This window comes from Notamacropus eugenii, chromosome 3 (genome assembly GCF_028372415.1).
Source record: "Notamacropus eugenii isolate mMacEug1 chromosome 3, mMacEug1.pri_v2, whole genome shotgun sequence".
Classification (NCBI taxonomy): domain Eukaryota; kingdom Metazoa; phylum Chordata; class Mammalia; order Diprotodontia; family Macropodidae; genus Notamacropus; species Notamacropus eugenii.
This window is the reverse complement of record NC_092874.1, coordinates 219,507,778-219,651,956: the sequence shown is the minus strand read 5'-3', so window position 1 is coordinate 219,651,956 and position 144,179 is coordinate 219,507,778. Positions and strand designations below refer to the sequence as shown.

At 40.2% G+C, this 144,179-nt stretch overlaps 1 protein-coding gene across 1 annotated transcript; it reads left to right on the top strand.

The window, feature by feature from the left end:
* The first annotated feature begins 41,593 nt into the window (after positions 1 to 41,593).
* VDR (vitamin D receptor) lies at positions 41,594 to 132,822 on the top strand. The gene is made up of 11 exons (XM_072654502.1): positions 41,594 to 41,808; positions 42,888 to 42,995; positions 74,973 to 75,058; positions 78,785 to 78,938; positions 99,135 to 99,265; positions 115,654 to 115,838; positions 116,152 to 116,266; positions 118,532 to 118,694; positions 129,095 to 129,246; positions 129,413 to 129,529; positions 129,900 to 132,822. The coding sequence occupies exons 4-11, from the start codon at positions 78,796 to 78,798 to the stop codon at positions 130,157 to 130,159; spliced, it is 1,266 nt and encodes a 421-aa protein (XP_072510603.1). The 5' UTR covers positions 41,594 to 41,808; positions 42,888 to 42,995; positions 74,973 to 75,058; positions 78,785 to 78,795; the 3' UTR covers positions 130,160 to 132,822.
* Positions 132,823 to 144,179: the final 11,357 nt, after the last annotated feature.

Below are 144,179 nucleotides of genomic sequence, written 5' to 3'. Positions count from 1 at the left end.
TACAGTTAAATCTATAACTATTTGACTTCTGTATTCCTCACACAGAAGTACATGTATTCACTGATTCATTTGTTAATTGCTTCATGTGTTCTGTTATTTTTGTGGATCATGTCTGTCTGCTGATGTACTAGTGATTATCGTGGATGTACTATAGATATGTTTACTAGCTATACATAGTTTTGTGGATGTTTACGCACATTTTATTGTGTAGGTTCACCGGAATTTTTATTGCTTTGTTTTTGCTGTTTATCCTCATTTGCTTGTATGTGTGTACTATGTCCTGCACATAATTTAGGCATCTAGCTCCTGAAGCAGCTTGTTGGAATATGTTTGTATTGTGCTATGTCTCCTGAATGTACAGTGACATGCATTTCATGTAAATTGTACTATGGGATGATTGCTTGTGCTGTGAAGATAATGATCTTTATTGTTTTAAGTGTTACTATTTGTTTAATGCTTGTGGTGCAGGCAGGTTTGCAGGTGTTAAATGTACCCCAGGATTTTGTAAGGATTTTAAGAAAGCAGGAACTGATTGCAAAATTTCTGACATTAGGGAGGAATGTAGTATACTTTCCAAATATTGGCAATTGGTAGACAGAGCCAAAGGGGGATAACTTTCTTCTGTAGCTGCTTTTAGTTCATAATGTTTTCTGGAAAAATGATGGAGTTTCCATGAGTGGTGGTAGGGGAGGAATTTAATATTGGGAGTGAGGGGGTGTGTGTGCTCATCCTTCATTGCTGAAGAAGACCATGCCATCGAGAAATAATGACATTACTTGCACTTGACTTTGTTTCGAGTGAGGGAGGGCTGTGCAGGTTAGCAGCTTCACTTCTCCTCCAGAGCCATCTGAATCCAGTGACCAGATATTCATCAGGAGGACTAGAGATGACCCAGGATGAGGCAATTGGGGTTAAGTGACTTGCCCAAGGTCACACAGCTAGTGAGTGTCAAGTGGCTGAGGTGAGATTTGAACTCAGGTCCTCCTGACTCCTGCACTGATGCTCTATCCACTGCACCACCTGGCTGCCCTTTCTGAGTACTAGGAACAGCAAGGAAGTCAGGCTGGATGGAACAGAGGGTCTTCTTTTTCTAAAGTTTATTATACATTTATTCTTATGACAGAATAACATCCATGAAAGACTGGCCAAAAGTGGCCAAAGAGGGTTTGGAATGGTCATGTTGGGAGGGGAGAGGTGAGAAGAGACAGAGAGACAAAGAGAATAAATATCTTGTCTTTAATAATGAGGAGAAGTGGAAGTTGGTAGGGGTTGATCAGAGGGTAGCAGAATAGGACCAGGGTGCCAAGGTAGGATGATGATCCAAAGAAGAAATGAGGAGTATTTGTCAGCAAGCATCATTGCTTTAGTCCACAGCATAGCATACCACCACGTCTCCTGAGAAGAGAGAACAATCTTGCTGTCTCTCTTAGTGGGCTGACTGAAAGCTACAGGTGGATGGAAATTTGATGCCTATGTTTTGCCTTAATTTCTATGTTATAAAGCTATGGTTAATTGTCAAACTGCATGCACTAGGGTTTGGATGCAGTGTTAAAGAGTGAATTTATTGATTTAACAACTTCCCAAAGCAGAGGATTCATCAAGAAGTTGGGAGGTTTCTCCTAGAATTAAAATGAGTCAGTAATTACCGTGATGGCTAGCTGGGGTGAGTTAGGCAACCATAATTTTCTTGGCTATGTGACCAGGTCAAAAAGGAAATCCCACACTCCATAGGGAGTGGCTAAAGAGAGAAAATCACAGCCCAAAGGAGGAGTGAGTCCCGAGGAAGTTCAGATAACACAAACAGGCCAGCACCAGGTCCAAGTTCAAAGCCTTTTCAACTTTGATTATATATTATATACTGGCAGGAAAATATAGAGCTAGAGAATTGATAAGCTTGGTTCTGCCCAGCTTAGGAATTGTCTTACTTCAAGTTTTCTCTGTTCTGAATACGTTTATTGAGGTCTAGATTTTTCAGACCCAGATGGAGAACATCTAGAAAGTCTCATTTTCTTCTTGGTTCTTTCTACCTCCTAATCTAAAACTAGAACTTTCTTCGGTCTCTTAGACACTGAGGAAATAGGTCTGATTTACTATACAAGTTCAGGTACCCTGAAAAGAGCACTGGATATAAGTCGGATGGCCTAGGTTTGTCATTTATTATCTGTATTACCATGACTAAGAGTCTGAATCTCGCTAAAGTTCAATTTCTTACTTTTTAAAAAATTAAAACATTTTTATTATGAAGTTAACATCAGCAAATATGAAAATTTCAGTGTGCAAAGACCAAGAGAGATGATTATATATAAACTGGGAAATTCTGTTATATAGCTTGCATTTTTAAGCGATTATTAAATGTAACATGGTAGTGACATAACTGCCCTATTTATGCTTCCTGATGTTTTTTTCTTCTGTGTATTTTAAGTGTTTTGTTAATACATTTCTTTCCTGCATCTCAGTCACTGCCTATTCTCTCTCTCCATCCTCTATGTTAATTTTCTCCATTTTCCTATGTTATTAAAACTAAAACTAGGGTTTTAAACTGCATGCACTAGTGTTTACACTCTCTTCTATGTCCCTCTCTTGTAATAAATGAGTATGTTCAAACAAAATATTTCAATCCATGATCCATGACTAAAAACGTATTTCTTATACTGCGCTTCTGGTCCATCATCTTTCCACTATGAGGAAGGTGCCTTTCTTTCAAAGTTGTTGTCTTTTTCATTACATTTATGTCAAAGTTTTGTCTTAATTCAGGCACATAATCACACACACATGTATGTGTGTAAAGTGGTTATCACTGAAATTCTTTTGTCGGTCCTGTTCATTTTATTCTACATTAATTCACTCAAGCTTTTCTGGGTATCTCTGAAACTGTCATATTCACCATTTCCTAGAGAGCAGTTATATTCCATCACATTCATAAACTGCATTTAGTTACGTTATTCCCCAACTGCTGGGCACCCACTTTATTTCTAGTTCTCTAACAGAACATAAAGCGTGCTTGTAAATATTCTTGTACTTATGTCCTTTATCTCTACCTTAGCTTTTTCATCTATAAAATATGGAAGTTGAAATAGATCCACCTTCTAACTCTAAAGTCTTTTTGACTTCTAGATCCTATGATCCGATGAAATCTCACAGTTCATTGATGTCTAACATCTTACCTTCCCTCCTCTGCATCTCCACTATGTAATGCAGATCCATAACTTTAACTGTCTCTCATAGCCATAACTAGAAAAGTTGGCACTCTGGGTAAACAATAGAGAACCATACCTGGGAAAACAGTACTAAATGCATTTTCAAATCAACTAAGACCAGTTCAGGCCAGATACTTCACCTCTGGAGAGCAACTCACATGATGTGTGAGGTACAGGGAAATTTGGGTAGCTTCCTAGTTTAACTGATGGTTCTTGCAAGTTTCCAAACTGCAGAAGGAATAAAAGTATTGTCAACATATAAATTAAAATTTTAAATTGTACAGTCTTTTGAAGGCATTATTTTAACTTTTTGTATTATCTATATTTTGATGATGTAGGGAGTTAACGTGAGAAAATTGAGTGAGTGCTATGAAGGAGCAAAAGTGGCCTGGAGGCACTTGAGATGGTACCCTCAATATCTGCCTTCAATTTCTTTCCCCTCTATTACCACCATGGTATTTGTGAATGTTCATCTTGTGCTTTGGTTGTTCTGTTACACAGTGCATATGTGCCATCAATGGCTGTAATCGTAGTCTCAGTCTAATACTGCTCATCTAAATAACCTATTTTCTGTGATTCTTTTCTCTAAAGGAGAATGCCTGAGGTTGAAGGTATACCAGGCAAATTTGGAGCCACTAAAAATTATGTATTTTCGAATTCTTTCATTCCTAATACAACAAACTGTTTTATTTATCCTATAAGACCTCAGCTAAGTCTAGAAGGGAATTACCCATATCTACTAAATTCCATTGTAATTCAACAGTACCGACTGCTGCGGTTGAGTAAAAAGTGGTATTTTGAGAAGGGAGAAATTAGACAGGTCCTGTTTGTCAGCCTTCTTCTGTAACTGTTATGTCCAGTCATCTAGGATAAACTGCTTGAGGGCTGTCTAATCTTACTTCCCCTAGACCTGTCTAGTCCATTTCTTTGAACCCATGTGCAGGACTTTGCATTTATCTCCATTAAATTTAAGCTCGTTGGATTTAGCTCTTTGTTTTAGCCATGTGTCTTCTAAAAATCAAACTTCCCAGTGGAGATGGCACCACATAATCTGGGACTTACTGTGGCATGTATCCCAGGGCATCAGCATTGGTGTTGCTCCTCTTGGCTGAGCACTGGGCAAAAGATGCAGTTGTTACATACAGTAGCATATCCACTTATCCATCTAGAAAAGACTCTTATAAGATGATTGCTCTTCACACACGTTATAAAAGTACAGCATTAGACATAACTGTAGAACCTTTTTTTTATTCTAACCATAGCTGCAAAGGCATGTTTGTCAATTTAAACATAGTTTTTTCTGAAAGACTTGGTGCTTGGTCGTTGTCCTTCGCTCTCGAGGAGGAACAAAATGACACCACCATGATAAAGGGAAGTTTCAGTGTGTCCAACTGTGGCTGATCAGACCAATACGAGCTCAGAATTCTCGACCACAGATTGGGCACAGATAGTCCGTGTGAACATTTGGGGTGGTTACTCCAAATTTGTGCATCTGACATTTATTTTGTGCTGTTTCAATTCTGCTTTGCTCATAGAGCATAGATGGATTTTCACTGAAAGACTAGGGTGTGATAGAAAGATGACCAAACACAGAGGGACATGGCCTGGTTTTGAATCTAACTTTGTCCCTTACTGTCTTCTGCTGCTACTTAGAGACAGCCATTTCCCCTGAGCAGAATGCTGCCAGAAGTCCAATCACTGTGCCCTAGGCCATGGGGGCCACACATGCCAGCAATATGGGGCAAGGCAATGGAGGCCCAAGGGAAGAACACTCCTGGGGAAAGCTGGGCATTGGGAGAGCATGATCATGAAAAAAGGGATCAAGTTAGGAGCCGTGCCTGTTCAAATCAGAGTTGATCCAGGTACTGAATCCAAAGGGCTGGTTAGGAGGAGGGAAATGGAGTTTGTAGCAGGAGTCTAAAGCTGGGGAGTCACCAGAGTCCATATGAATGAACACACTACAAAGGGGAACAGTGGGATTCAGTAAGAGTGTCATTTGTGCAGTGTGACTTTCCTACCTCTAGGAATGTATTTCTTACGGTGAGCCCCATCTCTGTCCAGAGCATCAGCATTATGGCAGCTAGTATGCTGACCACAGGCATGCTGCCTTGCATTGGTGTGCCCTGGGGCCAAACACCAGCAGTGGCAGGAAGCTTCCCAGTTATTGCTAATACATAAGAGATTAGAAGGGTGATCTACCCTCAAGAGCTAAGAAAGACACACAGACATTTTCCTTTAGGAAACTGAAAGTGGCAAATTTTGGTAAATTAACTTGTGTAAAATGTGAATAACTCTCTGCCAGTTAAAATTCTGATACTGATCACAAGTCATACTTCTAATTTGGTCCTCACCTCCATCCCCTTGGTTTAGCCTACTAGATGTGGTTTGGCCACAGCAACTATCACTTCCCAATTAGAATATAAGCATCTTAAGGGCAGGGACCAGACTTTTCTTTGTATTCTTACTATCTTGCACAATGTCTAGTACAGAAGAGTTGCTTACTTGAACTGAGTTGAATTGAACTCTGGACTCTGCCTCTCTTAATGAAACCTAAGATCATAGTAACTTTTTTGGTTACCATGTTATACTATTAACTTATAGTGAGTTTGCATTCCACTAAAACCTCCTTACCTTTTTCACATGAATATTGTTGTCCTGTCATACTTCTTTTATACATGTGTAATTGACTTTATTTCTAGCAAATTTTAATCTTACTATATCAAACCCACTGTTCTAGTCTTTTAACACCAAACCTCCCAGTACAGAGGGCACATCACAATTTGAAACTTCTCATAGCAGGTGGCTCTGGGTTAGGGTTAGGGTTTCTACAAGATGCTTATTTTTATATCATTGCAAAAATATAGCAATGGAGACCGTTGTGAAACTTTTTTTAAACTCCAGACATCACTGGTGTGGTAGTCTGATAACCTGGCTTAAAGTTCTGCTTCTGTCACTTACTAATGTATTTCATTTAAAGAGACTGATACTTTTGGCTCCTTCCTAAGAGGAAGCTACAGTCTTTCCCATTTTGAGAAACTTCCATCTATGTATACCCACCCAGTAACAAGTCCCATTCCTGTCTCTGTCCTGTGGTTTGACTGGGAGGAATAGTTTCCTTTTCCATGTCTTAATTCAGTTCATTGACCTATTAGGATTTTAATTATCTAATTTAAAAAATTTGAATAAGATGTGAATAGGAAGATAAACTTCTCTCTCCCACAGAATAATTGTCTTTTAAAAGAGTGGCTTGTTTGCCTAGAAGAATCTCCAGTTGGTTGTTTTGGAGATTTCTTTTTTATGAGCAGAGAGTTTCTGCTACCTTCTCTGTCCCTCTGAAATCTCCTGGAAATGACAGTGCAATTCCATTTACTTCTTGGCCCTCATTTTCCAAAGAAAGAAGCCATTTCATACTCAAAGCTACTATTTGATGTACTGGTGGTGCTCCTTCTCCCTTGGATCTAGGTATTTAAGAGTATTTTCCATTCATAAATAGCTCTGTTCTGGCTCAATAAGGGTCTAACATAGCCATGTCATACATAGGTAAGGTGTAACTTTACTAGAACAGAGGAATAGCAGTTACAAGGGAGGCAGATTTCAACTCAACATAGAGAAAAACCTAACAACTAGAAATGTTCCTCAAGACAGTATACAGTGACCTGCCTGTTACGGTAGACAGAGAACTAAAGTTGTGCTATTACTCAATGGAGATGTTGTAGAAGAGATCCAGGAAGGGCTTGGGCTACATACATGAACTCTGAGGTTCCTTCTTGTTCTAAAATTCTGTGATTTTCAAAATAATACAGTTGTAAGGTCTTAAGCAAGTCATATAACCTTTCTATGTCAGTTTCTTGATTTATAAAAATGAAGTATTTCTTTGTGAAGGTAGGGAGAGAAAGAGAGACAGAGACAGGGAAAGATTAAGAGGGAGACAAAGAGAGGGAACTTTAGTGTAGGCTTGAAGTTAAGTTTAGGGCTATTAGAGGTTCCACTTTCTCTTTCCCTGTAGTGTGGTCTACCCTTTAATAGTAACCACTTGCTCAAAATGCAATAAAAACCAACTTATCTTTACCTGGAGACAAACCCCATTATAAAAGTTCAGACTTTTAAATAAAGCAAGATTTAAGGGAAAGCAATGCCATTTCACTTGGTAGCATTAAGGGATGGAGACTGTGGAGAAGGGATTTACTCATCCAGCTCTAAAGTGGCAGTAAGTTCTGTCCAGGGAAGGTCATTCCTTAAGCAGGCCAGTAAGGCCAGGCAAGACTTTAACTAATCATGATTATATTAAGTTTAAGGTAGCAGCACCTTTCCCATACAATTGGCTGGTTAGTCCCCATGCCCTATCCTCTCTGAGAGGACTTCACTTGCCTGGTGAGTCTTCTACCTCCCGTGATCCTTCAATTCCTCCTGACAGAGGAAGAAAAAAAATATGCCTCCCATCAGTCACCTTGCTAATAAGAGATTAGAATAAAGATTATATAAGATATCTAATAACACAATTGTGAATGTTACTTGTGCTTATGCCTGCCTTGCCCTATTTTCTTTTTGAATTATTATTTTCATCTTGGCCACAGTTGATGATGATTCAGGGAGATGATGACTGACAAAGGAGTTTCCAATGATCCTGGCATACACAATGATTATTACCCTTGCTCTCTCACTGGCAATTTGGGGCTGCATATACTTTCAGTGGCCTACAAGTTGTGCAGTGTCATTGAGGGGTATGGGATGCATGATGGAGTTCATATTTGGCTGCCTCTTCTTTTCTTCTTTTCTTCCTGGGAATTGTACATCTCAATTTCCAGGTGGGTGATTGGGTCAGAGCAACCATAGTTTTAGACTTCTGGGATGCCTGGGAACAGATGGCATGTCTAGGAGCTTGGTTGCTGGAGATGTGCAGTGTGAAGGAGACACGAGGTACTGAAGCAGAGACTAACTACAATGAAAGGAGGGAAGATCTAAGTCCTGAGGCTGACAGCTAGTATAACTCCTTTTAGGCTAGAGGGAAAGCTTAGTTCTCTCATTCCTCTGCCACCTGCCTTGCTCTTTTGTAATCTCTGACTTTGAAAAGAGAACTTGAACATATCACTTTCTCACAACTCTATGAATTATAGGTGTAGATTGTTTGGGAATTCCTCCCCTACCTTTTCAAAGATCAGGGAGGGCAAGCAGGAAGGGATCTAGGAGATGACTGCAGACTACATAGGAGCACTTGGCCTATTACTTTCCATTTTCACTAAAGCTCAACAAACCATGTCATCATAGTATGTTAAATATTTGAGTCTTAAGGATGTAGCGGGGAGGGAAGGCTGGAAAGAGACAGATTGTAGTTGTAACCGAAGAGAGGAGAGAACAGAGAAGGAGTGGAGGCTTTAGACTTGCTTATGGAATATAGATTTTATATTTCAATATTTTTGCTAATAGTCTATTTCATCCTCTAATTCTGGATTTAGTCAAACTACCACTGAAGCCAGTAGCTTATGGGATTTAGGGCAGCACTCTAGGCATCTGCAAGCTGAACACTCTCTAAGGGTCAATGAGGATAACGCATCCTTTTAGAAAGGCTGTCCCATATCTGCAAGAAAGAGAGTCTCACAATACATGCTGCACTCCCTTATTGAAATGGTGACTCCCTGATTTCCAGTAGACTTAAGAAAGTCAGCAGTCTTGTCACATGAGCCAGAGAAGAGGCAACAAGGATCACATGTAACATATTAGAATCTAATGAGATACTCTCCATACCCATAGATTATAACCATAAAATGCTATGTTAATTGTTATTGTTGTTATTGTTATTCTACTCTGTAGATGTTTATGTTTATTGCTCTTATAGCTAAGAACTACTTCAGCAGCATGAAGTGAAGCATTAATGACAAGAAACAGTTCCTAAAATCTTGCAGATCTCATTAAGGGGGCTTAGACTCTAAAGAGATCAGAAGAGAGAGAACTACCCATGCATATCTACTAAAACAGATACCCTAGAGAGTGTTCAATGACAAACAAGAGGCAAACTCTAGGGAAGGATCTAGCAAATGGCATCAGAGAGCTCTGCAAAAATCCATGAAGTATGGGTAATAAGCAAGATGGGAATGCAGGAAGTACACCTGGCCTCACTGTCATCACTGAGATTTTACGGAATGGGATTCATGCCTAGAATAAGACTCTACAAGGGGATACCTTGTTCAGAGGAAACCAAATTTATATCACCTGGCCAAGATGAACTATTTTCTCAGACACTGAAAGAACTGAGAGTTATGATTGCTGAGCCACTGTCCAAGTATCACGTCCAGCTATATTTGGAAGATTATGGGGAAAAAAAAGATTGGAGAAGGTAATAGAGTGTGTAAATTACAGTGCAGTGAAAATGACTTTGATTCCTAGGAAAATTCTAGAACAGATTATTAAAGAGATAGTTGGTGAACTTCTAGAAATGGAAATGGTGATTAGAATTAGCCAGCATGACTTCATCAAGAGCAAGTCACACTAGAGTAATCTCAATTCTGTTATTGGAAGGATACTAAGATAATAGGTGAGGGTATGCTTAGTTATATTTTACTTTGATGTTATCAAAGCTTTTGATAAACAATTTCATATTAATCTTGTGGAAAGGATGAAGAGAAATGAACAAGACAACAATACAATTATATGGATTCATGACTTATTGGATGACCACTCAAAGAATAGTTGGTAATGGTTCAGTGTGTCATGTTCTTATCAGTGGAGTACCTTAGGCTCTGTGCTGTTTAAAATTTTTATCAGTTACTTGAATAAAGGCCTGTTTCACAGGAGGCCCTGGAGTTTTTTAGATTTCAACCTCTAACACACAGGTAACACCAACTCCACCAGTTGTTAGACAGGTAAACACACAGGAGGACTGCTAGCAGGTGTTCTATATCACAGGCTCACTCTTGATCTGGGCAGACAGGAAGACAGGAATAAAATGACAATAAGTTAAATAAGCTAGCTTTATTCTAGTACAGTCTTCTCAAAGGGGTTTTGCTGATAATGGGAGCACCAACTCCTACAGCATCCCCTAATCACCTTTCTCACAGGTGTGGGTGAGGGGGGGCCAGCTACCCCTACTTCTCAGTAGAGTCAGTGGAGACAGACAGAGAATCCCAGCTTGTGTACTCTCCTAAATCCCCTCCAGCCTTACTGGGGGCTGGTTGAGGCAAACAAACACAGATTCCCCCCAAGTCTTGATGGGGGCTTATTATTGTACACACAGCATCATAGTCATGTTCCCCACTTACTGACAAGTGCCCACTTGCTTTATAGGGCAACAGACAAAAAAGGCAATTTGCCAGCAATAGCCTCACAAGTTTGTGTTATCTCACCATTATATCTCAGTGTGCAGTCACAGTGAATATTTACAATTTTAAGCACAAATGTTGATATTATTTATCATTAGATAATGCTACACAAGCACTATGGAGAGATTGTTATGGCCATGGGTCCTGGAAACTCAACTCTAAGAACGAATGATAAAAATCCACCTTACCTTACACACAAGGCTATAGACAGTATGCTTATTAACTTGGCAGATGGCATGCAACTGGAAAGGAAAGATAGGACTATGGATGACATAGTCTGGAATGAAACAAAAGATCTTGATAGGCTAGAGCATTGGACTCAATCTTATAAGGTGAAATATAGTAGGGATAAATATAAAGTTCTCCACCTGGGTACAAATAATCATTTTCACAAGTACAAGTTTGGGGATGCATGGTTAAAAAGCAGTTATTCTGAGAAACACCTAGGGATCTAAGTGAACTGCAAGTTCAATATGAGTCATCAGTGGGATGCAGCAGTCTGAAAAAGGTAATGTAGTCTTGGACTGCATTAAGAAGGGGCATAGCTTCCAGAAATATTGAGCTGATAATCTCATTTTTTCTCTGCCTTTATAAAACCTAAACTGGGGTATGGTGTTCAGTTCTGAGCATTTCAATTTAAGAAGGCCATTGATAAACTAAAGAGTGTTCACAAAAAGGTAATCAGGATGGCAAAAGAACTGAACCCACATCATTTGAGTATTAATTAGTTGAAGGAATTGGCCATATTGAGCCTATGGAAGAGAAGACATGATAGTTATCTTCAGTTATATGAAGGACTACCAGATGGAGGAGTGATTAGACTTGTTCTGTTTGGCCCCAAAGGGAGGAACCAGGAACAATGGATTGGAGTCACAAAGAGACAAATTTAGGCTTGATGTCCATAAAAAAATGTCCCAGTTAAAGCTATCACAAAGTAGACTTAAGAAGAAGTAGCTTTCCTTCCTTGGAGGAAGTTGAATCACCACTTATGGAGCATGTTTTAGCAGTGATTCTTTTCAAATATGGTGGCTACTGGGTCTCTTCTAATCCAAAATCTGTGATTCTCTGAGACCAGAAAAGGGGGACAGAATTAGCAGAGTAGCATCGTATGTTAAGAAGATATACTCTTGTAAGGAAATCCAGAAACCAGAAGGAGAAAGTATGAGAGAGTATTTGGGGAAAAATAAATGGAGAGAAAAACAAATAATATTATCATGCAATAAACTATAGGGCAGCTGGATAGAAAGAGGAAATAGATAACATCGGGAATTATTAGAAACCTGGCACAGAGGTGTAATAGCAAGATAGCATTTATCAAGACACCTGCTTGAGCGCTCTCTCCCTTCCTCCCTCCCTCTCTCCTTCTCTTCCTCTCTCCCTCTCTCTCTCCCTCTCTCTCTCCCTCCCTTTCTCTCCCTCCCTCCCTCCCTCCCTTTCTCTCCCTCCCTCCCTCCCTCTCTCTCTCTCTCTCTCTCTCTCTCTCTCTCTCTCTCTCTCTCTCTCTCTCTCTCTCTCTCTCTCTCTCTCCCCTGCTCCTACCCCCCACTTCGTAAATTTGTGGCTTGTCTTAATGGTAATTTCCTTCTTTAAAAGGTAGAACATGTGACAAGGGGAATTTCTACTCGGGATCTCCTTCTGACCAAGGAGGAACTGGGCTGCTGAAGTGGATATGATGGCAAGCATTCTGTCTTACCATTTATAATACAACAGAGGAAAGCCCAGAAAAGGGCATGTTTCAGCCTTGATTTAGGGAGGGACAGGGATTCTATGGCATAATATTCTATAGGGCCTAAGGATAATGGGAAACTCTTAAAAATGAAATTCCAAAGGCATAAATATCTAAAACTGAAATGAGGAATAAAAGGGGGAACTATTTTAAAGACCATTAGGGATGCATAGGAAACTCATTAACTGACTTGGATTTGTACAGGATGGAAGTAAAAGCATGTAATGAAGTATGAATGAGGGAATAAGCGTTTATTAAGTACCTATTCTGTTCCAGGCATTTTGCTAAATGCCTTCCAAAGATTATCTCATTTGAAACTTTTAAACCAACCCTGAGAGGCAGATGTTATTATTGTCCCTATTTTAAAGTAGAAGAAACTGAAACTGAGACAGTCAAAGGTCAAGTGATTTGTCAAGAGCCTCATATCTAGTAAGTGTCTTAGGCCAGATTTGAACTCAGGTCTTCCTGACTCCAGGCACCTGAACCACCTAGGTGCTTCTACATACAAAGGCATTGTATACTGTCAGAATAATGTTAGGAGCACTACAGTTACCAATGAACTGAGAGCAACAAATGAGGTGATGAAACAAACAAACAAAAAGATGTTCTTTAGATAAGTTAGGGAAAGGAGAAAAGCCAAAGGGATAGGACTCCTCCTTAAAGTAGGGGTAGGATAATAATACTTTGCTTCTATTTTCCCTGACAAGAAGGATGATCTTTGGACTGGTAAGGACAGAACAAAAATAATTAAAAGGAATAAGATAATAATAAGATCAAAAGATAGCATCTAATTTCCATCAATAAGTTGATGTTACCAGGCACAGGTATGGAAAAGAACTGGCCTTTGAGATTGCTGAGCTACTGTCAGTGATCTCAGAAGGATCATGAAGAGTGAGTGCCTTAGTGTTAGAGAAAAACAAATGTCTCCGTTTTCAATAACAGGAAGAGAGCAGTGGATAGGGTGCTGGGCCTAGAGGTAGGAAGACTCATCTTCCTGAGTTCAAATCTCACCTTAGATGCTTACTAGCTGTGTGACCCTGGGTAAGGCACTTCACCCCATTTGCCTCAGTTTCCTCATCTGCAAAATGACCTGGAGAAGGAAATGGCAAACCACTCCAGTATATTTGCTAAGAAAACCCCAAATAGGGTCATGAACAGTTGAAAGTAATTGAACAAATATAGAGGAGTCAAAATATATGTCCTCTGGATTTTACCAAGTCACCTTCTTCTTCTTTCACTTTGTAAAATTCTGTATATTGTGAGTTTTCTTTAAGTCTTAACCTATACTTTCAAAGGCATTCCTCTCACCTTTCTACCACAGGATTTACCTCCCAAAGAGAGAGTATTGACTTGCTCTTGGTGAGCCTCCCAAAGCTGAGCACAAGCTCCCCAGGCTCAATCAAGATGGAGTTGAAGTTTGTGTGACAATTTAATTGAGCTCTTATTTCTGTAAAGATGATTCCCCCCTGCTCTGAACTATTAAGCCAATTTAGAAGCTTTTAGCAAAACCATCTTTTCAGCAAATTAAAATGATTCAACTTGTTTGTAGTTCATCTAAGATGGGACTGAGATGTTATTTTAATTCCCCAGATGGCAATTGACTTTCATTTTCCCCACCTCTGCTTTCCTCATTCTTGGGGTTCACTTTTTTTCAACTTAAACAGGACACAAGTTTTTTTTAAGGCTTCAAGAACGGCTGGAGCAGGAAGATACATTCATGTTCCCCCCACCCAATGGAAGCGGGCAAAAATCTTCCAGATGTTTCCCACATATTCATCACCTGATGGATGAAACAAAGTGATAGACTGTTTAGACATTCACATATAGCTATAATGTTAGAGAAGCAGGAATCCACAAGTGCCCCTCTCACTAGCTACATGCTCATTTACCTGTTAAAATGTAGTTTGGATGGCTTATTTAAGTTGGGTTTTCAAAAAGTAACTTTCATGTTTATATAATGAACTTTCAACATAGGCAGTGCAGTTTGAATGATGGATATAAATTATCTTGGACAGAGTCAGAGTTTTGAGATCTTTTGGGGACATGAACAGTCTGGGGGACATTGTGTAGAGGACAAAAACTTTCCAACCCCAGGTCCTCTTGTTCTTTGTCCTCTTCCTCCCATTGGCATCACCTGTATTCCCATGTTCCCCACTTGAATCATGGCATTTGACTCCACTAGAACAAAACTACTCTCAAGGAACCCAAACTATACCTCAGATTGTTTAACCATTTTTCAATCAATGAATTCTTCATATTCATCATTCTTATTTACAATGAGTTAGCAATTACTAAAAAAGTTAGGGTTATTCAATCCAAAGGTATTTGCCATAGTTGTAGTATATGCTCTGTGGCTGCACCTTGGCCCCCAGGAAACCTTATTGGACCCTGCGGTAGCTGATCACTGCTGCTGTTGATGACCAGACAGCTATCATCTAATCAAGGATGTTCAAGTGGTTGAATATAAAAGTAGTGATAGCCTTTCATCCTTGAATCTTGGATCATAGCTCTAAAGAGGAAAAACCTCAGAGGCCATGCAGTTGAGCCCCTTCATTTACAAATAAAGAACTGAAGCCTAGAGAAGTGAAATGACTAGCCTAAGGTCACACAGAGAATACAGTCAGAGATGGGATTTGAACCAGGCTTTCTAACTCTAAGACCAGTAATCTTTCCATTTTGCATACGATTGTAACAATGGCAGTGGCACAATTTGGCCAGATGTGAGTTGCAACAACTAGTCCTCTTCCTCTTCTTCCTTAGCTGCTATGTCAACATTACCCAGACCACAGGCACTGGGGAGGCTTTGTAGTGGTAGTCTCTTTGGGGTAGCCCTGACCCCATCCCTGTTCCTATATAGGAGTGTCAGGGCCCTAAAATCAGTTCATACAAGTCTTCCCATGGTTTTGTTTTTAATACCCGTATTCATGGTTTCTTATAGTACATCATCTACCTCAAGTTGTTTAACCATTTTTCAATCAATGAATTCTTCATATTCATCATTCTTATGATACAGCAACTTTCCATTACATTCATGTACACAGTGTCTTTGGTTGTTCCCCAATCTAATTATCTACTTTGTTTCCAGTTTTTTTGCACCCATAAAAACTGATGCTCTAAATATTTTTAGAAGTAGAAGGAAAAAAATGGGAAGACTTGTATGAAATGATACAAAGTGAGTTATGTAAGACCAAGAGAACAATACACAAAATGATTACAATAATGCAAACTAAAAGAATCCTAAATGACTGCAAAACTCTGAGTAATTGTAGTGAGAATCTGGAGAATAAGTAAGACACACCTCTTAGCAGAGTTAGGGTACAGCGGATGCAGAAGGTCAGACAAGGTTGATGCATTGGTTATTTGTACTTAGCTACTTTTCTTTGTTAAAAGGGAAGGTTCATTGCTGGGGAGTATGCGTGTATGAGGGCAGAATTATCTAAAGAAGGAGCATTTCAAAGTCCATGGAGATAGGCAAATGACAGATATACCACCCTGGAGATTAGTCAACAAGACCACTTCAAAGATGTATTGTAACAATAAACTGAATTATCAAAATGATGAATGGAGATGGAGGTAGGGAAGGAGGAGGAGTTTTGCAACCTAAGTTGATGCCAATAAAGCATGCTATTGGTCTGGCACAAGGAAGGAGCAAATGGTAGAATAAGAAAGAAAAACATAAATGAATGGATTCCTGAGAGGCAGGAAGATCCTCACAAAAGAAAAATGTTGAAAGCAAATAACAGGTGTGTGTTTGTGAGGAGAGGCTAGGGTCCTTTGTTTCAATACCAGGGGTTGAAGAGTATGGGTCCAGGGGAATGGAGGAGAAAAAAAAATGTAATGAAGCTAATTCATCAATACAGCCAATCCTGACACTAATCATAGGAATGGTTGGGTGAAAAATAATAGGAGAGGAGGAACACAACTAGCATAGGATAGCTCATATGTCGCCCAGGAGAAGGATTGGAAATGATAGAAGAATCTTTAAACACACTCTTAAAAAAGAGGAAATTTGAAGGACTTGATGGGAAGAGATAGCCTACTTTTAGGTATTCCGTTCAACCTCATTAATCAAAGACTTTTTGGACAACAACAGGAAAAGAATTGACCATCTTAGTTGTTTTTTTAAAGGTTATGGTTATGTTTGTGAATAAAGAAACTAATTCTTTCAAGCTTTCAGCTTAAGGGAAAAATAAGTATACAGTTTGGAAGCACTCACTGCCTTCAAAGTACCCTTTACTGAAAGAGTGAATTGTCTGCTGCAGAGAGGTCTCTGTCTGCCAAGGAGAAAGTAATATGGCAATAAACTTCTAACTACTGCTTAACAAATGTCAAAAAATATTCTAAAGCAATAAGATAAACAACCAAGAAGGAGCTTGTTATTAAACCCCAAAACAAGAATTCAATTCCCACATGTTCAATGCTATGATCAGGAAATAAGGTACCTGTTCTTCTAGACCATGCGGCATTGGGGGCAGGTTGAGCAGGTCACAACTGAAAAAATGCACAGTATCAGTTCAAAAAGGTTTGTTCATAACCTTTGACCACTGGCCCATTGAGGAAATGGCTTTTGGTTTTATTTGTTAATTATATATAAGAGAAATAGAAAAAGAAAATACCAAACTCTTTTTTATGAGACAAATGTAGCCCAAATAGAGGCAATATGGTGTAGTGAAGAGAAAGCTGGCCTCTGATTTAAGGATTTAACCAAGATTTAAGTCCTGACTCTGCTCCATCTTGGCTGTGGCCAGTCCTTTAACCTCTCAATTACCTCTGTGATTCTCTGAGACTAGAAGTTGCAGGAAAGATGTCAGTTTGCACAGGTACAAGTTCTTCACCAAGATCATCCTACATCAGTGAAATCATAGATCTGATAAAAAATAAAATTCCATATACAGCTTGAGTATCAGATCCTTAACAGAGAAATGAAATGTAAAGCCCCCTCCTGCAGCCAATAGTTTTTCCCTCAATATCCTACTTACACTGATTTTGTTGGCACAAAACCCTTAAAATTTCATGTACCTGAACTGATCTATTTATCTTTTGTGATTGCAGAACCACAGACTCATGGTATCTGAGAACTGAAAGGGACTTCAGTGCTCATCTAGTCTAATGCATTCATTGAAGGAAGGTCCATTCTGCCCTACCCAAAAAGTGATCATGTAGAACCTTTTTGAAGACCTTTGAGGACGGGGAGCCTCCTGCCTTATGAGGAAGCCCATCTCACTTAGGGACAGCTTTAATGGTTAGCATGCATTTCCTTACACTAAATCTAAATTTGTCTCTTTACAACTGCCAAACATGGCTCCTGATTTTGTCTTCCAGTGACAAATAAATAGGTCTAATTTCTCCTTCACCTGACAATTCTTCTAATTCCACCTAAATATCACTATTCATTGTTTGGTTAAGAATGGTTCCTCTAGTTGTAGCTGCATCTGATAACCTTCTGTTTCTCTTTTTTATGGCATTACTTTTCCTACTTAGCTTATGGATCCATGATTGTGGTATAAGGAAACTGGTGGAGGAATGAATTTTCCCAAATCATAGCAAAACATAAATCAGAGAAGGCATACAAAGGAGAATGGGGAAGCTAGGTGGCACAGTGGATAAAACACTACACCTGAAATCTGGAAGACTCGTCCTCTTGAGTACAAATCAAGTCTGAGACAGTTACTAGGTGTATGACTCTGGGCAGGTCACTTAACCCCATTTGTCTCAGTTTCCTCATCTGTAAAATGAGGTGGAGAAGGAAATGCAAACCACCCCAACATCTTTGCCAAAAAAACCCCAAATGGGTCATGAAGAGTTGGACACAACTGAAATGACTGAATGACAACACATGAGAGAATGTATACTAGACAACACAGAGTGAAGGAGCCCTCCCATTGGGAGTGATCTAACTCAGCTCAACCAAGAGAGATGGTCCTAAATCTCACCCAAGGGGAAATTCCCCAAAGTCTCTAGAGTAGCAAGCTGGGAATAGGGACATGATGGAGACTGTTTGCTCCTCTTATGTCTTCCACCAGTCTTTTTCTTCAGCAACCTGAAGTGGTGTTGGCTTCTTCCATCTTCTCAGTGGAAACTGACTCCACAAAGAAACCTTGAAACTTGACCAGTCCCAAAGAGGGCACTGCTGAGAGCTGAAACTTTCCGTCTCTTACCAATTCCACCCCACCAACATAGGGTAGGGCCTTCATCTGCACCAATAAGGAGAGGAACCCAAACCAGTGGGATTTGGGTCAGGACTTACAGGCTTAGTGGATAGAGGAATGGACCTGGACTGAGGCTGAATTCAAATCTAGTCTCAGGCAATCACAAGCTGTGTGACCCTGGGCAAGTCACTTAATATGTGTTTGTCTAATCCACTGGAGAAGTAAATGGCAAACCACCCTTCCTGGCCAAGAAAATTCAATATGGGGTCATAGAGAAGTGGACATAACTGAACAACAGCAACAATTACATCGGTATATTGTATTTAAACCTAATTTCTCGAAAATAGCTTTCTAGTTTCCAGCAGGTCTAGTCAAATAGTGATTTCTTCCCCCAAGTATCCTATATTCTCATATTTAATGAAGAATTTGTTAATTGAGTTCAGTTGCATCTAATTCTACCTTATCTTTATCCCACTGATTTTTTGAACCATTGCCAAATAGTTTTATAAAATAAGTTTTTATTGATTTTTAAAAAACATCACAGTTTTTCCCAGTATCCCTTCCCTTCCCACTCCCAGAGAGCCATTCCACATAACACACATTATTTTTAAAGACATAAGACAAAGAGCAGAGGAAAAAATCAATACAACTGATTAACACATCAAAAAAGTGCACACAAAAACAAATGTAAACAAGTGAACCTGTGGACCTTCTACCTCCTCAAAGAGGTGAGTTGGGAGTATCCTATAATATATTTTCTTTTGAATCATTCTTGTTTTTATAACTTTGTAAAACTCACTTTTGGGGTGTGTGTGCGTGAGGGAGAATGTCTTTTTCTTTCCAATATTCTATATTCTTGTTTTCTTGGCTCTGCTTACTTTACTTTGTATCAGTTCATGTAAATCATTCCATGCTTCTCTATATTCCTCACATTTATTGTTTCTTACAGCATAATAATATTCCATTACATCCATGTCCCATAATTTATTTAGCTTTTTCCCAATTGATGGCAATCAAAGTGTTTCTAATTCTTTGCAATAGGGACTTTCTTCTCATTTGATGACTTCCTTGAGGTATTAACACAATAATAGAATCTCTAAACACCAAATACTGATAACTGTTTTAAAATATAATTGAGATTTAGAAATACTATTCCCCTTTCACTTCCTTTTTTCCATTATTTCCTTACAGATTCCCAGTTTTTTTTTCTCTAAATGAATTGTTACAACTTTGCTTACATCTAGAAATAATTCCCTTGGTAGTTCGAATGAAATAGTACCAAATCTACAAATCATTTCATATAGCTTCATCATCTTTATTCTTTTGGAATGACTCAACCGTGATTATCCCCCAATTATTGGTAATGATTTATTTTTTAAAGTGTGCTTTGTGATTGTGTTTACATGTCATGTGTCTTTATAGATTGACTCCCCAATGTTTTGTGCATTTTGTAGCAACTTAAGCAGAATTTCCTGTCTATTATTTCCTCATTGCAACATATAACTATCATTTTTTTGCAGATCTATCGTGTATTCTACTACTTTATTAAAACTTTTAATTTTCTCAGTCAGTTCAGTTCTATCTTTTTTTTTGGAGGTTTCTAAGCAAAACATCTTGTCACAATTTAAATAATAATCATTTGGATTTTTTTGCTAATGTTTCTCTTTTTGATGTCTGTCTTTTATCTTATTGGTAATGGTATAATTTCTGAAACTACTATGTCAAATAACAGTGAGTATAAGTGATTGCCTTGTTTTCTACCATATATTTACTGAGAAAGAATCTGTCTTCCTATTGCAATAATACCAGCTTTTGGTTTTAGATATATAATTTTTATCATATTTAAAAACAACCATTGTATGCCTGTGATTTGTAGAAAATTGATAGCTGCTGAAAGAGCCTGTCCTACATGCCTCTCAGGCTCAATTTAGTTAAGGGGTGGTGGTAGTATGCTGAGAGGCATCAGACTGTGGTGCACTCTTACTCCGTACAATGCGTATTTTTTTCCACTGACTGAATTTTCAATCACCATTTCCATAACCATCAGGGGACAAAGCTGATTGAAGAATTTAGCATTTAAGGCATCTGTTTCCACAACTCTGTCCACACATGCCTACATTCTAGGAGATTTACTCAAGTGAAAAGTGCCTACCATGTCCAGGCACCAATGTTACCCACAAGGAGCTTACAATTTAGTTGGTTGTAGTAAGTATCTCTTTGGTTTTTCTTTCCACTACTGGGACTCAGTAAATTTATTCTATTATCATCTGTGCATAGAATAACACAGAATGTCAGTTTTCTTAACTGCAAAATGGAGATAACAGCTGTCTAGCTTGCTCCCTGGAGATGCCATGTAAACTGTATTTTAAACATGATTTGAACTGCTTTATTCCACATGGATGAAAATTTCAAAGGCAGATCTTGTTCTTAGAGTTATTCTAATCTAGGGGCAGCTAAAAATCAGTGAAGGCAAAATTAGAAGAGAAATGATAGAAGAAAATCAATTTGTACCAAATATTATCTAGAAAAAAAATCTGACATCCAAAACATACAAGGAATTGATATTAATACATAATACCAAGAGCTATTTCCCAATAGATGGGTGGTCAAAGAATATTAACCAACAGTTTTCAAGAGATATGACAACTTTAAATGACTACATGAAAGCATGCTCCAAATCACTAATAGTAGGAGAAATGCAAATTAAAACCTCCCTAAGGTTTTGTCTCAGTTTATGCAAATAGGTGAAATTTGGGGGGAAAGGTGAAAAGTCAATGTTGGAGGGAATTTGGGAAGACAGGTGCATTGATAAACAGTGGTGGAGCTGTGAATCAGTCTATTTGTTCTGGATTTCAATATGGAATTGTGCAAGACGAATGACTAATGACTAATGACTATCCCAAAATCCCAATCCAAAGCATATACTTCAAGGAAATAAAAAACAGACAAAGACATAATACATGCCACAATGTTCATAGGAGTACTCTTTGTGGCAGCAAAGACTTGGAAACAAAATGAATGCCCATTAATTGGGAATGGCTAAAAACAAGAAGCTATGGTACATGACTATAATAAAATATTATGCAAGAAGAAATAATGAATATCAGAAACTTAGAGAAATGTGGGAAAATTTGTATGAATTGATACCGAGCAAAATAAGCAGAACCAAGAGAACAATATGCATGAGTACAATGACATAAATTAAAAAAATATATTATAAGAACTCTGACCAATGGAAAAAAATTCATGAAATTTACAAAAGACAGATAATGAAAAATGCCTTTTTCCTCATACTGGAGACTAGGGTAGAGGAACCTCCTAGGACAGGATATGCTCTCTCTCTCTCTCTCTCTCTCTCTCTCTCTCTCTCTCTCTCTCTCTCTCTCTCTCTTCTGTCTGTCTTTCTCTTTGTCTCACTCTCTCTCTCAACATGAGTACATATGTATATATTTATATATACCCCCATTTACACATACACACATATATATGAAGGGAGGGGTCACAAAAAAGGCCACATTCTGTCCAGGGATAAGTGAGATATGGCCATGATATAAAGACAAAAGACATCAAAAGGTCTTTCTTTAAAATTTAAAAAAAAGCAAATTTAACCCCATTTATGTGACCTCCAGGGAAACAACCTTTGTATGATATACACAAGGCTTCAGACACGATAAAGTGTAAGACTAGTCACATCGCCTTGATTTCTTCATCTGTAAAATGGGGATAATAATAACGTCCATCCCTTGCATTTAAGAGATAAGGTAGAAAATGGGCTGGGACATTCTTAGATTAGGAGTAGAGCACAAATACAGTACAAAGTACTATTATCTTAACAGCCTCATTCTCATCAGGAAACTTGGCAGCACTTAATTGCGTGGCTCAGGTACAAATAATACTTATCATTGGATTTAACTCTCACACCAAGGAACTTCGGAGGTCAGACTTCTAAGGGATAGTTTTCTAAACTGGTGGAGGTTCAAAAGCATCTTATACACCTCTTTAACTAGGCAGTTCTACTTAGTTTCTCTCTTTCCTGGAATAGCAAAGTAGATTTGTCACACTCTCCTGATTTCTCACTTTTTAGACATTAAGATTCCAAGAGCTGCCCACCACTCAGAAAGAGATTAGTAAAATCAGGATCCAATAAAAACATTGGAGTCTTCAATCCATTGGTTAGCTTAGCCAAATAAATCTAGTTACCACAAATCCAGAATTCCCAGACATCAGATAGAAAAAGAAATTGGGCAGAGGGAAGAAGAAATCAAGGTTTGGCCTTAAAATAGTGCCTATGGCTAAAAGATTAAAATAGTGCCTATGGTGGGAGCAACAGGATATGTAAAAAAAAAAAAAAGATTTTATGAATTGATGTCAATTTTTATTGATAGGTCAATATATATTTTTTCAAACTAATGCAAAGATGTGTTAACGCATTTATAGATAAGATAACTTTGAGGAGTTGAAAAATCATGTGAATTGTCCCTTTTGATTTCTTTAGTCACTTTTAGTCATGTCCAACTCTTTGTGACCCCTTGTGAGGTTTTCTTGGCAGATACTGGAATGGTTTGCCATTTCCTTCTCCAGCTCATTTTATAGATGAAAAAACTGAGGCAAACAGGGTTAAGTGATGTGTGCAGGGTCACACAACTAGTGTATGAGGCTGGATTTGAACTCAAGTCTTCCTGATTCCAACACTCTATCCACTGTACCACCTAGCTACCCATTCCTGTTTCTTCTGTTTATAACCACAAATATTTACTGATTGGATATTCCAAATACTTATCTATGACTTGTTAGGTGACTTGGAAAATAGATCCCAGAGGCAGACTTCTCTCTTCTCTTATTGCCACTGTTCTTTTTTATGTATTCTTTAGAAGAAAGCAAGTGGTGACCCTCTGTAGACAAGAAGGCAGTAAAGTTTCAAATTCCTATAGTCATTTAGAACTAGGATTTGTTTGCTTTGGAAATGAACCACTCAAGGTCTAGATCCTAGGCTAAAGGCTTATTCCCAGTATAGATTGTTCTGGACATCAGCAGGTAGCTGCTCTTAGAGGGAAAACTGCTAGGAGGAATAGGAGTATTATATAACCATCTCTGCTTTTTGTTTCCAAGATCCTTCCTTTAACCCCATGAAGTAAAAAAAAGGAATGCCATATAGCATAATGGAGAGACTACTGGCTTTTTAGTCCAGCGTGATTTAAACTCTCAAGTCCTCAATTTGGGCATTTATATGGAAAGAGTTGCATAGTCTGGCTGCTAAAGTTACTTTCTAAGTCTAAATTCCATTCCTCTGTCCCTTAAGGCAGAAAAGATTTTTTAAAATGTGCTATGGAGGACATAGATGAATATTCTTACCAAGTAACAGCTTCATCTAGGACTGTCTTGCTTTGTTTTTCTCGGGGTTGCATCAAGGCAACCCATCATCACTATAATTTAGTTGAGCATAAAACCTGATGACAGAGGAAATTGGACACCGGAAACATTAATTTTAACAACAGCAGTTATCGTTGATTATGAAGACTGATGAGATAAATACAAACAAAAAGGAATAACCATGCTTGGTAGTATGTTTATCCTGGGAAAGAGGGTAAAGGTGAAGGAGAAGATGTCAACACACCATATTTCTGGAGCTAGGGCCTCAAGGGAAAACTCTTGAATGCTTTCTGGAGCTGCTTATGAAATATCCTTCCTGTTTTTCTGTAGATGTGCCCTCAATAAGACCTATGGAATTCCTGCTCACTTTTAGGAAGTAAAGAAGCAAACTGTACAGCTACCTCTCTAGTCTTAACAAGACCAGTCTTCCTTCAACCTCTGTATGTCACAAACTAGACTCTCACCTAACTCAAATCACAGAAATCTTTCAGTCTATTTCCCGTCACAAAGCCCACAATCATGGAATTAAATGTCTGATGTTCTTCACTCTCCGGAGGAGCCCAATGGGAGGTTTCTAGAGGAATTAAAGATGATTTTTTTACAGTCTCTTACAGTAATAATCACAGCAACTAATAACTCAGATGGTACTCGATGGTAAAGAACCCAAAAGAACAAGTAGCTTGTACTGTTGGCACTGACAGGATTGGGGTTGGGGAAAAGTCATCACTGTCTGCTGGGATTTGGACTGTGGCCCAGCAAATACCTAAAAGACTGGGAGCGCTCTGGAGGTGCCTCAGCTTGGAGATAGAGGTGGAAGTCCGTTTCTACCTTCCTCTTGCCCCTTAGCTCTAACTGTTCCTTGTGCCAGAAGATGCTGTGTGTGGCCAGCAGCGAGCCTGGGGCTGAGGATTGTGGGAAAGATAGCAAAATAGAAGTGCCAAAAATCCCAAGGATGGAGACATGAGCTGGGCTACTGGGAATGGAGCCCTGGAGCCAAACAAATTTGGAATTGAAAGAGTCAGAATATTGCTGCTTCTACAGAGCAAGCTTAACACCCAGAAATTCCATTGCATTGAGCAGTTCCCAGTCACCCTGAGAGTAGGCCTACCATAGCAAGGTCAAGCTATCTATGGTGATATAAGTCTAATTGCTTCAAAGGGGACAAAAACTTAGGGGCATAGTGTCACTTGGAAGCAAAGACCACAAAGGTAAATAAATGTAGGTTACTGAGAATCTGGATGCCAAAGGTATCAACAGTACCTCTAACTGGGATCTAAGGGGATTCCATATTTAAATTCTAAATACTCTTTCTCCTCCTATTTCCTCCTCTACCCATTGAGAAGGCAAGGAATACAAAAACCATTATACCTGTGAAGCCCTGCAAAACATTTTCACCTTACCCCAAAGGGTTCCAAATAAGCATTGCAGACACCAGTGATACCAGGTACCACTCGGGTTGAACCATCATTTCCTTATGTCTGGACTATGGCAATAACCTGCTGCTTAGTCAGCCTACCGCAAGCCTCTCTCTACTCCAGTCTCTTCTCTATTCAGCCACCAAAATGATTTTCCTTTTTTTATTTTTTTTTATTTTTATTTTTTTTAATTAATTTATTTAACTTTTAACATTCATTTTCACAAAATTTGGGGTTCCACATTTTCTCCCCTTTTGTCCCCTCCCCCCACCCCAAAACACCAAGCATTCTAATTGCCCCTGTCTGCCGATCTGCCCTCCCTCCCTCCCCACCCCTTCCCTTTGGAAGGCAAGCAATTCAATATAGGCCAGATCTGTGTAGTTTTGCAAACGACTTCCATAATAGTAGTGTTGTGTAAGAACTAATTATATTTCCCTCCATCCTATCCTGTCCCCCATTACTTCTGTTCTCTCTTTTGATCCTGATCCTCCCCATGAGTGTTGACCTCAGATTGCTCCCTCCTCCCTGTGCCCTCCCTTCCATCATCCCCCCCACCCTGCTTATCTCCTTATCCCCCACTCTCCTGTATTGTAAGATAGGTTTTCATACCAAAATGACTGTGCATTTTATTCCTTCCTTTAGTGGAATGTGATGGGAGTAAACTTCATGTTTTTCTCTCACCTGCCCTCTTTTTCCCTTCACTAAAAAGTCTTTTGCTTGCCTCTTCTATGAGAGATAATTTGCCCCATTCCATTTTTCCCTTTCTCCTCCCAATATATTTCTCTCTCACTGCTTGATTTCATTTTTTTTTTTAAGATATGATCCCCTCCTCTTCAGTTCACTCTGTGCACTCTGTCTCTATGTGTGTGTGCGTGTGCGTGTGCGTGTGCATGTGTGTGTGTGTTATCCCACCCTGTACCCAGATGCTGAATAGTTTCAAGAGTTGCAAATATTGTCTTTCCATGTAGGAATGTAAACAGTTCAACTTTTGTAAAGTCCCTTATGGCTTCTCTTTGCTATTTACTTTTTCATGCTTCTCTTCATTCTTGTGTTTGAAAGTCAAATTTTCTTTTCAGCTCTGGTCTTTTCATCAAGAATGCTTGAAAGTCCTCTATTTCATTGAAAGACCAATTTTTCCCCTGAAGTATTATATTCAGTTTTGCTGGGTAGGTGATTCTTGGTTTTAGTCCTAGTTCCTCATATTCCACTCCCTTCGATCCCTTAATGTGGAAGCTGCTAGATCTTGTGTTATCCTGATTGTATTTCCACAATACTTGAATTGTTTCTTTCTAGCTGCTTGCAATATTTTCTCTTTGATCTGGGAACTCTGGAATTTGGCCACAGTGTTCCTAGGAGTTTCTCTTTTTGGATCTCTTTCAGGCGGTGATCTGTGGATTCCTTGAATACTTATTTTGCCCTCTGGTTCTAGAATCTCAGGGCAGTTTTCCTTGATAATTTCATGAAAGATGATGTCTAGGCTCTTTTTTTGATCCTGGCTTTCAGGTAGGCCCATAATTTTTAAATTGTCTCTCCTGGATCTATTCTCCAGGTCAGTTGTTTTTCCAATGAGATATTTCACATTATCTTCCATTTTTTCATTCTTTTGGTTTTGTTTTGTGATTTCTTGGTTTCTCATAAAGTCATTAGCCTCCATCTGTTCCATTCTAATTTTGAAAGAATTATTTTCTTCAGTGAGCTTTTGAATCTCCTTTTCCATTTGGCTAATTTGGCTTTTGAAAGCATTCTTCTCCTCATTGGCTTCTTGAACCTCTTTTGCCAATTGAGTTAGCCTATTTTTCAAGGTGTTATTTTCTTCAGCATTTTTTTGGGTCTCCTTTAGCAGGGAGCTGATCTGCTGTTCATGCTTTGACTGCATGTCTCTCATTTCTCTTCCCAGCTTTTCTTCCACCTCTCTAACTTGATTTTCTATGAGCCCTTCTATGGCCTGAGCCCATTGAGTGGGCTGGGATATAGAGGCCTTGACTTCTGTGTCTTTGCCTGATGGTCCAAAATGATTTTCCTAAAGCACGAATCTGACCACGTCACCTTCTACTCCCTGGCCCTTACTCAATACATTCTAGTTGCTTCTTATCTCCTCCAGGATAAAATATAAAATCCTTTGGCATTCGAAGCCCTTCAAAACCTAGCCCCACTCCTTATCTTTCCAACATTCACACACTTTATGCCTCTTCCTACCCACACATTCTGTGACCCAGTGCTGGCCTCCTTGCTGGCCTCCTTGCTGGCCTCCTCCACGATATGTCTTGGCTCGGGGCATTTTTTTTTGTTGCTATCCCCCATGTCTGGAATGCTCTCCTTTCTCTTCACCTTCCAGCTTCCCTGGTTTCCTTAGAGTCCCAGCTAAAATCCTATCTTCTACAGAAATCCTTTCCCAAGTCCTCTTAATTCTAGTGCCTTCACTCTGGTGATTTCTTCCTATTTTACCCTGTATATAGCTTGTTTGTTTGGATTTTTTTTTTTTTGCTTCTTTGTGGTTTTTTTGGAGGGGGATGACAATCCCAGTTAAGTGACTTGCCCAGGGTCATGCAGTAAGTATCTGAGTACAAATTTGAACTCAGGTCCTCTTGACTCCAGGGTCGTTTTCTATTCACTGTACCACCTAGCTGCCCCCATATAGCTTGTTTATACATAGTTTTTTGTTTATTTTCTTTCACACTAGATGGTGAACCCCTCTAGGGCAAGGACTATCTTATACTTTTCTTTGTATCCCCAGCACTTAGTACAGTACCTGGTACATAACAAGGAGCTTAAGAAATGTTTATTGATTGATTGATCTGAACTTCTCTAATGTGAAACCCAGGCTTAATGGTTTACAACTTAGGGATCTCTAATGGGAAAATGACTTGCTTTTGTCACCTAGAAAGATCTTGTGGTGAAGTCAGGATATAATCTAAAGCCCCAGAATTCTAGTCAGTCCAGTCAGCCTAGCATGCTAAGGAAAGCCATTTTGTGTAGGGAGCATTTTTCACTGCTAACGCCTTCTGAGAAGGGTTTATGTTCCAGTGAAATTCAGCAGGACCTCTTACTATAAAGGGAATTTCTTGAGCATGGTAGTATTGAAAGAGGGTTGGGTTTGGTTTCTACTTCTGTTTGTATGTTGACCTTAGGCAGATCATTAGATTTTTCTCAGCCTCCTTTTCCACATTTGTAAAATGCACAGGTTGAACTAGCTAACCTGTAAAGCCTTTTCTGGCTCTAGAACAATGATACCATGGCAATTTCTACATCAAACTGAGTGCCAGGTTTAGTTTCTCCAAGGGTTTGAATTATGCACATTTTGTCACATTCCTTCTTTGCATTTGTTTCCCCATTTTAAAACATAAATGAGGAGGCTTCATGCATTTGACAAACATCTATTAAGGGTCCACTTACATGCTAGATATTGGCGATACAAAACAAGTAGAACTAAGACATAGTTCTTAGGCACAAGAAGCCTGTGTACTGTTGCAAGAGATGCAGTTTGTACACGATTAAGTACAAGACAAGTCAGGATGCATTAAAAGTTAAGGAAGAAATCATGACAGAATACTTTGGGAAAATTTGAGGATGCAGAAAATACTTTCAGCTGGAAAGATTCTGGGAAGTTCATAGAAGAAGTGGTACCTGAACTGAGTCTTAGAGGAAGATAAGGATTGAAAAAGGCAGGAGTGAAGAGGGGGTATATTCCATGTGCAAGGGGATGGTCTGAATGAATCCATGAAGTCTTGGAGGTGCCATGCTAAGTCTTAGAAACTGGGAATAGTCTGATGGATTAGAATATAGAGTGTAGTGAGGAACAGTAGAGGAGATTGTGTCCAGAAAGACAGATTGGGGTGATATTGTGGAGGCTTTTAATGTTAAACTAAAACACTCATATTTAACTCTAGAGGGAATAAATAAGGAGCCATTGGAGGGATTTTTTAAAAAATTAATTTGTTTTTCAGTTATCAAAAATCTATTTTCCCTGACCCCTAACTGGAAAAGAGAAAAGGAAAAACTTTTATAAGAAATATGCCTAGTCATCACTGAAGGGTTGCAAGCAGGAGTTTGCAAGTGTTATGGTCAGACTTGTTTATTAGGAAGGCTATCTTGGCAGTTGTGTGAAAACTAGGGAAAGGAGATCACTTATAAGATTATTACAATAGTATAGGTGAGAAGTGATGAAGGCCTGAAGTAGGATGGTGTCAGTATGAGGGGAGAGAAAGGAATAGATTTCAGAGATGTGTAGGCAGAAATTATAGGATTTGGTGAGTGATTGAATGTGGGCAGGAAGGGAGGAGGAAGAGACAGAGACAGACAGAGGCAAAAAATGACTTCAAGATGTCAAGCCTGAGTTATTGGAAAGCTGGTTGGTGGCATTAAGAGAAATAGGAAAAGTGGCAAAGGGGACAGATTTTGGGGGAAAGTTGATGAGTTCAGTTTTGAATATATTGAGTTTGAGGTGCTAGAACAGGGATATTTAGGTGGAAATATCTAATAGGCAGTTGAGTTGCAGGTCTGGAGTTCAGGACAGAGGTGAGGGCTGGATATGTTTATTTGGGAGACATCTGCATAGAAGCTATAACTGTACACATAGCAACAGAAAAACTTAAAAAGGAAAAGAGGGTGGAGAGAGGATAGAAGATGGACTAGGCAAGTGGCTCATCTCTGCCGCTCCCTGTCCTTATCTCCTCTAAGATTCAATTCAGATGCCACTTCCTCTATGAAGCTTTCTTAGGTTCCCTTCCATCCCCAGCTGAAAGCATTTTCTGCATCCTCGCATTTTCCCAAACCAGTAAAAGAGACCAATAAAGTCAGACAGGTCAAAAAAGTCGAAGGAGCAGAGAATATTCAGAGCTAGAGGGTAGTAAATGGTGTTGAATGCTACAGAAAGGATAAGGAGGATGAAAACTGGGAATAATGTTTGCCCCATCCCTGTGTCACCCTGGGCAGGGAGAATATGTGACAACCTCTGCAGGTCATCTATGAAAGAAAGTCATTGGACTAAGTGATCTCTGAGATCCTCTCAAAACCCTATGATTCTATCTGCAAGTCCATTTTATAACTCAAAATTTGTGGATGTGGTCTTTGGAGAGAAAAAAAAAAAGCACAGGATTCCAGTGTAACTAGAAATCTACCTCTGAATTGCCACATGAAATCAAGAGGCTTTCACTCCCCCACCTCCATTCTTAGCCATAAAATATTTAAAGGAAAAAGAAGAGCCCTAAAAAAAGGGAAAAACAAACAGTCACAGGGGAGTGCTCCAGGAAGAGCTCAAAGGGCATATTTTTACCTAGAATAGTCTCTGAACCATCTAAATGCTAACATCCGTTAAAAGTCCTTTTCAAGAGCCCCTGAAAGGACAGTTGCTTGATTTACCTCTGGCACTCTGACGTTTCAGAGGAGGCCATCCAGCATTAGTGACAGTGTCCCAGACCCAGGGGGTGGGTGTGGGGCACCAGGAAGAAGGCTCATAAGCTTAGAACAGATGGTACTGCTGTGGCCTGACTACAGCCTGAGCTAAGCTGGCCACAGGAACCTGGCATAGATAGCTGAGAGCTGGCCACCCCTTTTCCGTTCCCTGACTTCTATGAAATGAAGCATTCAAGGGTGGACTCTGTCTAGAAGAGTGAATACTAAGCTCTTTCAGAGCTATTCCTTTCCAAATGCCTCTCCTAGAAATCAAAGAAGTGGGGATTCCTTTTTCTTCTCTGCAAAACATGACAAGATAAACATTGTACCTGGCATCATACCTTCCATTTCATAGGCTATCCATCACCATCCCTCACTCCCTCCCTCTCTATCCCTATCTCTCTCTCTACCTCTGTCTCTCTAACCTTCTCTCTGTCTCTGTCTCTCTCTTTGTGTTTTTCTGTCTCTTTCTCCTCCCCACCTCTCCTCACTCCTCATTTGCTCTTTATTGAAGAGAATATACATACAGACAGTGCATTAACGCATATATAATATGTATTCTACGTGTGAGTATGTGATCAAGTGTCAAAATGTGTATTAGAAATAATCCTTTTATTAATGAGATTTGCTCTGTGAAGTCTGGATTCAGTCAAAAGGCTGCACTTGAGGACTTTGAAGCCACGGGTTCCTCAACCCTGATTTAGTTAGTTGAACAGGAGCCTTGAAAAACTGATAGGATCTGGACAAGCAGAAAGGAATGGGGAGAGCAAGGAGGTAGGGGTAGGCCGGTGATGGAATATAAGCAAAGGCAGGGCAGTGGGACTGAGAATGGTATGTGTAGGAGACAGTGAAAATACCTACAATATCTATGATGCTGGTTATGGTAGGTTATGGTTGAACCATTTAAATCAAATGACTGTCCATTAGATTGCAGTATGTTGTTTTGCTGCCTTTCTATTGATGCAACCAGGAACTTCAAAATCAAATAGAAATAGGTAAATATAGGTAATTGCATTAGAGTGGCAAGTTTACTTTGTAACACTTTTTGCAAAAATGTAAAACACAAAATTTTCAGTATTCCAAGTCCCTCTAAACGGTACTTCAATTGAAAAAATACCATTGAGGTGACCTCTAATGCATTAACCTCCTCAAAATATCCTAAGTTAGAGGTTCTTTTTTTTTACCTTTCTCCCCAAGGGTCATTTCATCCATGATTTGTTGAATTTGAATGATTTTAAAATTTTTTTTGTGTTGTGTTCCATAGGCTCATGGGTTACAATTGTAACCTGATGGAGGGAGTTCCCACATCAGTGAGATCACAGACTCATCTGTGTATAGAGGTATAGGCTTGTAAGTTGAAGTGCTCTTTAGAATCTTTCTATTCCCCCTGTAGCCATTTTATAGGAAAGGAAACTGAGGCCCAGAGAAATCAAGTGATGTACTCAAGGGAAGTAAGCAGCAGAGCTAGAATTCAAGCCCTGGTACTCTGATTCAAAATCTAGCATTGTTTACATTGCTTCCCAGACTGAATGATTCTCATAGAACGTAGATTCAACTGAGCTCACATGACCTCAGGTTCATCCTCAGGGGACCTTACCTCCCAAAAGGCTTAGGTTATATCTCTAGCTATCCCCCATGCATGGGATGCTCTCCATCCTTATCTCCACCTCCTGGTTTTCCTGGTTTCCTTCAGGTCCTAGCTAAAATCCAACCTTGTAGGCAGCCTTTCCCCATCCGCCTTAATACTAGTGCCTTCCCTCTGTTGGTTATTTTTAATTTATCTTGTACGTGACTTATTTGTATATGTTTATTTTCATTTTGTCTCTCAGACCTGTGAGCTCCTTGAGAATAAGGACTATCTTTTGCCCTTCTTTTGTTTCCCTCGTGTTTAGACCAGCACATAATAAACACTTAATAATTGTTTATTAACTAACTGACTGACTGGTTCTGCTGCCATGGCAGAGTAAGATTCCAGAGAAATCTATAAAGCAAAGCTTAGCTATGATTTGTGGTAGTGTCTTTTAAAAGTGAATAACAGTGTTTCACCCTACAAAGCTACTCAAAGCCCCGTGTTGTTACTGGCTATGGACAGCTACTATTTCCTCCACCACAGAAACTTAATAAGGTACAAAGGACTCACAGGTATGCAAGAACAAATACATGCAACTCAGAGACTTAAAAAGATCATTCCATTCATTACGTCTTCCCTGGAAGGTTTTTTTTTTTTAAATGTGAGACTCTTGAACAGATATTTCATATTCACCTTGGACCTGTACTAAGTAATTAATCATCATTATCATGGAGGGTTGGCAAGGTCCAGATCTCTAGGTCAGCCTTCATATGGCTTTTGGTTTTCAGCTACAGGATACTCCTCCTATTGGTGGTCCCCTTCTCATTCAAGAACCACATTAAAGGAGTCATCTATCTTTGTTTGTCTGATGCCAGAATCCTGAACTCTCTCCATTTCTCAGGATTGATAGTCACCAACCTATGCTTATAAAAAGAAACAGAAAGGTAGAAAGCAGGAAGAAACTGGAGGTTTCTCAGCGTAATACCATATTATAACAACTAGCTAATTTAAACTTAAGGGGAAATACAATCTTGCCTAAGGCCCACTTGACTTCCTTCTTTCAGCTTTGTTGTTGTTGAGCACTGGGCTTGGAGTCAGGAAGACCCAGGTTCAAATCCAGGCTCAGATATTACTAGCCATGTAATCCTAGGAAAGTCACTTAACCCTGCTTGCCTCAGTTTCCTCATCCATAAAATGATCTAGAAAAGGAAATGGCAAACTACTATCTTTGCCAAGAAAAGCCTAAATGTGGTCACAAAGAGTAGAACTCAATTGAAATGACTGAACAACAAGTCTGAGGTTAGTCACAACCCACTAGAGCTCCTACTTAGGAAAAATTCTTAACAACTAGGCAACAACAAGCTTTTATTGATCACCTAGTGTGTACCAGGCATTGGGCTAAGTGCTAGGGTTACAAAGAAAGGCAAAAACAATTCCTGTTCTCAGGGAGTTTACAGTCAAATAGGGAAGACAACATGTACAGCTATGTACAAAAAAGACATATGCAAGATAAACTGGAGATAATTTCAGAACAAGGGCACTAGCATTAAGGGTCCCTGATTAACCTTATATTCATATCTATCTCTAGTTATACCCATGGGTCTTTGTGGTTGAGGCAAAATTCAGTTTACTGGAAACATTTGGGTAATGAAACAGCAGATTACTATTATGATGTCTGTGGCTATAGAGAGGCATCAGGAGAGGAAGTTAGGGAAAGAGCCAATCTTTTCTTGGAATTTCCCTCAACGTGGGTCCTCCTCTCTAAGATACTATTTGAGGCAGTGACTTTCTCTGTCACAGTGCAGTTTTTCCTTTGCTTCATGCTTGTCCCAATGTCTCAAATCCAGATGAATCCAGATACTCAGATGCTCAAAATAATTTCTTCCCAGTTTTGAGATAGCTTCTCCCTTATACAAATTGCTTAGGATATGATTGCATTGCTAATACATTGGTTTTGACTGATTCAGAGAGATGTGCTGGTCCAATTCATATTCGGTTCTGATTGATTCAATCAAAGAGTTTTCTAATCAAGGTACCAGAAGCAAACAAGGCTATCTCAATCCCATTCTTATATCAGGCTTGCCTGGATGAGCAAGTATCTTTTACTGCCACCTGCTTACATAAATTGTCTGCCTTGGGGAGTTGGGGGTTGGGGGTAGGGATGGAGCTATTTAATGGAAAGGAAGAAAGACCTCAAAAGAAGGTCGGGTTATTTCCATAGACACAGAAAGGGGAGTTTTCTTTCATTGGAGTCTCTCACTCCCCACCCCCTAATTCACCAATCTTTGTCTAGAATCACTGAGGACCAAGGTCCTAAGGCAGCTCTAGCTCTTTGGGAGATTCCCCTTCCTAACGAAGATTTACCAAATGGTAATCTCTTCAAATACTCTTCAAGATGGAGGGGAAAAGATTCATAAAACTGAGGAATTCTTTTGATCATATCAGCTATATTTGAATCTTAAGAAAATCAAAACACCTTATAAGGTCATCTACTTTCTTCCCTTTCCTAGTCTGAGTGACATATCCCCTAATTCAGAAAAATGGGTGATTCATGCTTCAGATTAAGCTATATGAGATTGATTCTAATGCTAAGATTTTATGATTTCCATGGAATGAAAGTCTCTCCTATTTTTAAAATCTTCCAGGGAGGAAGATTCCATATAGCTTCCATAAAAAATCATCCCAGTATCTTCATAAACTTCACCAAAAGCCCTGCCTTATATTTAGGCTTGCTCCCTGTTGCTGAAGTTTTGCTCCATTCTTGTTCCCACCTCAAAGGAGTTGGAGCAGAGCTTGATGGAGAGAAGAGCTACCCCACCTTCTGTATAATTGCCCACTCTAATAGCATAGTTGCTAACCACTCCCCCAACCCTCATAGTAAGCCTACTGAGAAAGAGTCAAGACATAGAAATATGTGCTTTAATTTGAAATTATTTAGTTTCCATGTTTTTTTAAGCTATTCTGCCAGACTTACAATTTGATTTGTCAATCAATATTTATTAAGGAGGCAGAGCCAAGATGGCAGAAGAACAGCACAGACTTTCTAGAGGGTTCCCACCAAGCCCAGTCAAATACCTGCAAAAAATGGCTCTAAACAAATTCTGGAGCTGCAGAACCCACAGAATGATGGAGTGAAGCAAATCTCCAGTCCAAGACAGCCTGGAAGGTCGCTGGAAAGTGTCTATTGTACCTCACTGGGAGCAGAGCGCAGTCCAGTGTGGCCCTCAAGTGCACAGAGGGGGACCCAAGCAGGCCTTGGGGAGACTGAATCTCTCACACCTGTGGTGGTTTCCAGATTTCATGACCCCAAAACATGGAGGATAAATTGGAAGGTCAGCGGAAAAAGGCTGTGGGACCAGAAAGTGGAGTGGTCAGGCCCCAGGCCCATGAAAGCAGAGTGGGGAGGGGATGAAGAAACTTGTAGCAGCCACTGCAGCAGCAGAGGCAGCTGGAGCCACTGTTTCTGGAGCTCTAGGCCCACAGATTGTGGGGGGTTCAAGCAGGTGACAGTATACTCCCCACACCCACTGGAAGCAGAGAACTGCCTTGACAAAGAGCTCAAAAGTCAAGTAAATGGCTGGAGAAATGAGAAAAACTGGAAAAAGAATCAGACTATAGAATCTTACTTTGGTGACAAGGAAGACCAAAGTATGCAAACAGAAGAAAACAAAGTTAAAGCTCTTTTATCCAAAGCCTCCAAGAAAAATTTAAATTGGTCTCAGGCTATGGAAGAGCTCAAAAAGGATTTTGAAAATCAAGTAAGAGAAGTAGAGCAAAAATTGAGAAGAGAAATGAGAGTGATGCAAGAAAATAATGAAAAACAAGTCAACTGCTTGCTAAAGGAGACCGCAAAAATGCTGAAGAAAACAACACCTTAAAAAATAGACTAACCCAAATGGCAAAAGAGAGCCAAAAAGCCAATGAGGAGAAGAATGCCCTAAAAAGCAGAATTGACCAGATGGAAGAGGAGATCCAAAAGCTCACTAAAGAAAATAATTCCCTAAAGATTAGAATGGAGCAGATGGAAGCTAATGACTATATGAAAAATCAGGAAATTATAAAACAAAACTAGAGGAATGAAAAATGGCAGAAAATGTGAAATGTCTCATTGCAAAAACAACTGACCTAGAAAATAGATCCAGGAGAGACAATTTAAAAATTATGGGACTACCTGAAAGCCATGATCAAAAAAAGAGCCTAGACATCATCTGTCATGAAATTATCAAGAAAAACTGCCCTGATGTTCTAGAACTGGAGGATAAACTAGATATTGAAAGAATTCACTAATCACCTCCTGAAAGAAATCTGAAAAGAAAAAACTTCTAGAAATACTGTAGCCAAATTCCTGAGTTCCCAGGTCAAGGAGAAAATATTGCAAGAAACCAGAAAGAAACAATTTGAGTATTGCGGAAATACAATCAGGATAATACAAGATCTAGCAGCTGCTACATTAAATGATTGAAGGACTTGGAATATGATGCTCCAAAAGTCAAAGGAACTAGGACTAAAACCAAGAATCACCTACCCAGCAAAACTGAGTATAATACTTCAGGGGAAAAAATGATCATTCAGTGAAATAGAGGACTTTCAAGCATTCCTGATGAAAAGATCAGAATTTTCAAATAGAAAATTTGACTTTCAAACACAAGAATCAAGAGAAACATAGAAAGGTAAACAGGAAAGAGAAATCATAAGGGACTTACTAAAGTTGAACTGTTTACATTTCTACATGGAAAGATAATATTTGTAACTCTTGAAACTTTTCTTAGTATTTGGGTAGTTGAAGGGATTATATACATATATATATATATATATATATATATATATATATATATATATATATATATATATATATATATATATATAGACAGAGGGCAAAGTGTGAGTTGAATAGGAAGAGATGATATCTAAAAAAATAAAAAGAACAGGTGAGAGAGGAATATATTGGGAGGAGAAAGGGAGAAATGGAATGGGGCCAATTATCTCTCATAAATGAGTCAAGAAAAAGCTTTTTCAATGGAGGGTAAAAGGGGAGAGGTGAGAGGGAAAAAGTGAAGCTTACTCTCATCACATTTGGCTTAAGGAGGGAATAAAATGCACACTCAATTTGATATGAAAATCTATCTTACACTACAAGAAAGTAGGGGAGAAGGGGATAAGTGGAGTGTGGGGGAATGATAGAAGGGAGGGCAAATGGGAGGAGGGAGTAATTAGAAGTAAATACTTTTGGGGAGGAACAAGGTCAAAAGAGAGAATAGAATAAATGGGGGGCAGGACAGGATGGAGGGAAATATATTTAGTCTTTCACAGCATGACTATTATGGAAAACTTTTGTATGTATATATACACATGTATAGCCTATATTGAATTGCTTGCCTTCTTAGTGGGGATGGGTGGAGAGGGAGGAAGGGAGAGAAGCTGGAATTCAAAATTTTAGAAATGAATGCTGAGAATTGTTTTTGCATGTAACTGGGAAATAAATACAGGTAATGGGGTATCTATCTTGGCTTACAAAAAAAGACAGAAGATGGGGATAAGGGAAGGGAGGTATGTGATAGAAGGGAGGGCAGATTGGGGGAAGGGGTAATCAGAATGCACGTTATCTTGGGGTGGGGGGAGGAGAGAGATGGGGAGAAAATTTGGACCTCAAAATCTTGTGGAAATGAATGTTGAAAACAAAAAATTAATTAATTAATTAATTAAAAACAAAAGAGAGAAAGAATAGATCGTCGACTTGAGCAGCCAACCAAAAAACATTTAGAAAAGTAACCAAAAAAGCCTTGCAACTATACACAAAGATAAAAATTCTGAAAGTCAAAGATATAAAATTGAAAACAAAAACTCCACTGAATTGATAATAAACTAGAAAATGAGCTTTAAAAGAATGATAAAATAGATAAACTGTTGGCTGATCTGATTTTTAAGAAAAGTGGACCAAATGAAAAATATCAGTAAGAAGAAATCACAACAAATGAATAACGGAAATTATTAGAAATTATTTTGCCTAATAGTAATGGAGTGAATGGGCAGCTAGGAGTCCATGTGGATTGAGGGCTGGGCCAGAAGTCAGGAAGACTGAGTTCAAATCTGGCCTCAGGCACTTACTAGCTATGTGACCCTGGCCAAGTCACTTAACCCTGTTTGCCTCCATTTCTTCATCTGTAAAATAAGCTGGAGAAAAGAATGGCAAACCACTCCAACACCTTTGCCAAAAAAACCCTAAATGGAGTCACAAAGAGTTGGACAGGAAATGACTGAACAACAAATTGAGTCAGTATTATCTGTGATGGGGAAATGCTGTAGGGGCCTTTCCAATAAGATCATGCTTGAGGCAAAAATGTTCATTATCACCTCTGGTATTTGACCCAGTACTAGTCATTTTAGGTATATTAACAAAACAAGAAAAGAAAATTTAGGCAATGAACATAGGCAAAAAAAGCACAATAATCACCTTTTTTTCCCTTAATTTTTCGCAAGGCTGCACGCCAGACTTCTCTAGCATTCTACCTTACCAGTTACCTTCTCCTCCCTCAAACCCATTTTTCAGATTCCTTTTACCTGTTGCCTTCCACCATTAGAATGTAAGTTCCTTACGAGTGGAGACTGTTTTCTTTCTTCTTTCTATCTGCATTTCCTGTACTTAGCACAGTGCCTGGCCCAGGGTAAGTCCTTAATAAATGCTTATTGACCGATGAGTGACTGACTGCCTATGAAATGATAGTTTACTAGAGAACCTTAAAAATTCAACTAATAATTAACTGAAACAATAATTTCAGCCAAGTGGGATATACAATAAACTCACATATATCACTGGAATTTGTGTATATGAGCAACAAAACCCAAAAGAAAAAGAGAAGGAAATGAAAATTCCATTCCTAATATCTATGCATAAGATATCTGGGAGTCCACATTATCAAGAAACACACAGGGATTATGTGACTCCAAAATTCTCTATAGAGAATTCTATGAAGATTTAAAGACAAACCTAAAAACTGAAGCTCATAGTTGGATAGCGTCAATGTAATAAAAATTACATTATCTAAATTAATTTACTTATTCAGTGCCATGCTAATCAAATTTTTTATTGTTGTTGACTCTTTGTGGCCTTTGCGGGGTTTTCTTGTCAAAGATACTAGAGTGATTTAATATTTCCTTCTCCATCTCCATTTATCAATAAGGAAACTGTCTAGTAAGTGTCTGAGACCAGATTTGAACCCAGTTAGATGAGTCTTCCCGACTCCAGGCCCTGTCCTCTATCCACTGCATTATGTATCTGTCTTCAGTATCAAAATACTAAAGGGTTACTTCATAGAACTAGAAAAATCACTAACAAAATTCATTAGAAGGAAAGATCAAGAACTTCAAGGGAAATAAAAAAGTCAAAAGGAAGGGAGCCTAGCAGCACCAGATCTTAAGCCATACTAGAAAACAATAATTATGAAAATTATTTGGTATTAGTTTAAAAAAACAGGAAGACTGATTGGTCAAACATGATACACCAAATCTAGAAGCAAACAAGCATAATAACACTGTGTTTGATAAACCCCTGGACTCCAAGTTCAGGACTTGCTAGTTGGCAAAAACTGCTCTGAAAACTAAAAACTGCCCAGCAGAAATTAGATTTAGGCCAACATCTGAAATCATATACCAGTATAAATTGCAAATGGACACATAACCTAGACATAAAAGGTCACATCATAAGGAGCAAGAAAGGAGATAGTATTCACTGTTATGGATGGAAGAAGATTTCTTGAGTAAATAATGAATGGAGAAAATCACAAGAAATAAAATGAATATTTTTTATCATATGAACTTTGAAAAGCTTCTGCACAAGCAAAATCAGTGCAATTTAAATGAGAAATGAAACAGTTAACTAGTAAAAAAAAAATTTGCAGAAAATTTCCCTCATAAAGTTCTAATGTCTCAGATATATAATAAATTGATTCAAATATGGAAGAAAAAGAGCCATTCCCCAAGAGATAAGGTTATAAACAGGCAATTTCCAAAAGCAGCAACCAATAATGATATGAAAAAACATTTGATATCACTAATATGAGAAGTGAAAATTAAAATAATTCTCATTAAATCAAATTAAAATACCCCATACTCAACAGATTCACAAAGATGACTAAAAAATGAAATTGAGCATTTTTGGAGGCGATTAGACTCATTAATGCAATGTGAATTGATCCAACCATTCTGGAAAGAAATATGGAATCATAACAACAAAAAAACACTATCCATCCCCTCTGATCCAGTGATAACATTGGGAGAAGACTGAAAAATCAGAGACTGCTAATTAGGTATTTTACATTTCACTTCCTCTTGACATTGTCCAAATACCCCCCCAGGATAAGTCTTCCAGGCTCAGCCCAGTCCAGTGAAGGTCTTCTCTGACGCAGCAGCTCCTGCAGCTGCCCATCAGCTCTAACCCCGGGGGACCCAAGTCCTCCAGAGCTCTAGAACTCCCACGGTGATGGATTAGAGGTGCCCAACGGAACACACACGTTCAGGCAAGGCCAATGGATTTGTTTTTCACTGGACCATGTTTATTTGTTATAAGGGAAGGCTTTGGGAAAGAGGGAGAGTAAGAAGGAGGTTAGTGATAGCGATGGCAAAAAAAAGGTGAAGAAAGTATGAATAACATATTTTTAAAAGCACAGAAGAGAACCGAAGGAGGTTCTGGAGGAGACGTAGATAAATAGGACAGCTTTGGAACTATCGATGAAATTTGTTGCGTACTTTTAAAAAGCTATATACATACATACTCTACAAAGCTATATATATATACTTCATATATAACACATCTTCCCCCCTTGTAATATGTGGAATTGTTAGTATTCGATGGTGTTAGGATAACAAAGTTAAGTTTTAGACTAACAAGTTCAGAGTAACAAAAACACTCAATTAAAATCCTGAAGTTAAGGAGCAGCATGCTTGCGCTGGCACTTGGGCCAGCCTCCAGAGGACGGTTTACACTGTCCTTTGTTTTCCTCTCCACAGCCGGTGGAAAGAACAGATCTAACCCCCATCTTCTGCACGACGCGCGCTGACAACCTTCCCAAGGCGCAGACCCATCCAGGTGTGGCGACGCACCTGGAGAGTGCTGCGGACTGTACCACTGTGAGGTGCAGGGGGGGGAGCTGTCCACAAAGTAACACAAAAAGGCCAGAACGGGCATCTTCAGAGTCACGGTGACTGAGACGACATAATACAGAGGGGGGGACTCCGTCTTGCTCCCAAAGCTTCGGGGATGCACGGAATAGGTTCCCCCGCACCCTCCACGGGAGAGTGACTGATTCGAAACTCAAGATGGTGTCGGAGCAGATTGAGCTCAGCCTGCCCCAGCCACTGGCTGGGGAGGACTGGGACCCAGGAGCCGGGCCAAAGTGATGGGGCGGGTCCGGAGGCAGGGTCAGAGCCAGGGGGCGGGGCCAGGTGCGGGGCTGTCTCTTCTTGTCAAAAGGCAGCCTCCCAGCTTGAGCGGTTCCGATCTCCCAGCGGGCGTGTGCCGGGGCCAGGTGCGGAGCAAGGACCGGGACTGGGCTCCGAGCCGGGACCGGGACCGAGACTGGGAGCGGGTTCGCGGTGGAGATCTCGAGATCTCGGGGACCGAGGAGGAGGGGGTGTACGCCTGCCAGTGTGTGCGCCCCTGGGCCACTGAGCGAGGCTGGGAGGTGAGGGCACCGTCTGAGCGCCAGGCTGTGGTGCCACGAGTCAGGCTGGACAGCGGGCTAGCTGGGAGAAAGAACGGAGTCCTGGGAGCCTTTGCCCAGCGAGGAAGTGGACTGTAGGCTTGAACTGACTGGGCTCCCAAGTCAACAAGCGAAAAAGCGTTCGAGTTGGAATTGGGGAGGCAGCGTGGGGTGCTTTTTGGGAGAGGGTCTGAAGGAAACTGATGACTATAGGGAGTCCTAGAGTCCATCTGGGCGCTTTTGATCTTTGTCCATTCCCCCGGGGAATCTTAAGACGCGCAAGAAGGGTCTCTAAGGCTCCTATCCTGTAGAGTTTCTTAAAGTAGAAGGTTCTACAACTATCATTATTGTACGGTGCCATTTAACGAAGGACGTGCCTCCAGAGTGCGCGTGTGGTCGAGGGGATGGGGAGCTTGGGGGGGCTGTAGAACGGCTCCTTTCAGTACCTCTGGGACAGTGTCAGAGTGCGGAGGGGACTCGGGAGCTGCTTCTGAGAGAGGGAAATGAGTTGAAGTGAGAAATTTCCGTGGGCGAATGAGTGAAAGCCATTTGGGAAAGTTTCTGTGAAGGAACTGCGTGTGGGGCTTGAGGGAGTTGTGAAGAGCGGGGTCTGCCCAGGGGAGAGGGTCTAGCCCTCTGGCTAATAGAAGATCAAGGACAAGGCCCTTGATACCTGGGGAATGAGTGGGGTGGAACAGGCAGGGTGCCCCCAGCCTAGCTGGGTCTGAGCCCTTCCTGGTCCTCCTCCTCCTTTTCTCTCCTCCTCCGTGCGGTGAGTGAGTCAGCCTCCTGTCTGGGCTCAGACACAGCCAGGGGGGCTAGAGCCTGGGTTAGATCTTCTTTGAGCTTTGCGGAAACACTCTTGGGCAGAGTTCAGTTCTGCCCCCAAATCATTGTTAGGTGGCTGTCTTCCATGAGGAGGTGAGTATGGGCTAGTTAGGGCAAAGAAACAGGCATTTCTAAGGAAGCAATGGCCCTAAGGTTTTCTGGGATGTTTCTGAAAGGAGCCAGGAGTGACCACCCCCAGGTGTGACTACATGTTTTTCCCATTTTTTTCTCAGGATTTGGTGGTGGGTCCTAGTACTCCAGAGCTGTCATTGAAATGGTCCAGCTTTTTCCTGCCTACCACCTCACCCCTGAGTGATCGCTTCAGCCGATGACCTCAGCCGGTAAGTTCAAAGTGCAGAGACAAGGGCTGTGCCTTTCACCAAATGAGTTTGGAGAAGGACAAAAGAGGGGTCATGCCTTGAGCTGGAAGAAGAGATCTGGACAGCCAGGCTTCTTCACCTTTACTCAGGGCTATCCATGAGAGGGGTGGAACTGGAACCCTTTACCCTCTTTGTTGTTGTTCTCGCTGCGCAAGTGTAAGAAATGACTTATTTCTTCTGGAGGAAAAATGACAAGATTGTGATATAGTCAGATTACCCTAGAGAGAGTAGTCCTTAAATATGTTTTTGGTCTTCTTTGGTAGAAGGGGATAGAGATCCCCCTAAGGGGATAATAGGGGCATCAGAGTTTCTTCTTTGGCCCCAGACCCTGCTGCTTCCCTTTTTCAATTCATTTGAGGAGAGGCCTTAATGCCTCATTGGGCTATGCGGATGACTCAGACTGTAGAAAGTTAGGAAATTTACAATCCATGTTTCAACCAGATCTCAGGCTTATGGGTTTGGTGAGTCTTTGGGTCACTAGTGGTGTGAACTTCTGGAGGAGACAAAACTTTGAGCCCTTCCAAGCCTCTAGTCTGGGAAGAGATTAAAGGGGAGAAGGGAGAAAGTCCAGTGGGTTTACTTCATTGGGACTGGATTTAGGTTGTTCTTTATTTGTGTAAGTAATGTGCAGGATTAAGATAATTTATTTCTTGGAATATTCTCACTTTGCCTTAGGATTGCTCTTTCCTTGATATCAAATCCTTTATAAAAATAAAGTGAAACTCTTGAACTCTCCCAAAGCACAAACCCAATGCTTCTCCAGGGCTAGACGTGTAAAATTTGGAGAATGATACTGGGCCAGAACAAGATAGTTCCATCCCCCCAAGGTAGAATGGAGTAGTACGCAGTTCATTAGCTTACTATGTTCTGTCCCATATTAACCCTTAGACCTAGATACTGGCCCAGGAGAGTTCTTCTAGAACCAATTCCAACAACCTCCTAGTTTGAGCAGGCTATTAACTTGGGTCCCTCTGAGCACAGAGTCAAAGAGTTAGGGGGACCTAGAAGTCTGAGCTGGGACAACAGTCTAGCTAATAATAACACTCCATATTTATGTAGTATGTAGTATTCTACATGTTATCTCTTGTGTTCCTATGAAGTAGATAGGACAGGTATTGTTGCCCTGTTCTGCAGATAAAGAAAAAGGCTCTTTAGTGATTTGTTCCAAGTTCGGTACTTTTTCTATTATATCAAGCATATTTTTGTTCTCCTGACAGCCACAGTATGGAAGAATTATGAGGCTTTATACTTGGGCCAGAACTGAACTGGTTTCTAAAGGCAGTAGAGAGTAGAGGACATGTCCTGAGAAACCTGAGGTCAAATTTTGGACAGTTACCATGGGACCTCAGACAAGTCACTTTATCTCTCTAAACCTCAGTTTCCTTATCTATAAAGTAGGTTTAAGTTATACTAACTACCCTGGAAAGAAAAGGCTTTGTAAACCTTAAAGCAATTTCTAAATATGAATTGTTGTTTCTTCCTCGAGCAATAAAGATTACTTTTCTAGGTAGTTTTCCCACTTGCTTCACTGGCCCACTCTCTTTCCCTCCCTTTGCATAGTATACATTTTTTCTTTTTAAATGTTCATGCTTTTTCTTTTCTTTATCACATTCACTCCCCAATGACTCCTCCCAATAGAATCATCCCTTGTAACAAAATGCTATCCTCTCCCTTTCCTTCTTTTTTTTTTTATTACTTCCCTAGTGGCTCTTGACATTTTCTTCATGCAGATAAATCTCATATTGTGTTTAGTTCTATAAAGTAACTACTTGTAGTTTGGTATGGTATTAAATTAAATATATAAATTAATTTAGATAATGTCACCATTTCTATTCTGTTAGGGTGGCCCAACCTTGAATAATAGATTTCTCTCTAATTATTTGTCTTCCTTATTATGGAGTCTGTTTTAGGGTTGTAATCATATAGCTCCTACCTGGAGAAAATCTCTTTTCCCTATGGGTTAGCTTCCCTTCTCTAAATTTCAAACTGTGCACTTATAGGCATAAATTAAATCATTGTTAATACTCATATACTTTAATAGAAGTATCAAACAGCATACAAATGCAGATGTAACAAGGTATAGCAGGCTATAATATGACTTGTAGCTGGAGGATAGAACTATCTTCTTCCTCTCCCTCCCCCCAGATTAGAGGGGTAAACAGGAAGAAATATATTCAGGCAGATTAAAGGATCAGGGTTTCCTCACAAGAGGGAAAGCAAACAGAATGTCCACTGGACTTAAATTTCTGTCACCAACCATATGCATTTGATGCTTTGTCCTCTGCTTATGCATTTGCTCCTGGCTCTATAACAGTGGGCTGATCATTACCTCCTTTCTATTCCTAATCTCCTCTTTTCTGCTACTCCCTGCCTTTATGAACAGGGGGGAGATTCTCTTACCCCAAGCTTTTCACCAGGGTTGTCAGGAGAAACATAGAACCAGATGTAGCCATTGTCCTTATCTCCATCTCTCTGTATCATTTCGTTGCCTGGATTCTCTGCCTCCCCACTTTTGCAAGGTCAAAAGCCATGGAAAGATATGGAATTTTGGGTAACATGTGGGCTAGACAAGGCTGCTCCCCCTCCCCCCCAATCTCCATGGTAATGGCTCTGTGGAAGGAGCAGTCAGTGCTAAGGATAAGTTGCATTCCGAAAGGAATTTATTTTTCTGTCTCTTTCTATAGGAAGTCTCTTTTATATCCTATTACTTTACTGAAGTTACTCATTATTTCACTTAATTTTTTCATTGACTCTGTAAAGTTCTCAAAATAAATTATCATGTAATTTGCAATTAGATAAAATTCTGTCAGTTCCTTTTATTTATCTTTCTTTTCATATCTCTATAGCTAGCATTTCTAGAAGTACATTAAATACTAGCAGTGACAGAGGACATCCTTGCTTTAGCCTGATCTTACTGGAAAGGCTTCCAGTGTTTGTCCCTTATAAATAATGCTAGCATTTGGTTTTAGATAGATACTATAACTGATGTATTTTGTCAAAGGCTTTTTCTGTATTTGTTGATAATAATTTCATGATATTTTATTGTTCTGTTACTAATGTAGTCTATTCTGTTTGTAGTTAGTGGTGAACCATCCCTTATATTTTTGAATCCAACGTGGTCGTATTGATTCCCGCATTCATTTGTCCATTGCCACTCATACTTTGCCAAACCCCAACCCATTTTTTGCTCCTATTCTTTCTCATGTGCTGCTGAATAGAACTGGAGGAAGTCATACAAGGATACTGTCTAGAACTAATACAAACTTATGTTACCTAATTTCAGCTGGGCCCTAAAGGCAAGCAACATGGCAATTGCTTTCTGGTATTTTATTTAGTTGTGGTAATACTACCTTTCTTAACTTCAGCATTCTTCTTGTACTGCCCTTCATCAGAGCCATGGCTATATACACTAGAGTCATTTTAGAGACTTCTTTTTCCCTCGTCTATGGTGAGGGCAACTATGATTGAGTTCTAAAACGTGGTTCCGAGGGCAAATAACCATCCCCTCCAGTCTTTTTTTCTCTCCATCAGATTATCCAAGTTTCACACCCCTTGGGAAACATTGCTGCCTCAAGTCACTCTTACCCAATACATAACCATTTATTTGGGTTCACCTTGAATCCTTGATATATGACTAATGGGTTTTCACTTTCAGGTTATTTTCTTCTTCCAACTAATATAGAAAGGTCTTTCACCTTCCCTTAACCCAATATGAAGGGATATTGCAATTGAAGGGCATGCTAGAACTCTGTTTTTCTCTCCTAACAGGCTTTTATGGTTCTAATTACCAATCAGCAGAACAGCCTTGATCTAAATTAGCAAGTTAATGAGGAAAGATGAAGGAAGGCAGATCCTGACCACATAAGGATAAAGGTCAAAAGACCACAGGTCAAATGTACTAAGTACCAGGGGAAATGATAGGCAAGGTAAAAAAACAACTCCCTGGTGATCAGAGATAGAGAGAGGGACTAAGTAGCTAAAGATAGAGCAGGTTTCCTTGGACACAAAGGTTTGATTTCAGTTGTTGCATGCTACTGTTGCTACGTATGAGGAAAAAAATACAATCGTTCTGTTCTAAGGCTATAGGACTCATGATCAGACAGACCCTTCTAATACAAAGAGAAAAATAAAACAGTCCCTACCAATACTCATATAGATAAGTGTGCATAATATATACAAAGTGAATATAAGATAGTTTAGGGAGAGAGTATACCAGCAGCTGGAGGGATCAGAAAGGCTTTATGTAAAGGTGATGCTTGAGCTGAGCCTTGAAGCAAACCAAGGATTCCAAGAAATGAAGGTAAGGAGTTAGTACCTTCCATACCTGTGAGGCAGCTAGTGCCAAATCGTGGAGATGGGATATAAAGTATAGAGTGGGAGGAACAGGAAGCAGGTCAGTATGCCTGGACCACAGAGTTCAAAGAGGGGAGTAATGGATAAGAAGGCTAAACAGGTAGAAAGGGTCAGGATTGTGAAGGGATTTAAATGTTAAACACAAGAATTTGTAATGGAGCCTCAGGGCACTAGGGAGCCCCTTGAGTTTAATGAGCAACAGAGTGACATGATCAGACTTGTATCTTAGGAAAATCACTTTGTCAGTTATGTGGAGGATGGATTGGAATGGGGAGAGGCATGAGAATGAGAAACCAATAAGAGTCTATTACAATAGTCCAGATGAGAGATGATAAAAGCTTGAACTAGGGTGGTGACTGTCAGCAGAGAGAAGGGGATATAGAGGCAGAATTCATAAGACTTGACAAGCTCACTTTTATATAGCACTGTAAGATTTGCACATGTTATCTCATTATGTCTTTTATTTTTTTTCAACAACTTGTCAGGTAGATACTTTTATTGCTTCTATTTTACAATGAAGAAACTAAGGCTGGAGTAGGTTAAGTGACTTGTCCAAGGTCACACAGCCAATAGGTACCTAAAGTAGGATTTTTCTCAAGCCATTCTGACTCTAAGCCCAGTGCGCTACCCATTAGCACATTTAACTATCTCCGGAGTGGGCTAGAAAATCAATTACAGAAGAGTAAAAATTTGCCTCAGTTTCCTTATTTGTAAAATCAGCTAGAGAAGGAAATGGCAAACCAGTTCCGTATCTTTGTCCAGGAAAGGCCAGATGGGGTCATGAAGAGTTGAATCCCACCGAATAACAAAAAAGATTGCCTTGCTGCTTGCCCCGAGGGCCCAGTTGAAATTAGATAACATAAATTTGTATTAGATCTAGTCAGTATGCTTGTATGACTTCCTCCATCTCTGTTCAGCAGCACTTGAGAAGGAATGGAGGCAAATAAGTAGGAATAATTCAGGGTTGGGTTCAGCAAAGTATGAGAGTCAATGGACAAACGAACATGGGATTCAAAAGGAGAGTGTAGAGTCGAACAGGTTCATCAGGGGTTCAAAACTGGCAAGGGAAGAGAATGTAACCAGAATAGAGGCCTGGCAAAATGCTTAGGGGTAGAGACATTTCAGATCACAGTAAGGATGAAGGAGAATTGGGAGGAATGAGGCATAGGGGTATGTGGGGCTTGAGGGTCAGGAGATGTGATTTCAAGGATGGGTAAGATATTTTACTTTTCTGAGAGTCAGTTTCCCTTTCTTCCCCATAAAATGAGAATAGGAATCCTCACTTTATATCACAAAAGGCATTGTGACTAAAGGGCCAACCTTAAAGTTAGCCAGACTTGGATTAAGGGCTCATATTACGACCTTGAGCATCATTTAACCTTTCTCAACCTTAGTTTCTTTATCTGTAAATCATGATGATAGTAACGGTCATGTGAGAAAATCTATCTAAAGCAGTCTTCAAACTTTAAAGAGTTATAAAAAAGTTAGGCAGGAGAAATAGAGGCTATGGGAGTATGTGTACATGACACAGTTACAGACTCTCATTTGCTATTTGGGATCCTTGCCAGGGAACAAATTAAGCAGTGTTCCTGGAACCAGATACTGCACAAAGTCCTCATTCTGCTTGGGGAAATGTCCTGGTCTCAAGGAAGATGGCGTCAATTGTGCCAGCAGGAAAATATATAGCCTAGACAGAGTGGAGCAGGCCAAGGAATCTGAGGACACTTGGCTGACACTTAGATTTCATGCAGCCATTTACACTCTGAGGTATTGTACAAGGTGCAAAATCTCAGTCACTATGGTTCATTCACGCCAGCTGGCGACCCATCTGGTGTGTGTCACCTGCTGGCAATTGAGATGTAAGAACAGCTCTACCGTCAAGGCCAAAGAGCGGACTGACTTCACACTAACTGTTTGATTTATCTCTTTGATTTAGGTTTGATTTGAGTTATGTTAGACCCTTTTGGGTAGAAAACCCAGGTAGGATAGGTCTCTGACTCCAGATGACAACAAACATAAAGGTGGGAAAGCAATAATCTTGAGATGAAAATTAAATAAATTATGTAAAGAGAGAGTTTATGATCATTGGAATGATCTGAAATTTGATCTTTCGATCAGTTAAGGCAAGCAGTAAGTTTTTCCTTTTTGATTAATCAATAATTAATAATCAATTAATCAATAAGGATCTATTAATGTTTATCATGAGCACTGAAAAGCTCTCATAGAATATGTCTTCGAATCCATTGTGACTTTTGGACTCACCAAAAAAAAAAAACATCAATGAGGGTGGGGCAAGAGAAGCATTTACTAGAATTAAGAACGAATCTCATACACAAGGCAATGGATTCAGAGTCAGAGGATCTGGGTTCAAACTTGGACTTTGCCACACATTAGCTGTGTAAACTTGGAACTCTGGGCTTCAGTTTACTCATCTGCAAAATAAGGACACTGTTATCGAAGATGATCCCAAAGGGCCCTTCTACTTCTAAATCCCATGATCTAGGATTTGCCACAGAGGAGCTAGGCGACTTCACCTTTCTAGGCCTCAGTTTCCTTATCTGTAAAAAGAATGTTGGACTAGAAAACTTATTTCACTTTCAGTGGCTAACATTCTCTAATCTTCTAATTTCTTGAAGACTATTTATTTTGTAACCCCACCATGGTCTTTGTGCACAGCAGTTCTCCACAAATGTTAAGTGCCTGGGATTTGTCTGGAGTGTGTTTATTTGGCATTCAAAGTTCTTCCCAACCTAGCCCTCTCCTACCTTTCCAGTGTCCTTCCACCTTACCTCTTCCCCCACTCCCACTTTTGGTGATTAGTAAAGCTGGCCTCCTTTCTGTTCCTCACATAAGATGCTCCATCTCCTGAGTATCGACATTTTCATTCGCTGTCCCCATGCCTGGAATGCTCTCTCTTCACCTTCATCTGCCTTCCCTAGCTTCTTCTAAGTCCCAGTTAAAATCCTATCTTTTTTGAGGATCCTTTCCTTATCCCTTTTAATGTTAAGTGCCTTCCTTTTATTGATTATTTCCACTTTATCCTGTATATCTTGTTTATGCATAGTTGTATTCATGTATCACTAGACTATGAGCTCCTTGAGAGCAGAGACTATCTTTGGCCTTTCTTTGTATCCCCAGCTCTTATCTACCCCTACCCCTTAGTAGGAGCTTAATAAATGCTTATTTCCTGACTAAGCATGGAATGCTTGCTCAGTTAATGCTTAGAGAATTCAGTAGGATTTTTTTCTGATAGGACCAAGAACAGGTTCTTTCTGAGAAATCCCGTTGAGACAAACTGAGACTTAAAAGGATGCATGTATATTACAGAGAGAATGATATGTGGGGGAGGGGGAGGGATAGAGAGGGGAAATAGAGGGCAGAGGTGAGTAATAGGGAAGGGGAGGACCATATACTGTCCTCTGAGCTCCCTAACGACATCAGAGTTCTGGATGATTGGTTGATGTTTAATAGAATCTAGTGACCAATTACTTAGAGGTTGGCATGTGCTCTGACCTCTGACTTCTGTCTATCCTTAGAAGGAATGGGGGTGGGGCAAAACTGAGCTTGGGGGGTGGGCAGGATGTGAATGGGGCAACGTGCCAGCAAAGAACAACTTAATCCATTTCTAAGCCATTCATAGTTGAGCACCATGCCCCTGAAGGTACTCTACAAATTGTATGAAAAAGTATATTGACACTCACTGACTTTTGGTTGGCCACACTAATAACTGCTCGCCTGTTCTTCCACCCACTTGCCAAAGGCCTAGGTCCAGGTTAGTAGATATATGAATCATTCCAATCAACTTCCACTCCTCAAAATTGTTTCCCATTAATTAACAATTCAGTAATTACCAAGTGACTCTAGTGAGCATTTCATGGGGTCATAGATTTAGAGCTGGAAAAAAATTTTAATGACCATCTAAGTTCAAAACTCTTGTTTTACAAATGAAGAAACAGATGGCTAGGTGAAGAAACCTGTCCCAAATCACACAGGGAGTAAGTAGCAGAGCTACAATTTGAACTAGGTCCCAACCAACTCCAAATCCAGTTCTCTTTCCAATAGCCCATTCTGCTTTCCTCTCTCCTGTGAGTGAGCCCCATATACTAGTCATGACTGGACTTGAGTTACAATCTGTTCTTCCAGGCTGATTAGGGGATCCCTCTCCCTAGACTCCAATTTGAATTCTGTGAATCTTCTCATAAAGTAAACTAGTTATTAAGTCCAGTTAATTTCCCTTCAAATCCAAGCTTAGGAAATCTTGGGAAGAGACAGTAGTCATTGGTGGTCCTTGGGGAGAGGGAATAGGACAATGCTTAGGCTGGTCATAGAGATTCAGGGAAAACACCTGCAGGGCACAATTATTTATTCTACATGCTCCTGCCAGGACTGGGAAGTTATCTCTGCCCTTCCCACCTGGCACACCAACCTCTCCGTTGCCTCAACTTTAAGAGAGAGAATGGGGGACTTTTCTGGATGCCTCAGGTGAAATTCCATTATGATGAACTCTACAAAACTCCAAACTGTTTTGCTGCGATGGAATCTTGTTTAAATATATACGATGGAAGAAATCCCATCCCCAGCATGTAGTACTTAGGAATGAAATCGAACTACTGTCCAACCTCCCTATACTAAACCAGCAAGTAAAAAGTAATAATCCAACCTCAGGGCAGTAAGCCAAGAAAGGTCATATAGACTGCCACCCCCTATTTTGCCTCTGAGATCTTTTCTGTGATGTAGTTTGAGAGTTTTGCATTTTGTGTAGATGACTGGGTGGTTCTGAGCTGGTGGTAGCACAGAATTTCCACTTGGGGACAAAACAGCTTTAAAGAGCTCGACAACAACTGGATTTCTTCATCCACATTCCATGTGATAGTTGGAAGGAATCTCAGAGATCATTTAATCCCCTCCTTCTCTTATTTCTGGAGTAAGGAAACAGAAGCCCAAAAAAGTCACCTGGCCAAAACTGGGTCAAGCCTTGAATCCCGTTCTCCTTACTCCTGATATAACTCTTTCTACTACTATACCAAGGTATAGATGACTTATTTGTAGGTCATTGGGACCAGCTTCTTTATCTTACAAATGAGGAAAATGAGATCCACAGAGCTCGTGTCCTGATCAAATTCACACAGGTAGTAAGCTAGAATTCTGATCCAGATTTCCCTGTCTAGAGAAATTGGGCAAAAAACCCCAAAACAAACAAAACCCAAACAACTTAGTGGGAAGCTCTATCTGCTTGATAATAATTGGGTAGGCCTCCAGGGAAAAGAGTAGGTAAGTAGTTGGCTGGCTGGTGCTTGCACTGTGAATAGCTTGTTATTATGATTCACGTACTTTATTATATGTGAATAGCAGGATATAACTGAGATAAGCTGTAGGAGCTTGACAATGAGTTATAGTTTATTAATGACACATACCTCACTTATTCAGCATGGGCATCTTGCTATCGAGTTGATCCACTACACTTTGGGACTCTTCTCTGATTCTGAGTTACCCTGACTAGTGAGTGAGAACTCACCTAACTGGCATGTTTTCCTTCTCATTCAGCCAGCCAACAAGACAGTGGAGACCTACTCAATACAGACAGCTCGCCATCTGCTCTGCTACCAAATACATCACATCCGTACCATCCACCCCTTTCCACCTCTTGTTCTTGCCCTGGAAATAATTGAATCAATACTACCATTGTTACTGGAAAAAGGAAGACATGACAATCTGCTGCCCTAGGGCTCTTCCTGGACTTAAAAGGTAGCAAGTGGTACAGTACTCACTGCACCTGGAGTCAGAAAGACCCCCATGTGTCCAACCTGGGATCCTTACAAGAAATGTGACCTTGGGCAAGTCACTTAACCTCTTTTTGCCTTAGTTTCCTCAACTGTAAAATGGGGATATTTGCACCTACCACACAGGGTTATTGTGAAGTTCCAATGAGATAATATTTGTAAAAAGTGCTTAGCATAGGGTCTGGTACCTGGTGGTGTTATATAAATGCTAATTCCTGTCTCTTGCCCTTCCCCTCTAAATGAACTAGCCAAGACAAATGTATACTAGTCTTACTTCACCCTCCCACCTCCTCTCTTTGAGAATTAGGGTAGCAACTGGCCAGGCTAAACAGAGTCCTAAAAGTTGAGTAGCTGTGGTCCCTAGCTTTCTGGGATACCTTAACCTGGGGGTGGGAAAACACCGAATTTGACAGTTAGTACGAGGTGAGCCTCCTGAACTGTCATCCAAATCTGCTATTTTGAAAACTGAGCAAAAAATAGCCCACTAATAGGAATTATTTTTGTTCTTGTTAAACTTCAAACCCAGTCTGTTTGAGAGCTTTACCCACACAGTTGTTTTTCTGATATAGAACATTTCTGAGAATTACAGGAATTAGATGTTTCTTCCCACCCTGTGGCATTGAGGGCCATGGAGTGAGTTATGGCTGTTTTTGATATCCATTCTAAATGTTACCTGCCTTCATTTTATCATGTCACACTTATCCTGGGCTCTCACCCGCTTTCTGCTGTCCCAGAATGGAGCATGCCTCAGCTGAGTCAGTCAGTCTATAAATGAACATTTATTAAGTGTCCATTATCAAGTGCTGGGCACTGTGCTAAGGACTGGGGATACAAAGAAAGACAAAAGACAGTCAAGAAGCTTACAGTTTAATAACGGGGAAACAACATGCAGACAGCTATGTAAAAGTAAGATGTATACAGACTAGAGATAATGTAATACAGAATAAACTAGAGATAATCAACAGAAGTAAGACGCACCAGTATTACAGAAGACTAGGAAAGGCTTCTTGCAGAAGGCAGGATTGTAGCTTCCACTTGGAAGAAGTCAAGGAAGCCAGAAGGCTGAGATGAGGCAGAAGAGAATTCCAGACATTGGCAACAGCCAGAGGAAATGCCCAGGCTCAGGAGATGGAGTGTCTTGTGTGAGGAACAGTAAGGAGGCTGGATGCTGGAATATGTGTGTGTGTTGAGGAGGGGGACAGTATATACCTATAAAAATATACTTATAGAGGTATATGTGTGTGTGTGTGTGTGTATGTGTGTAAGCAGGTATAAGGCACAGGGGTATACTTACATACTTATATCTTATATATACCTATGCTTTATACCTATATAGGTGTATGCTTATATGCCTCTATGCCTTATATCTATATAGGTATGTACTTACAGATACCTGTATACTTATATATGTATATATATATAGGTAAATAGATAGATAGATAGATAGGTATATATATATATATGTACATATATATATAGGTATACTTATGTATACTTACATATACCTATGCTTTATACCTATATAGGTATATACTTATATATGCCTGTATACTTATATGTATAGGTATACTTATATATATTTATAAACACCTATATAGGTGTATACTTATACCTATAAGAAGACTGAAAAGATCAAACAATAATTGAACCCAAAGGAACTGATGAGATCAACAAGGGTTTTAGTATAGAAGAGAAAAGGGCCCAGAACAGAGTCCTGTGGGACACCCATGAACTACCTGGATTTCCATGCCTAAGGCAAGTGATGTACCTGAGCTCCAAAGCAGCCCAAGGTGGAGCATAGCTTCATTCATAATTCCTTTAGTTTTGGCTTTGGATCTGAGGAGGATTCCCCTACTAGTTAGTGTCCACTAGAATTGACTTCATCCCTTTCTTAGGATTATGAGAGTTAACAGGGCAATGGGAGACATTGTTTAGGTCTTCAGTTCAGAGGCTCAGATTTGAAGTCAGAGGACCTGAGTTAGAATCCTGACTTTGCTAATTACAACTTGTATGACTGGATGTGCCACAAGATCTCTTTGGACTTCAGTTTCTTCAACTGTAAAATGAAAGGGTTGAATCAGACAGTCTCTTCCAGCTCTAAATCTATGATTCTATGATGTTGGGCTGGTAAGTAAGAGCAGTAGAACAGAAAGGGAAGAAACTTTTTCCCTCACAGCCTTGTGCTTTGCTCTTTCCGAGGCCCATCAGAAGAAGGTGGTTGGTTCCTGGATGAGCTCAGGTCCATCTTAGCCTCTGAGTATAAGGAGGGGCATATTCATATATGAGAAAACAAGGAAAAGGAAGAAAGGATTCTGTACCATCATCTTTATCCTAACCCCTTCCCTTGCCCCCAATTACACATACACATATCCTGACCCAAGAAGTTGAAGCTTTGAGAAAGTTAATGGATAAGGGCATATACCTCTAGAGAAAATTCCCAGACAAGGGCACTATGTGTAAGTATATCAGTGGATACTCTGGATGCTGAATCAGCCAAACAGATGAGGGTTAAGGAAAAAAAATCCCCATTTTGTATGGAAAAAAGTACAGCTCCCAAGAGGGCCTTTTAAATATGAGGATACTAAAAGGTTTATGTTGTGCTATTGGCACAACTTCTAGATATGCTATTTCTGGGTATGTGTCTGTGTGAGAATAGTACATATAGATAATAATATTATATATAATATATGAAACATATAGATATATTACTATATAGCATATATACTATAATACTATATAATAGTACATATAGATATAGTATTAAAGAACAAGGGTAAGGAATATGAGGGGACTTTCTTTTTTTCCACATGTTTCACAGGCAACAAATTTCTCTTCATCCTAAATATCTTACTCTCCCACTCCTTCTAACTCTCACTGAAAGCTGACTTCCCCTCAACCCCCATGAGCCAGCCTCCCTGGCCACCCTTTCCAATACTAGCTACATCTTTATTCATTCTCCTCAGCTGACTGGTCAAGGCAGGGGAGTAGGAATACCTGTTGCTCCCCATTGCCACTGCCAGATGCTCCCCCTATCTCCATCACTCAGTAACCTCTCCTCCTTTGAGGATTCATCAATTTATCTCCACCATCCAATCAAAATCCTGGTAGCTGTTGTCTACAGACTCCTAGATCATCCTTTTTCCATCCTCATTGAGTTTGGTACGTGGCTCACAATTTTTCTCCCTTCGCCAATTCCCTTATACTAGGGAACTTAAATATATATATACATGTTGACTCTCTCTGAAACCCTCTAACCACTCAATTAATTCCTCAATCTACTATGTTAGTCACACAGAAATATGGTCATACCTTTGATTTTTCCATCCTCCACAAATGTACCATTTCTATGTTCAAGAAGTCTGAAAAATGACTTTTAACCTCTCCTGTCTTCCCTTACCAACCCTACTCTTCATCCACACCATAACCTCTCACCCCTTTACCCCTCAGTTCTCTCCCAAGTCATCTCCTCTGCACTAGCCACTCCTTATCTTGACTCCTTCTTCTTCTCTTAAGTCCCTAGCTCCCTTATAATTTTGCCATGCCCTGCCAGGTCTCAGGCTGGAATAATGCCTACCATATACTGCCTCCAGTCCCACACATAGAACATTGAACAAAACTTGAAAAAATCATGCAACCATTCTGACTAGGTCCACTACAAATATGTCATCCAAACTCAATGGGGTCCTCACTGCTGCTAGGCAATCTTACTATATCTCCCTTATCAACTCACTATCCCACTTTCCATAGAGGCTCTTCTAAACCTTTTCATCCCTCCTCAAACCTTTCATGGCTCCTCCTCCTTCCACCCTCTCAGCTGAGAACTTTGCCTCATAATTTATAGATAAAATCAAGAGTTTCCTCTTCTTCATCTTCTATCACTCTGTGGGTTTCTGCCACTTTCTTCTTCTTCTTCATTCCTATATCACATGATAAGGTGGCCTTACTTCTTACCAAATTCAAACCCAATAGATTATGGTTGGATAGCAGAATTCTTGAACATGGAAGAGGTAGATTTGTGGGGGATGGCAAGATCAAGGGTATGACCATCTATGTGTATGATCCCATTCCATCCTGTCTTCTCCAACAGGCTGCCCTCTGTGGTCTCCACTTTTTCACTTATTTTAATTCTCTTTTCAGTTTCTCCTTGTCTACTGGTTCATTCCCTACTGTCTACAAATATGGCTATATCTCCCTCACTTGATCCCTACCATCATCTTATATCTCTTCTGCCCTTTGTGGCTAAACTCCCTGAGAGTTTCTTCCCTCCTCTCCCCCTCCAATCTGTTTCCAATTTTGCTTACTGATTTAATTTATGCAACTTCTCTCAAATATGCCCCTTTCTTTCCTCTGACACTACCACCATTCTAGTGCAGGCCCTCATCCCCTCATACCTTGATTATTGCAATAGCCTGATGGTGGGTCCACCTGCTTCAAGTCCCTCCCCACTCATCCTCCACTCAGCTACTAAAGTGATTTTTCTAAATCATGGGTCTGATAATGTCACTTCCCTACTCAGTAAACTCCAATAGCTTTCTTTAATCTTCAGGAGCAAATAAAAAATTCTCTGTTTGGTATTTAAAACCCTCCATAATCTAGCCCCCTCCAGCCTTTCCAGTCTTCTTACACTTTACATATTCTTCCATCCAGTGATACTGCCCTCCTGACTGTTCCATGAACAAGACACTTCATCTCTCAGCTCTGGGCATTTTCTCTGGCTATCTCCAATGCCTGGAATGCCTTCCTTCTTCATCTGCAACTGCTGCCTTTCCTGGTTTCCTTTAAGTCCCAACTAAAATCCCATCTTCTACACAGGAAACCTATCTCAACCTCTCCTAGTTCTAGTGCCTTCCCTCTCAATTATTTCCTATTTATCCTATATATGGCTTGTTTGTACATATAGCTTATTTGCTAGTTGTCTACCCCATTAGACTGTAGGCTCTTTCAGGGTAGGGACTGTCTTTGCCTCTTTTTGTATCTCCAGCACTTAGCCCCGTGCCTGACTGTGAAAGCAAGCACCCAACATACACAGGAAGGCCTACTATCACAGGTTCGTAGATCTGCTTTTCTAAAAGTAAAGCCACTTTTGAGGGATCAGCAATCACTTTAATCAAGCAGATGTAGCATTCACTTAGTTCAGGGAAAAAGTCAGCACCTTGAACTTCAGAGAAAATATCAACAGAGAAACAAAGATCAACCAACAGACAGGGCTTCTAACTCTCTGAAATGTCAACAGACAGATAACTGTCTGACCATACGTACATAGTTACCAGAGTGAAAACACCAATATTTGGTGTTTTCAAAGGGTGGAAGGGGCTCTTTAGCAGCTGCCCAGAGTCTCCTCTGGCCAAACAAACACTTCCAATGAGTAAGCTCCAAAGTAAAACCTCACCTCAGAGTATTTATACATTTTTCAGAGCCAAAGGGCATCACAACTTTTGAGGACCAGTGTATTAGAAATTAACAAAAGGTGTGGGCCTCCCCTAGTCAAGCTTTCCTTGATGGGCAGACCCATTAATGGGTAGGGAAGATCTTTAATCTCATAAGCATTACAGTGACGCAGAATAGGAACTTAATCAATATTCATTGACTGATTGATTGACATGTTATAGCACAGGACTCCCTCTCAACAAGGGGCCTCAGTTCTGGGCTTCTGTAAGTTTGGGTTCCCATACATGCTAAGTGATGGATGCCCTGATGAATAGCCCCATTCTCAGGCTTGGCTTGCTTTTGTTTAAAGGGCTTAAATATAAAATTATTCTTTTTCTGCTTTTAGAGTCTCTTTTTCAAGGAAACTTGCACTTGCATGGGGGTATTATTTCAATACTGTGTTTGGGCCTACCAAATGGAATTGGTGTCTTCTCTTGTTCCCACATCTCAGGTGCCCTGAACCACGAATGTACTTCCCATCCCTCTATAATAGGGCTCCTTAAACCTTTTTTGAGTCATGGACCCTTTTGGCAGTCTGTTGAAGCCTATGGACACCTTCTCAGAATAATGTTTAAAAAAATTTTTTTAAATTCACAATTGAAAGAAATTCTAAATTTCAGTTCAAGGTTAGTGAGAAAAGAAAGATTTTTTTTTCCCCAACCATGCTCATAGACTCTCCTGAAATCTATCCATATATCCCTAGGTTAAGAATCCCTGCTCTCTAGAGATCTTCATCTCTCCCCTAATATCTATTGGAGCCAACATTAATCATACCAGACAAGGACCTAGTGGTCATGGGATTTTCTTTTGTATAAAGGAGATAATTGATAGCACTAAAAGAACAATGAGTAATGGAGAGAGGAGGGAACAATTTGTTGGATAGGAAGAAATTGGTGTCTCCTTCTAACTAGATACAGAGGCAAAATGAATTTCTCACTTTCACTTTTTCCTTTTGTGGGAAGGAAGGAGAGACAGAACTAGACCATTAATGGAGAGTGGTTCTCTCATCTGAAACAGATTTCGGGTGAGTGAGGTGATTCAGAAGATGTTCTAGTGAAGGACTGGCATGTTGTCACCCACTGTCTCTTTTGTCAGTTTCTTGGGCACCTCACAACTTTAATTCCTCCATCTGGCAACAGCTGCATTCTTACCAAATTTTCACAAGGAAGGGCCAGGGATTGGATTTACCTCTCAAACTTGTACATGGTGCAAAACAGAGAATGGATTTTTCCAGTTTCTGTATCCCCAAATTCTCTAACGCATAGTCCCAGAGAGCCAAACTTAATAGACATCACAAGCAAGGTAAGCTCTGGCATGGTGTCTGCTTGAGTCTCTGGTATCCATAGCAGCGTTGGGAACCTGGGAAACCAGGGCTACATACGTACTTGGTACTCTTTGTTTAATGCCTTTGTATATGGTGTGTGTGTTTGTCAGAACTTCATATTTTCATATACATTTATTTATACTTTTATTTCCCATCTCCAATGCAATCCCTGGCCACAAGGAAGCGACTTCATTAAATGGCAGGTAAAATTGGGCAAAACAGAGAGCATTGTAGGGCAGGTATGGGGAGATTTGTGCTGTGTGTTGACTTTAAACACTACAGTATGCCTCACTCTCAGAAATCATATCTGGTTATCTTGAATAGGGTGCTGAGTTTGAAGAAAGTTGTGGAAGCTCTGCTTTTCCTCTTTCCTCTTTGCTTTACCTTTTACCATATGCATTTGGCTTTCTCCAACAAAGTAATTTAATTTGCCCTGCTTCTCTGAACTGTTTCTTTTACTTTTTGAATTTTACTCTCTCCTTTCATCTCGGATATCGGATACTATTTCAACCAGGTCTCTGGACCTCTTCATGAGCTATCCAGAGGTTGAAGGAAAACTTCCCATGAAGTTCTTTGTGAGCTACCCAAAATTTCTCAGGGTGAAATCTAAAGTCAGCTCTTGCTTGCAAATTAGATGGGGCTCTAGCTATTCTAGGAGGATTTATTAGAGTCTCTTATGGGTCAGGAGACAGGAAAGTGCTCACGGTTCTTTCTTACATGGCTAACTGAAGTTGGAGTAATGTTAGAGTAATGGAGTAATGAAGTTTGGGTAATGACCATGACTTTTAAAAGGAACTAAAAATTCTCAGCTTCAAGATATTAATGCTTGTTGGCTGATGATTTTAATCTAATCATGATTTTTAAATGATAATGATTAAAAAAACAGATAGTATTAGGTGGATTTTCATCCTTCAGCTCAGTAAGTGTATATAATCTAAATCTCCCAAAGTTAGTGAAATTGGCTTACCAAAGGAATACACCTTCATTCAAGTATTTAAGTAGCGTAGATGCCTGTGCAAAATGGCTTGAATAACAATCTTATTGCAAGTAGGGAACAGATAAGATGACCTTTGAAGGGGTCTTTTTCAGCTCAGGAATACTCTAAGCCCCTTAGAATAATATTTCATAGAGCCATGTGCCACATTGTCCTTTCTCATTAGGAAACACCTGGAGAAGACAAATTATGCAATCACTACTTTCAGAGATGAAGTAGTAGACTAGTATTACTGCTACAGTGAGAGAGAGAGACATTAGCTTCCCAGGGAGACCAGGGCAGCATTCATTGGCATTGATTTCACAGAATAGTAGCCCAGAACAGCTTTTCAGGAAGTCTTCAGACATATTAGAAAAAACAGCTAATTTCAGTTTGTAATTTTTGTGACTGACATTCCCACTTACATATCCTTTTTGTAGGCATAACAATATGGAGGATTTCTGACAATTTGCGAAGGAGCTACCCACTTGGTGCATGTCAGGTAGCAACTCCTCTTCAAATCAGTTTGGATCCCATCAACCTCAGATGTATAACCTCTGGAGTAGTTTTTCTCAAAAATATTTTGTGCATTATAGACCCATTTGAGAGTCTAGTAAAACTTCTGGATCCCTTTGATAGTCTAGTGGTCTTATGGATTGCTTTTCAGAATGATGTTTTTAAACAATTGAAGGAAATAATGAATTTCAGTTAGAAGTAAGGGAAAAGAAATATGTCTTTTTCCCCACCTAAGTTCATGGACCCCTCCTTAAAAAATCTGTTCAAGGACACTAGATTAACAACTATTTAAAAACAGTCCTCATTAGTAGGTGGAGATTGTAGTGCAGAATGAATTGAGGAAATAGAACATGAATTAGGTCCTTTGGAAGCGTTAGTTATTTTATAGAAAACTTTCTCAACATTAACTTTCTTAGAAGTGCTGAAAGATCTATTTAGGGTGCAAAGCATACTTTAAAATACATGCAGGATGTTATTCCAGGGATCTTTTAGAGGATAGCCTATAGTAAGACCTGACCAAGATTGCTTCAGACTGTTTCCTTCAGTGGTAGATAAGAATTAGGAGGGATATGGCCCAGTGTCCCACTGGTGTTGATTGTATCAGCTTAGCCTGAGAGAATGTGGACAGAACCCTCAGTGTGACCATCTCTACTAGAGCTGGGATTTACACCTGGCCCAGGTAAATGATGGTGTTGTCAAGTCTTTGAGGTAATCTCCAGGAGCTATTTCTCACATTCTGCTAAAAGAAATCATCCACAAACCAGACACAAGTGGAGAGAAAAGATATTGAACAGGATGTACCCAAAGGTTAACAGTAGTATTGGAGCCTGGGATTTGTAGTTCTGATTATCTGCCTCGTGGTGGGAAAGTCCAGCTTTCTACCTTTGGTTTTCTGCCAAATAGGGGAGAAGTTAAGAAAGACTTAGACCCTCCTCCCCCCAAAAAAGCATCTAGATTCCTGGAAGCTGGAGCTTGTGGGTGGAGTGGTCACAGTCTTTTCCCAGTTCAGCAGAACTGTGGCTTTCTGAGCAATGTTTGTTTTGGGTGGGGCAGCTGGGATAGCTAAGGAGAGCAGACTTCCTGCCCACCCCAGCTCCTCTCCAGGACCCATGGTCTGTTCTCTTTTTAGGTGCTAGATTCTTCTTCTAGGGGCTTTTTGGAATTGCTGGAGGGTAGGAGGAAGAAAGAAAAAGGGGCAGGCAAATCAAGGTAAAGGAGAGAGAAAGGGAAGCAGATGGGGGGGGAATTGACTCCTAGTTAAGGAACCTTAATTCAACCACCTGCCCAATATGAGAATCCTTTACATAGTGATCATAGAATAAAAAGAAGACAATAGAACAGGTCTGGAACACGTAGGCTGAGGCAGAAGATTGGAGCTGTTAGAGTGAACCACTGGCATTATCAATCATGAAGTCCCTAAGATTGAGCAAACTGGGGTGTTTGATAAGTGCATAAGAGAGCCACAGGATTATTACCCTCAGCTAGAAAATACAGCTCGGGAGACTCTGTCAACCAGAAAGCATTTATTAAACACCTACTGTGTGCCTGACACTGAAAATACAAAGGCAAAAGTGAAACAGTTCATGTCCCCAAGGTGCTTACATTCAATAAGAGAGGAAAGTTAACTTTCCTGGCTTTCACAACATGACTAGGAAAGTCAGAATCAGGAGTGAGAAGAGATCAAATGGCAGTAATGACTTGGGTCTTTTATCAATCAGAAAGGTTGCCAAAGGAGGCTGGACCCTCTCCTTTCCCATATTTACAATGTCCTTCCTCCTCGGTGGCCTTACCTTCTCTTTCCTCTTGCTAAAATCACTGGATTTCCCTAGCTTCTGCCTACTTGCCTTTGGCAGCAAAGTAGATAGAGCACCGGACTTGCAGTTTAGGAGTTCAAATGTGTCCTCAGACACATATACTAGCTATATGACTTTGGGCAAGTAACTTAACCTCTTTTTGCCTCAATTTCCTTATCTGTAAAATGGGGATAATAAGAGCACCTATCTCACAGGATTATTGTGAGAATAAAATGAGATATTTGTAAAACACTTTGCAAAACTTAAAGTCCTATCTAGCTGTTATTGTTTGCTTTCCAAAGTCCCAGAAATTCCTAACCCGAGGGGAAAGAGGTCAAGTACATTAAACTTCTTTCCAGCCTTCTTGATGTAGTCAGATTAAAAAAATGAGCCTACAGTAAAGGACAATGAAAATGACTGGTGGTAAGCCCTCAAGTTCTTTGAATTTTTGTATAGAAATTTAGGGCTTTAGGGGTTTGAAGGAACCTTTAGGGATCATCTAGTACAATCTCCCTCCTTTCACACGTAGAGAAACTGAAGCCCTGAGGGGAATAATGACTTACTGAAAGTCATGTATGTAGTCAGTAGCAGAGCTGAGATTTGAACCAAGTCTACGAACTCCAAATAAGGCTCTTTTTCCACATTGTTACTCTGCAGAGAGCCCTGAGTGGAATGGCTAGTTCCAGCTGCCATTCTACATCATGCCTTTAAGTCTCTCTTTATTTTTCCCCTTTCTATTTACTTCTCTTCCCCAGGGAGTGAGGTCCCCTTTATACCATACATTTATAAGGGATGGGGGATGTGATTCTCCCCCCACCCCACTCTAGCTCGACTGATGTTACACGTAATGAGGTTATAATGAATAAACAAGACGTATGTACATCCTGATCCTTTTATGAAGGAAACATCTCTTTGAGTCAAGATGGAAATAGCTTGATTGACTGAGCAAACAAATTAGCTCCTGCTGTGGGGACTTTAAATAGCTAAGCCCTGGATGAATTTCAGAGTTCTGAGCCCTAGCAAGCCAGGAACTACCTTTTGGAAGATGCTCCCTTGAGTGGGATAATACAGCATTTCTTTCTCTTCTCTCCTTAGCCAACATTAGTCATGGAGCTTTGAAAGGGAACTCCTGAACCAGAAAGAAAGCTACATGTACTGGGAATCAAACAGTTACAGATACATAGAGACAGTCACTTGAGGAAGGAGGCCTCTTCAAAGAGTGGTACCCCTTGGCAAATGAATTCTGGAGAGGAACGGTCCCAGGCAATCTAACATGAAGGCTCTAACAAGGAGATAGAGAATTTTCAGGTCCTGCTAGTACCAGGGGTTGTAAGTTTCCTTTGTTATAAATGTCTCTCGCTGCCATTGTACTCTGTCAGAGCCCAGTCTTCCTATGTATGTTGTATTTGTCAGAGTGTGTGTGGGGATTTTTTTTGTAACTACTTTTCTTGGTAGGCCATTACAACTTTTAAGTGCCTTTGATAAGAGTTGTCTGTTGGCTATAATAGGAAGCATATGGCATGACCTACCTACAGGGTTACTCTTAGAACACAAGGTAGTATATGATCCAACCCAAGTACAGGTTGGGGTGTCACACATAAACATATATAATGATCTCATGGATGCTGATTCAAATTGGGACTTGAGCTCCTGAACTGAAATTGCCAGAGAGAAATTGAAAATAGGATAAGCTGACACCAACCAGTTGTATTCCCTTAAATAAACCACATCTCTGGATGCTTCTCTATCTGTAAAGTAAAAATTGGCTCAAATTATTTTTCTTCTTACCTTTCTCTAATTCCATGAGTAACTGTCTCTCATGATTTACTGGTTTTTGTTGCCACCTCTTCTTCTGGTCAGTGATGTGGGCAGCAACGTAGGCTGTTACCTAGAGTAAGATAATCAGCCTAGGAATCTTGTTGACGAAGCTGAAAACAGTTTCCACTGGAAAAAGCAGCTTGTGGGAACAATCATTCTAGATAAGAAATGTGTGTGTTTGTATATATACCACATGTCCTCTTCTCACCCATCACCTTGGACCTCTTTAATTGCTGCCTGTTTGGCTCACCGAGAGGTCTAGGAAGCAACAATAATGTCAAAATTGTCTGACTTCACTGTCAGTGGAAAGATCAGTGATTTTGTTTGGTGGATCCCACTCAGTAGCAGGAACATTGTGTGTGTGTGTGTGTGTGTGTGTGTGTGTGTGTGCGTGCGCGCGCGCATGTGTGTGCACGTGTTGGGGATTTAGAATTACAGGATTAGGGTTCAAACCCTCTTTCTTGCCTTGATCTTGAGCAATTTCTGTCTTTCAATTTCTTCATCTGTAAAATAAGGGGTGGGATTAATGATTTCTAATATTCCTTCGAGCTTGGAGATCTATGACTTTTCTACCCTTTGAGTCGTAACTGCTTTGCTTCTTCTGCTGGGCTTCTGAATGGAGGTGCCTGATAGCCTCATCCCTTTCTCTTGGGGCAAGTGAGGCCCATTCAAGTCTACTTTCCTTCCCCCCAAAATAGCCAGTTGCTGATGCTGCAAGTAGGGCTAATGAGAGAGGTTCCAGGAACTTCTAGTTTCCCCGTTCTCATCAGGTCCTCTTGGATTAGATTGCTTTGTAACTACTTTCTTTGTTTTGTCATTTGAGTTAATACCTTTATTAAAAATTAATTGAGTCTATGGGCTGACTGTTAATAGGAAGTACATGGAGTGACCTTCACCTATAGGGTTACCCTTAGAACACAAGGAAGTATGTGATCCAACCCATAAGTTCATGCTGGGGTGTTGCACATATATACACATATATAATAACACATATAACATATATATGACATTATATACTAATAATATATGCCTATGTAATATATACTACTGGGTTGGAAAGATTATTGACTTGAAATTACAGGACTTGGGTTTGAGTCTGCTGCTTAGCACTCGCTTGATCTTAGACAAATGATTTAATTGATCCTGAGCTTTCTTCATTTGTATAATGAGGCATTTGAACTTGGTCTCAGAGGTCCCTTTTGCCATGACTCTGTGCTGTAAATCTGTGACCCCACTGTAGTGCTTTTAGGCTCTGGCAGGTCAGAGCTCAGCCATATAACCCTAAAGAGCTGAGGGGTTTTCTAATGCTATTGGCCTGAGCCCCATTCCAGTGTGCCCCCCAGAAACAATTACCAGTGATTACTACCCCAATATTATTGACTTGAATCATCTAATTAGTTGATATCTCTTCAATATCATTAATAAGAAATTAATTCAGTTAGTTTTTATGAAGAAATATTTACTATGAAGATACAGCAAGAACAGAATTACAAGAATGTTCTCCCCAGTCCGAGTTAAAACATAATCTCCCTTCTAATACCTCAGTCCCTGGAGAGAATGGATTCCTCAAATGTGAAATGATTGCTGCAAACATTCTTCTGCCAAGTCCACTTCTGAATGTGGCACTGCTAGTGGAAGAGTTGCTCCCATTCTTTTTAATTAATTAATTAATTTAGTTTTAGTTTTCAACATTCACTTTTATAAGATTTTGTGTTCTAAATTTCTCCTTTTCCCCCATCTCCAAGATGACATGTGATCTGATATGGGCTATACATGTACAGTCTTATTAAACATTTCCACTTTAATCATGTTGTGAAAGAAGAATCAGAACAAAAGGGGAAAACCATGAGAAAGAAAAAACAAAAAACAATAACAAAAAAGGAGAATATAGTATACTTTGATCTGCATTCAGATTCTTTTCCTGGATGTGAATAGCATTTTCTATCATGAGTCTTTTGGAATTGACTTAGATCATTGCGTTGCTGAGAAGAGCAAAGTCTATCAAGGTCAGTTATACAATGTTGCTGTTACTGTGTACAATGTTCTCCTGGTTCTGCTCGGTTCACTCAGCATCGGTTCATTTAAGTCTTTCCAGGTTTGTTTTTTTTTTTGAAATCTGCCTGCTCGTCATTTTTGAACAACATTATTCCATTACATTCATGCACTACAACTTGTTCAGTCATTCTTCAATTGATGGATGTCTCCTCAATTTCCAATTCTTTGTCACCACAAAAAGAGTTGCTCCCTTTCTTGAAGGACATCTGCAACCTGATTGATTCATTGCTGAGCTAGGTCATGTTGGTCTTTCCTTGGGGCTATGCTGGCTCCCCACCTGGCTCAGATGTGGTAGCTGTAACAATTTCTGCCATCACTTGACCTTTCAAAGCTCACAAGGTTGTGACCCAGTCTACTCTTTCTCAACACTTATTCACCCAAGGTCTAGTGATGGGAATCCATGGCTCAGTCCTGGTAGGAAAAAGAATCCAAGGCCTTTCCTCTTTTGACAGCCACCAAGGAAAGAAAGTGAAATTTCACCTGTTCGTGCCCTTTTTGGCAGGGGGGAATGAGGGGCAGAGAAGGGGCTATGATTTTCTTGGTGCAAGTAACGCCTAGTGAAGAAATTTCCTCTAGACTAAGGCAGACCAGTACTTTCTCTGCAATTTAGAGTCTAGTCCTTAGAGTACTCAGAGACTGAGTGACTTGCCCAGGATCACCCAGCCAGTATATGTCAGAGGCAGAACATGAATCAAGGCCCATTATATATCCTTTATGCCACACTGACTTTACTACTCATGTCTTTCATATGCATTTAGTCAATTTAAAAATCAACAAGAAACAGTTATACCTATTTGCATGTGTTGCCAAATGGAAAGCAAGGCCTTCCATTCCAAATTCCCAGAATCAGGCTCACCAAGTCCTCTACCTGGGTGGTCAGCTGGGAATATACTGTGCATGTCTGAAGAACTGAGCCCCTGTTGGTCAGTCCCCTGTTACCTTCTGAGCCCCAAACTGTTCATTCCTAAAATAAGATGACAGGAATCATGGTAGAACCTTATAGTAAAATGAAGCCCACTGTTGCAAATACTGAGCATGCCAAAAGCCCTGAAGACTGATTTTGGTCGTATTGACCTGGTTTGGAAGAGAAGCCTTCAGAGTCTGATTGGCAGTTTTCTATGTTGAGATTGTGGGTGTTCCACTTATCCACTCCCCACCCCTATTATTCCTACTGTGGTAGGGTGGAAGCAAGATCTTTTGGCTTCTCCCAGGTTGTTAAAATCTTAGAAGTCACCCCAAGTCTTTCTTCTCCAGTTGTTGAAATAAAAAAAAAAAGCAAGATAGTTTGTTTGGTCAGATACAACTTATGATGTCTCTTAGTTCACTTTCTACCTCCTCTTCCTGTGAAAGATTTTAGCTGTTCTTGAAAAAGAATTTTGGGGGTGAAGAAAGTGAGGAGAAAAGGAGGAGAGAACAGCACAAATTAAACATATCAAAATATCTAGATGAAAAGTTTTAAAAACTTAATCATCCATATTTTTGACATTTTGAGGTCATTAATATTACATCCAGAGGGAAAATATTATTAAAAAGACATAGGCTTACATGTGCTTTCATGGTTGGTGTACAAGGACCTGTCCATGGTTGAGTGACATCATTGTGTTGCAGGTTCTGTCTGTGCTAGTTTCAGACAGGGAGTAAATCTTGTTCTGCTTCTTAAAAGAAATAGTCTTGCTTTCTTCTTATTTTATATAAAGAAGTTTGTTGTATATAAATGTAATGGAATACTATTGTGCTATAAGAAATGATGAATATGAGGACTTCAGAGAGTCCCGGAAGGACTTATATGAACTGATACTGAGTGAAATGAGCAGAACCAGGAGAACACAGTACACAGTAACAGCCACAGCGTGCGAGGACTTTCTAATAGACTTAGCTTTTCACAGCAATGCAAGGACCTAAAACATTCCCAAAGGACTCTTGAGGTAAAATGCCATCCGTATCCAGAGAAAGAACTATGGAATTGGATCACAGAATGAAGCATTCTCTTGGGTTATGTTTTGTTTTATTTTTCATAGTTTCTCCCATTCATTTTAATTCTTCTATGCAACATGACTAATGTGAAAATGTGTTTAATAAAATGCATAAGATTGCATGCCATCTCAGGGAGGGAAGGGGGAGGAAGGGAGGAGAAAATCTAAGGCTTATGGAAGTGATTGTTGAAAACAAAAAAATTATTTTTTAAAAAAAAGAAGTTTGCTGTTCATTGATGACTTCACAGGGGATGCTTTTCTTTTACCTTCTCTCTCCAACACATTTACCAAACACCTCACTTTACTATTTTTCTCACTCTGTTGTTTCCGTTTTTAAATTCTTCATTGAAAGGTCTGAGTTCTGATCAGATTTTTTCCCTAATATTTTCTTGTAACTTTTATTTCTCTTTTGAGCCATTCTGGAGTTTCTCACTATTGTTCTCTGAACTAGGAGTCTGCAGGATTCTCTTTTTTCGATTAGGTAATTTTGGTTCCATTTTCTTCAAAGCAGAATACATATTCAATAAACTCTGGTCTCTCCTTGGATTTATTTTTCCTTCTAACTCTTTTCATATCTTTCTGATTCTCTCTGTTGGTTTCTCTGTCTACAGAAGACAAACTTGGGCAGGATTTCTCTCTTGAACCTTCAGGCTTCCTCTTGTATTCCTGACCACTTGCCTCTGGTTTCCTTCCTCATTCTTTGGTTTCTTCCATAGCTGTATGGAGCCTCCTCTTCCTCCCATCCCACCATTGGATGGTGCTTGTTATCTTCAGCCTCTTTGTCTTGGGGGATATTGAGATGCCCTGGTTTCAGGCTAGAGTACACTTGGTTCAGGAGGACAGATGGCAGCTGGGTTTCCAAGTCCTGCTTCCCACAGGTGCCAAAGCTCTTTACTCTTTTAGCCTGTGACTCTGTGTGCTTCCATCTTCTTCCCTCTTCCCTCCTCCCACACCTTTCTATTGCTCTCTTTGTGTCTCCTGCCTCTGGAGAGAGGTCCACTATGGTGAGGGGATCAGGCCAGGGAATTCCTACAGCCAGATCCAGGTGTGACAAGCCAGGAGAGTGGAGTGAATTGATAAGGGGAATGGGGACATTGAATAAATATGTAAGTTCTTCAATATTATCTCATGAGGTTTTTTTTTTGTTTTTTTTTTTACCTTGTGGAATGTCTGTCACCTTACAGAATAAGTTTTATTGTTTTATATCTTATGCATAGTTTTTTCCTGAGATTTTTGGGTTGCTAAGGATTCCTGGAAAAAAACTCATCTTTCCTATCAACTTGATCTCTTTTGAAAGCACATTTATGTACATTATCTAAACTTAATTAACATTATGCAGAATAGTATAATTTGAGGCAAAGTACATTGGAGAGCATCAAGATCAATTGTCTTTTTTGTACATGAGGATACTTGAGGCCCAAAGAGGTTGATCCTTAGATCAACTCTGTTACGTATTAGTTAATCCCTCATTTTATAGATAAGATAGCTGAGAATCAGTGAATCAACTTGTCAACTGTTAGCTGACATAGTGCCAGACTAGAACTTTGCTCTTCCTAGCTTCTCCTTACAGTTTTTCTGTTACACATTACAACCTAAGGTATAACTAACTTCAACTAGAGAGAGGCCCAACAGCTGGGGGATTCCAGTGAGTCAGCAAGTACCTCATTTGAATTCTCTTTGTCAAAAGTTGACACTTACATGACCCAGAAAGGGGAGGAGGAAGTACTCTCCATTCATTAATCCACTCCCTTATCCCTCCCATATCCCTTTTTGGACCTTAAGTAGGAGTTCTGTCTGCCCCTTTCAATATGACTGTAGTTTCCTCTGACCTTTCTTATCATGGTGTTGGGTAAATTTGATACTTGTACTGTAGCATCAGAACAGGGTTAGTTTGGGGACAGCCCCAGAGATTAGTGTAATGTCCTGTATACTCAGAATGGTAAATGTGGGATAGAGGGATTCTAGGGCCTGGGTGAGGAAATGAGGTAAGTGGATTTTTTTCCACCCATCCTTTCTCACCCCACAGCTTTGCTCTACTTTCTATTGCAAAAATGCCCTTGGCCTGCACACTGATTAGGTTAATCACTTAATAAATGGGCAATCTGGTCTCCCCCTTTAAAACAAATAGTGAAATTAAAAAAAAAACATTTAAAAAAGCCCCAAAGACCAAAAGGACGGTCCCTCCTGCCTGCATCACACGGTTCTCATATTCCCTCTCTCTTTCCTCCTATTTCTCACTTCTCTCTGGCTCTCTTTTCCACCAGTATTTTTCTTTCTGTCTCTCTCTTTGTCACAGTCTCTGTCTTTCTTTCCTTCGTAACCCTCATCCTCAACACACACAATATGTGTGTCACTTTCCCTTGGAGCACTCTTCCAAATTCCCTCCCTCCATTTCCCCAGAGACCTTCCACTAGATGACAGCTGATGTCCCTTTCAGATTTAAGTCTGTGAGCAACAGCCATATGCAGACTTTTTAGGATGTACCTACTGTGCTAGATTTCTATCCTTTAGGCAGTGTGGTTTGGCAGACCTGGGTTTCAATCTTGGCACTGCTATTTACTGACTGTGTGACCTTAGACCAGTCACTTTACTTTGGGCCTCAGTTTCCTCATCTGTGAAAGGAGGAGGTTGGGCTGGATCATCTCTAAAGTCTCTTCCAGATTTTTGATCCCATGGACAACCTATAGTTCATATGGAACAATCCAGGAGGAGATACCCAAGGGGACTCTTTTTCTTAGGAATTGGTGAAAGTAGTACGAGAAGGCCTCCTAGGGTTTTTGTCATGTCCTGTTAGTAGGAACGCAGGCACTCACGCTTTTGGAATAAGAGTGCACTTTGGGGAGTGTTCTGCTTCTTGACCCAGTGAAAGAGTATCAAGAGAGGACCAGTGTTGAAGATAGAAGTTGTACATCTTTGCCTAAGGAATAAGAAAGGAATCTAGATATCCACTTATATGGTAGCTTGGTCACTCAGTGGATAGTGCCAGGCTTGGAGTCAGGAAGACTTGAGTTCAAATCCAGTCTCAGACACTTATTAGGTGTGTGACCTTGGGCAAGTCACTTAATCCTGTTTGTCTCAGTTTACTCATTTGTAAAATGAGCTGGGGAAGGAAACAACAAACCACTCTAGTATCTTTGTCAAGAAAACCCCATATAAGGGTCACAAAGAGTCAGATATGACTGAATAATAAACAAAACAAGATCCTCTTATTGTTCAGATTTAACTTTTTAAAAAATTGATTTTTATCGCAATCTTTTGTTTTTACATGGACATTGTTTCCCTCTGCATCCCCAGTGTTGACTCTTGATAGGGGTAACAACTCAGTATTCCCCTCATCTTGAAGCCCCCTCCTTGGAGAGTCCTGGTCCTTTACTAGGATAGTGGCGTGGAGCCAATAAACTTCTACAGAAATATCTTTAGAGGCTAAAAAGCAGAATCTTCTTGAATAATGACTTTGGGCAGTGTCAGGGTAAGAGAATTAGGAGAACTGGTGAGCAGGCAACTAGTTGGTGAGGAGAAACACCTCCAGTGGAGCTTCCTGAGAGGATGGCCAGAGTTCAGGAGTGAGACAGTAGGGCTCAGATTCCACTGGTCGCCATGCTTCGATAGCAGGTCCCCATGAATCTCTCTTTGAGGCAAACCAAAGGAGACTATCCAAGCTCCCTGTTGTACTAAGGGACATTTGAAGGTGGCTAGTCTTGGGACAGTGTGCAATATGTAATGTTATTTGTGGGAATTTACAGTTCTTATTCTAAAACCCTTCCCTCTCCCCCCATCAAACCTCTCCAGAAATCTGAAGTGGGGAGGTGCTGCACTGTAGAATCCTGTGTTTCCTTCCTCTTCTCCAATCAAGAGCATATACAAAGGTCACAGAGACATAAAGAGATTCATCTTAATGGCTTTTGTCAGCACAACTCTATCTATGTATGTCTGTGGTATATGGTAGTACCTGTGACAATGAGTGAGCAGAGTAGGGAGGCAAGTTTGTAATCCTGCATTAATGTTTATGTTCATACTGTGTATGGAAAACAGAGGGAAAAGTAAAAAAACAAAAAACAAAAAACACCAACCCTTTAGGGCCACCAAGTGAACTTTTTTCCCCTTTACTAGGATTGGAAGGATTTACAAGTGTTAGAAATCATCCTGGGGGGGGAGGGAAGTAATTTCACGCATTAAGCTGTGCCAGTTCCAGCTCTATCCACTCCTAGTCCCTATAACAACAGAGTCTAATGACTCTGAAGAGAAATCACCCCAGAAACCTTTAGCAGCTGCTGGAGAGCACGAGGCCTGGCTCCCTCAATGTTCCCACCTCCCCATTCTTCATCCTAAGCACCCTTGGCTGATTTCCTTTGTACAGCTGCCTTTATCCAGCTGCTCTCTGGTGTCCAGCTTGGAAGGCAGAGAGCAGAGAAAAAAGGAAACCCATAGTACCCGGGGAGCGATCCAAAGGCTGGGTTCTGTGGTCTCTGTAGAGGATGTGAAGTTCCAGGGGCCTGTGGTACTGGGTGTTCTAGGGGAAAGGACTCAGGAGAGGAATGTGTCTATGTGTATGGGGTGGGAAGGAGAAAAGGGAATCTTTGCTAACAGTGTTGGCTGCCTTGGCTAGGCTGACCCAGTCTCTGGTCAGTTGAATTGTACTGGCTGATCCACTTCAGTCACAACTCTGGAATGTACTTATCTATTCAGCAGGAGACCAGAGAGACAGTGGTCGCCATTCTGTTTCAGTTTATGTATACATGATTCTGGTTTTCTATATAAGACAGAGGTGACCAGCTGCAAAAGACAGTTTGCTTATAAAGACCCCTGAGTTGGCAGCAAAAAATGAGGAAGGAAATGGTTTGGTATCAGGAGTGGTAAGGAAACTAGGCATCTCCTGCTTTTCTCTAGTCACTTTGGACCTTAGCTCTGGAAGATGCAAGTAGGCATTGTTGGCCAGAGAGAAAATGAAACTCTTGAATGTAGGGATACTGTGCTTAAAGTTGCAAAGTCCCCAGAGTGTCTGAACACCAAGTGCTGTGTGTCATGCACATGATGAGCACTCTGTGTCATATAGCAATAAAAATACCTCAGAGATGCTAGACTAGCATCCCTAGATATTCAGCCTCAGTTGGAGGGCTACTGGGATCAGTTCTACCGAAAAGCTTTTCCTGCCCTTAGTCCCTCCTGTACATTGGATCGGGGGGCACCAAGATGGCACTGGCGCCAAGTTGTACATGTACTAGTTGCTGCTATCATGGCACTCTGTGGTCACCACCACCATCCTTGGGCTTAGGAGAAACGCTGCCTACAGCTATCTGACTCCCCTTCCCTAAAAGCTGGCAAAATGGAAGAACAGAATACTTTTTTAAAGTTACAGTCCCCTGATCTGCAAACCTTTCCCAGTTCCCCAAGCTGTTAGAGACTTCCTTCTTTGTACCTTTTTGCCTATCTGCAATTTGTTTCCCCCTTGGGAATGTAAGCCCCTTGAGGCCAGGGACCATTTTCCACTTTCTTTGTATCCTTATGACTTGGTAAAATTCAAGTGCTTCAAATGTTTAATGATTGGGTGCTCTAGAACATCTTACATGAAACTCAAACTGGCACAGTGAAAAACGTGCTATAATTTAGAGTCCAGACAGACCTAGGTCCAAAGCCTGCCTCTGATACTCATTAGCCTATCTAAGCCTCAGTTTCCTCACCTGTAAAATGAGGTAGTAATTCCTGTAGAACTGACCTTACAGGATTTTTGTGAGGATCAAAAGAAAACTGTGTGTGCAGCATTTTGCAGACTTTAAGAGCTTATTGTGAATGTGATTAATATTATTTTATTAGTCCCTTTAGAGAACCCCTCAATTATGTAGTAGGACTCCATAAAGAATTGGGGTTGTGGGCTGGGGTTGAAGTACGGACACAATTCCAGATGACAATTTTCCTTTCCTTATTTCAGAATCTTCTCTGTCCAAGACATTCTGGAAGAGAGTTCTTCTTCCAATTGTGCCGCCCACATCTACTTCTGCTACCCTGCTCCTTCAGGTAGGTGGTTCTTTCCTTCTTCTGATTGGTCTGAAGAGGATGGCTGTATTTGCAGAGGACAAAACTGAGACCAGGGTTTTACATGTTTGCAGTTTTGCGTGGCTTCTTACTCATATCTTTGGTTTTAGCTTCTTTTTCTAGAGGTGGGGATCCTGCAGCCACAAGTCCACATGTGTGCCCTCTAGGTCCTTAACTGTGGCCCTTTGACTAAATCCAAATTCACAGAACAAATTCTTTTCACAAGGACTAGAGTCTCATCTAAGAGGCTACCATCCCCAGAGTCATTCGTTCAATTCAACAAGTAATCATCAAGCAAGTTGCCAATTATAGCTGAATTAAAGATGCTCTTTTCCTGGAGGAAGAATTCCTAGACCTATTGTATCTTTAATTCTTCTTTCCCCCACTTTCCTGTTTTCGCCACATCCCACCTCTGAGGCTAACATGTGGACCCATCCAATGACAGCAGGAAAGATTAGAGATTCTATGTTCTGTTACCAGAAATGGACCAGGATATATCTTTTTGTATCTGTTGTAGCTAAGCTAGTAATTCCTCCTCATGTGTTTAGTGGGAAAGAAACTCCTAAGGCATCTTCTTGACTATTTTTTTAGGGAAAAACAAAAGTTGAGCTGATCAGTGGGGAATATTGACTTAGGCTAAAGGTAAGGATGGGCCAGGAATGTCCTTGGGTCCAATAGAATCAATCAAGCAGAGAAAATGACTGACTCTTTTTCCTTGTCTCAAACCCATCTAATTCTACCTCACCTATCATGAAACCCTCCAAGAGGCTAGTACAGAGTTATAAGTAGGATGGTCTGTTTAGAGTTTTGTCTCAGAGCATCAAAATTTAATGAGCAAAGAAATTTAAAATAGTGATTTTGTAAAATAGAATTTAATAGGATAGAATGCTGGGGTTGGAGTCAGGAAGAAAAGTTCAAATTCTACCTTGGATACTTTACATTGTGGCCCTGAGCAAGTCACTTAACTTCTCTCTGCCTTAGTTTCAACATCTGCAAGAGGAAAAGGTTGGACTAGATTACCTCTAATATCCCTTTCAGCATTACATCTATGATGTAGTAATATAAGGAAGTAATTTCACCCCTCATCAACACAGAAACCTAGTTAGCAAGAATAATTAAATAATTCTAACACTCATAATTTTTAATGTAAATGGACTACAATTCATTAAAACAAAAGAGAGTGACAGAATGGATGAGAAAGCCACACTCCACAATTTGTTGTATATTAAAAAAATTGCACACCAAAAAAGTAAAAACATGCACAAAAATAAAATAAGAGGTTAAAATAAAACCAAAATTAAATAAATTGAAAAAAGCAGCAATTATGCCATCAGACAAAAATAGAAAAGCACGTCAAAAGGAATGATATTATGATTAAATATTAATACGAAATGTCATAGCATCTAAGTTCATAAAGGAAAAGTTGATTGCATTTCAAAAAGATATAGATAGAATTACAATAATAGTAGGAGACTTCAATGTTCCTCTATCAGAGCTGGGTACATCCAACAAAGATAAACAAAAGGGAAAAATATAAAATGGGACAAACTTTTAGAAAAGTTAGATCCAAAAGACTTATTGTATTCTGAATGAGCATTAAATAAGACACATATTTCTCGACATGCTACCTTTACAAAAATAAGCTACGAATTAGGGAAAAATTATAAATGTATGTAATAAAATAGGAAATTCTAAACATATCCTATATAGATCATAACACAACAGAAATAGCAATTCAAATACAAGGAAAAAAGCAAATACAGACCTAAATACAAAAAATGCAGTCCTACAAGAAATCTTAATAACAACTTCCTGAACAATGAGTGAGACAAAGAACAAATTATAGAAACAATTAGTATATGGAAAAAACAATGATAATCATGAGTCAATATACCAAAATTTCTGGGATTCTGCTAAAGCAGTCCTCAGAAGAAAAATTATGTTTATGTGTTTTCATAAGCTTGTTTTAGCTTAAAGATTAGGAAAAAAGGAGATTAATGAACTGAATATGCAACTTTAAAAATTAGCAAACCAAAAAACAGAGGCAGCTAAATGATATAGTGGATAGAAGTATTTGGAGTCAGGAAGACAAATTCAAATTCTTTCTTGGATACTTTGTGACCCTAGGCAAGTCATTAAACCTCTCTGCCTCTTCATCTATATCTTCATCTATAAAAAGAATGAGTTGGACCAGATGACCTCCAATATCCCTTCCAGTACTATGTCTATGGTCCTATAAAGAAGCATGAAGTAAAATTTGAAAATCAGATGAGAAATAAAATATATAAAAAGACTATAGAACGGATAGACAAAACTAAAATCTGGCTTTTTGAAGAAACTAACAAAAGCACTAAACCTTTAGCCAACCTAATTAAAAAGAAGAGAATGAAAAATCAAAAAAAATGAACAAGGTGAACAAGTGAAATCACAACTAATAGAGAAGAAATAAAAAGAATTATTAGAGCCTATATAGTTATATGCTAATAAAAATGAGAATTCAAAACAAACAGAGAATTATCTACACAAAATATATATTTTAAAAAACCCTAACAAACTCAGTGTCAAATAGAGATCTTAAATAACTCATTTTCAGAAAAGGAAATTGTTCTAGCTGAAAAGGAAATACTCAGGAGGGGGGATGTGGGTTATAAAAACTCTAAACCTAGATGGATTTATAAGAAGATTCTACCAAACTTTTAAAGAACATCAATGCCTCTGCTACACAAATTATTCTTAGCAACTGAGAAACAAAGAACACTCTACAAAATTCCTTGTGTAAGATAAATATAGTCCTGAGACCTAAACCAGGGAAAGATAAAACAAATAAAGGGCAGCAGAGACCAATCTCATTAGTAAATAGCAATTAAAATTTAAGATAAAATTCTCATTAAGAGATTACACCAATGTAGCCTAAAAAGTCATTTTCTCTAATTAAGTTGGCTTTATATCAGAGATGCAAGGTTAGTTCAATATTATGTAAATAATTAGCATCATCAGTCATATTAAAAAATAGAAACATCCAAGAATAATTAAACAAGAAAACTATCAGATGACAGACTTCCTCTGGCTCCCTTACATACCAGTATACCCTCTTTCCTTGGGTTAGCATCTTAAGGTCATTCCCTATTTTCCCTCTCTGTCCTACATATAACCAGTTAATTTGAGAGTCAATTTTGAGTTTCTTAGATGTATATGATTAATCATAGCTAGATCTGGAAGGAAACATATGAGTCTGGCCTCCTTCCTCCTCACCCAAGTCAACAAAGTAACAGGGCTTTGTCCATTAAATATGTGATTGAGAATACTGGAGATTTATTCTCTTCTTTTGGGGCCATTGGACAAAATGGATTACTTGACTAATTTGAGGATCCTTCCCCTTCCTATGGACTCACTATTGGCTTGTATGAAAGTTGAATGCCTCTACACGTCTGTGTCAGAATGTGAAAGGACCTTAAAATATTGCAAGGGCAATATTTTAGCAGCCTAGGCACTAAGAACCTCTTCACAGGTCCTCAGGATCAAGAATTTGGAGTAAGGGACAAGATGGTAGAGACAATCAAAGGATAGGGCAGAGAAGGCATATCTACCCTCAGGTGCTATTGCACATTTTCCATGGTGTCCAGTAGGTTTAAGGGAGAGAATGGAAGACTATGATTAGCTTTGTCTTTGACCCTCATATGGACCCTGAACTATGTATTACCTTTTCAGGAACAGTGGGAATGGCAGCTAGTACTTCCTTTCCTGATCCCAGCTATGGTGATTTTGACCGAAATGTACCTCGGATCTGTGGGGTGTGTGGGGATCGAGCTACTGGCTTCCATTTCAATGCCATGACTTGTGAAGGCTGCAAGGGCTTCTTCAGGTAAGTCACACAAAACTGTTCTGTAGAGAAGGGGAGTGGTAATGAGCTCTTCTTGATGATAATCCTCTCCCCTTGGCTGCTTGGAATTGGGCTGGAGGATTGAGAGGGCAATAGGGTCTCCATCATCAAATTCCCCTGACTTCTTGTTCTTGGGGCTCAGTGGCTACCATCTGTGACAGTCCTAGAGGTTCCTTCTCTAGGTCTTCCACTTAGATATCCATCTTTGTATATATCCCCTACATATGGATATGCAGCTAGGTGGTGCAGTGGATAGAGCACCAGTGTAGGAGTCGGGAGGACCTGAGTTCAAATATCACCTCAGCCACTTGACACTCACTACCTGTGTGACCTTGGGCAAATCACTTAACCCCAATTGCCTTATCCTGGGTCATCTCCAGTCATCCTGATGAATATCTGGTCACTGGATTCAGATGACTCTGGAGGAGAAGTGAGGCTGGTGACCTGCACAGCCCTCCCTCACTCAAAACAAAGTCAAGTGCAAGTCATGTCATTATTTCTCTAATGGCATGGTCTTCTTTGGCAATGAAGGACAAACACATACACACATACTACCACAACTGGCCCAGACTGTGTGAAATTGACTATATCCTCTCCTAATAATCATAGCCTTACAAGTCAAGGGGAGCAGGAATCTCATGACAGCCTGGGAACTTAGTGCTCAAGTTCTTCTACCCACATAAACCAACCTATAGCCATACAACAACTCCTTGTGTCAAGTATCAAACCTTGTGTCAATTGCTATGCCCCTTGCCACTGAAGAGTCCTGACACTTACTAGGTGTGTGTCTATGGGCAAGTCATGTAGTTTTTCTGAAGATGCTTCCTCATCTGTAAAATGAGGGCTTTGGACAAGATGACCTCTATGGTTTCTTCTAGCTCCAAATCCTATGCTTCTAAGCTGTGATCCTCAAAAGCTAAAACACCATAACTAGAAAATAATGCAATGCCACAATATCAGCAAGCAATTAGTAATCAATTGCTATATGCCAGGTATTTTGCTAAGTACAGGGGATAACCCTTGTCATACCTAACCCGTAGGGTTGCTGTGAGGAAAGCGCTTTATAAAACGTAAAGCTTTTTATGAATGTCAGTTACTATTGTCAGGAGTCTCAGTACCCCTTCTGTGCTCATATCTCTCTTTACCCATTTCCCATAGGTTCTGCATATCTCTATACCTCAGGAATATTCAGATAATTAGAGAAACAGATAATTAAATGAGGGCATTGGACTCACAAGGCCAGGTGGACACGAGTCCATGAATTCCTTCCAACTCTAAAATTCTACAGTTTTCTGTCTGAAGAATATTTTAATCAGTGTTAACATTTTTAGCAGCTCTCCCCATAAACTCAGGCTTCATGGAAAAGGAGGTAAAGATAAGTAAGATAGACCCAGACAGAGCCAGAGGAAGGGGAGTAGTTGAAGAAGAGAAGAGAGAGAAATTATTGAAGTGGTAGTAGCAGAACAGGAGATTAGAAAGCAATATAATTTGGAGTAGATTTGATGGAAGAAAAGATCATAGAAATGCATAATTTGAGACATCTTAGGGACCATGTAGTTCAACCCATCCACGAAAGGAATTTCCACCTTAACACACCCAATGAGTGTTCAACATTCAACCTTTGCTTGAAGACCTCCAAGGAAGGGCAGCCCACTTCCCTGGGCAGCTCCATTCCACCTTGGGAGGAACAGTCTCATTAGGAGGTTTTTCATGATATCCATCATAAATTTACCTCTTTGCATCTTTCACCTGCTGTTACTATTTCTATACTCTGGGAACAAATAGAAACGTTGAATCCCTCCTCTACATGATAGCTCTTCAGATACTTGAAGATGTGCCCCGTCTTGAGGCTTCTATACTTCAGACTAAACATACACAGTTCCTTTAACTGGTCCTCCAGTGACATGGACTTCTGGTCCTGCATTATCTGGGCTGCCGTTGACTATACTCTTTCTAGCTTATGAATGTCCTTGTTCAGTTGAGGTGCCCAGAAATGAACACACAACTCTAGACACGTCTGACAAGGGCAGTAAGACTCGCTTCTCTGTTCCTGGAAGCTATATTTCACTTAATACAGTTCAAGATCAAATCAACTTTTTTGGCTACCACATCCCACTGCTGACTCATATTGTACTTGCAGCCCACTAAAATCTCTAGGTCTTTTCAAAATAACTACTATCAGCTAGGTGGCACAGTGTACCAGTCCTGGAGTCAGGAGAACCTGAGTCAACCAGTCTCAAGACGCTTACTAGTTGTGTGATGCTGGGCAGGTCACTTAAGCCTGTTTATCTCAGTTTCTCTAAAATGAACTGGAGATGGAAATGGCAAAACACTCCAGTATCTTTGTCAAGAAAACCCCAAATAGGGTCATAGGGAATCAGACACAACTGAGACAATTCAACAATAGCAACAATCGCTACCTATGCCTCCCCAATCTTGTACATGTGAAAGTGATTTTTTTTGGTACAAAAGTGCAAGATTTGGCATTCATTTCTAGTGAACTTTATCCTGCTAGATTTAACCTGTTGCTCTAGCCTCAAGATCTTTTGGCTCCTGTGAGTTAGCTACGCACTGTAGATTTTTGTCATTTGCAAGACTACGCCAATGATGCTTTTGTCCAAGTAATTTATTTTTTTGAAAAAGCTAAACACTATAGTGCCCAATTCTTTAAAGTACTTCTCTGGGAACCTTTTGTCACATTCACATTAAACAATAATGACTACTCTTTGGGTTCAACAATCCAACCAATTCTGAATTTAATTAATGGCATTGTCATCCCCGTCTACTTCACTCCATCTTCTCCACAAAGTACGGGATACTTTATCAAGAGCTTTGCTAACGTCTAAGTATAAACTATAACCACAGTATTCCCCCCATCTACTAGTTTGGTAATCCTGACCAAAAAAAGGAAGCGAGATTAGTCTGGCGTGACGTATTCTTGACGAGGCCATGCTGATTCTTCTTAATCACCAGTTCCCTTTTTACATATTTGGCAACCAGGAATTGGAGTCAAGCTAACTGACTGTTCTATTTGCAGGCTCTGTTCTCTTCCTCCAGTACACCACTTGTCTATCTCCAATCTTGTGGTACCTCTTTCATTTTCCATATCACTGACAGAAGCTCAGCAAGTCATATCTGCCAGGGTTTTTTCAGTTTGTTTTTGTTTTATTTGTATGTGTGTGTGTGTGTGTGTGTGTGTGTGTGTGTGTGTGCGTGTGTGTGTGCACGTGTGCATGCACACATGTGTGCATCTTTCAGGAGCAATTAGATAGCACAGCAGATAGAGTACTAGACTTGGAATCAGAAAGACCTGAGTTCAAATCCTGCCTCAGATACTTACTGGCTATATTATCAAACAAGCTGCTTAAATCTTTCTCAGCCTCAGTTTCCTTGTATATAAGATGGGGGATAAGGTTATAAAAATAAAATGAAGGAACATATATGAAGCTCTTTAAAAACTTTAGAATATCCCAGAAATGTTAACTTTCCTTCTCATCATTGTCATCTGAGTAGATAGTTCATTTGGGCCAAGTGACTAAGTTCATTTCAATTAACTGCTATTAATTTAACTGCTATTTACTTGAATATCTTCCTAAAGACTCCTTGTTGGTCATTTTTTTTGTTCTGTCATTTCCAGTACAATGATCATTAACCCTGAAAGAGGAAACAGGAGCAAAATAAAAAATTAAGCAGGTCCACTTTTTATCTGTTGTCCCTTATCATTGCCCATTTCCCCCATTCTCCCCTAAGCAAAGGTCCTGTTCCTTCTTCAATATTCTTTTTTCTCCTTCCTTTTTCACCCAAAATAGCTGTGTGTTTATTTATCGATTGATCAGTTGGTTCACCTGTATATTTTTTATTTTGATTTTTGCCTTTGTCCTTAACTTCCCTTGCCAGCCTCAGCTCCTTCTGGGTTTTAGTGCCCTGACATTATTTTTCACAGCCATCATCATCTATTAACTGCCCTTGCTTCCATGTTTTCATACATTTCTTTTTAAAACCTAAATTGATTATTGAGTTTCCTATATATCCATATCCAATCCCTTTAGACAAACCCCCTTTATTCTTCCTTATTGGAATTGTTCCCCTCTGCCTTCAGAATTTTATTTTTAAGTATCTCCCATCCCTCTTGGGCTGACTTCCCCTGACACATTTTAGTCCATAGCATCCTAACTATCTTTCCTCTGAACCCTTTGAAATTTGCTTTCCTCGAATCTAGGTTACATGTCACATGGTACCTGAATTTCTTCTTTTCTACCAAAGCCCTTGAAGGGGATAGTCACTTCTCCCAGGGTTCCCATCATTTCCACCCCAAGAAGGGTCATTTCTCCTTTTCATAAGAATCAGTTCCAGAATAGAATTACCCTTGTTGGTTCCTCTACCTTCCGAATGATGAAATTATCACTCTGGCAAATCAAGAAGTTTTGGGCACCTCTTCTTTTGGCAGAGAAAGATGGAACCCTCACAGATATCAGGATAATTTCTGCCCTCTGAGCTGGACTTGTGGTATTAACTCAACTCCTCATCTATTTTCTCTCTGTTCAGGTCATCCATAAACCACTTCTTTTCCCTCATTCTTTTACTTCTACCCAAGTACTCATCTTCATTACTCTAGTTCTTGGGTTGCCTCACTTGAATATACCTTATTAAAATACATTGCTACCCTCACCCACTCATATTCCCCATCCCCTTTAACCTAGTTTGTTTCTTTGAAAAGATGAAGTGAACCCATCCAAAACCATAGTCGAATCATGAATTTCATCTCACTGAATCTCAGTGATGCCTATAAAACCAAATTTTCCTCCTTATGTTAGGATTTCTGTTTCCCCATGTTTATTATCTTAAACTTTGGGCATTTGTGTATAAACCCATTTGAGACCATGGATTTTTACCACGGGCTCCTTTCTGAGATTTTGTCTCCTATGAACTTCTGGGAGTATTCTTCTTTTCTTTGAAGCTACTTTCTATGATACCTACCTTGGGGAATTTGCATAGATAATCTCTCTACTTTTTAAGTATTTTCAGTAGCTGTTTGAGATCCTTAGAAAATTCATTTTTACCATACTTTATTTAGGTATATGCTCCATCTTTAACTTGGGATCTATCATCCTTAGATTTTAAGCCATGGACCAGAAGTCTAAATACAATTCTTAGACACTATCTTCTTAGCTAGCTGTTCTCTTCCCAAATTAACTTGTCTTTTCTGCACCCCCTGCCTTCTTCAGTGAATAACAAGAAGGAAAATACCACACCTGGAGTCTTCAGTTTCTTGTCCAATATTTCATAATCTTTGGCAATACTTTTTAGGTTACTTATAATAGTATCTTTTATACACAAGTGAATCAACAAAAGTGGGTAATTGCCATCCATGTTGATGTCTTGATAATTCTCTGTTATATATTGCTTAAGACAAATCTAACTGAAAATAACCGAAAATTCTGTTATTGATAATAGGTCAGCAAATAGCTGCCTCACTGTCCCTGAGCAGAGAATCATTCACTACTACTCCTCTTCCTTCACTGACACTTACTGTGTGGATTCCCATCTGAGACTTCTGGTGGCTTGACTATCTTTGAAGGACACACATCTTTATTCTCCTCAGCTAAGTGCCACTGGGGATATAGTGCTGATCCTGGAATCAGGAAGATTTGGGTTCAGATCTAGCTTTATACACTGTGTGACCCTGGGCAAGTTTGCCTCAGTTTCCTTGACTGTAAAATGGAGGTAATAACATCTCCCTCACAGGGTTGCTGTAAAGATCAAATGAAATAATATTTGTAAAATGCTTAGGGAATTTCCTGGCATACAATAGGTGCTTAACAAATGCTTCTTCTCCTTCCCTCTTCAAAGGATCCTTTCTCTTCAGAAAGAACTTCAAGTCTTGTGTGTGTTTTTTCAGGTCTCCTTGTTACAGGTGTCATTTTTCTTTCCTTTCTTCTCTGTGTAAAACCCTTCTATTCTTCAACCTCTGACAAGGGTCAGATCTTCCCTTCTCAGCCTCAATGCCCTTTTTCTTTCTTTGAAGTCTTATTTCTCTACATTTTAATTATTTATTTATTTAGGAATTTAAACAATTTAACTTTACTGAGAACCTTACGCTAACTCTGACATTTATCTTGTTATGCTTCTCTTGAGTATTGTGTTTGAATGTCAGATTTTCTATTCAGCTCTGATCTTGTCATCAGGAACACTTGAAAGTCTTCTACTTCATTAAATATCCATTTTTCCTCCTGATGCTTTATACTTATTTTTGCTGCATATGTTACTCTTGGTTGTAATCCTAGCCCCTTTGCCTTCCAGAATAACATATTCCAAGCCCTCTGTTCTTTAATATGGAAGCTGCTAAATTTTGTGTGATCTTTACTGTGGCTCCACAATATTTGAATTGTTTCTTTCTGACTGCTTAAAATATTTTCTCTTTGACCTGGGAGCTCTGTAGTCTGGCTACCATATTCCTGGGAGATTTCATTCTGGGATTTCTTTCAGCAGGCGATTGGTGAATTCTTTCCATTTCTATTTACCCTCTGAATCTAAGATATTGGGACAATTTTTCTTGATAATTTCTTGAAACATGATAAATAGGCTTTTCCTTCGACCGTGACTTTCAGAGAGTCCAATAGAAGAGGAAATGACTTTAGACATATAGGAAGGAAAAGAAAATTGTGTCAGTAACTTGGAGGGATTTGGTCTAGTGAAATATGTCAGAGAAGGAATTTGGGGAGGAGAAATTTGAGAAATTGATAAAAATTTCATGGAGAACAATCTTCAGGTCAAAATATTGGACGGGATTCTACTCCCTGATTGAAAGGAAGAGTAGGAATAAGAATAATTAAGGGCATAAAAAGATTAAGAAGGATTATGGAGCAGAAACTGCACAGGACAGCTCAAGAAAGAAAAAGAAAATGTAGCTGTAGTTCTAAAATTATCTCTCCTGGATCTGTTTTCCAGGTCAGTTGTTTTTCCAATGAGATAGTTCATATTTTTTTCTATTTTTTCATTCTTTTGACTTTCTTTTATTGTTTCTTGATGTTTCGTAAAATCACTGGCTTCCACTTGTCCCCTCTAACTTTTAAGGTATTATTTTCTTCAATGAGATTTGGTATGTCTTTTCCTGTTTGGCCAATTCTTTTTTTTAAGGAGCTCTTTTCTTTGGTGAATTTTTGTATCTCTCTTACCATTAGGCCAATTCTGGTTTTTTTATGGTGCTATTTTCTTCAGTACTCTTTTGCACCTCGTTTACCAGACTATTGGCTCTTTTTTTTCCCCATAATTTTCTTGTATCACTCTCATTTCTTTCCCCAGTTTTTCCTCTACCATCTTATCTCTTTCTTTAACTCTCCCAGGAATTCTTGTTAGATGTGGGTCCAATTAGCATTTTCCTTTGAGGCTTTTGTTTGTAGCTGTTTTCACAGTGGCATCTTCTTCTGAATTTATACCTTGGTCTTTTCTGCCACTATATTAGTTTTTTAAAGTCAATTTTTTTGTTTGTTTGTTGTTGTCTGCTCATTTTTCTAGTTTATTTCTTGACTTTGAATTTTATGTTAAAGTTGGGCTCTGCATACCTCAGGGTGGGGAGGCACTGTGCCAAGCTTCAGGATTTTTTGTGCTATTGTTTTCACAACTAGTTCTGGGCTCTACAAGTCTTCCAAGCTGGTGTGATCCCGTAAGAGGTATGGCTACTGCTCTCCTGATCTGCATTCTAGTCCTTATCCAGAAAGGATCCCTGGTTCCCTGCAAGCTCTAGCACTTTCTTTGTCTTAGAACTGCAACCAGAGCCCCTGCTTCTTTGTGACTAATCCCCAGTTCTCCTCTCAGCCTTGGAACTGTAACTCAGGATTGATATGGGCAATAGAGTCACTGCTTGCAAAGAGTGCCCTGTAATCTCTTTCTGAGAAGTTGTCTGACCCTCTTACTGTCTCTGGGCTGAGAGCTCCCAAAGCTGCTACCATGGGCTCTGGACAGACTTTCACCCCAGTATCACAAACTTCTCCTGCCAAACTCCTAAGTTTTCTTTGGTCAGAAATGTCTTACTCTGACCTGATGGTGATTCTGCCTCTCCAAAATTTGATTTGAAGCATTACTTTAAAGTTGTTTGGAGTGCTGAGAAAGTTCCATTGGATTACCTCTAATACTTCTTCTGCCATCTGTATACTTTAGGAATGCTTCCTTATCCCTAACAACTTGAAATGAGGAGTAATTTACTTGAATCCCTTCCATTTCTCTCCCAGGAGATAAGCTTACACTTTGAAGACAGTTAATAGTTACTTGGTTATGGAAGAATAAAAATATCACATACTGTATAATTTTCCCTATTCTCTCTAATGATTTTCATTGTGGTTTTTTTTTTTTTTTAACTACGTGTAGATGTTTGTACCTCAACCCTAAACACTTGGTTAAAACTTTCATTGCTTAATAACTTGACAGTCCCACTCAGCTTCCTTCCCTTAGTCTCAGCCACATGGTCACACTCACTTCCTTTTAACCTTGCACCAGTCTCCTACTGTTTCATCAGTTTGCCCCACCTACCAATTTGCTTTACCTCCAATTGTGCCACTTACCTTTTCTTACTTACCTTGCTTGCCAGCTACCTTTTCCTTTTCTTTCTTGATCTGTCCTGTGCAGTTTCTGCTCCATAATCCTTCTTAATCTTTTTATGCCCTTAATTATTCTTATTACTACTCTCCCTTTCAATCAGGAAGTAGAATCCAGTCCAATATTTTGACCTGAAGATTGTTCTCCATGAAATTTTGATCAGTTTCTCAAATTTCCCCTCCCCATATTCCTTCTCTGACATTTCACTAGACCAAATCTCTCCATTTCCAACTCGATTTTCTTTTCCTTCTTATTTGTCCAGTCATTTCCTTTTTTCCTGCCTTCTTTCCACAACCAGCAAAAGTTTCAAGTAGAGGCCAAAAAAGAGCTAATACAATAATCAGAACTCATGATAGGCAAAACCAGCACAAGAAATTTTGATATTAAGAAAAAGAAAAGTCCAGAGAGGAGATGCTCATATCCTATTGGTACCACTCTGAACCTGAGCACTTCAGCTGAGATTGTTTTGATAATGAGTGAGTCAAGCTCAATTGCATTTATGTTAGGCTTTATGTGAGACTTCCTCCCAGCCTTGGGATTCTCCTGAGTTCTCTAGAAATGTGGGAGTCTGACTCACCCTAGCCTCTGCTTCAGAAACCAGTAAGCCCAGAGTTTCATTCCCTTGAGCAATTGCCAGGCAGCAGGGTTTCTGTGGGAGTTAATTGTCTGTTTGGCCTGGCGCAGGGCTCCTTCTTTTCCCATTAGGGTGCTCCCCAGCTTGGGGAACCAGACCAGCAACACTAGCAGCCCCAGATTGCTGCATCTATCATCCCTCCCACCTGGTAGACTCTACTTCCTGGAATATAGGCCCTTTTGAAGCATGGGTCAGGTTCCCTGGGTGGCACCTAGGCCCTTTCCTGCCAGGGCTTGGTGGTGAAATTGTTGCCTCTTGAACTCTGACAACATAGGATTCTGTGTGTAAGGTCCTACCTCCTATTATAGAGACTAGGATTCTAGTAGATGCCTTACCACCAAGTCACTTAACCTCTCTAAGCCCCAATTTCCTTTTTTAGCAAATAGAGACAATGATGCCAGCTCTACTTACCTAACACAGTTGTGAAGATTAAATGAAATCACATATCTGAAAGTGCTCTGCAAATCTCTAAAGCATGATCCAAATTTCAAGTCTTATATAGTAACCGATGCTAAGAAAGCCCTGAATAAGAAATCTAGCTTGAAGTATGTGGAACTGACCAAGAAACATTACCATCTACTTCCCCAAACTATCATCTGTGTAGGGTCCCTGAAGCCTACTTCCAAACTGGCTTATTCCCCCAAAACAACTTTTATTTTCCTTGCTGGCACAGAACTTGATTCTGGGACATGAGGATCAAGCTCAGGTAACAGGACCCTTAGGGAAACTGCTGATTAAATCTTGGGAATATTGGGAGCCTACCCTTTACATAAGCAGCACTGACATGTGGAAACCCATGGTTGATATCTAGAGACTGGGATCATTCTGTCAGTCAGCATTTATTAAGCACTTACTAAATGCCAAGCACCATGCTAAGTGCTAGGGATACAAGAAAAAGGTCAAAATGTGCTCCCTGCCCTCCTCTTATAGGGAGACAATCATGTGCATGTAAGACATATACAGTGTAAAAGGGAGGTCATTTCAGAGGGATGGCACTACCAGTGGTAGCAACCAAGAATAATCTCTTGCAGAAAGTACAATTTGAGCTGATTCTTGAAGGAAGCCAAGAAAACTCAGAGGTGAGGCAGGGGGATGGAAAAATCCAATGGAAAAAGCAAAACAGAACAGTGTTGGAAGATGGAGTGTTATGCTCCATCTCTCTACAGATCCCTGAAGCCCACTTTCAAATGAGCTTAACTGGTCAGGTCACTCCCCCTACACAGCAGCAAGGAAGCCAGGACCACTGAATCACAGAGAATGTGGAAAAGAGTAAAGTGTCAGAAGCCTAGAAAGATAGGAAGGAATCAGGTTGTGAAGGGCTTTAAATGCCAAACAGAGCCTTTTATATTTGATCCTCAAGGCAATACGGAGCCACTAAAGTTTACTGAGGGGGAGGAGTGGGGAAGGCATGCTGAAGTGAAGGGAGATGGATGTGTGACATGGTCAGACTTGCCCATTAACAAGATCACTTTGGCAGTTGAAAGGAGGATGGATTGGAATGGAGAGAGACTTGGGGCAAGGAGACCAACCATTAGGCTGTTGCAATAAAGGCCTACACAGGGTGGGGTCTTTGAGAGTAGAGAAAAGGATATGTCCTATGAGAAAGGCTACTGCCCAGGTCCTGATAGATGATAATTCCATACCACTATGTAAGTTGGATATAGCTTTTAAGTGACTTATATGAAAATGAGCCAAAAATATCTCTTATATCCATGGCGGACCCAGTCAATTCACAATGATCATCCATCTGGTTTGGAGCTTAATGCTAGGACATTTTAGTTTCCAATATCCCAAAGAATCCATAAATAATATCACATGACCTGGTATGTGTGTGTATTTTTTTTAATCAGAAGTTCCACAATTGGCTCCATACAATTTTCCCTGGGCATACCATTTTTTCCCTGCTCCCTTATTTCATGGGCTCAGTGGAAAACCAAGTATCTGCCCATAACAGACATTTAAAGAAATTTTGGAATTGCTTACCCATTACCCCAATAAACAAGTTCAGCCCAGTCCAAGCTCCAGGAAGGACAATAAACAGAGCTATCTCTGCTTCGCTCTGTTTGATGTCCAAGACCAGAATATCATGTGATCAGTGAATTTATATGGAACTGAATTGAGGGTTCTGTTCAGGCTAGAAAAAGCTAGATTTCTGGGTCTTCTGCATAATGGATGATGGATGAATATGTGTATTTGGACAGCATTGCCCAAAGGCCAGCTATAAAAGGAGAAAGTAAAGGGTTGAAGATGGAGACTTGAAATAAATAGGAAGTGGTCATGAGTATGTCCTCTCATGCACAAACCCTGGAAGGAAAGATTGAAATGATTTTGAAGAGTCTTTCTAATTGTGCTATATGGAAATGCTTGTTTTATTCTATAAATTAAAAATAAAATTAAAATTTTTTTTAAAGAGTCAGTAGTAAGAATACTGAAAGTACCAGAGTACTGAAAGCTATGTAAGTGTTAAGAGCATCAGATAGAAAAATGTCTTGGTCTTGTCAGTAAAGACATCCCCAGTGACCTTAGTAATTATGGGTTTTGTGGAGTAAGGGATGGGTGGGAGGGAGAACATTGGGGAGAAGGAAATCAGACTGGAGAGGCGCCAGGGACATACTGGCTTTGGTCAGAGTTGAAGGAGACAAAGTGGGAGTGGCAGAAGTCAGCTTGCTGGTCAATACTCTTCCATAACTGTTCAACAACCATGAATGCAGGAGCAGAGAAGTCAATTCTTATGGATGAGCCACTAGTGAAGATTGGAAGCTCTGTGGTAAAGGTGAGGAAGGAAGTGTAAACAAGGTGCCAAAATGGGGGAATGTCAAAGGATTCAAAATGTGAAGTCCTCAAAAATAACTGAAAGGAGAAAAAGAGAAGAAGTCATTTATCATCCACTTAATGATTCCTTTAGAACCAAGAATGATTTTCATAACTGTAATACAAACATACAGAGATACATTTCTACTTTGCCTTAGACACTTATTATTGTGTGACCTTGGAGAAGTTGTTTGTTTTGCCAAGCCTCAGTTTCCTCATCTGTAAAATGAAGGCCTTGGACTAAATGCCCTCTAAGGTTCGTTCTAGCTCTGTGATCTTTCATACTGTACATCTCCACAAGGAATTTAGGTCTAGCAAGGAAAGTCAGAGGTTTCCCTGTACTTCCAAGGGATCCAAGCTAGATAACTTGTTACTTTATTGTCTTAGCTTCCTGTTAGCCTCTTGGTCTTGGAAAGCCATTTCCAAATAATGTTTGGTTCATGCAACTTGGTTTAATTTGGACCTCTTTTTTTTAAATAGGCTGTTCTGTCTATGCTGGATATGTAACAATCTTATGATGACAATGTCTTAGTTCTCCTGGTAGGAGAATTATATACTCGTGCTTAAGGCAAGGCTTCTTAACGGTTTTGGGGTGTGTGTGTGTGTGTGTGTGTGTGTGTGTGTGTGTGTGTGTGTGTGTGTGTGTGTGTGTGTGTGTGTGTGTATGTGTGTGTGTGTGTGTGTGTGTGATGGACCCTTCTGGTTAAGTTTATAGACCACTTCTTAGGATAATGTTTTTAAATAATAGCAATAAATGATAAATTACAATTAGAAATTAGTTACAGTAAAGAAATATTTTTTCCCATCCAAGTTCCTGGCACTACCCCCCCCCCCCAAATCTATCCATGGACTCCAGGGAAGAGGGAAGAGAATAAGCATTTATATAGTGCCTATTGTGTGCCAGGTACTATACTATACTCATTTGATCCTCACAACAACCCTGGGAGGTAGGTGCTACTATTGTCCCCATTTTACAGTTGAGGAAACTGAGGCAAATAGAGATTAAGTTTCTTGTCCAGGGTCACACAGCTAATAAAATGTCTGAGACAAGATTTGAACTCAGGTCTTCCTGAGTCTAGGTCCAGTGTAGTCAACATTCACTGCTCTGACCTTAACTCCAGGTTAAGAACCCTTGTTAAGAAGGAGAAATGTCACAGGATAATAGCTCTAGAGTTAAAAGGGACCTCAGAAGCTACCAAGTCTATCCCCATTTTACAGATGAAGAAACTGAGGTGGGAAGTTTAAGTGACAGTCTTTCCCATTCCTCTCTGTTTTGGAACTAACTGCTCAATCTAGCATCCATGCAACTTGGATGGCATTTCCTGGCCAGGCCAAAAAGACTTCTCAAAGCAGTCAAGGTGGGCCATAGGCATACGATGCCAAGCAAATAGTTAGGATAGGAATCAATAAATTAGTTGCTGGTGAATGATTAAAAGAGAAAGCAGGTTAGCAAAGTCGTTTCTGAATTGTACTCAGCAGAATTGCACTCAGCAGGACATGTCTGAATTTCCGCTGATTATGGATAATGACATTACTTGTGGGAGTTTGTTTGACTATGGATTTGGACTTCACCATGTATCTGGGCAATAACATCCCTGCCCATAGGAGACAAAGTTTGATTGGAGAGATATTCTGTTTCCCCTGGAATCCCATGATACCTTCATTCAAAAGCCTGTTTAACCTCAGATATCAATCAGATAAACTAAGTCTTTCAGATGAGGGAAACAGATAATGGAATATTCTGTATGCTTCAAACCAAGGACTGGAATTTCTCTAAAATCTAAAACTGCATTGTCGACAAAGCCCACATGATAAATATTTGATCTTGGATCCAAAATATATGGGGTATGTTTATGCTGCTAAGGATCACTTATACAGATGTTAAGGCCCCAAAGGCTACCAACATATTGCCTTAAGTTCCAGCTCCCAGAAACTCACTGGAGTTTCATGTCTCGGTTTCATATTTTGGTCAGTAGGTCTTTGGCAGGAGAAGCAGGCAATGTCCTCCCTAACCCCTAGCTTTCTAGAAACTCCATTTATATTTAGCCTAGGACTGCCCTCTACCCCCATCCAGCTATTTCCCAACTGAATTTATAATTGCAAACCATTCAGAGGATTATAGGGTCCCAACTCTGAGGGAGCAGAAGAGAAAACAGTTTCCTGTGGAAACTGACAGCTCTGCTTTCTTCGAACCAGACTGGGTCACAGGCATTTAACATTTTTTAAGTAGGAGAGTAGGGTGGACATGGAATAGGCATGGTAAAGGCATGCAACGTGGGCAGACTGGTGGCCCTGAGGGGGCAGGAGCCACACTTTTGGAAGTCTTAGGGAAACACAGAGCTGGATCAAATGTAGTAGAAAGGAAGGAAGGATTTGAGCTCAGGGCAGCTAGAATGAGTTTCCCTACTCACTGCCATGGACTGGGCCCTAAATACAGTTATTGTTTTTGTTTCATTTTATTTTGTTTTCTTCTAGCATGTAGAAGTCCTGGACGGTGAGCAGAAGTGGCTTTGATTGTATGTTTTCTTTCAATCACCTCTCCATCCTGTCTCATTCCCTGCTCCCTTAGTCAAGTATGCTAGAATATAGCCCAGGATATGATGTACTTTCCTCCTCCATCCATCCACTCCCCAAATTGCTGCAGTTTCCCATTCTTCCTCTCTTCCAGCTTAGCAAAACAGAGCCTTCATCACTGTACACAAGCTAGGCTTTTCTCCTCTCATATTCTGATGAGAAACATCATTGCAAAATTTACTGTCAGTGTTGAATACAAGGCTATACAGAGCATTAGTAAGGTCACTTTCTTTGCCTTCAGGAAAAAAAAGAACAACTTTTCCCTCAGCCTAGATAGATATGGATCTCATTTTGACCTCTAGGAAAGAGACCATAGAATTATTGGAGCTATAAAGGATCTTAGATAGCATTTCATCCAAACCTTTCATTTGACAGATGAAGAAACTAAAGTTAAAATGACTTGCCCAAGATCACATAGCTGGTTGGTGACAGAGCTGCTATTAGAACTCAGATGTCCTGACTTTCAATCCAGTGTTCTTTATTATCATATATAGCAAGCTCATTTGAGTTTCTCATGTCCCCAAAAGTTAACATTCCTCCTTCCATCTAAGCTTCATCCTGAGCTTCAAATTCAGTCTGTTTTCTCTGGTTCTGTCTTCAGGGGAGACAATCGGTGTCTTCTGAAATGTGCAGAAAGTTTTGGGGTTTTTTTTGTATCACTCAGCCTTTGTATCTTCTCATTTAATAAATGAAAGGAAAATGTCAACCGGAGATTTGGTCTTTGCTGTCCCAGCTTTCACCCTTCTACTGCCTTTCCTCATCAGAGATTCTTTTCTTATTGGGTAATTGGTAAGTGGAAATTACCTATTATCTGTCTTCACTGAGTGCAGAGCAAGAAGAAATTTAAGTTGTAGCAAAGGAGATTTAAATTAAGCACAGAAAACAAAGAACTTCCTGGTGGTAAGGAAAATGAGGTAGGTCCCAGAATTTCCTCTTCCTGGAAATCTTGCATAATAGGATTAGAAGATGGTCTATCCTTCCCAGAGATGGAGAGGGAGACCCAACAACCTCTGTCATTAGAGGATTTCGGAGTGCCTGACTTCTCCTGACAGAACTATTTAGGGTCTCTGGTCATGAGAGAAAGAGGTCAGTCCCTACTTTAGAGAACTTTGGAAATTTGCTGGAGAAGCACTTTTGTGATGATAGTAACAACAGTAGCCAGCATTTATATTTCACTTTAAGGTTTATAAAGCACTTTACAACTATGATCTCATTTTATCTGGGAGGCAGATACTGGTTTACAGATGAGGAAACAAGCAGATTAAGTGTCTTGCCTAGCAAATGTCTATGGAGGTGCCATTTGAGTTCTGGAAAATAACAGGCTGCTTGGTGCTCTTAGTTTCCATGGCTCTGGAGGCATAACAGAAACATACCCTAGAGCTGGGTTTCTTAATCTAGGGTCCACCATCTTGTTTCTTTTTTGAAAAAATATTTGTTCTGTGCATTTAGAAACATAATTCTAAAAGGGAGTCTATAGGCTTCATTAGATCAAAGTGCCAAAGGGGTCCATGATACATGCAAAAATAAGTCAAGAGCCCCTGCTCTAGAGTCTAGAGGCCATACCAAAGAGTTTGTGGAAGTAGGTAGGAGAAGAAATCAGCCTTTCAACACTTTGGCCAATCTGTTTTTTGTAGACATATGATCACACCTGTGATGTAAGAAAATCACTTTGGTAGGAAAGTGGAAGAAGGATTGGAGTGGGAATAGTTTTGAATAAAGGAGGCCAATTTGAAAGCCATTCCAATTTAATCTAGTGAGAAGTGATGAGGACCTGAAATAAGGCAGTGGCTGGGTGAGTAGGAAGAAGGGTCATATTCAAGAAATGTTGTAGAGGATTCAGCAACTTGGGTATATGGAGTGAGGGAGAATGAAAGGTAGAGGACAATTCTGAGATTACAAACCTAAGGGATGAGAAGAATGGTGGTGCTTTTAGCAGAAACAGGAAAGTTTGAAAAAGAAGTGGATCTTGGGGAAAAGATCATGAATGCTGAAGGATAATGGCATGAGGTTTTTGAGATGAAGGGAAAGGAAGAAATGGGAAATCATGATGGTGAAAGTTCTCCATTTTTACAGTAAGGTAGGAGTGGGGCTTCTCAGTTGAGAGGGCAAAAGGAGAAGGAGATATGGGAAGCTTGAGGAGAAAAGAGAAGATTTGGAATGGCTCCTGTGAGACATGGTCAAGATGAGGAAGGAATGCCTTGCTGCACAGAGAGTCCAGTTGAAACTGATAAACATGAATTTATGATAGACCCTGTCATTGTGGTTGTGTGACTTTCTCCAGCTCTGATTGTGAGTAGGAGTGGAGGAAGATGGCAAGAGTAATCTAGTATTGGGGTTTGGCAAGTGATGAGCAGAATAGGACAAAGGAATGAGGAATCTGAGAGTGGGTATCAGTGTGGTTAACTATAAGGAGATAGGAAAGGGAAGAAAGAGGAGTCAGCAGAGAGACTGAAGGCTGAGAAGAGGTTGAAGAACAGATTTAGGAGAGGTGAGGCATAGGGAGAGATAAAAAGATAAGTTATGGTCAGCTATGTCAGAATTTTTTGTTAAGACTGGTGACATCCAAGGTGTGGTCAACTCTGTATAAGGTAGGCTGAAGTAAGAAGACAGAAGAATTGGGAAATTAGGGAGCTTGGGAGAGCATCAGCATGAATGTTAACGTTTCGTGGTAAAGACAAGGGTTGGGAGAAAAGGAAGTGTGTAGCCTAGGTGCTGAGCATCTTGGAAAACAGAAAATGGTTTGGAGGTTGGTACACAACAAGTCACCTTGAACTATATAGGATAAAAAGTTTTAATAGAATGAAATTCAAAGTAGGACAGATGACTGAATGACAGCAGAGAAGAAAGGGCCTGGAAGTGACAGTGGGGAGCAAAGTTTATTCCAGACTCCCCCTTGAGTGCCACTGTGTGTGTTGGGGATGGGGGGGGAAGCATGAGTGAAGGCATAGAAGCCATGTGGTAGAGAGGATGACCATGGATACAGTGTCCTCTGGTGGAAGCCAAGTCTCAATGAGAGCAAGTAGATGGAAGGAATTTGAGAAGAAAAAATTCAGAATTAAAGGAATTTTGTTCACTCTGGTATGAGAATGCCAGAGAATGCAGTGGAATGATGTGTAAAATTGAGGAAAAAAAAGAGATGAGAGACCAAGCAGTGGAGCTCAAGCCTAGTTTGCTCATAGGAAGCTCTTGATTCAATAATACAGGGATAGGAAAAGTAACAGGTGGTGGGAGTCAGCTACCCATAGTGGATGGCAGATGAATTATAATGCTCACAATCTCAAAGGAATGTTATTGCTGGACAATGGCCATGGATTTTAGGGACTGGCTTAGGGCAGGGTGTGACAGCTGATTCAGTCCCGGCTGGGTAGGGTCAAGGCTCCTGGTGTTGTAACAAAGGAATTGAGATTGGGCCATGTGTCCAGAATACCAACGTGTAAGGGAAATCTTTCTGAGCCTCAACCTCTCAAACCCTCAGTTTCCTTATTTGTACAATGAGGGTGTTGAACTAAATGATTTCTGAACTCTTTCTGTTCTAAATCTTATTCTTTGAACTACTAAGAACTAGGGCAGTCACTGCCACCCCCAGCACCTGGATTGCGGAAAAAATGAAGTTACCTGAACAGCCTGGTTTGCATGTGGACAAACTAAGATACACACACAACTTGTCAAAAACAACCTTACTGATAAGAAAAGAAAATAAAGGAAAAATGAAAACTATGAAAATGGATGAGATTGAGTTAAGATAAATATAGTCTAGTTGGGATGTAAGCATATAGATTTAGAATTAGATTCTAAATTTAGAGCTGGTCAGCATTTTGAACCAAGGATAATACTGATAGGCCCCATCTCACTGAACTGTCATGGTGAAAGTTATTTGCACATCCTTAAAGAAGTATGAGAAGCAAGGTGGTGAGCCAGTTTGGAAGCCAAGGGGACCTGGGTCTGAGTCTCATTTATGACACATACTGGCTGTATGATTCTGAGCAAGTCCAGGAAACTCTCAAAGACTCTAAGTTGCAAAGAAGAGGACAATCTGCATTGGTAGAGGGAGTTTCCTTACCTGGGAGTTCCCTGTACCAAGGATATCACAGGTCTAGTTCTTATGCAATTTAGTGCTTGCCCTCCATTTTCAAAAGATTATAGATTTAAAGCTGAAAGGAACCTCAGAGGACACCAAGTCCAAGCCCCTCTTTTACTGATGGGGAAACTGAGTTCCAGAGAGATTTACGTGACTTTTCTTTTAATGAATCAATTTATTTTTAGTCTACAACATTCAGTTCTACAAGCTTTTGAGTGTTAAATTTTCTTCCCCTCTTTTCCCTCTTGACTCCCCAAGATGGCATGAATCTGATATAGGCTCTACATATACATTCATATCAAACATATTTTCACTTAAGTGATTTTTCTAAGGTCACATACCTTAAAGTATGACACGTTAAGTGTCAAAGATGAGATGCGGATCCAGATTTTCTGACTCCAAAACCAGTGATTTTTCTACTTTATAACAGCTTCATTCACTTTACAGATGAGGAAACTGAGACCCAGAGAGGTTAAGTAAGTTGTCCATGGCCATAGAGGGGCAGAGCATGAATTCAAATTCATGTCCTCTGACTTAACATCCAGCAATTTTTCCCTCCAGTCCTGCTTCCTTTTCCTTGTTTTTCTCTACATTATCAACAATAGATGCTGTATAAACCAGTCATATAGGCTTTCTTCAACCCAGAGTCACTTTTGAAAGAGACCATGGATAGGTTTCTTCCACAACTTTTTTTCCCTAATCTTCTTTAATCTCTTTAAACATGGGCCTCCATGTTCTTTTTGGCTCTAAGGTGTGCTGTAATCAATGGAAATAATAACTCATTTTTATTTATTGCCTTCACAACAATTCCGTGAGGTAGGTATACCTGCTTGACAGATGAAGAAATAGGTTTGGAGATGTCAAGGGATTTGTTCAGGATTATACACCTAATGAATACTGGAGCCAGGTCTTGAACTTATGTCCCATTGCTACAGTGATATTTGCCCCATTCCATTAGGCTGCTAGTGTGAGTCAACACAGAAGAGCAAGAAGACAGAATACTTGAATTCCAGGTCTGGTTGGGAAAGTTCACTTCTCTGTTTCTATGTCTGTAAAATGAGAATAACAGTATGTATATATTAATAATTATTATTATAGCTAGCATTTATATGGAGCTTTAAAGTTTTGCAATGCAGTTTACATGTATCATTTCATTTAATCCTCACAATAACACTATGAGGTAGGTTCTTCAGTTATCCCCATGTTATACCTGAAGAAACTGAGGTGTAGACATTTGTTAAGTACTTTGCCCAGGGTCACACAGCTAGTAAGAATCTGAAGTAAGACGACAGTGATTCTTTCCCAGTGTTTGTACAGATCTCCAGTGAAGGGAGCTTGAGTTTTCACTGGCAATTCTTAGTGGGTGACAAGATCTGCCATTTCTATGTTTTTCTAAGCTCATTTGCCTCATCATTTCTTATAGCACAGTTGTATTCCATCGTAATCATATACCGCTTGTTCAGCCATTTCCCAACTGATGTCTTGGCAGGAGGAGCATGAAACGGAAGGCTCTGTTCACTTGTCCCTTCAATGGTGACTGCCGCATCACCAAGGACAATCGACGTCACTGCCAAGCCTGCCGACTGAAGCGCTGTGTGGACATCGGCATGATGAAAGAATGTGAGTTCCTTGAGGAGAGATAGGGTGGAAAATAACAGAAGGCTAAGCTGAGGATGGAGAGCTATGAAATCAGAGCCCGCAGGAAGAAGCTTAGAAAACAATTTGAACTCTTGGTCTCATTCCAGCCATTTCTGATGTGGGATGTGGTATACCTAATTTGAGCTCTGGGATAAGAAGGGGAAGAATCAGGTTGCTGCTGTCCATGGTGTGCCTCATTTGGAGGGCTCAGTCTGACTACATCTCTATGTCCAAGTTTCCACCTGGGAATTGGTCATTACAAGTCTGTACATTTCCTAGATCCTATGTGCAAGGGACTGAGTTCTAGGAACCTAACTGCCCTCTGGGTCTAGGTCTTGGGATAAAAGGCTACAAAGAATTAAAAGAAAGTCAGTAGGGAAGCCTCACCCTCTGGGCTTGGAAGGCCTGAAAAATCCCTGAGAAGTCACCTTTGGGTCTAGCTGATCCTGCCCTTTCCAATGACTCATACTTTCTGAACTCAGCTGAGTGCCTGAGGGCTGACTCCTTGAAGAAACTATGGAAGGAGAGACAGTAGAGAATTTCAGGAGCAAAGCTAAGGGAAATCTTGGAGGGTAGCCTAAACTTAGGAAAGGATATAACCCCATCAAGGGACTACTTAGAGCTGTCCTGGGGGTGCAGGTGAGGACCAAGATGAAAGATGTGGAGAGATGATGGAATCTGGTTCAGAGTTAAAAATAACCCCCTGGACTTTGCCTTTGAGCTGTAAGCTTAGTTATTTTTTAACCAAACCAGGAAATTAAATTGAACATAGTCCTCCAAGGCACCCCATTTCTGCTTCCCCAGCTTAGGGAATGGTGAGTGGTTCTGCCCCAGCTTTCTTTATTTACTACCCTGGAATTATTGCTGCCTCTTCTGACTGTGCTACCTCCTCCTTCGAAGGGGGAAGGGGCCTCTATGGCCAGAGTCTCTGAGATATAGCCATGGAGGGTTCCCTGTAGAGATTTGGACTGCAGTAGAGATTTAGACAATTGAGACAGGAAGTTATCCCAAGATCAATCACATGATAAAACTTGGGCTTTGGGAATTTCCTTCAGTGAGGGAAAAAAGAAATCCCTCTTATTGTGGGAGTAAAGAGAAAAACTGAAGTCTTCATCTGTGATACCAGTCTCAGGGTATATAAACCATGGATTCTTATTCCTCGCCCCTAGTTCCTGGTCTCTAGCTGAAACTTTAAATTCTTTAAAGATGTTTCTAGGCAGTGGTTCATTTTCACTTTCATGGAAAACACATCAGGTCTGGACCCGCTGATTTTCAGGCCAGCACCCTGCCTCACCCAGGATAAGGGCTTGTCCTGAGGAAGCTGGGGGCAGGAAGGTATGGGTGGCCTTATGGACTTTTCCATTCATTAATTGGAATATTTATGTATTTATTAGAACATTTATCTATCTATCTATTTATTTTTTTATTTTTATTTTTTTAATTTCTCAAAGTCTCAGCTTTCTTATCTTTATTTTTTTTAATTTAACTTTTAACATTTATTTTCACAAAATTTTGGGTTACAAATTTTCTCCCCTTTTGTCCCCTCCCCTCCCAAACACCAAGCATTCTAATTGCCCCTGTGACCAATCTGCTCTCTCTTCTAACATCCCTCTCTGCCCTTGTCTCTGTCTTCTCTTTTGTCCTGTAGGGGCAGATAGCTTTCTTTACCCCTTAACCTATATTTCTTATTTCCTAGTGGCAAGAACATCACTCGACAGTTGATCCTAACACTTTGAGTTCCAACTTCTTTACCTCCCTCCCTCTCCACCCCTTCCCTTTGGAAGGCAAGCAATTCAATATAGGCCAAATCTGTGTAGTTTTGCAAATGACTTCCATAATAGTTGTGTTGTATAGGACTAACTATATTTCCCTCCATCCTATCCTGTCCCCCATTACTTCTATTCTCTTTTGATCCTATCCCTCCCCATGAGTGTCGACCTCGAATTGCATTCTCCTCCCCATGCCCTCCCTTCTGTCATCCCCCCCACCCTGCTTGTCCCCTTGTCCCCCACTTTCCTGTATTGTAAGATAGGTTTTCCTACCAAAATGAGTGTGCATTTTATTCTTTCCTTTAGTGGAATGTGATGAGAGTAGACTTCATGTTTTTCTCTCACCTCCCCTCTTTATCCCTCCACTAATGAGTCTTTTGCTTGCCTCTTTTATGAGAGATAATTTGCCCCATTCAATTTCTCCCTTTCTCCTCCCAATATATTTCTCTCTCACTGCTTGATTTCATTTTTTTTTAAGATATGATCCCATCCTCTTCAAGTCACTCTGTGCACTCTGCCTCTATGTATGTGTGCATGTGTGCATGTGTGTGTGTGTGTGTACTCCCACCCAGTACCCAGATACTGAAATGTTTCATGAGTTACAAATATTGTCTTTCCATGTAGGAATGTAAACAGTTCAACTTTAGTAAGTCCCTTATGACTTCTCTTTGCTGTTCACCTTTTCATGCTTCTCTTCATTCTTGTGTTTGAAAGTGAAATTTTCTTTTCAGCTCTGGTCTTTTCATCAAGAATGCTTGAAAATCCTCTATTTCATTGAAAGACCATTTTTTCCCCTGAAGTATTATACTCAGTTTTGCTGGGTAGGTGATTCTTGGTTTTAGTCCTAGTTCCTTTGACTTCTGAAATATCCTATTCCATGCCCTTCGATCCCTTAATGTAGAGGCTGCTAGATCTTGTGTTATCCTGATTGTATTTCCACAATACTTGAATTGTTTCTTTCTAGCTGCTTGCAATATTTTCTCCTTGACCTGGGAACTCTGGAATTTGGCCACAATGTTCCTAGGAGTTTCTCTTTTTTGATGTCTTTCAGGTGGTGTTCTGTGGATTCCTTGAATATTTATTTTGCCCTCTGGTTCTAGAATCTCAGGGCAGTTTTCCTTGATAATTTCATGGAAGATGATGTCTAGGCTCTTCTTTTGATCATGGCTTTCAGGTAGTCCCATAATTTTTAAATTGTCTCTCCTTGATCTATTTTCCAGGTCAGTTGTTTTTCCAATGAGATATTTCACATTATCTTCCATTTTTTCATTCTTTTGGTTTTGTTTTATGATTTCTTGGTTTCTCATAAAGTCATTAGCCTCCATTTGTTCCATTCTAATTTTTAAAGAACTGTTTTCTTCAGTGAGCTTTTGGACCTCCTTTTCCATTTGGCTAATTCTGCTTTTGAAAGCATTCTTCTCCTCATTGGCTTTTTGAGCCTCTTTTGCCAATTGAGTTAGGCTAGTTTTCAAGGTGTTAATTTCTTCAACATTTTTTTGGGTCTCCTTTAGCAGGGAGCTGATCTGCTTTTCATGCTTTTCTTTCATCTCTCTCATTTCTCTTCCCAGTTTTTCCTCCACCTCTCTAACTTGATTTTCAAAATTCTTTTTGAGCTCTTCCATGGCCTGAGCCCATTGGGTGGGCTGGGACACAGAAGCCTTGATTTCTGTGTCTTTGCCTGATGGTAAACATTGTTCTTCCTCATCAGAAAGGAAGGGAGGAAATGCCTGTTCTCCAAGAAAGTACCCTTCAATAGTCTTATTTCTTTTCCCTTTTCTGGGCATTTTCCCAGCCAGTGACTTGACCTCTGAATATTCTCCTCACACCCACCTCGCCTCCTGATCCTCCCAGCCAGCGTTTGGGGACTGAGATTCAAATGCTGCTTCCAGCCTTAGGGCTTTTGGCGGGGGCAGGGCTGCTATTCAGTGTGAGATTAAGTTCAGGTGGTCAGGTTCGGGGCCTCTCAGGCTCAGTTCCCTCAGGGGGTTTATGCACAGACCTTCCACAATGGATCCAGGCTCCTGCCCGCTTGGGGAGCCCCTGTCTGCAGCCGCCTCTCAGCTTCTACCTCCCGGGGGGGCCCGAATCATGGGGGCACCCCACTCCCCTCTCGACCCGCCAAAGAGACTCTCTCACCGACCCCCATCACCTGTGGACGGAGGGACCCGCGTGGCTGCTGGAGATCCCATCCCCGAAGCCCGCTCGGATCTTTTCCTCTCGGTGCCGCAGCCTCGGCAGGGCTGCACTCAGCTCCCAGTCCCAGCGCCCAGTCGGCAGTGTGAAGGACCCCCTGCGAGAGGTTTGCAGGTCCCTCCGGAACAGAAATCTCCCTCGCTCCAATATTCCGTGGCCTCTGGGTGCAGAATTCGCCGTGAGTTACTCCCCTGTAGCCGCTCTATGGGTTGTGGGTTCGGAGCTATGTGTATGTGCGTCTTTCTACTCCGCCATCTATCTATCTATTTATTAAGCAGCTAGTTATTGCATACAGGACACCGTATTAGGGAACATACTGGATATGAAGACCATATACTGAAGTAAGTTAGAGTATATAAAGAGCACTAACTCCAAAGATTTGAGTTCTTGGTATCAAAAGATCATAGGACTGGAGGGACCTCAGAGGCCACCTAGTTTTAACTCCCTTTTTTTACAGGACTTAGAAACTAAAGGTCCAGGAAAGTTAAGTGATTTATCCAAAAGTTACTCAGGTAATGCACATTAGAGGTGGGATTCAAACCCAGGTCCTCTGATTCCAGATCCCATTCTTTTTACACTGTACCATTTATCAACCATCTCCTGTGTTCCTAACTAGGTTTTACAACTTCCTTTCTTATCCTTGCTTCATTGTTTATTCCAGCAGAACCTTTTTTAGTTTCATAGGGGACCCAGGTTCCTGAGCTCTTAGCTTCCTGAACTCTGCTACACCCTCCTCCTCTCCCCCAGCATGTAGCAGCAGGACAAAATGTGCCAAAGATGGTACCTGGGCCCTCAGATAGCTATGGCAGGTCTAGAGCATTTGGGGATGGGGAAATGGGAGTCTGAATCACTATAAGGTGAGCCTAGGAGGAGAGGCCTATTGTGGGACCAGAGTCCCAGGTAAAACTGAACTGGATCAAGACCCTAGCCAATAGGAATCAGGAGACTAAGGTCCTACTCTTAATTCTGTCACTCATTGGTAGCATGACCTTGGGCAAGTAGTTAAACTCTTTGGACCACAATTTCCTCATCAATAAAATGAGAGATTTGAACTAAACAATCTGTAAGAGCCCATTTACCTTTAAAATTAGATGAGACTGTGTGATCTGTGACCCAACAACTAGAATTTAAGTGACCCTTCCAGCCCATAGTCTACTGTTAAGCTGAAACTCTCCTTAACATCCTAGGAAAGCACTTTGGAACCTTCAATTTCCCTGCAGAGGAACCTGAAGGAGGTTTATTCCTTAGTATTTTGGAGATAGACAAGAGAAGATGGTAGAGTACAGACTCTACCCCTCCTATACTCCTCAGACATGTGCTGAGGAATTCCACCTCAGCCTCTGTTTGTGGTTGTATCCATGTATCCAACTGTATCCATCCTGATTTTGTCTGTAATCTTGAAGACTGGGTTTATATCACACTAAAACCTAGATTTTTTCTGGCTAGAGAAGGGCCACAAACCAGGGAGACTCTACAGCCATTCCCAAAAAGAAGTGTACTGGGGATAGGGCAAATATGAATGTTGCCACCTCACCTGCTTTGGATGAAGCTTTCTTGGTCTCTATTTGGCAGGTGCCGTCAGCTAAGGTAACCCCTAGACACTTGTTCCAGGCATCAAAGTGCATTCATCCTCTTATCTCCAGGTACTTCTAGGTCTGTGTATCCAAGCTGAAGATTGTTTTCTTTTCCTGAGCAGTCCCTTTTCATTCATGTGCCCAGCCTGAGGTTATCACTTAACACAGCTGAGATATCCCTTATCTCACTACTAGCCTGCCCTGTCCTGTTGTATAACTTTTCATGTGTACGTGTCTTGTTCTCATTGTAAACTCCTTGTTATACTCCTTAGTATCGGCCATCATCATCTCTGTAGACAGCCCCAGTCTACAGTCCTCAGTCCTGCCTCTGAACCCTCATATCACTTATTACCTTTGTACATTGGGCAATTAGTCATCTATCGACTTGTGACATCTCTTAGACTTTTACCTTGAACTTCTATTTCACCTTCGCATCATTCTTTAACTTGTTGCACATTTGTGTTCTGTCTCTCTAATTAAGTTCCAGACTACTTGAAGGCAGAGAGACTTTTATAACACATCACTTATCCGGAGGTCACTCACTTATCTAGCAACCTCAGCTAGTTGTAACTTAGCCAAGAATTAGGAATTAAGAGAAAAGAAAAAAAAAGTCTGAGTAGTCAAAATAATGTCACCAAGTCCATGCTATAAGTCCTTACCTACTTTAGAAAGAAATGTTCCTCAGTTCCTTATTCAGGGTCTGATGACTCTTAGTTTGTAAATAGTTCTACCAAGGTTAGTTGCCTTGCCACTTTCCAGCAGAATAGATGTGGTCAATTCCAAAGGGTTAGGAGGCACCATAAGTTCTACCAGACAGAATGCTAGCAGGAGAACATGACAGTCTAACAATGGGGGAGACACTAGAAAGCTATTTTTCAAAACTGAAGAAAGAACAAGAAGTAAAGCAGCTCCTTAATGTAGGGACAAAAGGTCTACACATTTCAATCGCTCCTGAGGCCATCACTCTATTACAGTAATTACTTTTTATAATCTAAGTCTAGTCAATGACACAAGGTTACCATACAAGAAACTAGAATGTATCTTCTTTGTGACTTCTCTCTCCGCCCCCCTCTCCCCACCACACACACACCTTGCATGTGTTAGATAATAAATACTGATGCATTGCTGGATGAGACAAAGGCAAAAACACAGAAACATATTTAAGAGATAAATTATATAGAACAGACTTTAAGTGACATTGGGACTTAGAACAGTTTGAGCTGGAGCAGTGAAGGAGATGGGGCTGAGTCTGGGTAGATTGATAGGATTTTTTTTGCGGGGGTAGTTCACCTCAGCCTTGTATTCGATGCCTAATAGGTGCCAAGCACTGGGACTACAAAGGCAGTAATGAAATATTCCCTATTTCAGTGTCTCAAGTTCTAATCCCTAGACCTCAAGAAGCTTACTTTTATTAGGAGAGAGAATATGCACATATATAAATATGTATAAGGCACATAACAAAGCAGACACAAGGTAATCCTGGATAGGAAGGCACTAGTAACTGAAGGCACTAGGAAAAACTTCCTCCAGAAGGTGGGGCTTAAGCTGAATCTTCAAGGAAACCAAGATGAGGTTGGAGAGCATTCCAGATGTGGGAGACAGACTGTGCAAGAGTTTAAGATAGCATATCTGCCTTTAAGGAGCTTATATTCTAGTTGAGATGCATACATAAAAGATAAATATTTCTCTATATAATAAATGCTTCTTTATTAGCAGCAGTACTAATTATTATGTAGCTCTTTATAAAACATAGTACTTCATATTTTACATAGCACTTTATATCTATAAAATATGGTGCTTTATCATTATTAATAGTACTAATAGCACATAGAATTTCTGTAGCATCTCAAAGAGTTCTTGACACTATACTGTATGCTCTACTGTATAAGAATAATGACCCTCATTTATATTTTTAAACACTAGGTGCGATTGTTAGTCATTACTTAACAAGAATGATCAGACTCTGGGCAAATACTCCTTTCATCTGGTGGCTGTGACACACACTCTGTCCTACTGAGGAGGAATGCTTGGATAGCACCAAGTTCTCTGTGGTTCTCAGAAAGTGTGGGTAACTTTCTAAACCCCAACTCTGACTCTGCATGGCCACAGATTCTCATCAGTTTAGGAAATATATTTGTTTTTCAAATGAGGGTAGCTCTTAACCTCTTACTGGTAAAAACAACAACCACAAAAAACCAATTTAACTTTCTCCTTATGTATTTGACAAAGTTACTGTAATACACTATCACCCTGACCTCTACTATGCAAAGACCAGCTGGGATACATTTGATCCCAGGGGGTTTCTAGTATCCTTAAAGGGACTGAGAGTCTAAGCTCTCTACAAATGGCTCCAGCCCCCACCGATAGTTTTCCCTCAATGAAGGTGTCCCCTTGTTCCCCAGTATCATTAAAAATTAAGAGGTTAGAATTTACACAGAAATACTTATTTCAAAAGATATATGTACAAATTTACAAACATACTCCTACAACATTGGGGAGGGGCAGAATCCTCTCCCTCCCTCCCCATGTCCTCAGTATCTGGGGAAGGGGAAGGTGTAAAAGTTCATAGTTTAGCCCTATCCTTATAGAGCACAATCCCAATTCCAGGTTCAATCTCCTTCAGGCTTGAGTGAATGTCTCCTCTGACTTCTCAGACCCTGCCTGCAGTCCTGGTTCTAAGGTCACCATCTCTTGTATCCCCCAGTACCATGGTGATCATCTCCAGCACCTGAAACTGAGAAGGATAAACAGCATAGTCTAGAAATCAGTACTCCCCATGTCCATTTCTCAGAGCTGCGGTAAAAGAGAAGGAACAGGGGAAGGAAAATCTTTCCCCTCTCACTGGTTCAGTTCATGGTGCCCATGCTGAGGGTGAACTGTGATCTTCACTCTTTGGTCAAAGTAGGTAAGAGCTACCAAAAAGAACACAGCAGAAAAGAGAGAGTGCAACCAAATAAGAGAGATTGGCTCAGCTTCCCCAGTTTTAAAGATGAGGATGGCCAATCAAAGGACTGATCCCACATGGTAGAGGATGTAGACCTCTATGTTAAGCGATCTGGACATGCTTCAAGGGCCTCTCAAAGGGACCTTTATCTTAGGTGAACGAGACATGTCCAAACCAGCCCAGATTACACTATATTTAACTAAGCTCTAGTCATATGACCTTGACATAACAAAATTAAGGCTCCACCCCCCACCCCCATCAAAGCAACCAGAACATGCTCAGCTTTTTACAATGTTTTACTCTTTGCATAAAATCAGTTACAATACATTAGAAATGACAGATCTCATGCCCACAACTTTTCCTAAATTCAGGCCACCACCTACCCCATCCCACCCCCAGCCCTTTGGCAGGGCGTTTAAAGGTCCGTTCTAAACCCATGAGTCCTAGGAAAGGCACAGTTCAGTTTGTTGAATCTGCCTATAGCCAGTTCTCCTGCAAGTAGCCAGTATATATCAGGAAATATAGGAAGCTTAAAAATAGCTTCCATTGAATGTCTGACTAATACATCCAGTAGATCCAGTCACTAAATAATGACTTCAGGAACTTTGGATCTAGAGACCTCCTTGCAGTATGGAACTGAACATGGACTCAGATTATCAGAGAATTATAGAATTGAGAGAGAGGACAGCAGCCATCTAGTTCCACCTATACCTGAAAGGAATCCCTTCCATAAAGTATACAAGTGGGTACGTCATCTGACCTCCACAGAGGGAAAGCCGGCCAACTCCCAAGGAAGTCTGGCCAACTTGTGGACAGCTTTCATTCTTAGGAAGTTTTCCCTGACATCAAGCGTAAATTTGCTTCTTTATGACTTTGTAGCATCCATCCCTTGTTTCTGGTTCTGTGCTCTCTGGGCAAACAGAACAACCTGATCCCTCTTCCATATTACCTGTAGAATTTAAATAGGCAAAGAATAAAGGGAATTTATTTTGGATGGGTTGAGGAAAAGGATAGAACCTGGGTAAAGTAGAGAGGGGTGATGTATGTTGGTGTAAGTTTGGATAAGTAGTGTAGGACTCCTGGAGGTTTTCAGAGTCAGATGGGAAGTGACTTAATATCTATAAATAATGTATGTAATACTAAATAATATTATAAATATAAATTAATAATACATATAATAAATAAAACTAGGAGCACATGACCAGCATGATAGTTGTTTTCAGAAATCCCTAGTAACCCAAAACCTTGGAAAAAGGAATTATGTGCCAAATGTAGGATAACTTAGCTGAATATACAAGATAAAACAGAACACCCCAAGTGGTAAAAAAAACCTCATGAAATAACATCTGAGAACTAAAATAGCTCCCATTCACTGTCTCAACTTCCTTTATTCTCACTCCCCCCAATCATATAAACAAACTCACAAGCTTAGGATTTAGAGTCTGACTGTAGAAGATCTCTATGCCCATGGCAGTGACTCAGCCTGCAGCCTACTTCACCTATCAAGAGGCAGTAAACAATGACTCTGCCCAGTTAAGCAAAGGAAAGGAAGTATAATTGGAGAGAAGGGGCAGAAGATGGAGACAAGAATTATCTTATTTCATCCTCACAACAACCCAAGGAAGTGGGTGCTATTGTTACCATCCCCATTTTATAGATAAGGAAACTGAAGCAGACAGTGGTTAAGTGATCTGCCCATGGTCACATAGTTAATAAGCAATGAGACCAGATTTGAACTCTGATCTTCCTGACTATAGGTCCAGTGCTCTATCCACCGTGGAAAGGGCGGTGGATATTGAGTTACAGCCAGTCTTCTCTACCCAAGTTTACTTTAGGCAAGAACCTAGTCTAAGAGGACCTTACATCTCCTAACATAAGGATGCTGAGAACAGAAAGCACACCAAGACTTGGGATCTATGTAGCAGTGGATGGCAGAGAAGTCAAAGAATGAGGAAGGAGTTTAGAAGCAACTGACAAGGAATAAAAGAGAAACACCCAACCACCCAAGTTCAGGAAAGAAATTCTGAATAAAAACCTAACTTATAAATAAATAGTCCAATAGGATCATAAAGACAGAAGGAAGAATGAATAAACTTCAAAGAGCAGCCAGAGCACAATGAAGTCATATTCTGAAAGAAATGAGTCAAAAAAAATTCTACAGATTCCACAAAGTTCAAATAATGGGGGGTGAGGGGTAGGTCCAAAATGGTTCAAAAGAGAAATAAAATGATTAGAAGAAAGAAATTAGGTCAGAAATAAGAGATAAATGTGAAGAATTTTAAAAAAACACAGAGTAGGAAACAATGAATATACAGTAGAAAATCTCTCCAAAGAAGTAGAGGCTCAGAAAGAAGGAATAACAAATTTGAAACAAAAAAAATACTGAAGTGGAAGAAAATTTGGCAGAGAAAAAGCAAAAGGGAACATAATTGAAAGCATACACAAATCCTACATTAAGTCAAAGTAACTGACCTTGAAAATAGGCTGTATAGAGACATCTTAAAAACATCCTTATTCTCCCAAAGGAACATGACAAATTCAAAGAAATTATAGGAAAAATACAGAAATATTGTCCAGAATTATGGAATGTAGACATGAAAGCTTTAATCACTCAAATACACATATCATCACCAGAAAAATAAAAGAAATACGTATTTCAAATTCCAAAACATCTAGAGCTAACATTTTCAAAATGTCAGTAACAGATTTTGCAGCCAGGAAAAAACCTTTTGTTCATGTAAAAAGAAAAAGTAATTCAACCCAGAATTATCCCATAATCATGAGACATCAAAGGAAAGAATACAGTTATCTTCCAAAAGCAAAGGCTCTCAAGTTCAATAACATATTCTGAAAAACCCACCATGTTGGGTCAATGAAAAAAGATGATCTTTAAACAAATGAGGTATTTGAGATCTTCTTAGGAAAAACAAAGAAAAAAACAAAAAGATGAGCAGCTTATTTGACTTGCAATCACCCCTAAACAACAGAAATAAGAAAGGATTACTGAAATGGTAAATTAGGGGTTTATATACATGGTATCCTGAGATTTCAGCAAGGCATATTGGTAAAATCCCATATGATATCCTTGTATGTGAGAAGGAAAAAAATGTATTCTGATTGATAGTGTGGTTAGGTTGATCCAAACTGGTTGAACAAGTGAAAAAGGTATTAACGGTTTGATAACCACTTTAAGCGTAGCAGGATTCTATCTTTGGCACAATTCCATCACTATTTTTAGCAGTAGGTTCATAGGACTGAAGATATGTAGTGGGAATGGATCTCAGGAGTCAATTAGCCCCTCATTTTATAGATAAGGAAATTGACATGTAGGAATTGAAAGAGGTGGTATTTAAACTCCACGTCCTATGACCTGGGGAGGTGAGGGACCTGTATAACATTGTATCCTAATCTCTGAGAATTCATAAATGCAGCTGTAAAAAAACACAAAATTTTTTCAATTTTTTTTTTTTGATTTTTCAGATCTTTTCAGATATCTAATATTGGGTGACACAACTGAGATCTACAATTATCCTAGTAAGTTAGAATAATAGTATAAACATGATGACAAAATTTAACAGTAATGTAGCAAGGTTTAGGAATGAAGTCACCCAATGTGTAGCCAAGGCTAAGTAGTCACCCCTCTCTTTAGCTACTATTAGCCTATTTTAAAAAATTAATTTACATCACAAGATCTATGGAAACCAAGGTATATATTACAATATTTCTTCATAAATTAAAAGAAGAACCAACTCTCATTAATTATCTCTGAACTTCCATCCTAGTTTATAAGATAAAGTATAAGCTTTCTTTCTTGTTTCTCAAAACCCTTTATCTTATAGGCTTAAATAGGCACTAGCATTTCCTCTCTATTTTTAACACTGTAAAAAAAATTACAAAAATATATTTAAATATTTCAGCAATATTTTGCAGTACGAAGAGTCACATCTAACCATCAAGTACAAATTTATTGTTAACTCTGGAAATATAGTCCTACCATTCAGTTTTCTCAACACGTTAATAGTCTTTAAAATGACCATGTCCCTAAGATTCCATTCCTTCTTAAAGATATTGTAATACCATCCATAAGTCATTGTGGGTGAGGCTATTGAAGCTTTTGTTAGTTATAAATATAAGATCCTACACTTGGATTAAAAACATCAATGGTATTAAGTACAAAATGGGTAAGATATAGCTAGAAAACAATTCATGTGATAAAAACCTTTGATGAAACCTATAAGCTCAGTAGGACTCAACAGTGTGATATAGTACCTAAAAATAATGTAATAGCTGCCATTTATGTAGCCCTTAAAGATTCAAAGAACTTTATACATTGCAACCCTCTCGCACATAGCCTAGATGATCACTCCTTTCTCTACTAGCTCATTTTCCTTGTTTCATTCTCTCATCCTGTGTTCTAAAGTAATAAAGGGGTGTATTCTGATATTTCTACATTAAATGCTGAAATTACAACATCTCTAGCACTGATTAATCAGTTAGCCTTAAGTCCTTATCCCAGTTGACTAAATAAATAAATGTAAATTATTATTGTTTATTTAATAAACTGGAGGGACCTCTTTTCTGATAAGCATAAGCAAATGCTTTGTATAAATAAGCCCCTTAATTTCCTGGGCTTAAATAACTGTAAAGGTTACTGGTTGTACAACTTATTAACAGTGTTATAAACAATAAAACAAAGACAAAAATTATTTTCAGTGTATCGCTGTGTAAAACATAGTCCTCCCCATTCAGCTTTCTTAAGACAGCAGCTAAAGTCTTTCAAGAATTCTTGGCAGTTGTTTTTTTTTTTTTTTAAGATGAGTTAAAATATTTCTTTTAGGGAAAAAGTTCTCTATTCTCTTCATCTTCTTCCCATTTGTACCTTACTCTCAACATAGGTAACAATCTCTCCAGAATGCCAATGAAACTGCTAGTCTCTAAAGATTATATTGCCTCTTAAAGATATAGTGATGACATCTATGATACATGTTAAAGAAGAGGCTGAATCTTTTCATGGAGTTTATTTGATAGCCAAAAAACGTTAACGTGATCTTAAACATTAGTCAAAAAATATTACTGGAGTATAGTGGCTCCACTATAGTATGTGCTAGTTAGAAAACATAAATTTTTGTGTCTATTTCCATGTGCCACATTTTAGTAAGGACATTTGCAAGCTTGAGCAATTCCAGAAGATGGCACCCAGAATGGGGAGAGAACTGGAAAACTAACCAAATAAGGACTAGTTGAAGCAACTATGATTTCTAACTTCAAATATTTGAAGGATTTTTGTGTGGAAGAAAGAACAGACTTGTCCTACTTGGACTTGGAGGACAGAATTAGGCCCAGTAGTTATTTTTTGAGGTGTTCTATTATAGAGAAAACAGGTGAGCAACCACAGTTGATGCCAATGAGATTTTAGAACAGTTTTGCAGCAACATAATAGAATCATATTGAACAAAAAAGATTTAATATAATCAATAAACAATTTCCTGGACTATATGCAGTCATCCTTACTGTGCCTTTCTATGGGAGGCTCAGCACCTTTTGGGGTGAGGTGAGTCAATTGTCTGAGCATGACTTCTACCCCAACTTGGATGGATTGGACATGAAAAAGAATGTTATCTTTTACCCCTGATTTCCCATTTTCAATTCTTCTTGCCCTCAAGGAGCTTATATTCTATCAGGGAAATTGTTATTATTATTGTTATTTGATCTTAGTTTGTGAAGAGGACCATGACAATGGGAAGGTAGTGTCTTGATTTGCAAGTGAATTGGATTTTAGTGAGTCAGAGTTGTACAAGGTCACCAACCTCAGTCTTTCCTCTGGAGCCATCTGGGTCCAGTGGCAACATATACATCAGGACAACTGGAGATGGCCCTGGATGCAATGGGAGATCTTGGTCTTTTTAAGCTAAGGTCTTCCCTAGGTTTGTCTGAGGCCCAGCCCATTCATTGATTAAGGCTAGGTAAAAAGTGAGGCAAAAAATGGCCTCTTTTACCTAGTCCAAAAAAAAAAAAAATCAATCTGGGAAGGGAATACCCCTAGGGTTTCTGGCCAAAACAGAAGCAATTGCTATTTACACTTACTCTGAGCCATCAGAGCCCAAACAATGATCAAATGAGGTTTGGGATGGGACCTGTTGGTCAATCATTGAGAGCCTGAGTGATCTGGATTTAAGGCATAGTCCTTAAAAAACAAATCTATATATATATAAATCAAAATTTATAATCCTTTGGGCAGAGAACCCACAGGTAAGAGTATGATTTCCTATGTAGATAGAGGTAGAAGAGGGAGGGAGAGGAGTGAAGGAAGGAAGGGAAATAGTATATAGATTTACAAATATGCACAAAAATACAGCAGTGTTAGAGAAGAAGATGGTAACATCTGGGAAGGAGTTTGAATATATAGGTGATATTTCCTCTGTTCCAACTATCTCTGCCCAAGTCAAGGCAACATGGAAGTCCTCAATTTGAAGTCATTTTGTTGTACTTGTACAGGGTTCTCCCCTCTTTTTCCACCCTAATTCATCTCTTGGGCTATAGGTAGTTGTCTTTACTCTATGGTAGGCTTGGCACCTTTAGGGCTAGGTAAGCCAATTGTCTGAGCATGGCTTTTACCCAGAACTGGATGGGATGGGTATGAAAAGAATACTATTTTTTAACAACCAATTTCCTATTTGTAACTGTCCGTATACCCTTTGTTCAGTCCCTCTTCCACTCCCAAGATCCTCCCCAACTAGTCATCCCATCCTCTACCCAATCTTTGCTGGGTCTTTTGCTCCAGGCCTTTCCAGAAACCCGTCAAATACCCTGTGCTCTTTGAAACTTGGGATTTCTTTTCCCTCCTCTTGAACAGATCCCAAGTTCTGTAGGCAGATATCCCGGCAACACAAACACAGAGCAAGTACCTACAGGCTGTGGGCCCCGTTGCCTAGTCCTGCTGTCAGCATTCTGCATGCCTCTGCCAGGCAGCATCTTTCTTTGGTTCCTGTGCCAGGCCCTCCTGCTCCCAACCCAAAAGCATTCACAAGGAGCACCACCACAGAGAGTATTCCTTAAAGAGTTAGCCAAAGCCAATGGGATGAAAATCAGAATGTCAGAGGGGATGGATTCATGTATGTTACTGATCTGATTTCCTTTCTCTAGTCATATAATCTGAATATACAAGTGAAGTCATTCAACACTTGGAGAGTTGGTCAGTCGTGTGTGTGTGTGTGTGTGTGTGTGTGTGTGTGTGTGTGTGTGTGTGTGTGTGTGTGTGTGTGAGCGCGCATGAGCATGAGCATGCTGGGGGATGGAGTATGTATAGCAAATTGCTGGGAGGGCCGGGGTTGATGGCCAGCAATTTTCTATCTTCTCTGAAAGTTACTCTCAAGATAAGAACTTCTGAACTCAAGGTTGTGAAACACTAGAATCAAGGTGTGAAATGTTTTCTAGAGATTCCAGGACTATCTGGCCTAGGGAAAGAGCTATGTTGTAGGAGGGTTAAGTCTCTCAATGCAGATGTGGGCAGTAGTTAGGAAGGATGACCCACTGCTTGATCCCTTGTAGTAAGTAAGTACAGTGACTTGAGCCCAACATAGCAGTAAGCTTCTGAGCATTCCCTGTTGTTTGTTTGAATGGCCAAATGATTAACCATGGCACCTCCACTCTTTAGTTTCTCTATCTCCTATTTTACTTCCCTTTTTCTTCCTTGACTCATTTTCACCATCTTTTCTAAATAGAAAGTTCAATTCCCCTTGAATTTATGGGCTTGAGGCACTCAAGACAAGGAGTGGCTTGAGGATAGGCAAGACCTGCTGAAAAAGGCATCCTTTCCACCTGAGTGGGCCCAAGGGTAGATTGGAGGGGATGGGGTGCAGGTGCCGACTCATCCTTCTCTGGATTCCACAGTCATCCTGACAGATGAAGAGGTCCAGCGGAAGCGGGAGATGATCTTGAAGCGGAAGGAGGAAGAGGCCCTGAAGGATAGTCTGAGACCCAAGCTTTCAGAAGAGCAGCAGCATATCATCACCACCCTACTGGATGCTCACCACAAGACCTATGATCCTACTTATTCAGACTTCAGCCAGTTCCGGGTAGGACTGACACACAAATCACCAGCCTGAGACAGACTAACCCCTCCTCCCACCCTCCAAAACTTGTTGAAGTTTAGACACAGCTTTGGAGAGCAGAAGGGATATTTATCAAAGAGTAATTTGGCGAATTTATGACATGACAAAGAACAGTGGGTCCTCCACTGGATAGACCCAATCTTCCATGAGAAAGAGAAGGAACAAGGGACCCTCTTTTCCTATAGTCATTGCTGCTATCTCTGTCCATAGACACAGGTATAAATGTGAGCCCAGAAAACTTGTTGATATATTTTCCTTTTTTTTTTTTCCATTCCAGCCTCCAGTACGAGGGAATGAAGGTGGAGGCATCTATCCCTCGAAATCATCCTCAGAGCATACATCCAGTTTTTCAGGGGACTCCTTGACTTCAGATCCCTATATAACTTCTCCAGGTATTGTGGGACTAACTGCTCTCAGGACTTAAGGGAGAGAGATCAAGGAGGTTTAGATGTCCCACCTTATGTTTGGGACACTTTCATTCCTCCTGAGCACCTGGTTCAGCAAATGTAGGGAAGGTAGGAATAAAATGTGATGGTGATCATGAGTTCCCAGAACCTAAGCACGTGGCTGGAATGTGACTAGGACATGGATCCCTAAGGATATCCCTGGCCCTTTGAACAATGCTTTGAGTCTGAACCCATTGGAAAGTAAAGTCTAACATAGGTGCTTGGGGTCATCTAGCCTGTCCTCTTATCTCCTACCCCTCGTCTGATCCCATACCAGCCTAGCACCAGAACTGAGGCTTGAGAATCTGTCTGACCCTAAATGACCTGTTGGCTTTAAGTACCCTCCAGGAGAATGAGTATATTGTAGTCTCCTCCCCTCCTCATTGTCTGCCATTTATCTTCATCCTCTCTATGGTCTTGTTCTCCCTAAATTTCTACTGCCTACTGTTTGGAAAAAGGGACATGAGAGAGCAGAGAAAAAGTTTCCTGTGTCAGAGGTAACTCTATAGAATTTGTTATCCTCCAGGCCTAAACAATAGATGACCCCAATGTTTTTAGTTAGCCATAGGGAAGGGACAGAAATGGAACCCCCTTGACAATGTCTCCCACTCTCCTTTTTCCCCAGTCTCTGACAAAGGAAGTGACCCTTGTCCTTGTCAAAGCCAGTCCATTTATATGTGCACCTGATTTCTTCCCCTCCAGTCTTCTCCCCCTGTCAGCCCCTCCTCCCAGATCTTCAACTTCTCCCTGTCCAATAGTTCCTTCTCTACTACCTTCAAAATATGTCCATGTCTCCTTTGTCCTTAAAAAATCTTTACTAGCTTGTACCATCCCTTCAAGTAGTTGTCCTATATCTCTCTCTCTTCCTTTTCTAAGCCAAACTCCTTAGGAAAAAAATAGTTTCCATTTACTGTTTCCACTTTCTCTCCTCTCACTTGCTCAACACTTTACAGGTCTCCTTCTGAACTCATCATTCAATGGAAGCGACTGTCGACGATGATTTTCTAATGGCCATATCTGATGGTCTTTCTTAGCTCTCATCTTTCTAGATCTATGTACTATGTTTAATACTGTTGAACACTTGCTCTTTTTCCTTTGTTTTCATGACTCTCTCCTGGTTACCTCCTACCTGTCTAATCATTCCTTCTCAGTATTCTTTGCACATTCATCCTCTCCGTTATTCCTCCTAAAACTGTGGGTGATCCCCAAGGTGCTCTTCTGGACCCTCTTGTCTGTATTCTTTCTCTCTTGGTAACCTCACAAATTCTTGTGGATTTAAGTAACATCTCCATGCAGATAATTTACATGTATATGTGTGCATATCTATGTGTAGATGTACATACATAATATATTTATTTATACACTCATGTATGTATATGTATGTGTGTATATTTAGGCCCAGATTTCAGTCCCATATCACCATTTGTTTATTGGACATTTCATCCTTTACTCCTTACCCTTCCTTAACTGCATATCCAATAGGTTGTTAGGTCTTGATATTTTTACCTGCACAATATCTCTCCCTTTCTCTGTATTCACACAGCTACCACTTTTGTTCTGGCCCTCCTCGTCTCTTACCTAGATTACTGCAACAGTTTCCTAATTGGTCTCCCTCCCTCGAGTCTCTCACCACTCTAATCCATGCTCACACACTGCTGCCAATGTAATTTTCCGTATGTATAGATTTGACCATGTGACTCCCCTGCTCAGTGAACTCCAGTGGCTCCCTATTGCCTTTAAAATAATGTATAAATACCTCTATTTAGTTTTTATAGCTCATAACACCCCAATGGTTGAACCTGTCTTTTCAGCTTCACTGGACTCCTGCACTGTGCTATCCAGCAAAACTGTCCTCTGTTTCTTACATACCACACTCCATCTCCTGTCTCATTGACTTCTAATATGCCTGGAATTTACTTCCTTCTTTCTTTTGCCTCACTGAGTACCAAACCACCTTATATTTAACTAATTCAAATATACTTGGATTTATTCACTTCATGTTTTTGTAGATTTACAAATGTACTTGTCTACTCTGAGAGAATGTAAGCTCCTTACGAATAAGGATTGTTTTGTTCTTTGTACTTGTATTACTACCTAGTGCAGTGCCTGGTACATAATAGGGGCTTAATAAATGTTTGTTGATTGACTGATGGTATAATAAAATGAGCAGATACAGGATGAGGATCCAGGCATCTTCTTTCCTCATCTCAGACACTATGGAGCCCTTTTCCAACCTGGTGTTAAGTGAGGATTCCGAGGATCCCTCTGTGACCCTGGACCTGTCCCAGCTCTCCATGCTACCCCACCTGGCTGATTTGGTCAGTTACAGCATCCAGAAGGTTATTGGCTTTGCCAAGATGATTCCAGGATTCCGGTAAGAAGCCTCAATTCTGGGCAATAGAAGTGGTTTATATCTAATCTTCATATTCTTTTAATGCAAAACTATACAAAATTACCGAGTGTCTACCCCAGACTGTGAAATAAGTTTGTTAAGTTTATATTTTTAAACAAGGTAGTCTTCCTGGAGAAAGGAAGAAGCTTCTACTAGCTTAAGTAGTAGAGGTTGAATCTGACTTGATAATGTCTGACAATATACATGGAGCATGCTTTTCTGTTCCTGTGGAAGCCTATACTGACTTTGCTTTTCTCCTCTGGATAGCAGAGTCTGCTAAACGAATAACTGAACTTCAGAGTTAGGACCTTAGACATTATCTAACCCAACAACTTCATTTTGCCGATGAGGAAGGTAAGGCCCAGAGAGTCAAAGTGATTTACCCACAGGCGCCCACATAGCTAGCAGAGAAGTCTGGCTCCTACTTTCGTGTTCTTTGCAGTATTTCATTCAACTACCTTCAAGAACTTATCAGATTCATTTACAAGTTCATTTCATAAAGATTTTGTCCTGTTAATAAACACTAAATATTGTGGTATCTTTAACTGGGAATAAGTTAGAATAAGTTAACAAAATTAAGGTGTTTTCAAAATGTTGTGAGGATTGGAGTTTTATGGGTAACTTTTTGTTGTGGGTTAGTGCTTCTTAGCATTTGTTGTCTCAGGTTAGTAGGGCTCCAGTCACTTTAAGGTAGAAGCAAACTTTGAAGTACAGTAGGCTACCCTGTGGAATTCTCCAGTTTTTCAGTCTGTCTCATCTCAACATCCTCAGTGACTGACAAACTGCTATCTCACCAACGTACAACATAGCTATGGCCATTGACCAATAAGTGCAGAGGTCTTCCCAGTTATTCCCAGTTAACCTCAACATCCTTGGCTAAAACGAATCAGAAAATACTTCAGAAAACTCCAGACATTTTGACACACTTGACAAAATGACATATTTGACAAAACGTGTGAAGTGTTCTTAAGACAATCTTACTTCAAGATAGGAGAACTCACCTCCCACTACTGCTGAGCAGAAGGGGGCAATGTAGAACTTTGTCTTTGTTATCAGATTTTTTCAATATATTGATCAGTTTTACTTTTTTCTTTTCCTCTTTTTCATTTAATTTTTTTTTATATGGAATGTTTCTCTGGGAGGGGAAGGGGGCAAAAGGGGAAACAGGCTATATGAGACAACAGATATCAACAAAAATTTATTTAATTTTTAAAAAATCTTATTTTAATACTTTTAAAAATTGTGATTTAATCAGTGTGGTGATGGAAGTCACTACCCTCTCCATGACTTAATAGGTGGTTTTACATGAGTGACTGTGACCAGCTCAAAGATGATGAACCTCCCTGAACCAAGCTAAACTGGTCCTCGTACAACAGATGCACTGCCTATCATGAGACCTATGAAACCTTTCCATCCTGGTTGGAACTTTCAGAGCTTACATTCTACTAGCACATCCTCTGAGCCCCCAGGATCACCTCCATGCCACAGCAAAATATCAGTAAAATGGTATTAGTTAGATGGCACAGGGACTTAGAGTTTAGACTTGGAGTGATGAAGACCTGAGGTTCAAATCTGGCTGCAAACACTTACTATATATGTGAAACTGGGCAAGTCAGTTAACCTTACTATGCCTCTGTTTTCTCATCTGTAAAATGGAGGTAGTAACAGCACATACCTTTCAGCATTTTATCTTCCAAGGGGATAAAATAAGATAATTCTTGTAAAGTATTTTAAAAACCTTAAGGTCTAAGTAAATACTAGCCATTATTATTTATTAAAAGGGTGGTTTAATTGTATTCAAATAAAGTGAGCACATCAGGGATTAACAGTCATAGCAGTCAAACAATGAGCAAGAGATTGTGACTGTGTCTTCCATATACCCAGCATGTGCCCGCTTAGAATTGACAAAACACCCCCTGGTTCCTACTTCTGCTCACCTCCATCCAGTGTGTTATGGCTTGCAAATATGTTAGCATAAAGCTAACATTTGTTTTATGTAAACAATGAGAAAAATCATAAACAGCACAGTGTACCTCTTTTCTACACCATTGCAACATAGTCCCATGTTAATGAGACTTAATTACAAGTACCATGGTTCTGACTGAAATGAGAATCCACCTTGTATGCAGTGGTGGATTGTACTGAGACCCCTAAGGAATTGTTCATTCAATGAGAGTCCTAAATTCTGCCTCCTCCCTTTCACATCCTACTCACCTTGGTGGCTCTCTGTGGCTTTAGTCTCACTTTCTAGATCCTAAAAGAGCACATCTCTCTTTCTCTTGGTTTTCCCTGATTCTGGAATGTACTGCTTGAAAGTCCAGAGACAGAGTTATTTCCTGGCAAATTCAATGACTGCTTAGATGATAACATGAACTAAAAAATCAATTTGGTAGTAGGAGATATCTCTAGTGGAAAGAATATTAGATTTGAAATCAAATTCTGACATTTCTCTGGGCTTCAGTTTCCTCATTAGTAAAATGTGAGAGTTGGACGGGGTCAGAGGTGCTAAACCTTGGGTTCACAGAGCCGCCAAAAGATGCATGGATAGATCTGGGGGAAGAGGGTTGTGACTTGGATGGGAAAAAATTACATCTCTATTTTCACTAACTATAAATGTAGTATTTCCTTCAATTATGAATGCAGGCAACAAACATTATTTTGAGGAGTCCACAAGCTTCATCAGACTGCTAAGGGTCCATGAGACACACAAACAACTCCTACATAAGCACATGACTGATACAGAGTGAAAGCTCACTATAGGCCTAAGACCAGATGATTTCTGAGTTCCCTTAAGGATCTTAAAAACTGTCTTTGCCTGAATCAATGCCAATGTTTTATTTTGTTTTGTTTTTTCTCACTGCAGACCAAGTCTGTCTAGGCAAGTGCCTTCTGGAAGGACAATGGTACAGCTTGTGCCAAGGTCCAGGGTGGTAAAGATCAGGGTGAAGACCTCAGGGCCCAGGTGGGAGCCACGTGGGCTTGGGCAGGGCAGGCAGTCTCCCAGCAACCTGGTTCTTCTGGTTTATGAGCTTGGGGGTTCTGTTATTCCAGGAACTGAAGGAACAGTAACTTTATCCCTTGCAGCTTTGATCTTGGTGCCCAGCAGTGGGAGTGGAAGGTGGAGGGTTTAGGGAAGGGAGGATGAGACTATTATGTGAATAGGCTGGGGGTAAGGGGGATACAATAGGAAACTCCTACATAACCATGTGACCAGCATAGAGTGGGAGCTAAGTATGAGCCTGGCCTTGGTCCTGTTCCAATGCTTAGAATAGTGCCTGGCACATAGTAGGTACTTGTTAACTGACTGACTGTTCCTCCTCAGCCTCTAGGCCAGACATTAAAGGCTTATGTCCTACAAATTATCTTTTTCCCTAGAAGGAAGGAGACAGTATAAGGAATCCATTTCTGGGGTACCCAAACAGACTCCAAGTGTCCACGAACATCCTTTGGGTTGAAAGCTAAAAGATAATGGAGTCTTCTACTGTCTGGCCCTAGCACCCTTGAGTCTCTTTGTTGAAGAAACATTGACTCAAGTGAAGTCCATAGGGGCCAGTAGCTTGGGGGGTCCTTGATGATTAGGCTAGATGGGAGCCAGGACCTGCTGGTGGGAAGGGAAGGCAGGGAAATATGAAGGGAGAGACTAAGTTCTGGTAGGGTGGGTAGAGCTACTCCTGGATGCCCTTTCCAACAAACTTCAGAATGTGACCCATACCCAGGCACCATCAGGCATCCCAACTAGAAGATATTATTGCCAGATACATCAAGTATCAGGGGTATGAGCCTGTGTATAGCTGAAAGGACCCATAGCAGTGGTCCCACTGGTTCATAAAATGTTAGAGCTGAAGGTCCTGATTTGAACAACATGGTGAGATTTGACTTGCCTTTTCAGCAACACATTATTTAGGTCACTTGTCTTTAGGACATAAAAAGCACTTACTATTGGTGCGATGATTGGTAAATGTCCAAACTGAATATGGCTGATTACCAGCTGAAACAAAGACAAGGAGATGCTACAGTGTAGGTTATAATCAGTATTCTTCCATTCTAGATGCCTTTGTCCTAAGTCCAACCCATTCCCCACCCTGGTCATTCTCTGCCTTGCTATGATAGAAGTTATTATTTTTTTCTTGTAGCTCACTTTTTTTCCCCATGCATATTAGCTTCTTCTAAGTTCTTGAAAGAATGAGGAATAAACCAGGTTAAACTGAATCATTCTTTACATTTGTAAAGTTTTTAAAGTTCTTTCAATTCCTAAGACTGCTGGCAGGCTACTAGAAGCTGGTCTCCCCTTCTTCTGAAATCTTTCTTATTCCCCCTTATTTTTCTCCCTTCTCCTTTGTCACTGCTCCTTTACTTTTTACCAAGGATATTTGGATTCTCCTCATTTTTTATCTTACGTTGTATTCATAGAAAAATTTTGTTCAAATCACAGGAAGCAGTGACCTCACTGTACTACAGTTTTGGTCAGGTCATATCTGGAGCACATTTTGAAGGATATTGAGACACTGGAACTTATCTTCTGAAGAGAAACTGAATGATAGGAATCTAGAAACCATGTAATATGGTACCCATTAGAAGGCATTGGAGGCCTAGAGAAGACAGAATTTGGGACGAAGGAAGCAGAGTTTGGGAATATATCGTTAAATGGTTTAAGGACTATTTAATTATAACTAATTTAATAATTGATAATTTAATAACTGTTATAGAAGACATATACCTCTCAGAGAATGTGAGCTTTGTTATGCATAGCCTCATACTACTACATTTAGGATTGACAATCTCCTTCCACCTCCATTTCTTCTCATTCTTGTACCAATCAATCACTAACATAGGAACAGAGTGTGTCTGTCTCTCACCTCCTGTTCTCTCATGCTACCCTACTTAGTCCTTTCCCACTGATGCCTCACTCTAACCCTACTCACCTTTTCCACTCTGCCATCTGGAATTCCTGTTCCAAGGTGAACAAACTTCCTTTCAGTTTGGACCCCGTTCTCTTACATTCCTTCCATCTTCCATTTCTCACTGAAATCTGACATCTGGTCGATGACACTGAATCACCACCAGTCAAGCTTTTCAGCATTGTTTCCTCATTCACATACCTCCTCCCCACCACCCTACCAACCCCATATACTTATATACATTGTTCTTGGTGGGGAGAGGGAATGGAATTGGAATACTCCTTGCTCTCTACTGCCATTTCCAGATTTTCCTTTTACCACCATCACTCAATAACCTCTCCTTCAAAGTTCACTATTAAATTTTTTACCCAATCTAGATCATAGCAACTGTTGAGTACTAGCTCTCAAACCTTCCTCCCTTCTCAAAGAGTTCAGCACCTGGTTCATTAACTTCTGTTCTTACACCTTTGTTGTTGAGTCATTTCAGTTGTTTCTGACACTTCATTACACCATTTGGGTTTTGGGTTTTTTTGGCAAAGATACTGGAGTAGTTTGACATTTCCTTTTCCAATTCATTTTACAGATAAAGCAAACAGGGTTAAATGACTTTCCTAGAGCTACACAGCTAGTAATGTCTAAGACTGGATTTGAACTCAGATTTTCCTGACTCTATCCACTGCACTACTCAGCTCCCTTTCACTAGGGAACTTGAACGTACATATTAATGTTCCCTCAAACTCTCTAACCTCCCATTTCTTCAGTTTCTTTGAATCCCATGACCTATTCCTTTACTCCACCTTATTCACCTACCAGGATGGGTGGTCACACCCTCAATCTCACCATTACTCAAGAGTTACTTTACTTCCTTAATTAAAAACTCTGACATGCCTCTAAAGTCTAAATGCTATCATCTAGTCTCTCCCTCTGCTTCACCTCTCCTAAACCTTTTCTTTACCCTCATCTGAACCTTCAATCCCTCCACCCCTCAGTTTTTCCTCAGGTCATTACTCCTGCTCTGACCTTATTCTTTAATCTCAAATCTATAGTTATCCAATTCACTATGATACTGTCCTCTACTCTCCTCATCCCCTTGTCCTATTCTGATCACTCCTTGCCACATCTCAGTCCTAGGTTGCTCTTATCATCTGTTGCCAATCAGAGCTGGCAGAATTCAGATAACCATGCTGACTGGGTATATCCATGATAACTAATTTCAACTGGGCCTTCACCAGTGTAAGGCAATTTGTTTATTCCTCTCTAACTGATTCTCTCTGTCTCTTTCCACAGAAGCGATTTCAAATTTTCTCTTCTCTCCTCAAGCTCCTCATACCTCTTTCTCCCCACACTTCTTCCCTCTTCAGCTGATGACCTTCTCTTTACAGATAAAACAGAGACTATTCAACATGGGATCTCTCCTTTTCTCTCTGTATCTCAAAACCCCTTGCCATCATCCCACACTCTCCTATCTCCCCCAGTTTATGATAATAGGCCAACTCTTTTCTTTGCCCAAGTCAATCAATCTACACATACCCTTGATATCATATCCTCCGATCTTCTCTAGCATGTTACATTTTCAGTCAATCCCCTTCTCGCTAAACTTCAGCCTCTCCCAATATAAATGGTTCCTTCCCTACTGCCTTCAAACATGCCCAACTCTCTCATCCTTAAAAAACTTTCATTTAAGCCCTGCCATCTCCTTAAAATATCATCCTCTCTTTCTCCTCTCTCATCCAGAGGCATCGCTTCTTTTCCTTCTCCTCAACCTTTAGCAATCTAGCTGATCACTCAATCAAAGCTGCTCTCTCCAAAGTTACCAAGGATCTCTTGAATGCCAGATCTGGTTGTCTTTCTCAGCTCCTCAGCCTTCTTGACATATCTTTTCATTTGACACTGTTGACTACCTGGATACTCTGCCTTTTAGTGACACTCCTCTCTGTTGGGTCTCCTCCCACCTGTGTGACTGTTCCTTCTATTTGCTTTGTTGGCTCATCATCCATATCATGTCCCCAATTATGGGTGTTTCCTATCCTGGGCCCTTTTATTTTCTCTCTTTACTCTCAATTTCTTGTTGACTTAATCAACTGACATGGGTTTAAATATCATCTCTTTGGAAATGACATATGGACTTGAGTTCAAATCTCACCTCAGACACTTGACACTCACTAGCTGTGTGACCTTGGGCAAGTCACTTAACCCCAATTGCCTCATCCTGGGTCATCTCCAGTCATCCTGATGAATATCTGGTCACTGGATTCAGATGGCTTCAGAGGAGAGGTGAGACTGGTGACCTGCACAGCCCTCCCTCACTCAAAACAAAGTCAAGTGCAAGTCATGTCATCATTGCTCTGATGGCATGGTCTTCTTCAGCAACAAAGGATGAACACACACATATATGTATCTTATATATATATCTATATGTACATACATATGTGTATATATTTACATATACACATACATACATACACACACATATATGTATCCCTCGTGATGTAACCAAACTGACCTTCTCTGTGTTCCTAATCCACAACACTCTGCTCTCTCTGTTCCTTTGCACTGGCTATCACCTGCGCCTGGAATCCATTTTCTCCTCACTTGAACTTCATAGAACTTCTCTCTTCCTTCAGAACTCAGATCAAACATGACCTTTGCCATGAAACTTTTCCTGATCTCCTCAAATGACTGTGCCTTCCCTTCCAAACTACCTTTTACTTAATTACTTTGTATCCATATGTAATGATTCTCTTTATATATAATCTGCACAGACTATACATATCAATATCTGTTATTTCTACCTGAAAGCAGGGATTCCTTTCATTGTTTGTAATTCTTATCCCTAACATCTAGCCCAGGACCTGACATATAATAGGTCCTTAACATATGCTGATTGATGGATTGATTGAAAAATGAGAATATTTGCTCTTTACTGCTCTGACAGGCAGCATGGGGTATAGACAGTGTGCTAGACACAGAGTCAAGAATACATAGGTTCAAATCCCACCTCCAATATTTACTAGCAATGTGACAATGGGCAAGTCACTTAACCTCTCTGAGACTGAATTACCTCTTCTGTAAAGTGGGAATAACAATACCTATAATACCTACCCTAGAGGATTAGTATGAGACTCAAATAAGATTATATTACGTGTGTGATATATAAATAATGTATTATGCACATATACAAACTGTGCATATTTATACATATATGCATAATTATATAATATGTAATATACAAAAATGGGATCAATTAGTCTAACTCTAATTCCAGATTGGAGCAGCTAGGTGGCACAGTGTATAGAATGCTGCACCTTGAGTCAGGAAGACTTATCTTCCTGAGATCTAATGTGGCCTCAGACACTTAATAACTCTGTGACCCTGGGCAAGGTGCTTAACCCTGTTTGCCTCAGTTTCCACATATGCAAAATGAGCTGGAGAGGAACTGGCAAACCGCTCTAGTATCTTTGCCAAGAAAAGCCCAAATGGGGTCACAAAGAGTCAGATAAGGCTGAAACGACTGAATAACAACGACAAATGCCAGGTTATCTAACATGTAGCCTATGGTCCCAAAGCCAGCTTACTTGATCCAAAGGTTTGACCTGCCTGATAATTTTTATTTTAGAGAATGTTTTACCTAATTATCTAACACATCTGATCTAGTTGTGATGGTATGAGCCTTGAATGATCAGTAGGATGTCTGCCAGGAAAGAAGCTATTTCAGTCATAGAGAATCATGTGAAAAGAAGGGATTGGACTGAGGTCAGTTCTGATTTTACAGATCCTATGATCTCATATGAGTGAAAGCACAGAGGGAGGAAAGTGAGAATTGGACTCATGGAACAGAGTAGTTATGGGTAGGCACACACAAAAGCATAGTTTGCCTACAAAAATCTATAGAACAAATACAGCAAGGAAGAAACTAGAGGAGGCTTTTGCTCCTGCTCCCCTTGAGGGGGAAAGGGAAAAGGGAGGAAAGCAAAGATCCAGAAAATCTACATAGCCTGACAGCCCCAGGCTACTCTCCTGCCAAACCAAGGTAGTAACTCAAAGCAAAGGAGCTAATCATTGGCTAAGAATTTAGCATAGTATTTAACATGCTGTTAAATCCATGTCAGCATGCAAAGAAATTCCCCCAACCTCTGACTGCCTGTTACTGCAGTTTCTGCTATGTCAGGTTTGGCTGGCCAGGCCAGGGAAGTTTCCAAGTAGGAAAAATTTAGAGAGACCAACTAGTCTAACTGCCTTACCGTATGCACGAATTCCTTTACCACATTTGCTGTCCCCACTTTAAAGCCACCATGTTACTACTTACTTGCCCTAATACAGACTACTGCAGACAATCTTGGTTTTTTATTGTTTTTTAAAATTTTCTTTATTTATTTTTCCTTTACAACATTCAGTTCCATAAGCTTTTGAGTTCCAAATTTTCTCCTCCTCCCCAAGATGGCATGCAATCTGATACAGGCTCTACATTTTCATTCACATTAAATATATTTTCACATTAATCATGTTGCAAAGAATAATTAAAACCAATGGAATGAACCATAAGAAAGCAAAAACAAAACCAAAAAAAGAGAGCAAATAGTCTGCTTCGATCTACATTCAGACTCCATAACTCTTTCTCTGGATATCATGAGCACTGTGGAGTGGTCTTAGGTCCTTGCATTGCTGAAAAGAGCCAAGTCATTGCACAATGTGGCTGTAACTGTGTGCAGTGTTCTCCTGCTTCTGCTCCCCTTACTCAGCATCAGTTCGTATAAGTTGTATTATCTATTTTTTAAATTACCTTAATGGTGTTATAGAAAGGACATTGAACCAGGTGATAGGATTTTGGCCCCAAAAAAGAGATATGAATTCCTTTTAAAATGTGGGATATGGAACATTGCATATAATGTCTGGTATTTTTAATGCTTTGATTGGTTTTTCTGAATTTTTTTTCTTCTTAAAAAAAGTTTTTTTAGTTATAAAGGATGACTTTCTGGGAGAAGAGGAGAGATGCAGGGGAAAATCTAGGCTAGGTCAAAACAAAAGATAACAGTAACAGCTAGTATTTATATAGTGCTTATTATGCGCCAAATACTGTGATGTCAACCAAAAAAGCTATTAAAAAAAAGACCCAAGTTCTTATTCTAGCACTGCCGATCACAACCTGGGTGACTGGGGAAATTATTCATCCTCTCTGGTCCCTCAAATTCCTCATCTGCTAAAATGATGGCTCTGTTATGTATCTCCTGTGATCGTTGGGAAGATGAAGGGAGATATATTGTATGTAAGGCTCTTTGTAACTATAAATGAGAATTGTTATTATTACTATTCTTTTCAACTCCTTGAAGACAGAAGTAATTTTATTTACTTTTTCTTCGTGTCTTCACAGTCCTAGGCACAAAAGTGTCCTGTGACTAGCATTCCATTGCTGACTAGAGTTTGTGGTAATAGCCAGTATCCCGAGTTCATTGTCCACACCCCCTCACCCCCCCCTCTGCTTCACAGAGACCTCAGCTCCGAGGACCAGATTGTGCTGCTTAAATCAAGCGCCATAGAAGTGATCATGCTCCGCTCCAACCAATCCTTCACTATGGATGACATGTCTTGGACCTGTGGTAGCCAAGAGTTTAAGTACCGTGTCAGTGATGTTGCCAAAGGTGAGTCACTCCAGGCTCTCTCCACCTGGTCTCTCTCTCCATTCCTCCTAGACTCAGAAAAATTGGTGGAGGATTGGGAGGGTGAGGGAAGGAATTCAGCTAGCTGCTTGTTGAGGGGGCTGAACTCTGTATATTGCCCACAATCCTTGGCCTTTCTCCTCCACAGCTGGACACAACTTGGAACTAATTGAACCGCTCATCAAGTTCCAGGTTGGGTTGAAGAAGCTAAACTTGCATGAAGAGGAACATGTCTTACTCATGGCCATCTGCATTGTGTCCCCAGGTATATCCAAGGAAAACTGGAATCTGGCTGAGTGGGGAAGGAAGGGCCTACTAGGGAGCATGGCATAAGTTGGGCATGAAGTAGGTAGGGAGATTCCCATATCATTGGATCCAAGTTATGTTGAGAGAAAGGATAAATGACTCATCTCTATTCTCAAACGCAGTCCTGAATAGTCAGGATTGTCTTCTGAACTCTAAGAATAGAAAGGGGTTGCTCTCAAGAGAGCACTTTATTCCACGAGTGAATGGTTACCTACAATTGCAGTCAAAAAAGATGTAGTGGGGTGGGGAGCAGTGTCTGAGGAGCCCCAGCGTCCGTGCTGTGTTGAAGGGGTTCAGAGAATCCACCTCTGCTACTCTCCCTCCTACAGACCGGCCAGGAGTGCAGGATGCAGCGCTCGTTGAGGCCATCCAAGACCGGCTGTCCAACACATTGCAGACCTACATTCGCTGCCGCCATCCTCCACCTGGCAGTCACCTGCTCTATGCTAAGATGATCCAGAAGCTGGCAGATCTGCGCAGTCTCAATGAGGAACACTCAAAGCAGTACCGCTGCCTGTCCTTCCAACCAGAGCATAGCATGAAGCTCACCCCCCTTGTGCTCGAGGTGTTTGGCAATGAGATCTCGTGACTGGGGCAGCCAGTGCTACTACCTGGGTGGGAGGCACACTCCGAGGGGGTGGTGCAAATAGGCACCCAGTTCCAGAGTCCCTTGGTCACTTGCTGCTGAGCAGCACTCCCCACCCCTCTGGAGCTCAACCTCCTCCTTGCCTTCTTTCCCTTCCCTCCCCCCACCCCAGGTCAATCCTTTCTCCTGTCCAGCCTGTTTGCCAGGGTCTCAGGACCTCTCCCCACCCCACACCCTTTTGAAGGCTTCCCAAACCCTTTGGACTTCAGTTAAGAGTCACTGTTTATTTGTCAAGGAAACTCAAAGGGGTCAGAATCAGAAGGTAGGAGCCTGAATGTTAAGGCTTGGCTTGGGCATGGATTGCCTGTATCTTCCCTAACATGGCAGCCAGAAGGTATTGTGAGGTCATGTAATAGACTCCTCAGGGACAGAGCCACCTGTACCTCCAAAACAGCTGAGTCCTAGGGGAATCCTTCAGCCCCTGCCCCATCTCCAAAGATGAATAATCTGCTTGCATATATGCATTTTCCTGGCCAGCCTGAGCCACTTAGGAACTGTAGTCAGGTTGGATTTACGGAATCCAGGAAGATTAGGAAGGGTGCAAGACATTCACTACGATGGTTTTCCAGGGACATGGGTGACTGTGGTGATAGTTACCTACCTCCCCAACCTTTCCACCCTTCCTGCCTGGCTCTTCAGTGCCCACTGCTTCTGTGTTACCATAGTAAGTGCTTCCAAAGCCTCTTTGGGAGCGGTAGTAGTAAGCAGACCCCTTGTTCTGAGTTTGGAATCTAGTTAGTTGCATCTTCATTCATAGAATGGGGACAGCCATCAGGGAGCTCAGCTGCTAAGGGGGCAAAATGAAAGACAAAAGCTACCATGAGGAAAGCAAGGGAAGGGAAATCCATATCTTATCTTCTCTGCCAACTCCCAGGATTGTCAATAGTAGAAAGGGAGGAGGAGTACATACACAGCTAGCCTCCTAAGCCTTCATAGCCTCTTCAAGGATTTCAGAGGCTGAGCTGTAAAAGAACACAGAATACAGACAGAACACAAAAATTCCTTGAAGCAGAAAGCATCATTCCCCACTCCGACCCCTATCCCAACAATGTTTTCCCTCCCATCCATTCCCTGAGATTTTTTTCTCATCCTGTTCCCCTTTCCTCCAGCATCTGCTCCTTTCATCCCCTCAGCTGGAAAATTGGGAAGCCCTCTTTCTTGGTGAATAAGGAGGACAAAGTAAAAAAGCTCCAGAAGTTGGCTCCCTCTCTCAAAACAACTCTATTCCCAGAATAGGTGCCATTTTCTCACCTACCACCTCAAGCCATCATCCTCTAAGAGTGAATTCCAGAGCCAAAGTCACATTCTACTTCTCATTAGGCTAGAATTCTTCTGCCTCCAGTCCCTACCTAAGAAGTACTAAAAAAATATTCAAAGAGGCCTGGTGCCTCCTATCCATAGGAGAGAAAAGAAGGCTAAAGAACAATAGCACTTGTTCCTTTCTTTTCTTATTTCTCACCTACCTTGGGCCAAAAAGGAATCCTAAAGTGACCCTGCTCTTTGCATGGGATGGAACTTCAGTTCATCCATGAATGAGAGACAAAGCGCCAAGCAGAGAGAAAGTGGGATACCACCATACAGGTTACTCAGGAATGGGTTCGGTTCGTTCAGTGAGAGGTCTTGGTGGAAAGGGTGCAATTGATGTGGAAGGACAATTGGGGTAAAGGGTTATTCTGCATCAGTATCTTTCCATAGCAGGGGTTCTTAACATTTTTGTGTCATAGGCCCCTTGGGTAGTCTAGTGAAGCCTTCTCAGAATAATATTTTTAAATACATAAAATACATCAGAATACAAAGGAAGCTGATTATATTAAAATAAAATTATCAAAATATATTTTTTTACATCTCACAAGTCCCATGTTAAGAATCCCTGTTCTATTATGGATCTCTCAGTATAAATAGTCATTAGGCCATAGGACGTATGTAAATACGTGATTTATGTTAATGGAAACAATTCTAAAGAATGGTCAGAACTCTTCTGAGAACACCTAGCAGGGGGACAGCCCTTTTTTCTCCTTTTGCCTTCTTCAATCTTCCTAATGTCCCTGACTGGAATCAGAGAATACTAAGCGGGAAGAGACTTTAAATGTCATCTAGTCCAACCTGCGATGCCCTCATTTTAAAGATGAAGAAACAGAAGCCCAGAGTGGCAGTTTCCTCAGGGTCACACAACCCAAGAACTGAGACTAAGACCCAAGACTGACACACAAACTAGTGGTGAAAGAAGTGGACTAGAAGTCAGAGGTTCTCCCTCAGGTAGAAAATTGGGAAGCCCTGCTCTCCAGTGAAAAGGGGGAAGGCAGAGATCAAAGAGCTCCAGATCTTGTCCCCTTTCCTCAAGCTAACTTCCAATCTAGTGCTTTTTTTCCCATTATACTAAACTTGTTCAAATATAATCTCTCAATTTGCTCGGTCCCTCTGGGTAGACCCTGCACTTTAGAAAGAAGTCTTGCATAGTAATCCTTCCTTTGTGACTGTTTCCCTGCTGTAACAGGGTAGCTTGATTAATGTCAATGTAAACTGGACTCTATTCTGACCACGGCTTAATGGGGCCTCTCTTGCCTGTATGATGCTGTTGCCTTATCAATAAAGTGCATTTGGCTTCATTATGTCTCTACCTTCCCAGCCCTAGCTCTGGCATTGATCTCCAGAAGGAACTGGAAGAGCCGTACCAGGAATGGATACACTAAAAGTATCCATTACCTAGCCCAGAAGGCCCCTAGCGTTCTGATCCATTTCAGTGACGTGGACGTCAACCCACACCAGACACACTGGTAAAGGGAAGAATCAACTAGCATCTATGGTATGGTTACTTAATTTTAGAAAAAGGAATAATGAGAAAATGTGGGCACTAGTCTGACCCATTCATCCAGAAAGGGGTACTATACCAGTAAAGAAGAAACAGAAATTTTTAAATTGAAATTTTTGGTTATCATGCAAAATGATATCTTTACCTGGAGGTAATTACCCTCTAGCAATGGGGTGAAGTTGCATGAAGGTATATTTTAGCTCAATTTAAGAAAAAATAAAACAATAAAAAAAACTGTACCAAAATGGAATGAGCTACCTGGGAGATAGTTTGCCTTAATTAAAGGTTTTCAAGCAGGGTTGAATAATCACTTTTACGGGTGTTGGAGATTCCCATTTTGGATCAAGGTTAGAAAAGATCTTCTGATGTCTCAGCTCTACAGTTCTGTGTATCTAAAAATCTAGCGACTATAGCCACAAAAAAAAAAAAAAAAATCCATTGATGGTTACCTGGGAGTCCGCTTATTATAGGAAGAAAGATATCTTTAGAAAAAAAGAAAGATAGCTCCAATGAGTGGGAAGAAGCATTAAATCAAAAAGGCATCAAGATTCAGGATATTTTAAGCCAAACTGATGAAAGGAATGGATAGAAAGGGCAAATAAATGTAGCAAATCACCAGACTAGGTGAACAGCGTTCTGAAGGAACTCAAGGATGGGAACATGTGGGCACGGAATCACAGAAATGGACCTCAGAGGTCATTTAGTCCATTCTCTAACTGAATAGTTCTTTCTTTAAAACATCCATTCTCTAGATGAAGATCTCAAGTTCTTAGGAGCCCCCTATACCCTAAAATAGCCCACTGCACTTGGGAACAGCTCTAATTGCTAGAAAGTCAAAATCTACCTGACACTTCCTTCCACTGTTCCTTGTTCCGATTTATGGGAACAGGTTGTTGTCATTCAGTCATGCCCAACTCTTCGTGATGGAGTTTTCTTGGCAAAGATACTGGAATGATTTGCCATTTCCTTCTCCAGCTCATTTTACAGATGAGGAAACTGAGGCAAACAGGGTTAAGTGACTTGCCCAGAGTCATATAGCTAGTAAGTGTCTGAAGCCAAACTTGAACTCAGGAATATGAGTCTTCCTGTCTTTAGGCCTAGCACTCTAGCCACCTAACTGCCCATATAGGAACAAGTTGAAATAGTTTAATTCTTCTTTCATGTGACAAATAATTAGTGACTGCTATCATTCTTTCTAACATTGTCTTCACTTCCCCAGCCTAAAAAAAAAAACAAACAAACAAAAAAATTTTCTTTAACTGATCTTTTTATGATATGACTTGGTCTCACCATCATTTTGGTAAGGTGGTTACAAACTCAAGGTTATAATCTCAAGGTTGTAAAATATAGAGCCCATAACAGGACCATACATAGTATGCCCAAGAAAAGTGAACAGTTGATTAAATATATAGTGTTTGAGAATGGGGTTTGGATTTCTGGATCATGGCTTAAAAGATAGGAATAATAAGCTACTAGCTAAAGATGGCATACACCAAAGAAGTAATGGTAAGAATGTATTTCCCTGAAGTCTTGAGAATTTAATTAGAAGGACTTTAAAATGAAAGAGAAGGGGAGGTGGAACAAAGAGGGTGAAGTAGCAGAAAAGACAGTCAAACTCTATCCCACAAAACCTACATACAGATCTAGACAATTAACCAGATCAAGTCCTGACTGGGAAGTCCAAGAGAGAAAAAAAATCACAGTGCATCTTTTTCCAGCCCAGAGAAGCACAGGGAGACAGAGATATCTGTAGACGCTGGAGATTGACTCTAGCCAAGAAAGGCCACTCAGACAGTTTCAACATATGAAGAAGCCATGCACCACAGCCAAAAGAATTCTCATGTCTAGTATAAAGGGACCTGTCCTTGGAGAGAATGCAAGAACAAGTGCCAACTGGCAGCTCTGGCACCCACTATCCCATTCCAAGTCATAGATCTAGGGTTGACTGAGGAGGGTAGTTGTACCTAGGGGTGGCATTCCAGGATGAAGAATGATTGCCAGCCATAGGTGGTGCAATGAGCTAAAAGCAAGTTCAAAAGCAAGAAACCACTGTGTGGTTGTGACCCCAGGAATAGAATGGGGTCTTAGTTCTAGCCTCCAGTCCAATCACAAACTTGCTGCGGAATAACTAGGGCAGGAATCCAGAACCAATAAGGTATTAAATAAGGAGAGCTTCCCAGATGATTGATAACAGCTAAGTTCCTCTGTTGTCTACTGGAACTCCAACCAAGTGTAAGTCATCAGGCACATTGCTCAGACCCAAACCCAGGTCAGGAACTCAGAGTTCAGATAAAAAGGGATTTCATGCTGCATCAGATCATTTTGGAAGCACTGTAAGTTTGCAGGTCCCCAGCCTGCCCTGTACCTGAGATCCTAAAATGACACAACACTCTTTTCCCCAAGAATGAATGACAAGGATCAACTCAGACATTCCCTCCAGAACTAAGAACCCACCCTTAATATAGTCTGAAGTCAGGAAGAAGGCTTAAAGAATGAGAAAACAAAAAAATCCTAACATGAAAAGCTGTTATGGTGACAAGGATTCTTAAGACACAAACCTAAAAGAAGAAAATGACTCAAAAATATCTAACAAGCCAAACCTCAAAGGAAAATTGGGTTTGGGTACAAGTTCAACTAGAATTTCTAGAAAAGTTCAAGCAAGAATTTTTTAAAGTTTTAATTGTTTTAAAAAATAAATTAAAAGAGAGCACTAGGAGAAAAAAATGAAAAAGAAATGAGACCAGTGGAATAAAGAACTGGAAACAGAATTAATCAGTTTAGTAGAAAAGGTACAAAATCTGATCCAAATGGAAAAAAAACTCCCTAAAAATTTGAATGGACCATTTGAATGACTCCACAAAAAAATAAGAAATATTAAAACAAAGGGGAAAGACCCAAAATATAGAATAAAATACAAAATATCTAGTGCAAAAACAACTGAATTGGAGAAAATATTAAAGAAATATAATTTAAGAACCATTGTGCTACCTGAAAGCAATCACAAAAAAGAACCTAGATATCAAGTGTTAAGAACTCATAGAAGAAAACTGCCATATCTCTTAGAATCAAAGAATCAAGTGGAAATAGAAAGAATCCACCAGTCACCTCCTGAAAAAAAAACAAAGCCCAACTGAAAATACTTGGCTACATTATAGCCAAAATTCAGAGCTTCTAAGTCAAAGAAAAGTACTACGAACAGCCGGAAAGAAAGAATTAAAATACTGAGGAATCATAGTCAAGATCACAGTTTAACATCTACCATGATAAAGAAAGATTAGAAAATTATATTCCAGAAAGCAAAGGACATAAGCTCATCACAAACTCAACAAAACTGACTATATGCCTATAAAATGTACTTTTTGATGAAATAGAGGACTTCCAAGCATTCTGTATAAAAGAGCAGTAAAGAACCTTTGACGTATAAACATGGGAGTCAAGAGAAACATAAAAAGGTAAACATAAGCAAGCCATCATAAGAGACTAAACCAGAATAAACTGTTTACATTCTATCATGGGGAGATGAGACATGTATCCTCTAGAAACCTACCATCATCAGGGGCTATAGAGGGAGTCTAATTAGATAGAGGACCTGGGAGTGGTTCAATTATGTTTAGATCATCTTTCAAGATGACTGGAAGGCGAGGGGAAAAGAAATACACTAGAGGAAAAAGAGGGAGGAAGGATGGAAAAGTCATATCACATCATTAGGGTGTATGAGTAAAAGCCTATACAAAAAAAGAGGGAAAGGGTGGGGAAGACCTCACTCCAAACCGATTGAAGGTGAGAAAACACATACATACATACAGAGAGAGAGAGTTGGGTATGGAAACACATATCACTAAACAGGAGAACAGGAGGAAAGGAAGAAAAGAGAGAGGAGGTAATCTGAGAGGTAAATTAAAGGAGGGATTAGTCCTAATCAAAGTAAGCTCTAAAAATGTACAAAAATCTTTATAGCAGTTCTTTTGGAAATTTGGATTTGGATTTGGAAGTTTGAGGAGGTACCCACCGATTGGAGAATAGCTAAACAAGTTATGGTGTATTACTGTCGTGGAATAACACTGAGATAAGAAATTATGAAAGCGATGATTTCAGAGAAACCTGATAAGACTTTAGGAATTGATGCAGAGGGACGTGAGTCCAACTGGGGGAGCAATTTATACAATAACAGTAATATTGTAAAAATAAATGGCTTTGAAAGACTTGAGAAGTTCTATCAACACAATGACTAAAAATAGCTCCAGAATATTCCTGATGAAACATTCCTCATAGAGAGGTGATGGACTCAAAGCGCAGATTGAGAATTTTTTTTCAACATGGCCAATCTGGTTGTTTATTTTGTTTTGATCATACTTGTCTGTATTAGGGCTTTATTTTTCATTCTTTCTTTCTTGGGGTAGTGGGAGGAAGGCAGGAGGGAAAGAGTATGAAATGTTGTCATTTGAAAAAAATTTATAAAAAGGAGAGAGATAGCAATTGCTCATGGTTGGGCCATGTCAGCATAACAAAAATGATAACACTATCTAAATCAAAACCCACAGACCATAACCAAATTTCTTCAACCAATCCAAAAACACCTCCTATAGAGCATTTCTCCATATTATGCACTGGTATCTTTCTACGAATCATCACTTTCAGAATGCTCAACTGGTTCTTAATCTTACCTACTAAACTGTCTTCTTATACTGTCTTCTTGTCTACATCTTTCAGTCTTGTCCACAAAGATATAAGAGGAGAAATTATGAAATGTCTTGTTGAAATCTAAGCATACTGTTGAAATCTAAGCATACTGTATCTGCATAATTCCCCTGATTTATTTGTCAAAAAGGGAATTCAATTAGTCTGACATGACCTGTTCTTGATAGACCCTTGTGGCCTACTTCTCTTTCTAAAGACTCACAATTTATCTCTTTAATAATGCATTCTATTTGTTACTAGGGAAGGCTTGATGAGTAGGCCAGGGGGAACAGTATATTCAGTAATGAAGGTGAAGTAAAAGCAAAATATATCAATAAAAATACCTGATACATTCTCAATATATCACTAAATATGTCCAACATCAATGGATGTAGGAGGGTAAAAATGAGAATTTCTCAGAAATTAGTATTAAGATTTTATTTAGTATTTTTCAAAATTACCCAGAGGAGAAAGGGACCAATGAAACATTTAGTTTTATTAAAATTAAACTCAAACTCATGTGAATAAGGGTGGTAAGTTAAAGTCAGATCCAGATGGAGGCCAAGAGTCATGCTGACTTTTGGTTCTTGACTGAAAGGTTAATTGCAGACCAGTCAGGAGCTAAGTGGAGCTTCATCACCCCACTCCTATACAATTCTGTGTTTTCATTGGATGGAGAACTCTGAGAGGATGTTGACTGAGGAGAGATTTGACTAGACTTAAAATGAACATTGTAAGCCCAAGACAAGGAAGATCTAAGACCAGTCAATAAGCAATTATTAAGTGTACGTCCCAAGCACTGTGTAACCACTGAGAATGCAGAGAAAGGCAAAGAACAGTCCCTGCTCTCAAGGAGCTCATTGTAATGGAGAAAATAACATGCAATTAACTATGTACAAACAAGGTATCTACTATACAAATTAGAGATAATCAATGGAGGAAAAGTACTGAGATAATAGATGACTAGAATTTTAGCTGAGACTTAAAGGAATCTAGGAGAGCTAGGAAGAAAAACTAAAGATGAGGAGAGAAAGATTTCTAAAGACCTGGAATCAGGAAATGGAGCGTCATCTTCAAGAAACCACAAGGAGAACAGTGTTACTGGATAGAAGAATACATGAGGGGACTGGGATATAAGATTTAAGAAGACTGGAAAAGTAGGAAGAGGGCAGGTTGCATAATATTTTAAAAGTCAAAAAGAGGATTTTATATTTCAACCTAAAGGCAATAAGGAACCACTGGAATTGATTGATTGGGGGGGGGGGGTAGAGAGAGGTGGTGATATGGTCAACCCTTCATTTTAGGAAGATCAATTTGACAACTGAGTGAAGGATGAATTAGTGTGGGCAGCAACTTGGGGCAGGAAAACCAACTAGCAAGTTATTGCAATAGTCTAGGCAGGAGGTGATGAGGATCTACACCAGAGTAACGGCAACATCATGGAAAAAAAGAGGGCATATGGAGGGGTGAGTGAGAATAAGGAGTGGAGGATGACGTCCAAGTGATGCTCCTGAGTAACTGGGAGGATGGTGGTGCCCTTCACAGTAACAGAGAAATGGTGGCAGAAGGAGACCAGTCAAAAGAATAGATTTGGTCTTATGGGCATCTGCTGAATTCTCTCCTGACTGCCAGCCAGGATAAAACTCTCAAAGACTTAACGCTAGGCAGACCAAAAAAGCCTTAGCTCTCGTTTGCCAAGGAGAGACTTATTAACCACTGCAAAGTAGAAGATGGTAGCTAGAAGTAGCTTTGCCAACACAAACCACAGCTAGAAACCAGCTCAGCCAATATCACTTGAAATCATAGAAGAAAATTGCCCAGATCTCTTAGAAGTGCAGAACAAAGTGGAAAAAGAAAGAACCCACTAGTTATCTCCTGAAAGAAACCCCAAATGAAAATTGTTGGCTATACCATAACCAAATTTCAAAGCACAAAGAGAAGCATGATGACAATATCAGAAGATATCAGTGGTTTTGAATCATGAGAAGAATGCTCTCCTTTGTAATCTGGCCACTTGTCCCTGCATCTATGTGCTTTTCCTTGCATGTTCCATAATTTTGCATTTTTTTCTCTAAGTGTGTGCACTCTCCCCACCCACTAGCAGTGTGAAAGCTATGGGAGATGTTTCCCTGTGGATATGAGGGGTGGGGAGGAGAGGAGGGAAAGAGCTTTTTTTTCCTACTTAATTTGCCTGGCTGTTTGATTAAATGTCTTTTATTTTGAGCTGATATGTTCTTTCTAAATGACTAAGTAAAAAGTAAACATGACCATTGGAGTTAATAAGCTTTGGTTTTGAGTGGAAATTGATCCACAGAGTACCTTAAACTTGGGCTGCCTTTTTGAGGTCTGTATATGACAAACAATCAGGGTGGGGTGGGGTGGTGCTACATATAAAATAAAGGATTCTGAGCTATTGATCACAATCCTGGGAAAAGTAGCTGGGAGCCATCATGGACTGTGACCTGAAGATGCAGACTCAAAGTGCTGTGGTAGTCAAAAATAATGGTGCACCCTATGAGAAGGGCATTATTGACAACAACAAAAAGAAAAAACCTTATAGCAAAGCAGGGTGTTTTTATACTTGGAAGAAGGATAAAAGGAAACTAGAGAAGATCCAAAGTAGGGCTTCTTCATATTTTGTGTCAGAGACCCCCTTCTAGTGAAGATTTCTATGGGATCCCTTCTCATAATATTTTTAAATTCATAATTAAAAGAAGTGCTAAATTTCTGTTAGGGGTGAGTGAAAATAAGATGGAATTTTTTTCTCATCTATGTTCATGGACCTCCTGCAATCCATCCACAAAGGATCTTGAGATCCCAGGTTATAAACCTAATCAAAAGACACACAACTAGAAAGAAAGGAGGAAAGAAAGGAGTTACTGCATAAGAAGACATTAGCAGTTTTCAGTCTGAAAAGGCAAAGTCTATAAAATCATAATAGATTTATTCCCTAAATATGGATATATTAGGATATACTCCTCCATGAAGCCTTCTGGGATTACTCCAGATGAAAGCAATCCCTCATTTCTTGATTTTTCCTAGGACACTTTGTCTAGATCCCTCTTTGGTCCCAATTACAAACTACCTTGTTACTTATGTACATGTTGTATTCCTAACTTCCACCACCACCATCTCCCAAATGTACAAGTCTACCCCTGTGAGGGCCAATCATGTTAAGTGAGTCAATGTGGATAAAGAAACGAACTTGGGAGTCATGGGGACTGAGCTCAAATCCTAGTTCTGAGATTTGCTACACATATTATGTCAAAGAAAAAAAATAATTATATGTTCTGTGTATAGGCATTAGTCTGCCAGAAACCATTTATTTAATTATATTATTTCCAAGTGATTTCTGACCTAGAGACAGAGATGTCCAAAATGAAAGAGTGTCCTCCCACATTTCCCTACTCAAGACAATTGGGGGGCATCATTTATAGCAATTCTGAGGAAGAAAATCAAGATTCTGGACTAATATTCAGAAGTGGAGCAATTCTTCCAGGGTCACTCTTCTGGGAATCCTTGGGGTTCCTCTCAGAGATATAGAGAATATATACTGAGTAGAAGTCTGCTAAAGCAGAATGAAAGGCACTTCCCATGGTAGAGAACCCTAGTCTAATCACTTCAGGATATAAAGAAAGGAGATTGCCCTTAGGTCAGTATCTTAATCATTTTAATTTATCTAGAGAAACTTCATAAGCCTTCTACTTTTCCAGTCTTCTTACACGTTACTCCCTGACATGTACTCTTAGATCTAGGGATGCTGGCCTCCTGGCTGTTCCATGAACGTGACATTCCAACTCCAGAAAATTCCATTTTCTCTGGTTGTTCTCCATGCCTAGAACACTTACTCTTCCTCCTCTACTCTGACTACTGACCTCCCTGGCTTCCTTTAAGACCTAACTAAGATTCTACCTTCTGTAGGAAGCCTTCCCCAACCTCTCTTAATTCCAGTACTTTCCCTCTACTAATTATTCCTATTTATCCCATGTATATAGCTTGCTTTCTATTATTTGTTTGCATGTTGTCTTCCTAGTTAGATAGTGAGTCCCTTGAGGGCTGGGACCATTTTCGTATCCTTTTGAATCCCCAAACATTTAGCTCAGTGCCCGGCATATAGTAAGTTCTTAATAAATGTTTATCGATTGGTTAACATCCTTAAGTCATTTTCCTAATTAAAGTAATTCAGCAAGCATTTAGTAAGCACCTGCTATATGCCATGTATTGAGCTGAGCCCTAGGGATATCAGCAAAAGCAAAAGCCAGTCCCTGCTCTCAAAGAGCTCACTAAGTGTAATGGGGGGTGAGGGGTGGGGGTTGGGTGGAACAATGTGCCATATACCAAGAAACGGGATAAACTGGAGATAACCAATGTAAGGAAGTCATCAGTTAGCGTTCAGGGCAATTGTCTGTACCTATCCCATCTTCAAATAGGGAAACAAGGGAAGGGCCCTTCATTAGGCTACAGAAGTATTATTTCAAAATATTTTCAGTTTTACAAACAAGGGATTTTTGTTTGTTTGTTTTCAATATTCTCCCATGGTTGCCTGCGTGACTATGACCAAATCACTTCATCTCCCTGGGCCTCAGCCTGTACGTGTGCAAAATGAGAAAGTTACACTAGATGCCTCTGAAGGTCCCTTCTAACTCTAACTCTGTGATCCTTGATCCAAGCTTTAGATAATTTAATGATTTTAATGAATTCATGATTGTACTTAGTGGCCTTGCTAACATGTTAGTATAAGAAAGGGCTAACTGAATTTTAGTGTCCCTGATGGGAGATGAAATTCAGACAGCCTTGTGGAATTTAAAATACTAAATATTTGGGGGCTTCAAATTTCACCTTTGTCTTCCTGTTCCTGGAAAATAATAGGTACTCAATATATAAATGTTTGTTTAACTGAATTGAAGGAGAGAATATCCTTTGAGACTCAGAGAAATTAAAAGCCTATTTAAAAAAAAAAACAACATAGAACTTCATACCTGGGGAACAAACAGAATTCAAGACCTTGAGAGATGGTACAAAGAGAAATAAAAATGGAACTAGGAAGGAGATATACCTGAGTTTTAAGCTCATGGCAGGAAGGAAAATTATGCCCTGCCACAGCAGAAGGGGCATGACTATCTTTTGCTTTTTGTTTATATCCCTAGGGCTCAGCTCAGTACCTGGTACATAGTAGGCACTTAAAAAATACTTGTTGAATGACTATAACTAGGAGAATGGCTTAAGGATGTTAACCAATCAATAAACATTTATTACGAACCTACTACATGCCAGGCACTGTGATAAATTCTTGGGTACACAAAAAGAGGCACTTGGGGCCTCTGAGTTAGTTGGACTGTAATCTGACCCACAACAAATCCTAAATTGCCCATTCTCACCCTCTCTTGTGCCTGATTGGCCTCAGAACAAGGAATGACTAGGGGAGCTTCTCAAAAAAAAATTTTTTTTAATCCATAAATAAAATTTTGCTCATTTGAAAAGAGAGTGATGGGCAGAAATTGAGGGAGGGAGTCAGGGAAATGAGAGAATAGGAAGCCCTCTGCTTCAAGACAAGTCTTGCCAGTAAAGGAATTCCATTACCTGGATACAATAGGAAGAACCAGAAGGGGTATGGATTAGTCTGAACCTCATCTTCTCCACCTGTCTAACCCTGCTTTTCTCCTGACAACCCAGGCAACCTGGTCATCACCTTTTCTCTCCAGTTCCCCCTTCCTTCCTCGTGCTGGCTCTAAGAGGGACTGCAGCTTAAATTAGACTAGCTACCTAGCTTATCTTTGTGCTATGTGGCTGTCTGACCACCAGGGAGCGGACTTGTCATTTGGGAGGCATTATGCTACTTTGGGAAAGTAAAGCCCTGGGGCTAGCCTCTTCCAGACACTCAGCTTCTCAGAGTTCTGATTTCAGGAGAGGATAAGAAAGAGTAAATAGGAATTCAAAGAATATCAAAAAATCCATAGGATTTGGAGCTGAAAGAGCCCTAAACTTCAAATGGCTACTCTCAACTTCCCCCAGCGATGTATTTACCTTTGCCGTCTTAAGATACACCAATCCTTGGTCTACATGTGACCCTGTGGTCTTTGCCTGGCTAAAGAATAAAGAATGTCAAAAGTCGACTGCAGCGAAGATCACTAGCATTCATGGACAAGGTTATGTCCATGCTTGCCTGCTGAAGGACGATCATGCTTTGACAAGCGTCAGCATAGGGAAGTGCTAAGTAAGCTTGAGTCCCTGATGGAAAGGCCATTCAGAGAGCCTTGTGGAAAGCTGAATACTTTTCTACACATGCTTTACCTTTAACAGCAGAAGCAGAAGCAAGCTCTTTCTGGTACCCACTTCCTGAAGGTCAGGTGTGCTGCGTCTATCTCTCAGGGTTCTTCAGAACTTTTCTCCTTGTTATATACACTAGACCTTTGTCTCTCTTACTGGCTCAACCCCCCACCCCAGTCATGTTCCCTCTCCATTTTGGGGGTCCAAGCA

What these genes read in the sequence shown, in the direction of transcription:
- VDR (XM_072654502.1), top strand. Translation starts at nt 78,796, where the DNA reads ATGGCAGCTAGTACTTCCTTTCCTGATCCCAGCTATGGTGATTTTGAC. An exon ending in CAGACTTCAGCCAGTTCCGG is followed by an intron (nt 115,839 to 116,151) that starts GTAGGACTGACA and finishes TTTCCATTCCAG; the next exon opens with CCTCCAGTACGAGGGAATGA. An exon ending in AAGATGATTCCAGGATTCCG is followed by an intron (nt 118,695 to 129,094) that starts GTAAGAAGCCTC and finishes TCTGCTTCACAG; the next exon opens with AGACCTCAGCTCCGAGGACC.